General features: G+C 43.3%; 1 protein-coding gene across 2 annotated transcripts; it reads left to right on the top strand.

Annotated features, from left to right (window-relative positions):
* Positions 1-640: 640 nt before the first annotated feature.
* DZIP1L (DAZ interacting zinc finger protein 1 like) lies at positions 641-83,596 on the top strand. Of its 2 annotated transcripts, none has more exons than XM_040348723.1 (16): positions 641-740; positions 49,973-50,548; positions 52,998-53,082; positions 56,772-56,896; positions 58,090-58,242; positions 61,056-61,187; positions 63,088-63,150; positions 66,276-66,416; positions 70,042-70,093; positions 72,813-72,875; positions 73,879-74,012; positions 75,712-75,904; positions 79,177-79,357; positions 79,503-79,714; positions 82,596-82,732; positions 83,377-83,596. In XM_040348723.1, exons 2-16 carry the CDS (start codon positions 50,036-50,038, stop codon positions 83,533-83,535), a joined length of 2,343 nt encoding a protein of 780 aa, XP_040204657.1. In that variant the 5' UTR covers positions 641-740; positions 49,973-50,035; the 3' UTR covers positions 83,536-83,596. The 2 variants fall into 2 exon arrangements, with proteins under 2 accessions (XP_040204657.1, XP_040204656.1); XM_040348722.1 differs by lacking the exon at positions 641-740 and adding an exon at positions 24,853-24,901.
* Positions 83,597-121,896: the final 38,300 nt, after the last annotated feature.

Here is a 121,896-nt window from a genome sequence, read left to right as displayed (position 1 = left end):
GGCCTAAACTGAGGAAAAACAATTGTTTTTTTTTTGTTTGTTTTTTTTATTGGGATATTTATTATAGCAAAAAGTAAAAAATATTGTTGTTTTTTTTTCAAAATTGTCGCTCTTTTTTTGTTTATAGTGCAAAAAAAAAAAAAAAAAAACACAGAGGTGATCAAATACCACCAAAAGAAAGCTCTATTTGTGGGGGGGAAAAAGGATGTAAATTTTGTTTTGGAGCCACGACCGCGCAATTTTCATTCAAAGCGTGACAGTGCCAAAAGCTGAAATTTCGCCTGGGCAGGAAGGGGGTATATGTGCCCAGTAAACAAGTGGTTAAAGTAAAAACAGCCATTCTACAAGGTCTATAAACGCAGGTATGGGCTGAGGGCAGTGTCATCGCATGCAGCTACCTAGGATTCTCTGAGAAGGAAAGAGTGAATGACACCCAGAAATCGGGGACGGAACCTGAACCTAGGAAGGGGACTGTACCATAACCGTCTGATCAATCGTGATAGTAAAGCAAACCATGACACTGAAGTGTGGAAACCATACAGTCCCATGGGATGTGTATGGAGAGAGCAGCGTGTACACACATGTTGGAGGAGAGCTGCACTGTATGCTGGGAGAAGGCATACAGGAGGGCGTGGCTTGTTACTCTGGTTACGGCTTGGCTTCCATGAAGAGGATCAGTTACACATTGATGAGGAGGAGTGAGATAAGGAGACAGCTACTCCAGTGTGCATGATCAGGAGGTAAGAGGGACCTTTACTATTACTATTATTGTTATTTTTATTACTGATAATACAATATTATTGTTATTAATGATAATATTATTGTTATTGATAATACAGTATTTTTTGTTATTATTATTGATAATACAGTAAAACCTTGGTTTGAAAGTAACTTGGTTTGAGAGCGTTTTGCAAGACAAGCAAAACGTTTTAATACATTTTGCGATGTCCTGATATAATGCCGCGTACAGACGGTCGTTTTTTGTGATGAAACAAAATGACGTTTTATGTGATGAAAAAAAACGACGTTTTTGAAACTTCATTTTCAAAAACGACGTTGCCTACACACCATCGTTTTTCAAAATGCTCTAGCAAAGCGCGGTTACGTTCAGCACGTACGACGGCACTCTGTTCCATTGAAGCTCGCTTCATAACTTGCTTCTGAGCATGCGCGGGTTTAAAAACGTCGTGTTCAACGTCGTTTTGCCCACACACTATCATTTTAATTGACACAAAAAACTACGTTTTGAAAAACGACACAAAAAATTCGAGCATGTTCGAATTTTTTTTTTGTCGTTTTTCAGAAGACATAAAACGACGTTTTCCCCACACACGGTCATTTTAAATGACGTTTTAAAAAAACGACCGTCTGTACGCGGCATTAGAGTAGTGTCATGTCACAACTGAGTATAAAAGAGAAGAGAGGAGCCTCCAAGTGTAGCAATATGGTTACATTTAATGAAGGTACAGCATTTAGCAACTTATTGCTACACTTATGCCGCGTACACACGGTCGTTTTTTGTGATGAAAAAAAACGACATTTTAAAAAACGTCATTTAAAATGACCGTGTGTGGGGAAAACGTTGTTTTATGTCTTCTGAAAGACGACAAAAAAAAAATTCGAGCATGCTTCAATTTTTTATGTCGTTTTTCAAAACCTCGTTTTTTGTGTCATAAAAAATGATCGTGTGTGGGCTAAAACGACGTTTAAAACGACGGTTTTAAATCCGGGCATGCTCAGAAGCAAGTTATGACGCGAGCTTGAATGGAACAGAGTGCCACCGTACGCGTTGAACGTAACCGCGCTTTGCTAGAGCATTTTGAAAAAACGATGGTGTGTAGGCAACGTCGTTTTTTAAAATGAAGTTTGAAAAAATTCGTTTTTTTTCATGAGAAAAAACAACGTTTTTTTACAAGACAAAAAACGACCGTGTGTACGCGGCATTAGAGGTGCCTCTCTTCTCTTTATATACCCTGTAAAAAAAATGCTTTGATTTAAGAGTGCTTTGGATTACAAGCATGTTTCTGGAACGAATTATGCTCACAATCCGAGGTTTTACTGTATTATTGTTATTATTAGTATTATTATATAGCAGTCCCCAGACTGAGAAGGGGATGACACCACACATACTGTACATCTCACCTCTTCATATTGTTGGAGAAGTGAACAGAAGAGTCTGCAGATCTGATCTGTAAATGTATGGGGGAGGGGGGTGTAGTGTGTGCTGTGTATTGATGTACGCACGTATTTCTATTTGCAGGCATACGGTATCCAATAAGTCCCCTACATACTGGATACCAGTGCTTACTAGTGCACATCAGTGCACACTTTTTTCTTCATTCAACCCAGTGGGCTGAATGAAAAAAATAAAATAACTGACAGGTTGCTGTACTAACACAAGCGATGTTGGTGCAGAGATCTCCCCAGCTGTGCTATTTCATTCTGACAGGGGACTCCCCTCGCCAGAACACACTGATCGGTGCTGGCAGCCTTGGTCTGTAGGCACTGATCTTACAAATGAACTCCCGGAACGGAACTCGTTCGTAAGTAGGGGACTTACTGTACCTGATGTAATGGATCTGTACTGTACACTGCCTAGGGGAGATTGCAACACACACATATACGCTGTTTGAACCCTTATGGGTTATTTGCTCAGGAATGTATTTTTGGGTTCTCACACAAATATACTGTATTACACACATGGTGTTCTGTTTTTGTCACATATATATGTAGCGCCCCCTTACTTTCAGTATGGGCACTATGCTAAAGTTAGTGGGGAATGGGAGAGTTACTTTGCTCCCATTCAAAATTTGCTAAAATTGGGACTTCTGTCACTCCAGAAACGTCCACTGGGTCAGTCTGTGCTCCAAGGATGCAATACCATGCCTGGCCAGCAGCTGGCACCAGAGGGGTTCTGGCAGAGCAACTTTCCCCAGCAGCCAATCAGAGAAGTTTCTCCCTCGCAAGGCATGCTGGGGAGGGGTATATCTGGGACAGGTGTCATGTGCTAACCGAGTTTCGCGGGGTCCCAGTTCCAGGTGCGGCATCCACCTTCAGGGTGCGCGCATCCATGGACCCCGCCAGCGAGGCCCACCAGGCCAGAATTGCAGTCTACATAAACCCTCATCCTGAGGTAAAAAGGGACTCCATTGACTTACTGGATTCCCGGTTCTATTGAAAGGATCCCAGGCTGGGTGCCGTTCGATTGGGGAGTCGGCTTGAGAGGAACCCGGAGGCAGGTTGTCCAATAGGGCTTGAACGAACCAATCGGGGATCTAGTGATCGGAATGGTGACAGGTACGTGCTGCTGTCATCCGGTGACCTATGATAAAACCTACTGGGAGGATTCGCTCAATTTATCCATCTAGCTCACCTAAAGTAATTGGCCTGTGGCAGAGGCCCTAGAGCCAGGTCTGTGAGAGAGATCTGTTCCTCCCAGCAAATCAACTGCACCCATACGCCACATTAAGGTAACTCAATATGCCGATCCCAAAAACAAATCAGCGGCTCCTTCGGGGGTAGCGCTACATATAAAATGTAACTTACTAACATTAAAGCATGGGCTTTAAAGTGGAAGTTAGGAAAACCATTCTAAATCCTGTACCAGCGGTCACTTAATAGTGGACCGTGGTCCGGAACCGGACCAAGTGACAGTCCTGTCCAGACCGCAGCCATGCCACTGCAATGGTTGGGTGTTCTCTCCCGGGGTTCACTTTCCGGCCACCGATGTCATCCTCACAGCGGGTGGGAGGAGCTGCCTGTCACACGTGTCTTCTGGGAGACATACAGGTCCCAGAAGACAGCAGGAACCAGTCAGAGCGCACAGCACAACTTGGCATGTGCAGTAGGGAACCAGGCTGTGAAGCCACAAGGCTTTAATTCCTGATTCCCTTACTGAAGACACCCCAGGATGATTGGTGCCACTGTCCTGTCGAAGGTACTATAGGCCTGTGCAGAAGAAGCTTGCATTAAAAGGGGCACTGTGATGTGTTAAGGGGCGCTATGTGCTGGAGAGGGGGAGTATAGGGGCACTGTGTGATGTAAAGGGGAGCTGTGTGGTGTAATAGGGCACTGCGTGGTGCAAAGCAGGTGTAAAGAGGCACTGTGTAGTGTAAAGAAGCACTGTGTGGTGTAAAGGGGGGGGGGTGTAAAAGGGCACTATGTGGTGTAAAGGCACGCTGCATGGTATAATATGGCACTGCGTGGTGCAAAGGGGGTGTGAAGAGGCACTGTGTGGTGTAAAGGGGCACTGTGTGCTCGGGTGCCCACATAGCAAGCTGCTTGCTGTGGGGGCACTCAACAGGAGGGAGGGGCCAGGATCACAGAGGAGGAACCCGAGAAGAGGAGGATCTGGGCTGCTCTGTGCAAATCCATTCCACAGAGCAAGTAAGTATGACATGTTTTGACTTTAGTATCACTTTAAAGAGGAGTTCCACCCAAATTTGGAACTTCCTCTTAACCCACTCCTCTCCCCCTTACATGCCACATTTGGCATGTAATTTTTTTGGGGGGGGAGTGGGGGCTTCAGCACGAGTGGGACTTCCTGTCCCACTTCCTCCTTCCTGTAGGCGACTAAGCCTAATCGCCTTCAGGAAGTGGCTGCTGTAGGCGATCGCCTAGGACACGTCACAGGTCCTAGGCAATCTCCTGGCCAATTACACGGCGCGGCGCCGGGCCGCGCCGCTCGCGCATGCGCAGTGCCGCGCCGCTCGAGCATGCGCAGTGCAGCGCCGCTCGCGCTCGCGCATGCGCAGTGGGTGCCCGGCCGTGAAGCCGAAAGCTGTCACGGCCGGGTGCCCACACTGAAGATGAAGACGCCGGCCGGGGAGGGGGGGAGAGGAGCGGAGCCCCGGCCGGCGCGTCGCTGGAGCGCTGGAGCAGGTAAGTGCCTGTTTATTAAAAGCCAGCAGCTACACTTTTTGTTGCTGCTGACTTTTAATAAACATAAAAATGGCTGGAACTCCCCTTTAAGACTAAAGTCTGCTTCAGTTCACTTCATTTTTGTGAAAAAGGTAAACTTACACTAAATTGAAAGTATCTATAGAGATTCATACAGATATGAGATAAAAGGGGGGATGGGGTGTAGTAGCTAAATGGATCTCTCACCTTTGTCATATTATTTTGTCACTTTTAACCATATGTCTAGCATTCCCCCGGGGAGAGCCAGGTAAGTAGGCCACACAGAAGGCACACTCATATGAATGTCTATTCACAATCCAAACCAGAAAAACGATCTGGAGAATGTTACTCCATACATGAAGATTCTAGCGCTACCCCCGGAGGAGCCGCTGGTGAGATTTGGGATCGGCGTATTTAAGTTACCTCTGTGATGTGTCTAGGGGTGATGATGGTGATGAGAGTAGTAACAGAATGTCCAGGCTGTTGGTTGACGTTTTTCAGTGCTTTATTTCTGGTCCAACACGACCAACAGTCAACTTGAGGTAGACAGCATAGGTTGGTGAAAGAAAGATAAACTCTGCAGACCCAGGTTATGGATAGAGAAAGCAGTCCTGCCTCCAATAATTGTAACTGTCACGTCGCCACTCCAGCCGGAGTGGGTGAAGTGCCCCTGGACAGACCCCTCTCACAGGCCTGGCAGCCAGAGCGTCACTTAGAACTTCTGGGAAGGAACAAGTCTCTGCCACAGACTTGGCTCTAATGAAATTTGGATCTTAGGATGAGACCTCTGCCACAGGCCTAGTACTTTAGAAGTTTGGATAGTAGAGCGAATCCTCCCAGTGCGTAATTTGGGGCCACCGACTGACAGTTTGCTGCATACAACCTGTCAGTGTCCGGTACCCAGATCCCCGATGGTTTGTTCAAGCCCTTTTGGATCACCTGCCTCCGGGTTTTCCTCAAGCCGATCCCCCACCGAACAGCACAACTCGCTTGGGATCTTCTCAATAGAGATGGGGGTACCCAGTAAGTCACTGGGGCCCCTTTGCAGAATCAGATGCTCCGGGCCATGAGAGCCCAGAGTCAGGAACTCTGCGTAGCACGTGCGCCCCGGCCTAGTAGGCCATATCGCCGGGGCCCGTGATGTGCGCACACCCTAAAGGTGGGTGCCGCACCTGGAACCAGGAACCCGCGAAGAACCCCAAACACAGGCCTCTGCCACAGAAATACCCCTCCCCAGCATGTTCCGCGAGGGAAAACTCCTCTAATTGGCTGCTGGGAAGAAGCGGCTCCGCCCGAACCCCTCCAGCGCCACCTACCATCCAGAGATGAAACAGCATCTCTGGAGAACAGAGTGACCCACAGGACAGTTCAGGGCTGGCGACAGCCAAATTTAAATAAATAAAACACAGATGAGAGCAAGTAAGTCTCTCATCCCACTAGATTTAACATAGCACCTGTACTGATAAGTACACAGGCGCTACAAGCAGTTTTGAGGTTTAAAAATATGCTCTAGCACAATAGTACTGTAAAAAAAAAAGTCCTGCCAGCCGCATCTTTGGAGCGGAGAAGGAGCGTGTGTTTACCGCTCTTCCACTGCTGCTGCCCATTGAAATCAATGGGACAGTGCGGCTATGCCGCCCGCAATGCGCTGCTTCACTAGCGCCCCACAATGCACCCCACTAGCGGCCGAAATGCGCCGCAAATCTGCCCATAGCGTCGGTGATGAAAATAGCAGCATTTTACCGCTGCTGCTATGGGCGGCTCAGTGTGAAAGCGGTCTTAGAGTTTCAATTTGTATACAATCAGGCAGGCCCTTGCACTACTGTACATGGTTTTGGTAAAACTGAAGACAAAAATCTATAGAAAATCTAATCTAATAGTGTGTATGGGGCCTTAGTGTAGGTTCACACTAACAGTGGGAATGAAATCGTGCGAGTTTAGGCCCTTTTCACACTACAAAATAAATCCATTTTAATAATCCGTATTAAAATCCGTCAGATAATGTTAAAAAACGGAAGTTATACGTCCTTTATAACATATCATTAAAGTCTATGGGATTTTTTTATGTTCCGTAAAGATCCGTAATAGTCCGTTATAACGTACAGACGTTAGTTATTACGGAATATGTGACGGGTCTTGCACTAATTTTTTTTCCGTTGCAAGTAACGGATATATTAACGTCCGTTATATTTTAACATTGAAGTCTATGGCGCACGGACGTTAGTAAATGTCTCCGTAAATGTCCGTTATTTTAACGGACGTTAATTTTATTGAGCATGCTCAGTAAAGACTTCTGGAGCTGGACTTCAAGAAAGGGTGAAATGGTTTTTATTAACGGACGTTACAAAGGAATGATATAACGGATGTATACGGATATATACGGATTAACATTATCCGTTTTCAATAAAGGAAGAATGGTAAAATATTTGTCCGTATGTATCCGTTATTAAATCCGTTAATAAACGTCCGTTAATAGGTGTAATAACTATAGTAACGGATATTATAAAACGGACATACAATCCATAGTGTGAAAGAAGCCTTAGCTGAACTCACACAATTTCATTCCGGCATGTCAGTCCCAACTTTGGAGGCGATTTCAGAGACTTCTGTGTGGGTTGCTGGACAGATGTCTATGGAAATTGTTCCCCCAAAGTCGCTAAAAGTAGTACAGAAAATACATTTGGGAATTGGTGCGGCACCACACCGATTCGGATGGTTCCATTGCCTGCAATTACGGCCGATTTGAAATGTGATTTAACATGTCAAATCGCATGCCAAATCGCTCCAATGTGAACCAGGGCTCATTGCTTTATTTTGCTGAGAAATCTATTTAAAAAGCACCCCCTAGCATTTCTAGCCGCAGTCATATTGAGTAAGAGCAGATGATTTATGTAGCATTACTGAAATTATCTGCCCTTAGCTCAGGCATGTAGGCAAGAGGGTGTACTTAGCTGAGAAAACCCCTCCTCCCTTCCAGAAGATGTATGCCATCATTTTGCCTAGGCCTGGAAACCAGGAAGTAACTGAAGAAATGTAACAAAAAAGTTTGAAACAAGTAAAATTATATACTTTCCTATCTATTTACTAATACTAATGTTAGCAGCATGGAGTGGCGGCAGGTCCACAAGAGGACCAATGTAAAGACAGGGGTAAGGGAAGCCCATAGAGGTCTATGTAGCTGATTAGTACAGGAGCAGAAGATAGAGGACCAATGTAAAGACAGGGATAAGGGCAGCCCATAGAGGTCTACGTAGTCAATTAGTACAGGAGCAAAAGAGAGAGGACCGATGTAAAGACAGGGGTAAGGGCAGCCCATAGAGGTCTATGTAGCCAATTAGTACAGGAGCAGAAGAGAGAGGACCGATGTAAAGACAGGGTAAGGGCAGCCCATAGAGGTCTATGTAGCTGATTAGTACAGGAGTAGAAGAGAGAGGACCGATGTAAAGACAGGGGTAAGGGCAGCCCGTAGAGGTCTATGTAGCCTATTAGTACATGAGCAGAAGAGAGAGGACCGATGTAAAGACAGGGGTAAGGGCAGCCCATAGAGGTCTATGTAGTCAATTAGTACAGGAGCAGAAGAGAGAGGACCAATGTAAAGACAGGTGGGTGCAGCACATAGAATTATATTCAGAGACCTCAATGCTGCAGCAGCTCTCATTCACTTCTGCTACATGTGAATGGCAGCCATTCCGACAAAGCTGTGATATTTCTAGGTAGTGCAGGGGTAGAACAGCACAATAAAGTGGCAAAGCTTTGCTTTTTCAATAGATAGTGTTAAGCTATAGCATGTGGCAGCTGGTGCAAAACATTTTTGGTGGGGCAGCAAACAAACCCCCAGGTCCGTAGTCATCCCTCCAGTGGTCACGGCGCCGCAGCCTCCCTGGCTTCTCCTCCTAGCTAACCTGGTCTTCTTTAGATCCTCCCCCTGTCCTGATTGGCCCGTGAGGAGAAGCCAGAAACCAATAGCGAATTGCACCCAAGCACAACCTTTTTCAAGCCAATTAAAGTCTCAGGCTCTAATCATATGCTTGAAAAAAAAAAAAAGCAGATCTCATAAAAATGCATTAGTCTGGCGCCTTGCATGCAAATTAAGGGGGGTGGGGGCAGCACCCCTGCGCCCCTTATGGGACGGCCGCCACTGGTAGCAGAAGGGAATAAAAGCTGATGTGCTGCTCATTCTTTTTACCTGTTGGCAGCACATGATTTTTCAGATTTTATTTGTATTTTGGGACATTTCAATGCAACACCAATCAATTTAACCCTTTCTCCAGATTGATCTGATTGAGCACCAGTCAAAGCAACACTGACCATGAAATATTTATATTACAAATAATACAGTAGATGATTGTTTTGCAATTATTTTTACGTTTTATTTAGTTGAATTCAATAAGATGTATGACCTTCATTTGTATGCAATTGTACTGCTTGGATGAATATTGTTATTTCAGTTTTATTATTTCAGTCTGGTGTTATTTAGACATTCGGTCCTTTGGTATTATTATACGTCTTGTGTTCATGCTGCCTGGGTACACCTGATGATATTCCAAAAGAATAACAAAAGTGTGTAAGTCCCACTTTAAGCATCTCATTTAAATATACAACTTAAATCTCACATTAAAGAAGATAAACACATTCATATCCCACACTGATAACCAAACACACTGATAACCAAATATTCTAAAGTTTCTAGTTGTTGGACTTTCCATTAGACTATCAGAGCATGATTTTCTATCACGGTTGAAGTTTATGTACTTATAACTGTTGTTATGGCATTTGGCTGGCAGTCAAGGCGCAGTACCGCTACTTTTCAACGTGTGGTCATTTGTGGTTGTGGGACAATGACATTTGTCCTCTTCATTTAATACAAAGAGCTCTGTGTTTCTGTCAAATTCCTGCATGTTGAACTTTGTTGGCTTAAGATAAAGAAAATTCCGCAACTATCCTCTGAATCTCCCGAAGTTCCATAAAGAAATTAGCAGTGGAAAAGTGCAGATTTCAAGCTGGGCTCCAGGTAGCTTAAAAATATAAATTAATGCAGATATGTGTTAAATAAACAGAAAATAAATGTAATTTTAAGTTTAACCACTTCGTATTTGGGCCAAATCTGACACTTCACTCCTACATGTAAAAATCAACTTTTTTTTTTTTGCTAGAAAATTATATAGAACCCCCAAACATTATATCTTTTTTGTTTTTTAGCAGAGGCACTATAGAATAAAATGTTAGGTGTTGAATTTTTTTTTATGTCACATGGTATTTGCGCAGCGTTTTTTCAACCGCAATTTTTTTTTTGTAGAAAAACACTTTCCTTAACCTCCCTGGCGGTATGATTCTGTCTGGAATTACGTACCAAAAGCGGTACATTTATTTTGCAAGGAAATTGGCGTTTTATACTGTAGGCCTGTAATTTTTAGAAATAACTCACTTAAATCTGACCAAGCAAGAGTCTTGTAGGCATCCCGGGTATGATTTTTTTTTTTAAAACAAAATTATAAATTATAATATAATAAATAATTATAAATAATTATAACAAATAATAATATAATTATAATAAAAATTATTCAATAATGTAATCAACTCAAAATCACTGAAATTTGCAGTTGCAGAATTGTCGCTGTCATTATTTTATTTTTTTTATGACGAATTTCCCCGCAAATCGCTATCGCACATTTCTGCAAGTGATTATAATTTATTATCGCTGTTTTCTAGCTGATCTAAAACCATTTTTGACATAAAGGGACACTTTTGGACAATCTACAGTTTTTAGGCAGAAATGACATTTTTTATTATATAAAAGTACATGTAGGGCACTGGGCAGACCACTAGGGACAAGGGGTGTGTGTATTTTTTACATACAGTACTGTAATCTATAAGATTACAGTATACTGTATGTAATGTGTTTGTTTACTTTTTTGAATTTGGCGCCGTTCTCCGTCCCCGTGCGTCGTAACGTCGCAGGGAACGGAGATCGGCGTCACACGGGGACTGTGAATCGAGCGAGGAGGTCCCGCTCGCTCACACAGCGGGTGGCATCGCTGGATCCAGGGACAAGGTGAGTAAACCAAGCCTGTGGATCCAGCGAAAGGTAAGCCCGTCCAGCCCGAGCGTGACTCGGGTTTGCCGATCCTAACATGTAAAACCAACCCCGAGTCACGCTCGGGTTTACCGTCAGGGGGGTTAATAATAATAATAAAAAAAAAAAAACACTTTAGTTAGCCCGATTTTATTTTGTATAACGTGAAAGATGATTAGATACCTAAAATGTCAAGCTTTAAAGATGTGTCTGCCCGTGGAATGGAGGAAAACTTACCTAATTAACCACTTAAGCCCCGGACCTTTAGGCAGCTAAATGCCCAGGCCAGGTTTTGCGATTCGGCACTGCGTCGCTTTAACAGACAATTGCGCGGTCGTGCGACGTGGCTCCCAAACAAAATTGGCGTCCTTTTTTCCCCACAAATAGAGCTTTCTTTTGGTGGTATTTGATCACCTCTGCGTTTTTTATTTTTTGCGCTATAAACAAAAATAGAGCGACAATTTTGAAAAAAATTCAATATTTTTTACTTTTTGCTATAATAAATATCCCCCCAAAAATATATAAAACAATTTTTTCCTCAGTTTGGGCCGATACGTATTCTTCTACCTATTTTTGGTAAAAAAAAATTGCAATAAGCGTTTATCGATTGGTTTGCGCAAAATTTATAGCGTTTACAAAATAGGGGATAGTTTTATTGCATTTTTATAAATTTTTTTTTACTACTATTGGCGGCGATCAGCGATTTTTTTCGTGACTGCGACATTATGGCGGACACTTCGGACAATTTTGACACATTTTTGGGACCATTGTAATTTTCACAGTAAAAAATGCATTTAAATTGCATTGTTTATTGTGAAAATGACAGTTGCAGTTTGGGAGTTAACCACAGGGGGCGCTGTAGGAGTTAGGGTTCACCTAGTGTGTGTTTACAACTGTAGGGGGGTGTGGCTGTAGGACTGACGTCATCGATCGAGTCTCCCTTATAAAAAGGATCACTCGATCGATACGCCGCCACAGTGAAGCACGGGGAAGCCGTGTTTACATACGGCTCTCCCCGTTCTTGAGCTCCGGGGAACGATCGCGACGGAGCGGCTATAAACGTCGTCCCGGATCGCTCCTCGAAGAAATCCGCCTGCCGCACGCAGCGGAGGGGGTCCCGATCGGACCCCCCACCCGCTAGAAGGCAAGGACGTATATATACGTCCTTCTGCCTGTACGTGCCATTCTGTGGACGTAAATAGTCGTGCGGCGGGCGTTAAGGGGTTAAAGAGCCGCCTCTGGGCAGGAGTGCTAATTAGATCACTTACAGGTAATCGCTGGCTGAAAAGATCCATACCGGGATGATGCCTGTAGGTGCAAGCATCATCCTGGTATAACTACTAAAACCCAAGGATGTCCATGGACATCTTACGGGCAGCAAGTAGTTAATTTGTGTAAAGCTGGTCATACTTTTAGGCGGTGATGTTTGAATTCCCCTGCCAGGACATTGTGTTCTGACAGCTCTGACAACAAAAAAAGTCTGGCGCCAATAACAAGGTATGTAGTATCTGTGAACAATGGACTACAAAGTGTAGAGTCCTGCCCAATCACACTCAGCAGCTATATGGTAAACACGTGTAGCGCTACCCCCTCAGGAGCCGCTGGTTGTTTTTGGGATCTGCAAAATAAGTTACCTCTGAACGTTGTCTAGGGTGATAGCAGTGAGTAGAGCAGTAAACGAATGTCCAATCAGCGAAATAGGTTTTCTGAATGCTTTATTTCTCGGCCAAACACGACCAACATCAACATGAGGTAGGACAGGAAAGGTTGATGAAGTAAGAGAACCTTGCAGTATCAGGCCTGGATAGAAGAAGAGCAATCCTGCTCTCAGTAGTAGTAGATACAGTTCATTGCCACTCCAGCCAGAGTGGGTGAAGTGCCCTCGGACAGACCCCTGCCACAGGCTTGGCAGCCGAAGTGTCACTTTAAGGATGCTGGGAGGAGCAGGTCTCTGCCACAGACCTGGCTCTGATGGAGCCTCTGCCACAGGCCTAGAACTTGGATGAGCTAAATGGTTGAGCGTATCCTCCCAGTAAATTTGCGCTAGGGTCATCGGTTGACAGTGAAAGTGTACCTGTCAATGTCCCGGTCACCAGATCCCCGATGGTTTGTTCAAGCCCTTTTGGACAACCCGCCTCCGGGTTCTCCTCAAGCCGACCCCCCACCGAAAGGCATACAGCCTGGGATCTCCTCCAGTAGAAGGGGGACCCAGTCAGTCACTGGCATCAGTTGCTCCAGGCCAGGAGGGCCCAGAGTCAGGAACTCCTCGTTGCGCGCGACCCCAGGCCAGGTAGGCCATAGTGGTGGGGCCCGCGATGTGCGTACACCCTAACGGTGGGTGTCGCACCCGGAAACCAGGAACCCGCGAAGAACCAAGAACAACAGCCTCCGCCACAGAAATACTCCTCCCCAGCATGCCCCGCGAGGGAAAACTCCTCTAATTGGCTGCTGAGGAAAAGCGGCTCCGCCTGGACCTCTCTGGTGCCACCTGCCGCCCAAGGATGGTACCGCATCCCTAGAACGCAGTCTAGCACACAGAACAATCCAGATTTGGCGACAGCCAAATTTGACACAAATTCAGAATGAGAACAAATTATGTCTCTCATTCTCCCACTAACTTTAGCGTAGCGCCTTTACTGAAAGTAAGGGGGCGCTACATACTCCCCCCACTTGAATTGACACTGTCCCCAGTGTCCTAAGGCATTCAAGCCTGAATGCCAGCCTGATACCTGCTAAACCGTATAGAAAAGTAGGAAAAAGAAGAGAAAACAAAATTGTAAACATTAAATTACAATATTGGCAATTTAAATAACATATGACATACACACATACACAGCCCTATCTATCTATGCTGCCCATTCTCCGCAGTGTTGATAGTAGGTGGGTCCAGAACCTGCATAAAATATATAAAAGAGCATACAAAATATACATCCTAATATTTTGAGAACATTTCTATATACAATTCTCCAAGGTCAGAAGTGAGACTGCACGCTCGGGCCCGAACGCAAAATCTCCCTCTCATCCCAGGGAGTGTAAGTGCTGAGGATAATTTACTTTTACTCTGTGGCAAGAAATATAAAACCATATATACAATTCTGTCCTGCAATGAGAACGTTGCGGAACACTGCCCCTATCGGTCAGTGCGCTGGTACTGTGGCAGTCCAAATTCAATTGCAAAGAAATAGCAGCAAAAGGGAAGTAACAAGATAAAACATTTATTTTCTTGCTGAATCTTCCCGTACTGCTGTGGAGAAGTTGGCAAGGACCCCCTCTAACTGACTGAACCCAACCCCTCCAAACATCGCTGCCATCGGGCGAAGGGCTGTATTTTAATGGACAGTTCCCCGCATCGCGGGCAGGACAGGCCCAGCATCTCTGTTCCTCCCCTGGACAGCAACACAAATTGTCCCTCTGTGGACAGGCGAATACCTGTGTCAGTCACAGGGACTCCCGGCGGTGCAAACATGCTGAGGACCCCCGATGAGGTAGTGGGAGACCTCAGTCGCAGAACGACAACACCCGGTTGTAGGAAGGCAGACATCGCCACGTGGTTCTCCTCCTCTCTTGCAGGTGGGCGGTGTTCTGCTGGTTTGACGCGAAGACTTTATTATACGTCTCTCACGCAGGGGTGGGTGGCTCCTCCCACTTGAAGAACTTGTCCAGGCACGTTTCAGGCACGTGCTGTGCTGCACGTACGCCCAAGCTTAGCTGTGTGAGGTTAATTCCCTCATAACCGGACAGTTCAAAACACGACACTTCGCTCTTTAATAAATCTTGTACTCACAATACTTGTTGCCAGAGGTAACAGCCGATATCCCGGACGAGCCCCCACGTGTAGCGCTACCCCCTCAGGTGCTGCTGGTTGTTTTTGGGATCGGCAAATTAAGTTACCTCTAATCTTTGTCTAGGGTGATAGCAGTGAGTAGAGCAGTAAACAAATTTCCAGTCAGCGAAATAGGTTTTCTGAATGCTTTATTTCTTGGCCCAACACAACCAACATCAACATGAGGTAGGACAGGAAAGGTTTATGAAGTAAGAGAACCTTGCAGTATCAGGCCTGGATAGAAGAAGAGCAATCCTGCTCAGTAGTAGTAGATACAGTTCATTGCCACTCCAGCCAGAGTGGGTGAAGTGCCCTCGGACAGACCCCTGCCACAGGCCTGGCAGCCGAAGTGTCACTTTAAGGATGCTGGGAGGAGCAGGTCTCTGCCACAGACCTGGCTCTGATGGAGCCTCTGCCACAGGCCTAGAACTTGGATGAGCTAAATGATTGAGCTTATCCTCCCAGTAAATTTGCGCTAGGGTCACCGGTTGACAGTGAAAGTGTACCTGTCAAACTTCTAAGTTTCTCTTGGCAATAAAATTGACTTTTTTAATAACAATTGCCTTGATGTTGATGTCCCCATTCCTTTCAGCGCTTCACATATGGTCTCCCTGTTTGCATACTATTCTGACAGCTCTACCCACTGCTTTCAGAATGCACTGATCAGCAGCTGTAGCCTATCGTGAAAAGTTTTCCAACATTTTTCCAAATGATTGACTTCTGTCAAGATGAAAAGGCCACACACTGTTTGAAATTCATTCGGTCCCTGCCAGCCAAATTTCGATCTGCCTATGGCCAGCTTTATAGATTTCTTTAGTTCAGCCTAAAGTCCCCTATGTGATAGCAGTTTGTTTTAGACAAGTTATCTTTTATAAAAACAGGTTCTATTTAACTACTAGCCGACCTGCTCACGCAGATATACTGCGGCATGTTGGCAGCGGTGCGCAAAACTCTGTATGGGTGCGTCGGCACCTTTAAGAGCTGTAGCAGGTGCGCACGCATGCCCGCTGCAGAACGGGGGACCCGATGCCCGTGGCCGCGATGACCGCTGGCCACCTATGATCGTGGACACGAGAGCCAGAACGGGGATTTGTGTGTGCAAACACACAAATCCCTGTTCTGACAGCGGATGAGAGACAGCGGTATGTCTCCTCCTCCAGTCAGTCCCACCCCCCCTACAGTTAGAACACCTCCCAGGGAACACAGTTAACTCCTTGATTGCCCCCTAGTGTTAACCGCTTCCCTGCCAGTGACATTTACACAGTAATCAGTGCATTTTTATAGCATTGATCGCTGTATAAATGTCAATGGCCCCAAAATAGTGTCAAAAGTGTCCGCGGCATTGTTGCAGTCTCGCTAAAATTCGCAGATCGCCGCCATTACTAGTAAAAAAAAAAAAAAAAAAATGCCATAAATCTATCCCCTATTTTGTAGATGCTATAACTTTTGTGCAAACCAATCTATATACACTTAGCCTAGGTTCACACTGGGCTACGCGAACGAAGCTGTGCGAGTTCAGCTGAACTTGCACGATTTTACGCCCGCTTGTCAGTCCCTATTTCGGATGCGATTTCAGAGACATCTGTTCAGGTTTCTGCACAGAAGTCAATTTTTAATCGCGGCCCGAAATTGCAAAAAGTAGTACAAAAACTACTTTTGATATCGATATTGCAGATGCGGCGTCGCACTGATTAGGACAGTGCCATTGTCGGCAAGTGCCGCCAATTTGACATGCATGTCAAACGCACCAAAAATATGTAGAAGAATACATATTGGCCAAAACTGATGAATATATTTGTGTTTAAAAAAAAAAAGATTTGGGATATTTATTAAAGCAAAAAGTAAAAAATATATATTTTTTTCAAAATTGTCACTTTTTTTTTGTTTATAGCGCAAAAAAAAAAAAAACGCAGAGGTGATCAAATACCACCAAAAACAAAGCTCTATTTGTGGGAAAAAGGATGTCAATTTTGTTTGGGTACAGTGTCGCAGGACTGCGCAATTATCAGTTAAAGTGGTGCAATGCCGTATCGCACAAAGGCCTGGTCATTAACCACTTCCATACCAGGCACTTACGCACCTTCCCGCCCAAGCCAATTTTCAGCTTTCAGCACTGTCGCACTTTGAATGGAAATTGCGCGGTCATGCTACACTGTACCCAAACAAAATTGGCATCCATTTTCCCCACAAATAGAGCTTTCTTTTGGTGGTATTTGATCACCTCTTTAAAAAAAAAATACGTTTTCTTTTTCTGTTAATTTTTTTGTAAATAAGTAATTTTTCTCTTTCAATTACGGGCACTGATATGGCGGCACTAATGGGCACCGATGAGATGGCACTGATGGACATCGATGAGGTAGTACTGATGGACATCGATGAGGTGGCACTTATGGGCACTAATTGGCGGCGCTGGTATGCGGCACTGATGGGCACTCATAGGCGGCACTGATAGGCGGCACTGATGGGCACTCATGGGCGGCACTGATGGGAACTGATGGGCACTCATAGGCGGCACTGGGCACTCATAGGCGGCACAGATGGGCACTCATGGGCGGCACTTATGGGTGGCACTGATGGGTACTTATGGGTGGCACAGATGGGCACTGATAGGTGGGCACTGGGCATGAATGGGCACTGTGGGGTGGCACTAATGGACATTGTTGGGTGGCACTGATGGACACTGTGGGGTGGCACTGATGTATCCATGTTGCCAGTCAGTGCCCAATTGTGGGCACTGATTGGCATATTTTTTTTACTGCCCTTTTTTTTTTTTTACTGACTTTTATTTTTTATTTTTTTATTGCCCCTCTTTTTTTTTGCCCTTCCCTGGTGGTCCAGTGTGGCGATCCGAGGGGGGGCTGCGCTGATAAACGATCAGCGCGAACCCCCCCTGTCAGGAGAGCCGCCGATCGGCTCTCCTATACTCGCGTCTGTCAGACGCGAGTGAGGAAGAGCCATCAATGGCTCTTCCTGTTTACATCGTGATCAGCCGAGATTGGACACGGCTGATCACGTGGTGAAGAGCCTCCGCCGGAGGCCCTTTACCGAGATCGGAGATGCAGGGTGTCAGACTGACACCCCGCATCACCGATCGCCGCGCTGCGCACCCCCACGGGCGTGCGTGGCATGAAATCCTGCAGGACGTCCATAGACGTCCTGTCAGGATTTCAGAACCACTTCCTGAACGTAAATCCTTCCGGGGCTGAAGTGGTTAATTAGTCAGCAGGGGTCTATTTAACCCTGTTCTGCTTTAATAAAGAACTTTTTTACAGATTTTTCCATTTCCAAATGCTGGGTATGCTCCATCTTTAAAACAAATCAGATTTTGCTAAAGCTATGTTTATATATTTGACAAGATTGTGGCGTCTCTGAAAAGCGTTCTGTGATCAGATCATTTATTAGATGTGTTTGACAGGCAATGAGGAGATGATATGTTGACTGCTCACCACCTGTTTAACCCTGTAAAAGCCATACCACTGCAACACAAACATTTGCATGGCATACAGTTGCGAAAATGTTTCACTTGGATGGGTCGCGTTCAGCAGCGATATTTCCCAATGAACAGGGGAGATTTGGCCATGCTTCTGCCTCCTGTTTACTGTCTTTGCTTCCTAAGGTGGGTGGTAAAAATGCGGCTCAACCTTGTGTTTTTACTGCCTCCCCCCAACCGCAGGTCTAAACAAGCCCTAAAAGCAAAATCTACCAAATCGGATTTCCTTCTCAGTTTGCAGCCTTTTCTAATGAAATTAAAACAAACACCATACCGGTTAATGCATTGTTCTTTTGCTGTCTACATACAATTTTTAGATGTGTCCAAAAAAGATGCTGCAAGTAGTTATATCAATAGTGAGCCTGTGTGAAGAGAGCAGGAAGGGGCCAGGTCTGGTTACTGAGCAACATTAATATATTAACCAAGGAATGCCAACCCAGTATAAATTACACAGCCTGGTGCACACAGCCATGGAAGGAGTCACATGTCACCAGCAGTTGTCATCAGAGTATATGGGCAGCTTTGATCCTTAAACAGCACATTATATATCAGGTAAGCATTTATCTACCAATATATGGAATGCAAATCACATAGGATGTGCCAATGTCATTAAAACAAGAACAAATTGGGAGTGATGCAATAAGGCATTTGCAACACGTTCCTGGTGGGAGCCTTGCGTCAAATTCATAAAAACTGTGCAACATTTTCATTGTTAGTACAGATGAATGCGACAAATTCACAAAGAAAAACCAACATATTGGTGATAAGAAATGTGGAGGAAAATCCTCTTCCATGTTGCAGTAAACTGTTAATTGTGTAACAAATGTAATTATTGTATCACTTCCTTGAGAAAATTCTGCAACAATTTTTTTCTGGAACAAGTATTTGATACATTTCCATTACTCCTTCACAGCTAAGCGTTTTCAGCTCATAAAACGCTCGTAAAGCGCCTGAAAAAATGCCTGAAAAAAGCCCAACAAGCAAAATCCCATTCATTTCAATGGCACCTGTTCACATCTGAGCGTTTTGTCACCTGAAGCAAAATGCCTGAAAAATGCCCTAAGCTCAAAAAAGACCATGAGCTTCTTTGGGGCAGATTACAGGCGTTTTTTGGCCTTTTACATTGGTGACCTGAACAAAATCACGGCAAAAACGGGGTAAAAAACGCTCAGATGTGAATGCAGCCTTTCCTAATAGTTTATCTGTTGTAAAACTTGTGGTGACAGATCCATGTAACCCTTACCTACACAAATCTGTCACCAGTTCTGCCATTTGTTAGACAGAACGGGATTGATTTACTAAAACTGGCGAGTGTAAAATCTGGTACAGCTCTGAATAGAAACCAATATTTTATTGTCAAAGCTAAATCAACAAGCTGAAGTTAGAAGCTGATTGGCTACCATGCACAGGTGCCCCAGACTTTGCCCTCTCCAGTTTTAGTAAATCAACCCCAATGCGTTGTGATCTGCGCATTGGACCAGCATGGATGGGGGTCTGTGCAGCTGGCTGCTTGTCATTGATTTCAACAGACTTCCTGCACACTACTGTATGCAACACCTGTGCATCTCAGGCGGATGAAGACAGCCCTTCGCATGGGTGTACCCATCTGTATGCCCTTATTAAGTGCCATTGGCTCCCGCTGCTGTCAATCCAATGACGTGGTGCCGGGGGGGGGGGCGTTCCAAGGAGAGCGCTTCTTCAACGTGGACACTCGATGTGGAGAGGAGCCACCAGCGTCGCCAAGGGAACCCAGAAGTTGAGGATCGGAGCCACTCTGTGAAAAACGAACTGCACAGTGAAGGTAAGTATGACATGTTTGTTATTTATAAAAAAAAAAAAGGGGTTTACAACTTCTTTAAGGTGGGCACAGACAGCAATAAAAACTAACAAGCGTTCTAATCTCTCTAAAATCAATGGCTCCTGCTTCTGCCAAAAGCCAATCATTAGTACGAGTCCCGGAGAGGCAAGGCTCTCATGAACATCGCTGGATCCAGAGGGAGCTCAGGTAAGTGTTAGCCGGGACTGAGGGCTGTTGCACACAGAAAATGTTTTACCTTGTGCCTTTACAACCCCTTTAAAGGGGTTGTAAAGGTAAAAAAAAATTCTAAATAGCTTTCTTTACCTTAGTGCAGTCCTCCTTCACTTACCCCAGCCTTCAATTTTGCTTTTAAATGTCCTTATTTCTTCTGAGAAATCCTCACTTCCTGTTCTTCTGTCTGTAACTCCACACAGTAATGTGAGGCTTTCTCACTGGTGTGGAATGTTGTGCTCGCCCCCTCCTTTGGACTACAGGAGAGTCAGGACGCCTACTAACACACAGCTCCTTTCTCTATCTGCAATGTAGTGAGCGTCCTGACTCTCCAGTAGTCCAAGGGAGGGGGCGAGCACGACACTCCACACCAGGGAGAAAGCCTTGCATTACGGTGTGGAGTTACAGACAGAAGAACAGGAAGTGAGGATTTCTCAGAAGAAATAAGGACATTTAAAAGCAAAATCGAAGTATGAGGTAAGTGAAGGAGGACTGCACTAAGGTAAAGGAAGCTATTTAGGAAAACAAAATTGTACCTTTACAACACCTTTAAAGGGGTTGTAAAGGCACAAGGCAAAAAAACATTTTGGGCTAGATTCAGAGAGAATTTACACTGGCGTATCTATAGATACGCCGCGTAAATTCAAATCTGCGCCGGCGTATCTTCTTTCTGTATTCAGAAAGCAAGATACACCGACATTAACCTAAGATGCGACTGGCGTAAATCTCTTACACTGTCGTATCTTAGGGTGCATATTTACGCTGGCCGCTAGGTGGCGCTTCCGTCGTTTTCGGCATAGAATATGCAAATGACCTAGATATGCCGATTCACAAATTTACGTACGCCGGTGCTATTTTTTTACGTTGTTTACGTTAGGCTTTTTCGGCGTAAGGTTACTCCTGCTATTAGGAGGCGCATGCAATGTTAAGTATGGCCATCGTTCCCGCGTCAAAATTTGCATTTGCGTAAGTCGTTCGCGAATAGGGCTGGACGTAATTTATGATCACGTCAAAACCAATGACGTCCTTGCGGCGTACTTTGGAGCAATGCACACTGGAAAATTCCACGGACGGCGCATGCGCCGTTCGGGAAAAACGTCAATCACGTCAGGTCACCAAGAATTAACATAAAACACGCCCCCTAATCAACATTTTAATTACGCGCGCTTCCACCGGCCCTATTTACGCTATGCCGCCGTAACTTAGAAGGCAAGTGCTTTGTGAATACAGCACTTGCCTCTCTAACTTACGGTGGCGTAGCGTAAATACGATACGCTGCGCCGCCGTAACTATGCGCGCCCCTACCTGAATCTAGCCCTTTCTGTGTGCAACAGCCCTCAGTCCCGGCTAACACTTACCTGAGCTCCCTCTGGATCCAGCGATGTTCACGAGAGCCTTGCCTCTCCGGGACTTGTACTAATTATTGGCTTTTGGCAGGAGCCATTGATTTTAGAGAGATTAGAACGCTTGACAGTTTTTATTGCTGTCTGTGCCCACATTAAAGAAGTTGTAAACCCCTTTTTTTATATAAAAAAAATGCCACTAGCGATGTCACTGGGACTAAAATAACGTATGCATGAAAAGGTTTACTTGAAAAAAGTTTAATTTAGTAGGTTGATGAGAGTGGAAAAGTTTAACCAGGGAAAGCAAAATATAGGCAGATCAAACTTTTTTGGTGCAGTATTTGTTTTGGTGCTGTTGTGCCACTTTTCTTATGATCTTTCTATACCATTGACAGTGGTCACTATGACAGGAAGTCAGAAAATCTCCTCCGGGGACACTCAGCAACAAAAGCCTGTCAGAGGTCCCAGCATTTCCATACTTTAATAAAGCAAAAAATAAATAAAAATAACGCTATAGTTTATAGAGACATGTAGATACAGTAACACTATTTGTGGCTATGCAGAGTATCATGACATAGAGTATTATATAGAGTAGGCTGAACGCTAGAGTCAGGTTTCTGTTGTACACACCTGGTTACCAAGCTATCTATCAAACAGAAACTGAAGAAGCTTACTGCATGAAGAAATGGGGGGGTATTTTTATGGCATTTTTATTAATATTTTTTTTTTACTAGTAATGGCGGCGATCAGCGTTTTTTTGTTCGGTACTGCGACATTATGGCGGACACTTTTGACACATTTTTGGGACCATTGGCATTTTTATAGCGATCAGTGCTAGAAAAATGCATTGGATTACTATAAAAAATGCCACTGGCAGTGAAGGGGTTAACACTAGGGGCGGGGAAGGGGTTAAGTATATTCCCTGGGTGTGTTCTAACTGTAGGGGGGTGGACTGACATGGGGAAATGACTGATCGCTGTTCATACATTGTATGAACAGACGGTCAGGCATTTCTCCCCTGACAGGACCACACAGCTCCCGGTCCCGGTCCTCGCTCTGTAACGAGCAATCGCAGGGTGTCCGGCGGCGATCGCCCCCGCCGAGCACGCGGGCGGGAGTCAGGGACGAGCGGGGACGCGTACGCATCCCTAGTGGCCGCTTAGAGAGCCGACGTTATTGTACAGGCTCTCGCGCAGGGGAGCCGACCTGCCGCCATAAAACGACGGAGGCTGGTCGGCAACCAGTTAATTGCTATTGTTAAATAATACATTTCATATAGAGAAGCCCTGCGTGTCAAATATGCTAACTACATGACATTCTTTATTCTTGGATCTTCAAAACCACCTGAACCTGCGTTTTGAGATTGTAGTGCATTTTGAGATTGCGGACAGAATTGCAGTGATTCTGTCGCGATCCAAAACTTCCCTTGTGTGAATGGGGCCTTATGCAGCTGAGAACAGATGGAATGTGATCACTTCTAAAAAAAAGGAAAAAAAAGATATTTGTAATCCAGATATTTTGCCTTTTATTCCTACTTTAGGCCCGATTCACACTGGTGTGACATGCGCTCCGACTTTGAGTGCACAAGTCGCATGACAAATCACGCACCATTAAGTGCAATGGAACCGTTCTAATAGGTGCAACTTGAGTCACTCTGACTTAGAAAAAGGTTCCTGCATTACTTTTGGTGCAACTTTGATTGACTTCTGAAGAAGTCGTATGCAAGTTGTGCCGAAGTTGCGCTGGGATGTCTGCTTCAAAGTCACATTAAAGTCGCAATTAAACTGAATGGGTTGTTTTACAAGCTAATCGTTTGCAATCACTTTAAAGATGTGTTCCAGCCTGGGGAAAAACAAATAAACGTCAGCAGCTACAAATACTGTAGCTGCTGACTTTTAATATAAGGGCACTTACCTGTCCAGGAGTCCAGTGATGTTGGTACCCCAAGCTGATCTGTCCATCGGCTCCAGGTCCAGGCGCCAGTATCTTCACTAAGGGAAACAGGAAGTGCAGCCTTGCAGTTTCACAGTCTGTTTCCTACTGCGCATGCGCGTGTCACGCTGCACTTTCTGAATGGTCCCGCTGTCTTCTGGGACCTGTGTGTCTCCCAGAAGATAGCTGGGGGAAGAAGGAGGGGCCGGACATTTCGTAGATCGCCGCACAAGGATTGCGGTGATCTTAACTGAAGATCAAGTGGGGGCGGGCACCTGGTTTTGATAGATCTCTGCTCCCCCCTGAAAGACGCCAAACGTGGAAGCGGAGGGGGGAAGAAGCAAACAAGCAGAGCTTCCCCTTGTGGATGGAGCTCTACTTTAAGTTTGGGTTCTCTTGAGAAGAATACTGGGGCAGGGTCTTTCAGGAAGCTACATATGGCACCAGGGGCAGACTGAAATCTCATGGGGCCCCGGGCAATAGGAGATTATGGGGCCCCTAGGAAATAGTCTATGGGGCCACACAGTACACACACACATACAGTATACATACACCGTATACACACACAATATACACACACAACATACACACACAGTATACATATACACACACTGAAAATGTACTGGAGAGGTGGGGCAGCTATAATCTTGGGATTTTTACATACTGTCTCTGGTTTTACTGAGGCTTGCAACCCTGATGGGGCCCCCTAGTGGCATGGGGCACCGGACAGTGCCCAAGAGCCCAAATGGTCAGTACGCCTCTGTATGGCACCCTGTCAGCCTCTTCCACCAGCCATGATCTGCCCTCCCTGCATAGAGAAGTACAGAGACCTAGCGATGTCACTGGGACTAAAATAACGTATGCATGAAAAGGTTTACTTGAAAAAAGTTTAATTTAGTAGGTTGATGAGAGTGGAAAAGTTTAACCAGGGAAAGCAAAATATAGGCAGATCAAACTTTTTTTGGTGCAGTATTTGTTTTGGTACTGTTGTGCCACTTTTCTTATGATCTTTCTATACTATTGACAGTGGTCACTATGACAGAAAATCTCCTCCGGGGACACTCGGCAACAAAAGCCTGTCAGAGGTCCCGACATTTCCATACTCTAATAAAGCAAAAAATAAATAAAAATAACGCTCTAGTTTATATAGACATGTAGATACAGTAACACTATTTGTGGCTATGCAGAGTATCCTGACATAGAGTATTATATAGAGTAGGCTGAACGCTAGAGTCAGGTTTCTGTTGTACACACCTGGTTACCAAGCTATCTATCAAACAGAAACTGAAGAAGCTTACTGCATGAAGACATGGTATGTACAGAGAAAGAATACTAAGCGTTCTAAAGACCCCTAAATCCCCAATACTGAGCACATAACTATAGAGAATAGAAACATGTGATGTGTGATCTAAATACAGATAAAGACTGAATGCTATACTAGACACAGGAGTATTTCACTATGACAATACACCAATTAGAAACGTTGTGATTGTTCTCTAACATGCTCTTCTTTTATCATATTGTTTTTTCAGCTCAGAAACGTTAAGTTTTTTTTATTTCGCAACATTGTTTGATTCAATAGATCACCATTGTCAAAAAAAAAAAGTATTTCTATAAAGCTGAAATTGTTTTCTATCCATTTTCCATCAAACAATTATTGGCATGTATTTTTTATTTTATCCTGCTCTGTGTTTAAACGATACAACTGTATTATTTACTCCGTTGGGTATAACGGTGTATTCTCTAGCTGTGCTTACCCTGCTGATTGTGTATATAGAGCAGTGATGGCGAACCTTGGCACCCCAGAGGTTTTGGAACTACATTTCCCACGATGCTCATGCACTCTTCAGTGTACCTGAGCATCATGGGAAATGTAGTTCCAAAACATCTGGAGTGCCAAGGTTCGCCATCACTGATATAGAATATAATTATTTGTACTTGTTGCACAGCAGCGAGGCTCCATTCACGCCCCAGCATTGCTCATGTAGTACATTGCTGTGTGTCAGATAATACGTGACTTACCATTCATCCCTGTGGATGGTTGGCTGTGTTGAAAACTGCATAAAAAATGCAGCAGGCGGGATGTTTTTTGATGCGTTGCACTAAAATTGAAAGGTGTGAATACAGCCTAAAACAGGGGTGCCCAACCTTTTGAAGAGTGAGGGCCACTTAAGCGACTTTGCAACTAGTCACGGGCCACAATGAGCAGAGTCGGCAGATGACAGGTCTATGTCCACTCTGCATATGTAAAACAGACACGGCCCACTCTACTCTATGGGCCCTCAGATCCAATCAGATGAAAGGGGACGGATCCACTTATGTTTTTTTAGCAGATCGGATTGGAGACAAGTCTGTTTACATCTGCCGCTCCATAGAGGTGAATAGTGGGTCTGATTGGGTTGGACCAATCGTGTGAATGGGGCCTAAGGCTGCTTTTAAACAGACTTAGGTAGATTCAGGTAGAGTTAGGCCGACTTATCAGTAGATAAGTCGACCTAACTCAGAATCTACGCCAACTTATCTTTAAGCGTATGCTCAAACAGAGATACGCTTAAACATATCTAAGATACGACGGCTTGCGCCGTCCTTTCTTAGATTGCAATATTTTGGATGGCCGCTAGATGGCGCTTCCATTGCGGTCGGTGTAGAATATGTAAATGAGGAGATACGCCGATTCACGAACGTACGCCCGGCCGACGCAGTACTTTTACGCCATTTGTGTAAGAGATAGGCCGCGTAAAGTTAGAGCTAGGCCCTAGTGGAATAGTAATGTTAAGTATGGCCGCCGTTCCCGCAGCGAAATTCTAAATTTTTACGTCGTTTGCGTAAGTCGTCCGCGAATCGGGATTTACGTCGTTTACGTCCACGTCGAAATCAATAGGCCCGTGCGGCGTACTTAGCCGCAATGCACACTGGGAAATGTAGGCGCCCGGCGCATGCGCAGTTTAAAAAAAAATTAAAAAACGTGAGGTCAAGCCTCATTGTCATTAAACACGCCCCCCCCCCCAACACATTTGAATTAGGCGCCCTTACGCCCGCAGATTTAGGCTACGCTGTCGTAACTTAGCAGGCAAATACATTGAGAATCATGTACTTGCCTAGCTTACTTATGGCGGCGTAGTCTAAACACGCTAAGCTACGCCGCCGTAACTATAGGCTCTGCTACCTGAATCTACCTAATAGTCTGCAGTCTATCCACACTGTGAGTTTAAGGCCTCGTACACACGATAGGTTAAACAGAGGACAACGGTCTGATGGACCGTTTTCATCTGTCAAAACCGATCGTGTGTGGGCCCCATAGGTTATTTAACCATCGGTTAAAAAAACAACAACTTAACCGATGGATTCCTAACCGATGGGAAAAAAACGATCGTTAGTAGGCACAACCATCGGTTAAAAATCCACACATGCTCAGAATCAAGTCGACACATGCTTGGAAGCATTGAACTTTTTTTCAGCACGTCGTGTTTTACGTCACCGCGTTCTGACACAATCGTTTTTTTAACCGATGTGTGTAGGCATAACTGACCATCAGTCAGCTTCATCAGTTAACCGATGAAAACGGTCCATCGGTCCGTACTCATCGGATAGACTGATCGTGTGTACGCGACATAACAGTGCACCTGTAGCTTTCCTGCGGGTTAGCTGCACTTTGCCATAGAATTCTATTATATCCTGCAGGTGTGGTGTACTTTCTGAAAGTGCACCAAACCTGCAGGTAAAACCAGAAGTCTATGGCTCAGTGCAAGATAACTTGCAGGTGCACTGTGCTACACCTGCAGATCAGTTTGAAAACAGCCCAGTAACCACTGCAGAACAGATATGCCCATATGTTCACTGTGATTTCAGTAATAAAAAGGTATCACCGGCTGTTGCTGTCCCAGGCAGAGTGCATTTGGTATCACTCCACCTATGACAGGAGCCCGTGCTATACAGGAAGCATTGGCTTATGCGGCTCTGCTACGCACCTGCTCGCTTCCTCTACCACTGGCTTCATTCACAACACTGATGTGTAAGGAGGGAAAATGGGGTAGGGGAATCTGCCCTTGGTGAGATAAGCCAATGAAACCAATGAAACAATTAAGGGTGAGTCCTAGGAAGGACGTCCTGCAGCTGAACACTAATACTTGGATATAGAAAGTAAAATAACATGTGGAAAAAAACAGTGCAGTGCTGAACAAAAATAGAACTCTATAAATGAATATACAAACTGATAAAACAATTATGTGGCTAAAACATAAATGAGTGTGCAAAAGTAAAATTATGGTAACTCAGTGAAAACGGTATAACCTTATACCGCAAGTGTCCACTAAATTAATATATGAACTCTATACCACAAGTGTCCAATAAATAATAAATAGATCAACCTGTAATGTTAATAAGTCAATATACGGTGAATTAATAACTAATACAGTGCATATGGTGCAAATCCACAAGGTGTATATAAATAGATAAAGTCCATAAAGAGAAAATAGGGGTTATTAGCCCCCTCCAGTTAGGGTGATACAAAAGGTGATAATCCAATATAAAAGGTTTTTTGTAGATCAGTGATACTCCCAGATAGGATTCACATAAGTATATGCTCTCTCCGGTGACTCCGGTTCCAGCTCACTTCCGAATAACGTGAGTCACCGGAGAGAGCATATACTTATGTGAATCCTATCTGGGAGTATCACTGATCTACACGAGGAGCTGTGGAGCTGGGGATCCCACCATCTGATCCGAGAGGGACGCCGATCCGCTTCTGCCACCTCAAGGGATAACTGTTTACCATCACACCTGTTTAGACCACTCCTGAAAAGGAAGGGTCACAGGCTTTCTGGTAAGCCTCCATTTTTTCTGGTGTGGGGTCTTCTGAGGATCACCTTTCTTCTATCTTCACCTGCGGACCTTTTATATTGGATTATCACCTTTTGTATCACCCTAACTGGATGGGGCTAATAACCCCTATGTTCTCTTTATGGACTTTATCTATTTATATACACCTTGTGGATTTGCACCATATGCACTGTATTAGTTATTAATACACCGTATATTGACTTATTAACATTACAGGTTGATCTATTTATTATTTATTGGACACTTGTGGTATAGAGTTCATATATTAATTTAGTGGACACTTGCGGTATAAGGTTATACCGTTTTCACTGAGTTACCATAATTTTACTTTTGCACATTCACAACACTGACCCTGAAGCAGGAGTGATGAAACCTCTGAAATGGTGGCACATGTGGCAGTCTATCCCCAAGAAGTGTTGGGGAAAGGGGGCGATATAGGCAGTTTTCTATGCAGAATGCTATACGGTGGTGGTAGAGCTCAATAGGTGTTGAGCAGTGCACGTGTGGGACAGCATCATCGAACTCATCTACGTATGCCTGGCCGCCATTATACTGGTTTCCAGGGAGCAGAAACATGTGCAATCAATCATAGGGTCATGGTACACCACAACGCAGAATGACTCCAGAGGATCAACGGAAGACTGCTGTAGCCTTGCACAGCTGAATAGGCCTTTTCAATAGGCAAGCACGGCAAGTATTGGGACAGGTGTTCTGACTTTGGCCAACACTCCTCTTAGCTGGGTGGCTACTCCCTTAGCAGGTGTAATAACTCTCAGCAAGTCATGGTCTTGTCCAAGCAGACTATTTGGAGGGAAGGACAATGGGGTGGGCTCCCAAATCTGTCAGCCAGGTAGAGAGGACCCTGGCACAGTTCATCCTGCAGTAGCTTCCTGAAGGGTCAAGCTAGTTCTGAATACCTGCCCTTATCTGGTATTTCCACTGTTTCATGGGCACAGTCCTCCACTCCCATCTTGTCAAGTGAAGAATTTACTGTAGTAATTTCTGGCATGCATGATCAGCTCTCAGGGGGTTCTCACTGGTTTGGAATGTCTGGGACCAAGTGTGAGTGCTTTTCTTTCCCTCTTGCCCTTCTGTGGGATTATGAGGCTTCGGAGGTAACCCCTCAAAATGAGGAAGAGGAGGTAGCTGTTGAGAATCAGGAATCCATTGTAGAATAATCCTGCCAGGAGCAAGCACAGGGTCCGGGGCTGTCTCGGACACAAAAGACCATGGTGTGCTTCCTGCCTGATGGACATGGTCAGGGCCGATACGCCCTATAGGCTCACTATGCAAGCTGCTTAGGGCCCCGCAAAGCTGCGAAGGGCCCCCCAAATTACTAGAGGCCCCGCCTGGTGAGAAGTCATTTTCGCCCCCTCACCCCGCTTCTCAACTCGCTGGCTGCATGGGAGAAGAGGTAAGAAGTCAGCACCCCCTGCTTCTCAATTTAATGTAAGATGACATTTCCGACAGCAGAACACCCCCTACCCCCGCTTCTCAACTTTCTTTAATGTGACATGTCACTGTCGTCAGCGCCCCCAGCTTCTCATTTTTAATGTGCCATGTCATTTTGCTTAGGGCCCCAGGGAGGTCAGGATCGGCACTGGACATGGTACACCCTGACTGGCAGTTACTGGTTTTGATTTAAAATACACCAAGTCCTTTCCAATGCACCCCCACTTGCAGGAAGTAATGAATGCCAATTGGGCTCTGCTGAAGAAGGTTTTCACCACCAATGTGCTCTGCTCATCAGTACCCCATTGAGCTGGAATTCTGCAACAAATCAGATTCTCAGGCTGCTGACCTATTAATTTCCTACTTGAATAAGATTTGTATGTTCCCAGTGGATGAGGTCTCAATCTTTAAAGACACCATAGATAAAAGGTTATGCTGTAGTGGGAGTTTGCTAGGCCCTAAAGGTCAATTTACAGACTTGCTGCATTTTGTAGCCGCACGCTGTACGTAATCGCATTCCACTGTACAGCAGCACATCGCATCACATTGCTGTACAGTGACATGAATGAAGTGTCACTTTTTTAAAGTTCAGTGTAAAAGAAAAGGGGAGCTGAGTCAAGCACAACATCACCCCTATCGAAATCGGAACCAACAGCTGCTGGACAGGTAAACCACTCCAGCTTATTCTCCAGCACCTGTCCATTCAGTGTGAGCGAGCCCCCTGAAGTCTGGGTGAAGTGTATGCTTCATTCCAGACAACAACACTTGGAGGATGCCATCATCAAGAGCTTAGTGTTTCTCAGTAGATGCCTTGTAAGATTCCATATGGCAGCTTTCAAGGGTAAGCACTAAGAGGAAAATCTTCTTGACGCTTGTTTGGACCATCCTTCAGTGGTTTCATCCTCAAAAGAAGAAGGCGAAGTTGACAGGTCACAAACACTCATACGCTACAAGGTCTGGGCTCTAAGCAAGAACCTATATCCCAGCTCTGTAAGAAGAACTGGACCCTCAGGTCAATGCTGTATCCTGGCCTAGGCCAACAAGGCCCAGGCCCAGGGCAGCACTTTGCAGGGGGGCAGCACGGAAAGAGTCCCTGCCGGCTTGTGCTACACTGTTAGTGTAACGCAAGCTGCTTCTAATTTTGACTGTTCTATAATCCTGGACCACAAACCTTCCTCACTGTGCTATATGTTTTCTGTTGCACCACTGGCACGATTATATCTTCTTAGTCCTCTCCATAAAATTATAAGAAATTTGTGCTTAAAGTAAAACTATAGGCAACACTTTTTTTTCATTTTGGATAGAGTAAGTGAGGGTTATAGTCCCTGTCAGTTTATTTTTTACCATCCCTGTCCCATTGCAGAGATTTCCCTTCACTTCCTTCCCCATAGCCAAACAGGAAGTGAGAGGAAATCTATGCAAATTAAAGGAATCCAATGCCCCACCAACCCTAAGAACTAGTGTCCCCACTCGAAAATTTCAGGGCGGGTCTTAAGCAGAAATGGGTGTGGCCTTTGACATGAAGGGGTGTGTAATATTAAAATTAGGAGGTGCACGAGATTAGTCAGGCCTAGGGCAGCACAAAACTTAAATACACCCCTGCCTCAGGTACTTTGATTCTCTAGGCAAATCCTCAAAGTGAAGGGACACCCCCGTTCACAGGTGGGGGGCATTTACTGGCCTTCATGGCTGCCTGTACCCCAGAAGTCACATACGACTGGGTCTAGAGAAGGGTTTTAGAGACTATAAGTTGGAGTTTCTCTGCTTTCTACCTCCACACCCTATGCACTCAAGGATGTCTTTATGGCTCTAAAAAGGCTGCTGTCCCAAGGGATCATCACTCTTGTACCAGAAGGGAAGAGGTCTCATGTTTTCTACTCCAACCTGTTCATGGTTCCTAAGCCAAACAGAGATGTCCTTTTGGACCTCAAGGGTTTCAATACATTCCTGAAAGTCCAGAAAGTCAGGCTGGAATCCACCCAATTGGTGATTGCTTTACTTTATCAGAGGGACTCCCTAGCATGAGCAAATAATAAGGATTTCTACCTACACATCCAGATTTTCCAGTCTAACCAGTGGTTTCTGCAATTTGCAGTGGAGGATCGCCACTGTCAATTTGTGCTCTTGGCTTTAGGCCTAGTCCATAGCCTCCAGGGTGTTTATCAAAGTATTGGCTCTGGTTATGGGGTTATTAAGGACCAGGGTATCCCCGTTATGGGGTACCTGGATGACCTGGAGAGGAAACAGCTCAGAAGCTGACATCAAATGTCCAGCAGACAGTACAGGCCCTGAAAAGGTTTGGTTGCGTACCTTCTGAAGTTGTACTTGGCTCCTTGGAAAATCTAGAGTACTTAAGATTAGTCCTCAATGCAACTCAGGCAAAGGTACTGGTTCAAAAGTAAGAATTCCCCTAGATTATTTGAAAGCCCCTTGATTCGGGCCTGCATGAGGGTGCTGGGGAAGATAGCAGCTGCCTTTGATGTGTTTCACACCAGAGCTCTTAATATCCTGGCAGTATGGGACAAATGTCAGGAGTTTTTGGGTCTGGCAATGCATCTGACTCCCGATACCAGATAGGCTCTGGTGGATGCCCACACAGATGCAGAATACTGGTAAATCCTTCCTTCCAATAGAATGGAATGTCTTGACAACGGATACCAGCCTGTCAGGCTGGAGAGATGCTCTGGAGAACTTTGTCTGTGGTGGGGAATGCAAGATGTGGCTCTCTTTGCATCCAGATTTAACAATAAACTGGGCAGATTTGTGTCCTGAACAAGATACAATCAGTCATTTGCAGTAAATTCCCTGGGGGATAAGTGTTCCCTGATCCAAGACTTCCCTCCACTCTAAGATCTTCTGTTGCCCAAAATAAAGATGGAAGACATTCCAGTGATTGTGATAGCACCTGCTTGACCAATAAGAACGTGGTTTGCAGACATCATAGATGTCTTGACAGATGAGCTGTGAGCTGTTTTGGATTGCCCAGATTATTGTCACAGGGTTCAATCCTTTATCCTGCTTTACAGTCACTGGTCTTGATTACATGGCTGTTGAAATCCTGAGGGAAAAGCGTGTTTCTGACCCGATGATCTTTACCATTCTTAGGGCAAGAAAGTTGACCTCCAGGAAGGTGTACCGCCTTACACAAAAGGCCTTTTTCGCCTGGTATGAGGCTCATAAGTTTCATTATTATTATTATTTATTATTATACAGGTTTTATATAGCGCCAACAGTTTGCGTAGTGCTTAACAAAATAAAGGCAGACATTACAGTTATATTACAATTTGGTACAAGAGGAATCAGAGGGCCCTGCTCGTTAGAGCTTACAATATAAAAAGTGAGGGTCAATTGATACAAAAGGTAATAGCTGTAGGGGATGAGCTGATGGAGGAAGTAAAACAGTGTTACTCAAGCCTCGTACACACGACTGAGGAACTCGACGGGCGAAACACATCGTTTTCCTCGTCAAGTTCCTTGTTAGGCTGTAGAGGAACTCGACAAGGCAAGTTTCTACATTCCCGTCGAGGAAAAAGAAGACATGCTCTCTTTTTGGCTCGATGGGATCCTTGACAGTTTCCTCGTCGAAAAATGTACACACGACCGGTTTCCTCTGCAAAAAAAAATCCCAGCAAGTTTCTTGCTGTTTTTTGCCGAGAAACTCGGTCGTGTGTACGAGGCCTCAGAAGCAGGATAGGTTTCTTTAAAGAGAAGAGTTTTCAGGGATCATCTAAATATGGATAGATTTGGGGACAGTCGGACAGATTGGGGTAGGGAGTTCCAAAGGATATGGGAGAGGCTCTGGAGAAATCCTGGCAGTATGTTGTGGGGCACATTATGGCTTTTCTCCAGTCTCGTATAGAGTTGTCTTTTGCTTTCAAAGCCTTCAAGGGACAAATCTCAGCCTTGACTATTCTGTTTCAGAGAACCAATCATTCACAACCTGTCATATCGTGTACCCTGGTATCTATTTTACAGGTAAACCAAAACTCCTAATATTGTGTAAGGTGGAGGGAATTTAGGGAGAAAAATGCAAAGTCATTACGGATTTTCTTTTATCTATGCACAATCTTGGTGGCCAAAGCTGGCGAGAGAGAAGATCCTGTGTAAAAAACACATCTAATGGTTAATAAAGTGCTTCCGTTTCGCCATGTGTTTTAGGCATGTATACAAACAGATCTATAAATTTCCTCCTTCAATACAATATACCTGTATTCGGACCTGTCAAAAAACCTGAACAATTTGCAGATTTGAATGCTGTGTACCTACAGTACATTCTCATGCATGTGTTAACCTCCCTGGCGGTATGATTCTTTCAGAAAAAACATGCTGAAAGCGGTACCATTATTTGCAAGGAAATTTGGCGTTTTATATTGTAGGTCTGTAATTTTTAGAAATAACTCACTTAAATCTGACCAAACAAGATTCTAATAGGCATCCCGGGTATGACATTTTTTTAAAAATAAAATGATAAATTATAATATAATAAATAATTATAAATAATTATAACAAATAATAATATAATTATAATAAAAATTATTCAATAATGTAATCAAATTAAAATCACTGAAATTTGCTCAGTTGCAGAATTGTTGCTGTCATTATTTTTTTTTTTTTTATGATGAATTTCCCCACAAATCGCTATCGCACAATTCTGCAAGTGATTATAATTTATTATCGCTGTTTTTTAGCTGATCTAAAACTATTTTTGACATAAAGGGACACTTTTGGTTGCTATGGACAATCTACAGTTTGCAGGGAGAAAGAAACGTTTTTATTATATAAAATGACATGCATGACACAGGACAGACCACTAGGGACAGGGGGGGTGTGTTTTTTTTACATACAGTACTGTAATCTATAAGATTACAGTATACTGTATGTAAGGTGTTTGTTTACGTTTTTGAATTTGGCGCCGTTCTCCGTCCCCGTGCGCCGTAACGTCGCAGGGAACGGAGATCGGCGTCACACGGAGGCACTATGTGAATCGAGCGAGGTCCCGCTCGCTCACACAGCGCGGTGGCATCGCTGGATCCAGGGACAAGGTAAGTAAAAAGTGCCTGTGGATCTAGCGAGGCAAGCCCGAGACTGACTCGGGGTTACCGATCGTAGCAGGAAAATCTAACCCCGAGTCAGTCTCGGGAACACCGCCAGGCAGGTTAAGAAGGTCTTAGGCCGCTTTCACACTGAGACGGCGGAGGCGGTAAAGCACCGATATTTTTAGAGGCGATTTACTGTCGTATTTGCAGAGGTTTTCAGCCGCTAGCGGGGTGCTTTTAACCCCCGCTAGTGGCCGAAAAAGGGTTAAAACAGCCAGCAAAGCGGCAGCGCTACCCATTTATTTCAATGGGCAGGGGGCGCTTTGGGAGCTGTATCTGCTCCTTCACCACTCCAAAGATGCTGCTTGCAGGAGTTTTTTTAACATCCTGCCAGCGCATCGCCTCAGTGTGAAAGCACTCAGGCTTTCACACTGAGACTGCAGGGGAGACGTTTTTCGGGTGCTTTACAGGCGCTATTTTTAACCCAAAAGCGCCTGAAAAACGCCCCAGTGTGAAAGGGGTCTTAGACTACATCACAATAGCCTCCTAACTCTGAGTCTGATGTATTTAAACACAGAAGAATTTTTCAGGGAAGTATAAACAAACTTTAGTCTTCATGTTCTCCTGTGTTTAAATGTGCTTGCAATTATGTGCATTTCCATGCGTTTAGGAATGTTTAGCGTATCTAATCTGCCCTTGGATGCACACAAATCTATTTTCTTTAACCACTTCCAGTGGGGATATCTGAATAATACCTGCAGCTATAGGCATCATTCATATATCATTATTTTCTGTGCACAACAAGAATGATCATAGCGACAGTTCCGCCGCTTTATCGATTTTACAGGCGACGCAAGGAAGTCTAAAAGTAAATATGTAAACGTGCAAAGTCTGATGCTGCTCTGCATAGTAATCAATCAGCTTGCAAAAGCTACTGAAGAAGTTGAAGTTAGAAGCTGATTGACTACCATGTACAGCTACACCAAATTCTGAGTGCTCCAATTTTAGTAAATCAATCCCATAGGCTTTTATGGAGTTACGTTTAGGAGTTCCGGCAAAAAAAAAAAACGTCAAAAGCTAGTGTACATACAAGAATGTTATAATGTATTGTTATTGTTGGGTTAATACTGACGCCTAGTGGACAATCTTGTGTTCTGCAATCTCATCCAATATTGCTTATAGTCCTTAGTTACATTCAGATGTATTTGTTCTATAATGTTAAAGATGTTTCACTGCTTATCCAAATAGCATCTTCAGTTTTAATGCGCACCTTCAAAATTACAGAACAAGTCCAGCTGAATGTGACTTAATAATATACCATGACCTGGACAGTAATGTAATGACTGTATAATAAATATAAGATGAATTACACATCTGTCTGTCCATTTCATAGCTTTGTACTATAAGCATGGTCTTTTGTGAACAGATACTACTTGAGCTCTCTAAGGTCCCATGCACACGAGAAGCAAATGCAAACACATGTAAACTCAAGTTTTCAAAGGCAAAAACCGGCGTTTAAAACGCCTGTTTTTGCCGCGAATTTCGCGGCGTTGTGCCGCGTTTAGCGGCGTTTTACCGCGTTTGCCGCGTTTTAGTGCGTTTGCGGCTATCAGCGTTCATAACAAAGACATTGTAGACCCTCCCAAAGCTTTGTAACGCAAAAACGTTTGCTTCTGAACCCAAAATTTTGCGTCTGAAAAAACGAGCCTAAACCCAACTGCTTTAAAACCCCAAAAAACGTGAATGTGTGTATGGACACATAGGATAACATTAAATGTGTTCAGGGGCAGTTGAAAAAAATGCCCAAATGCCTCTGAACTCGAGTTTACCAGCGTCTCGTGTGCATGGGGCCTAACTCATAACATGCAGGACAAATTTAAACACTTATATATACTTGGTAAAAGCATTAAAAGCCATATCCCTCATCATTTAAAAATGTGTTAAAGCGGGGGTTCACCCCAAAAAAATGTTTTAACATTACATTCAGGCGAGTTGTGATAATGATATTAGGCTGTTTTTTTTTTTTTTAAATTGTTGCCGTACATACCGTTTTATAGATATATGTTCACCGCGGCTTCCGGGTATAATCTGCGGGACTGGGTGTTCCTAATTGATTGACATGCTTCCGACCGGCGCATTCAGCGCGTCACGAGTTGCCGAAGGAAGCCGGACTACGAGTCGGCTCTATACGGCGCCTGCGCACCGACGTTCGGCTTCTTTCGGCAACTCGTGACGCGCTGTATGCGACGGTCGGAAGCATGTCAATCAATTAGGAACGCCCAGTCCCACAGATTATACCCGGAAGCCACGGTGAACATATATCTGTAAAACGGTATGTACGGCAACGATTTAAAAAAAAAAACAGCCTAATGTCATTATCACAACTCGCCTGAATGTAATGTTAAAACATATTTTTTTGGGTGAACCCCCGCTTTAAATACATACACGTTTGGACTGTGATCTCTTTTTTTTATTTGTGTTTAAATACGCATATGGGTTCTTTAAGAGCCGGTTCACACTAGGGCGACACGACTTCCAGCGCGACTTTCAGAGGCGACTCCGACACGACTTGAACATGAACCACAGGGCGATCTGGGGAGATTTACAACACGACTTGAAGTCGTCTCCAGGACAGGAGACTTTCCAGTGGCCAATAAAACAACAATCAGCTCTGGGAGAGGGAGGGGGAGGGAGAGGTTTCCCTGAGAAATGTATGTTATCTTCCTCTATTGTTGCTTCAGATAAGACAGTGATCCGACTTCTGAGGCGACTTCCATTGAAATCAATGGGTACAAATCGCCTACAAGTCGGATTGAAGTAGTACAGGAACCTTTTCTGAAGTCGGATCGCCTTGAGTCGTGTGTATTAACACTGCTCCCATTCACTTCCATTGTTTTTCTCTACAGCACGACTTGGGACGACTTGAGGCGACATGAAGTCGGATCGCAAGTCGCCCCAGTGTGAACCGGCTCTAAAGCTGAAGTTTAGCTAAAAAAAAAAACTTTTATTCTCTTCAGCTTTGTTTAAATACGTTTTTATTTTATTCTTTCACATGTCTACATCCGTCAATATTATTATGTTTCTTCATTAAATCTTTTCCCATTTCATAAATACAACCACATCAACAGAAAAAGTGTCATTATACATTACATTCCACCTTGAAAAAGAAAAAACAACAGATAACAAAAAGGAAACAAAACAATGAAGACAAACTACCCCATTACCCTGGTTGCAGTGCCCCTCCCCCTTCTCTTTACTGACTTCCAATAATCAGAATTTCCTTCTATTAGTGCCCCTCTTGTACTTATTCACCACTAAGATTTGACCCCGAGTTTAACCACTCATCCCAAATTCTATTATATTTCTGGGGTGTTCCTCTATGCTCGTACAATAGTTTCTCATATGGAAGGATTTAATTTACTCCCCCAAGCCATTGTCCCTTCGAAGGAGGCGTAGGTTGCATCCATCCAAGTACAATTTGTTTGCGGGCCATAAATAAAGTTTCTTGTAAACAAGTCTTAGGCTCCATTCACATTGTAACGCTGCGTACGCGGCGTATTTTGCCGCGATTAGTTAACTTTTTTTTTTTTTTCACAAATAATTTACATTGATGTCTATGGCCGAACGCCAATGCCGCCTGAAAAAAAGGGTCCGGGACTTGTTTTCAGGCGGCAGGCGTACGGCATTTATGAGATGTGAACCATCTCATAAGACATCAATGGAAATTCTCCCCTCCAGCGGCACGGGCGTCACGCTTCAGGCGTTTTGTCGCCTAGGTGTGAATACAGCCTCAGCATATACAATCCACCTCTGACTCTCAATTAACCCCAATAGACATACAGTACTTCTGGAGTAAATGGGACGCATACTCCCACCACTTCTGATAGTATATCCAAAACCTGTCTCCAATATCTACCGATGCCCAGACAAGACCACATCATGTGCTCAACGTCAGCCCGTGGTAGGTGACATCTTGCACACTCCGCGTTTACTACTCGCCCCATCAGACTTAGTTTATACGGTGTAAGATAAACCCGGTGTATTATGTAAAACTGTATCAATCTATTATTGCTTGCAGGTGATACTGTCAAATGTGATTTGCAGGCTTCCCCCCAAATCTCATCCGTCATAGATGGACATATCGTTTGCCACTTCCTCTTAATCTGAAGCGGAGAGTCCCGTATCTTGGCCCGCATAAAATATGTGTACAACTTGGATACTAATCCCTTTGGTCCTTGAGTTCTCAATATTCCTATAAGGGGGAATCTAGATATATCTATACTTTTACTGCCAAATTGGGCATTTAACGCATGTCTTAACGGTAAAAATCTATAAAAGAATGTATCGACTAGTTTATATTGTGTTTTCAAATAATCAAATGAGCATATATTCCTACTTTGGTATACCTGTTCCAAAGCTACTATTCCTTTTTGCTTCCATGATATACTATCCTCGAATGTATATAGCTCTTCAAACAAGGGATTATCCCACATAGATAGCTCAGCAGCGATATCCTTGAAGTCCATTAATTTTTTGACCTCCCGCCTTACTGATCGTACCAATGAGAGCATCGGGATCTTGACCCCTGGTGTATGTATACGTTTTGTCTCTAATGCTACCAAAAAGTTCTCAGCTTGTAATATATTTAACAAATACTTCTCGACTACCGAGCTTTGTTCCTGTGTAAACCGGTTAAGCAATTGTCTCATTTGTCCTGCCAAGTAATACAAATATACATCTGGCAGCGCCAACCCTGCCTCTGCCTTTGGGCGCTTTAATGTTGTCAGCTTTACTTTACATCTACCTTTTGCCCATATAAATTTTATAAATTGTGAATTCAATTTTTGAAAGAACTTTTTAGGCACTACTACCGGGGAGTGTGAGAAGATATACAAACACTTTGGTAGTAGGATCATTTTTTTTTTTTTTTTGAAAATCTTTTTTATTTTATTTTTAAAAACACATAGACAATACAACGTACAATAGCACAGCCAACATCTGGCTTACAACACGGTCAGGACCCACGCAGGGGACGCAAGGTAGCAGTACAGAACCAAGACACAATAGAAATTGGCGACTACCATATTAAACTGTCATCAATGAGGTGGTCTGGCTCAAGCTCCAGGGGTAGGAGGATGGTGAAACATGGTCACCCAAGTTGTTGTGCTAACAGGGGACGGTTCAGTAAGACTTCAAGCAACGCTATCAGAAATCAAAGAAGCCTCCTAATCCGCAGCCGCGGTGGAGGGCTCTGCCAACCATTTAGACCAGACTCTGTCATATTTTTTCGGACAGCCTCTGTGTACATAGGTATCTTTGTATAGGGGTATCACATTATTGACAAGTGTTTTCCAGAGTCCCAACGAGGGAGGGGCCCTACGCTTCCAGCACAGGACAATGGACTTCCTGGCATAGAACAGCAAGAGTCCCAACAGGGTTCTCTCAGCCACCCTGGGCACCAGGTCCTCCACCAGTCCCAGCAGGCATATTCTTGGGGACGGGACAATAGAGATACTGAACAGTTCGTTCACCTCCAAAAAGACTTGTGACCAAAAAGCTGTTATGACCGGGCAGGACCAGAAAATATGAATGTAGTCCCCTTGAGCATGGTCACAACGCCAGCACTCCGGGGAGAGGGAGGACCTCATCCGGTGCACTCGGGCTGGAGTGAGATACGCTCTGTGGACAATCTTGTATTGAATAAGGCGATCTCTCAGGGAGACCAGTATCTTAAATGGGAAGTCCCATATATCCACCCAGTCCTCAGAGTCCAGTTCCGGATCATCCCGGCCCCATTGCTGGCGGAGCCTGGACAATTCAGGAGAAGAGACTCGGAGGAGATGTGCATATAACACAGAGGTGGGTTTGTTTGCACAGTCGAAGCGCAAAATCCGCTCCAAGTCAGACTGCACCAGTTGCCTTTCGCCTGGTGGAAACTGGGCCCTGAAAGCATGGGACAACTGAAGGTATCTGAATCCATGTGAGGGCGGGACATTGTGTTTAGACTTTAAACACTCAAAGGAGAAAATTGAGAGGTCTGCGGTGATATCAGAGAGAATTTTAATGTGATACTTGGTCCACACCACCGGGTCTGGGATGTTGACAAAGTGACTAAGTGTGGGATTGTTCCAGAGGGGGGCGTTCGGGGATACTGCCGTTGAGGGATATTTTTCACAGGCCAGGCCCTCCCTCCAGGCCCTAAGGGTGGTGCACATAGAGGGGGTCAGGTTGTACGGAGCCCTCGGACCCCGCAATAGGAGGTTCGACAAGGCCTCCGCAGACCCCAACACTGCGGCTTCAGTGGCCCAGGCCGAATTGGATGTATCCGGAACAAGCCACCAGAATGCAGTGACTAATTGAGTCGCAATGAAATATTTGTGGCAGTCCGGGAACGCTAGTCCCCCCTGCGAACAAGGGCGCATGAGAGTGGTTAACTTGAAGCGGGGAGGGCGTGGGCCCCATAGAAAGGAGGAGAAGAGTTGGTTTAGGTGGAAAAAAAACGATTTGGGGATCCACTGAGGGGAGTTACGAAACAAATACGTGAACTTGGGAAGGATTTTCATTTTAATAAGATTGACACGCCCTAACAGGGATAGAGGAAGGTTCTCCCATGCTTTCAGCTTGGCCCTGACTGAGTTGACCACCGGGGTCAAGTTCATCGGAAGAAAATCAGCCACATTCCTCGAGACACGTACCCCTAAGTATGTAAAATCATCAACCCATTGTAGCTAAAGAGAAGCCGACGCCCCTCCCCTAGCATTCTCATCAATAGCAAGCAATTGTGACTTCGACCAGTTGACTTTAAGCCCTGTCACCTCAGCAAATTGTTCTAGGACCTGCAGTGCCCCCTGTAGAGAAGGGCCGGCATCATTTAGAAAAAGGAGGAGGTCATCAGCGTACAGGGCCACCCTCTCCTCCAGCCAGGCCAACCGGAGACCTCTAACATGTGGCGAGACACGTAGTGCCTCAGCCACTGGTTCCATGGCAATAGCAAATAGGGCCGGAGAGAGAGGACAGCCCTGCCGCGTACCCCTAGCAAGCTTAAAAACAGGAGATAGCCGACCCCCTAAGCGAATGGCAGCCGTCGGTGAATGATATATAGTCTGCAGCCATTGTATAAACACCAGGGGGAATCCCATCCTTCGCAGAATCTCCCATAGGAAAGGCCATTCTAATGAGTCGAATGCCTTCTCAATATCAAGGGAGGCAACTACTCTGGTACCCTGATTGTCATGTTGTGCATGAAGATTAGTGAACAATCTACGAAGGTTAATATCTGTAGACTTGTGGGTCATGAAACCGGTCTGATCCGAGTCTATGAGGGAGGGGAGTAAAGTGCTAAGCCTAGCCGTGAGGAGCTTAGTCAGAATTTTGAGGTCGTTATTGAGAAGCGCTATGGGTCTATAGGAGGCACATAACTTGGGATCCTTACCAGATTTGGGAATGAGAATAACATGCGCGTGCGCCATGGAGGGTGGGAGAGAGCCCCGCTTCAGGCAGTGAGAAAACAGGGCAGCCAGCCGGGGAGCCAACATGCCGGCATGTGCTATGTAAAAGTCTACCGGAAGACCATCAGGGCCAGGAGCCTTGCCAGTGGACAGGGAGTTAATCACAGCGAGAACCTCCTCGGCAGTTATTGGGGCAACCAAATGTGATCTCTCTGAATCGGAGAGCCAACCCAGGGCGATTGGATCTAGCAGGAGTTCCAGTTCCTTTGGGTCTAAACCCGTGGGCAATGTGGTGGCGTATAAGGATTGGTAAAAGTCCCGGAACGCTAGCAAAATGGCCTCTGGAGATGAGATGGCCTCACCCGTGGGAGAGGCGAGCTCAGGAATCATTGTACTCGGGATGTCATGCTGGGACATCATTGCCAACAGTCTGCCATTCCTGTCCCCCTGTTCAAAAAATGTTTGTTTCTTATGATACAGTTCCAATCTAGTAACCTCTGTGACATGAAGGTGAAGACTGCGTTTGGATGCCTGCAACGCATCAAAGTTTGAGGCGGAGGGATCCAATCCATACTGGGCCGAAGCCAACTCCACCCCATTCTCCAACGCCACCGTGGCAGCAGTTTGCTGCACCCTGACCCCCTTGATGGCCGAGATGTAATGGCCCCTTGTGAATGCCTTGAAAGCATCCCAGACTATCTCAGGAGAGGATGACCCTTCATTAGAGTCCCAGTAAGCACGCAAGGCTTGGGGGGCCTGTTCCGCTATATCAGGTTGGGAAATCCACTGCGCACCAAGCCGCCACATAGAGCCACTACGAGAGGAGGAGATGCGCAGGGTTATCTGCAGGGGGCTGTGGTCAGAGAGACCACTGGACAAATAAGATGCGTCTAGAACATCCATCAGCATGGAGGGGTTAGCAAAAGCATAGTCAATTCTGGAGGCGGTTTTGTATGTGGTAGAAAAACATGAAAAGCTTTTAGTGGATGGGAATTTCCACCTCCAGACTTCCGTTACCCCCGCAGCTAATGCCCAATTAGACAACTCCCCTGTGAAGGACTTAGGCGGCAAGGGTCTATCCAAATCAGGGGAGAGGATGGCATTAAAGTCGCCCAAAAACAATATTTTTGCAGGACAGTAGGGGGTGATCCTCTCCAGTATAGTATACAAAATTTCAGATTTAAAGGGTGGTGGCACATATATACCTGCAAGAACATACCTCTGCTGCCACAACGTGAGTACCAATATAACAAATTTACCCAGCGGGTCTGTGTGAACCGCTTCTATGACACATGGGAGAGACTTATGTATCAAGATGGAAACTCCCCTCGCATACGTTGAGTAGGAGGCATGAAAGGCCTTCTGTACCCAGGGCCTTTTCAAAGCCATGAGCTTACTGCCCACCAGGTGTGTCTCCTGCAGGACCAGGATCGATGGATTGAATTGTTTGATGTATTGAAAAAGAAGCGCCCTCTTAAACTTGGAGTTGAGTCCACGTACGTTCCAGGATACCACAGAAAATGAATCCTGATCACGTGACGCCATAGGGACTTCGGCCAAAATAATTAGAGGAGATTAACATTCGTCTAGCAGGTGACACCTGGTGAGCAGCAGTGAAGCATGAGTCATTGTACGTGAAACACAGAACACACATGTAAACCATCACAGAAACAAAACTACAACTTCCCAAGCACCAGGTGCTTATCCTACCAATTCCCCCTACCCCCCAGAACATCATGGAGGCCAGGAAGTGGTCTTTACCCAAAAACAGAAACACAATACTTGTATAGCTAGACCTAAAAATTAGGCCACCATACAGTCCTCTGCAGCACTAAACTAAGCTGCAGGCTCAGCCCTATGATAGGGTTTCTCCAAAAAGGTGTATGAGAAACAGGTCAGGGAACGTCTTGCGAGCTAAGCAAAGTCAATTTGCAAGGGGTAGATGCTTATCCAGCGTAAGGGTGTGCTCGCCGTAGCTCCGGCCTGTGTGAAAAGGAAGATAAAAGGACAGGGAGTTCAGGATATGAATGATCCGTGCATCAAGTAGCGTCTAAGGGAGACGATTAGCCCAGAGTAGCCAGCCAGTCATCAGCCTCCGAAGGAGTGTCAAAAAACCAAACTTTGCCGTCATGTTGGACCCGTAGTCGGCTAGGGTAAAGCATGCCGTATTTAATATTTTTTCCTCTAAGCCGTTTACGGACATCGTTGAAAGTCTTTCTCTTCCTCTGCAACTCAGCCGAGAAGTCAGGGAAAAGGAGGATGGAGGCATTGCCATGTTTAAGTGTGGGATGTTTACGAGCTTCCGCCAAAATTCTGTCTCTGTCTCGGTAATTCAGAAAGCGGACCAGGAAGGGTCTAGGGAGGTTTCCTGGGACGGCTCGGCCCGTGGGCACCCGATGGGCTCTTTCAACCACATAGGTAGGAGTGACAGCAGTAATACCCAGCAGGTCCTTAAAGAACTCCTCCGCGAATTCCGCTGGACGGTCCCCCTCATCCCCCTCAGGTAGGCCAAGGACTCTAATATTGTTCCGCCTGAGCCGGTTTTCGGCATCGTCAGACTTGGCAACGAGGGCCTGCACTGTGCGCTGCAGCTCAGCAATGGAGACGACGTGGGTAGCGGCGAGATCCTCGGTAGCTGAGATCCTGGATTCAGACTCAGTTATCCTCCCCCTGATTTTGTCCAAGTCGTTCCTTATCAGGGTGCAGTCCTCCGCAAGGTGATCTATGCGCATCAGTAATGAGGTTCTGCTCTGTTCAATGGCTGCAAGGATCGTGGTGGTACTATCTTGCGGTATAGGAGCAGATGTCGTTGCCACCGGAGCGTCTCCAGGCTCCATCTCCAAATCGGCCAGTAGGGCCTGTAGCCTCCCGATCAGAACGGTGTCTGGGCGCGACGAGGGGGAGGTCGGTGGATTCTGTTGCGGAGTGGACTTGGCCGACTTATGCTTTTTTGGTGGCATCCGCACTGGGGAAGGCACAGAGAGGGGGGAACCGCAGCACTCGAGTCCGGGGTGATGATTGCAAGGGGGCAGGCAAAAACTCCCCTGGTAGGAAGGAGAGGGGGGCAGAGATGTGAGAGCCGAGGCCCTAGCAGTACAGCAGGATGAGGCCTGGGGGAATTAAGTGGCAGCCGCCACTAGGCCCCAGCACGAGGTGAGGAAGGGATGGGCTGGACAGGTATCGGAGGCCTACCTGTACTCTGGAGCCCTGGGTGGGGATAGCACCACCGCGAGTCCCAGGTCCGGCAAGATGGCCGCCGTCAGCTAGGCCTCAGCAGGCCTCCACAGGCAACGTCAGTCCAGGGGTCCTCCGAACCGCAGCATGGACACGAGGAGGCACAGGGGAGACACCAGGATGGCCCGACAGAGCACCGGAGCCGCAGATGGTCAGGGCCCGGTGGATTGATGGGATGCTCCGGCCGCAGTTACAGGCCGGCTATGGCCGAGCGGACGTCCAGCCCCGTGAGCGGCTCCACCGCACAATACGCGGCCCGGGCAAAGCAGGAGAGGCAAGGGAACACACCTGGTGTTGCGGCGGTGCCCCCCAAGTCGGCAGCAGCGAGGATGGTCCCAGATGGTGTGAGGATCCGGCTGGCAAGATGGCGGCTGCGACCGCGAGTACAGGCTGGCGAATCGTCTCCTCCAGGGAACGGCAACCCGCTCAATTTTCAGCCAGGGCAGGGCAGGAGCTGAAGGGGAACAATCCCTAGGCCGTGGCGGTGCTCCCTGAGTCGGCAGATGCACGGATGGCACAGGATGGAGACAGGATGACCGGAGCTCTCCTGGAACACGTCTGCCGCTGCTCACATCGGGACATGCCCCCCGTAGTAGGATCATTTTAATTAAATTTATTCTTCCCACCACTGACAAAGAAAGTTTACTCCAAATCCTCAACTTGACTTTAATATACTCCATCAATGGATAAACATTGGCCTCCAATGCCGCCCGGGATTGTCTTGTTATATGGATTCCTAAATATTTAAAGGAGTCCACTATCTTAAGTGGGGTATCCGTCATCTCCTCCATTTCCCCCTCTCGATGCATTGGCATTAGAAAAGACTTCTGCCAATTAATCTTAAGTCCTGAGTACCTACCAAACGTATCTATTATACTCATAGCATTCCTCAGAGTATCCTGTGTACATAGGCGTGCGCAAGGGGTGTGCCAGGTGTGCCTGGGCACACCCTAATCCTGGGGTTGGCAACCTGTCATTGGTGGGCAGGTGATAGGTAAACCACAATCCTTCCTTGCCGACCCTCAGAACCTGGCAGGAGAGGTGGTGGGGTGGAGTTTAGTGGAACTGATCTGTATTTTCCTCCTGCAGCAGCTTAAAGTAGGCTTCTCATCCTCTCCCTTTTGTCAACATTCAGCTGCCACAGGAGGAAAATATAGGGGATCTGTACTAATATATGGCACCCCTGCTTTCCCTGTTCCATTTCCTTCTGTTGCCTGGGTCCCTCATGTGCTCCCTTGCTCCTCCTTCTCCCCATTCTCCCCATTGTTTCAGAATGGAGAGCGGGGAAGAGGCCGGTAATTATGTCAAACGCATATGTGCTGGAGGTTTGGGGTGAACACCCTAATGCAATAGGCTGCGCACACCTATGCCTGTGTATCTTGCATATACAATATGATGTCATCTGCATACAGTCCAATCTGTTCTGTACTGTCGCCCATTTCTATCCCCTTATATTCTTTAGACTCGTAAAGCTAATGACTCAATTGTAATAGCAAATAGAAGAGGAGACAGCGGACACCACTGCCTCATACCCCTAAATAAGTTAATTGATGGGGTCAATTTCCCATTAATCAATAGCTTAAATTGCGGGGCTGCATATAGTATCCTTACCTATTGCTTAAATCTGTTCCCGAATCCAAACTTCCCCAGTGTTGCCTGCAAGAATCTCCACTCTACGGAATCAAAGGTTTTGGCTGTATCAAGAGATGCCAAAGCCCCTGTCTCTGGAATATACTCCTTCATCTGTACTACCAATTGTGTTCTACGAATGTTTATCAATGTTGATTTGCCAATTATAAAATCTGTCTGGTCGGCATGCACTATAGATGTTATTACAGTATTTAATCTTTTGACCAATATCTTGGCCAACATTTTATAATCGCAGTTCAGCAAAGATATTGGCCTATATGAGGTACATTCACTTGGGTCCTTATCCGTTTTTAATAGTAAAACTACTGTTGCTTCATACAGGGAATGTGGGAGTTCTCCTCTAACAAAGGCCTCTCTATATACCTTAATTAGTATTGGAGCTATCAGGTCTACATATCGACTATACTTCTCCAGGGGTAAACCATCCAGGCCTGGGGATTTACCCGTTGCCAACAAGCCGATAGCTTCCCTTACTTCTGCCTCCGTAATCCTCGTCCATAGATTTCAAATTTTCTCTTGTTAGTTTTGGGAACTCTACTTCCTCCAGGTACCCCACTATATCCCCCTCTGCACATGTTAATGAGGTGGCATACATTTTAACATAATATTCATGGAAGCAGTTCAGTAGTTCTTCTATTGTACAAACTAATATCCCCTGTTCATTTTGTATCTTGGAAATAGCCGAATATGTCTGTTGTTTAGCTATAAATGCCAATAATCTACTAGCTTAGTTCCCCTGTTAAAGACATTTCTGCTGTAAAAAGAATTGTTTCCATTTGGCTTTTATTTCTATCTGACCTTTATATAGCCTACGCAGGTTTTCCCACCTTGCCTGATTTTCACTCGAGGGGTTGGATATAAACTCATCCTCAGCTTTTGTACACTGTTTAGCCAGTTCCTCCTCTCCTTGCATTGCATAGGTCCCATGTGCCTCAATAAAGATATCTAGTTGTTCTGGTATACGGTCATCAGGCCCAATTTGTGCTAGCCAGTATGGATGCATTTTCCAGGTTGACCGGTTACCCCTAGGACCAATATTTAATCCAAACAATAGTGGCGAATGATCCAATACCCCCCAAGGTAGGTAGCCAACTGATTGTACCAATGGTTGAACTTTATCATTCCCACAAACCATATCTATCCGTGACAGACAGCTTCCTCCTGGGGCTGATCACGAATAAGCCCTGGTCTGTGGATTCCTAATTCTCCACAGGTCACTCCAACCTACCTCAACCAAAAGCCTTTTTAGCGTATTTTCTCTACTGGCCCATTTAGGGGTCGCCCCTCCATGTCTGTCTGAGGTTGGATCCAATAACATATTGTAATCCCCCATGCACATCACATAGGAATCAGGATATTGAGCTAGAAACAGCACTGCCTCCTTCAAAACCTGTATACCCCCATGAGGTGGATTATAAATTCCCATCAACACAAATGGCAACGAATATAATACTCCATAAATAGATACATATCTACCCTCAGGATCACAATTATACTTAATACATTCCCATGGCACTGAGCGGTGTATCAACATGGACACTCCCCTTGAGTATGATGTATGATATGAGTGGTATATATGATTAACCCATGAATTCTTTAATTATTTTAAATTATCCTTTGTCATATGCGTTTCCTGCAGACATACTATTTTTGCCTTGGTCTGTCTCTTCAGCTTTAGTTGCATTACTTACCTGTCATGCAGAATGCCCCACAACATGCAGGCTGCTGGATTCTGCAGAAATCTTCACTGCAGGGCAGCCCTGTCCTCTTCCTGATGCTGAACTCCCGGTGCTGTGGGACTTAACAGGGTTGGATCTCTGGGCTCAGCTGCATGATCTCTAAATGGGGAAGAGAATCCTGTGACTGTCCCCCATCCATTGATTGTGTTATATAATCAGTGAAAATACTTTCTTCAGTGGAGGCTGCCTAAATGCTATGCATGTTGATGTGTGACATAACGTGCATATGAATTAACCTAACGCTACAAAACAATCGCACCTCTGTGCACATGCATATATGTAAATGGAACCTCAATGTCATTTAGAAAAGTTGTTTTTAATCTTTATTATCTGTAGCTTCCATTAAGTTTGGTTTTACACATATATGTTACAGTAACACATGTGTGTTAACATGTAGCATAACAATGTATGGCAATACATGGACTCCAATGCATTAAAGAAATGTGCACAACTTTATTTCAGTGGACAATAATTAATTCTAATGCACTAATGTGTGTTACGGTATGTCTTGCAAAATGTAAAAGAGTGCCCGGTGATCCTGGTATAAAGGTCCTTTTTCAGGCACTTCCTTCTAGAGGTTGATAAGAATTTTCCATTTTGGATCCTGCATCCTGCGCTCTTATCCTCTCACCTGCTTCTCATATGGGGACTACAAGAGACTATACTGACACATACTGGGTGGCAATGATCCTCTGTTGTCACTATCAGGAAGCTGGTCGAGAGCAATGGCATGCAGCTGACATTGGAGTGAGGGCATGTAGACAGGAAGTGGCTGAGAGAGATCCACAGTTCCAAAATAAAAATAAAAAGATGGCAGTTTATGATGCAAAGTGATTTGTCAACATAAACGACATCTACTTAGATCCATGCTATTGCAGATTTCTGAAAAATAATTATTGCTTCTGACAGTTGTATTAAATATTTTATTTGCCAATATTGTGTAATTTACAGTTCTTGATGTTTTTTTTTTTTTTTTATCTTTCAGCCTTTCCTCAACAATATATATTATCCTTTGACAGCTCTACCCTCCAGCCCACGTTCCCTGAACATGCCAGGATATATCACGTCCCCAGCTCAGTACCCATCTTTTCCCTTTGTGCCCCTGTCAGCTAAAGGCAGCCTTATTCAGACTTTCAGGTTCCAGTCACGTAGAGATGGCATCGACTGGAGGCGTATCAGTGCCATTGATGTGGAGAAGGTAGCTCGAGAGTTGGATATATCAACATTACAGGAGAACATCAGCTCCATCACCTTCTGCAATCTGGATAATGAAAAATGCCCATATTGTCAGAATCCAGTAGACCCGGTGTTGCTGAAAGTCCTGAAATTGGCACAGTTGACCATTGAATATCTGCTGCAGTGCCAAGAATGCTTGAGCAGCACTGTAGCACATCTGGAGGAGCGGGTACAGGAGGCAACAAACGAACATCAGATGACAAAGGATGAGTTGGCCAAGCTGAATAATGAGTTGAAGAATGTAAAGGAAGAGAATAAGAGGAGGAAAAAGTTAATTGCCACTCAGCAGATGTTACTCCAGGCTGGAGCTAACAGTTATCATAAGGTATTGTCATCCTACCAGTCGTATGACAGTTAAAAGTCGGAGATTATTACCTATTTACTCCAAACTGTCAGGCCTCGTACACACGACCAAGTTTTTATTGGCAAAAACTAGCAAGAAACTTGCTGGGAGATATTTTTTTGCCGAGGAAACCAGTCGTGTGTACATTTTCGTCGAGGAAACTGTCGAGAAACTCGACGAGCCAAAAAGAGAGCAAGTTCTCTATTTCCTTGACGGGAATGGAGAAACTTGCCTTGTCGAGTTCCTCGACAGCCTGACAAGGAACTGGACGAGGAAAACAATGTGTTTTGCCCGTCGAGTTCCTTGGTCGTGTGTACGAGGCTTTAGAGGTTCTTGACCCTGGATGACCGTGCTTTTCCTATAAGAAAAGTGTTGAGTAAATCTCAGCTAATCCCATTTGCCCATAATTTATTAAATGCTGAAATTCACTCTGTCACCTAAATATTTCACTCTTATGTTGGGGGATTAAGGGTTGGGATCCCTGCCACCTGCCAAATAATTTACCTTTTCGGGAAGTACTTTACTTCCCTTTTGGATTTTGTTTTATTATAGACTATTTGCACTTCTGTTCACGATTTATCACTTCACATGGTGCAGAAAATCCCTTTCTTACAATCCGTTGTAACCCGAAAAGCGGGATTTACACAACTGGAGGTCCAATGGCTATGGGTAATGTAAAGTCATATTAGAACCTCACAACTACCAGTAGTAAGGGAGGAATTGTCTACTGGTCTGAGGTATCTTCCTATATCTTCCTATATATATATATAGGAAATCTCTAAAAACACAAGGTGAGAAAGCTCTTCTAAGAATATTTTAAGACTACTCTGCCAGGAGAACTGATCCACTGTGTGAGCTGGTCATGGGTCCACATGTAAATCCATACCTCATCCTGGAGCTTAGGTTTCCCCATTTATAACCCTTGTAATGTTCTAATTTTTTTGGTGTTATGGACTACAGATTACAAATATATGGATCTCCTCACCTTCTGCAGTGGCTGCTCATACACTGTCAAACAGCAAACAAGCTTGTACTCAACAGAGTGCGATGGCTCCTGGTCGTGGGTTACAGTTGCAGGTTCCCAGCATGGATAAAGTCCAGTTATCATGAAATTGTGGTTTCAAGTTAGCCAGACAATTATTAGAATGCCGAAAAGAAAAAAAAAAGAAAGAACATAGTTATCCATATAGTACCTCTCCTGTATCATGCAAATTGTTGGGTAACTCCTGAGACTGTACTTTCGTATTTACTGGATTTTATTCACGCTAGGGAACTCTTCTGCATACAAGCTTGTATGCTGTTAGACATACACGTGTATGAGCAGCCACTGCAGAAGGTGAGGTGATCTATAAGGCCCCGTACACACGTCCGAGAAACTCGACGGGCAAAACACATCGTTTTGCTCGTCGAGTTCCTTGTGAAGCCGCCGAGGATCTCGGCGAGCCAAGTTTCCTCATTGACTAACGAGGAAATAGAGAACATGTTCTCTATTTGGCCGGACGAGATCCTCGTCGGTTTCCTCGGCCGAAATTGTACACACGGCCGGGTTTCTCGGCAGAATTCAGCTCTGACCGAGTTTCTGGCTGAATTCTGCCGAGAAACTCGGTCGTGTGTACGGGGCCTAAGGCCTCGTACACACGATAGGTTAACCAGAGGACAACGGTCTGATGGACCGTTTTCATCGGTCCAAACCGATCGTGTGTGGGCCCCATAGGTTATTTAACCATAGGTTAAAAAAAAGCCAACTTGCTTTAAATTTAACCATGGCTTCCTAACCGATGGGAAAAAAACGATCGTTAGTAGGCACGTCCATCGGTTAAAAATCCATGCATGCTCAGAATCAAGTCGACGCATGCTTGGAAGCATTGAACTTCGTTTTTTTCAGCACGTCGTTGTGTTTTACGTCACCGCGTTCTGACACGATAGGTTTTTTAACCGATGGTGTGTAGGCGCGACGGACCATCAGTCAGCTTCATCGGTTAACCGATGAAAACGGTCCATCAGACCGTTCTCATCGGATGGACTGATCGTGTGTACGAGGCTTAATAGAAGACAACACATAAACTAGCAAACACATTGGGGTTGATTTACAAAAGAACTCTGTTGATCCTAAACTCTGATAAAAGCCTATGGGGTTGATTTACTAAAGGCAAATCCACTGTGCACTGCAAGTGCATTTGGAAGTGCAGTCACTGTAGATCTGAAATAAGGGGAAGCTCTGCTGATTTATATCATCCAATCATGTGCAAGCAAAAATGCTTTTTTTAAATTTTCCTTGCATGTCCCCCTCAGATCTACAGCGACTGCACTTCCAAGAGCACTTGCAGTGCACCGTGAATTGGCCTTTAGTAAATAAACGCCATTGTCTGCCCTTTTATAAACATCAAAATATGCATATTTTATAAAAAGTAATGTTCTTTTCTGTTCACAGTGTCAATTATGTGATAAGTCCTTTATGAACTACTCCTACCTACAGCAACATCTCCAGCGTAGACACCCAGAAGTCACTGAGACTGGTAACTTTAGCATCCGTCACTTTTCTGCTGCTGTTTTTTTAGTTATTGCTCATAATTGAGCTTTATAGAATAAATAACATGGCTGTATTAATATCCAGTGTTTGTGTATGGCACTGATGCCATCTAGTGGCCAGTTGCAAAACTGTAGGTACCTTTTTCTCTAATACAGTGGTCTCCAAACTGCGGCCAGGGGCCAGATGTGGCCCTTTTCTTACTTTTATTATGCCCTCTGGACACTATGGGGTATATTTACTAAATTAAAATACACTTTGCACTACAAGTGCAATGCAAGTGCACTTGGAAGTGCAGTCGCTGTAGATCTAAAGGGGACATGCAAGGGAAATAAAAAAACAGTATTTTTGCTTGTAATTGATTGCATGATAAAATCAGCAGAACTTCCCCTTATTTCAGATCTTCCCCTCAGATTTAAAGTGACTGCACTTCCAAGTGCACTTGAAGTGCAAAGTGGATTTGCCTTTCGTAAATCAACCCCTATCCCTCCCTTTGATACAAGGCTCTATTCCTTCTACAGCAACAATGGGGCATAATTCCTATCACTGATACCAACAATAGGGCAATCTTCATCCCCCCGCCCCAGCAATGGGGAACTATTTTTCCTACGGACACCAATGAGGGGACGCTCTTCCTCTCGCTAAAACCGATGTGATGGGACACTATTTCTCCCTCTGACACCAGTGATGGGGCAATCTTCCTTCCACTGATACCAACAAGGGGGATACTATTCCTCCCACTGACACCATTGATGGGGCACTATTCCTCCCACTGACACCAATGATTAGGCACTATTCTTCCCACTGATACCAACAATGAGGCACTATTCCTCCCACTGACACCATTGATGGGGCACTATTCCTCCCACTGACACCAATGATTAGGCACTATTCTTCCAACTGATACCAACAATGAGGCACTATTCCTCCCACTGACACCAATGATGGGACACTATTCCTCCCACTGACACCAATGATGGGACACTATTTCTCCCAATGACACAAATGATGGGGCACTATTTCTTCCCCTATTACCAACAATGGGGGCAATATTTCTCCCACTAATACCAATGATGGCATTTGCTACTCACACTGGCCACAGTCCGGCCCCCTCAAAGTCTGAAAGACAGTAAAATAGCCCTTTGTTGATAAAGTATGGAGACCTCTGCTCTAATAGATAAAAAGCTAACGCTTAGGAAACCTAAGTGGGAGGGACACATACAGAGATTATTATTATTATTATTATACAGGATTTATATAGTGCCAACAGTTTGCACATCGCTTTACAACGTTCGGGCAAACAGTACAGACACATTACAATTCAATACAGGAGGAATCAGAGGGCCCTGCTAGTTAGAGCTTACAATCTATCATTAGGCACTGCCTTACCACTTTTCTTGATATTTAGGTGATATTTTGTTTTGTTTTGTCTGGAAGTACATTCTTACATATATTTGGCATATGTTTTGGATCTTTCAGACCTTTGCTTTTGGGAGTTATAGGATAGCCTAATTGCCAAGTTAAATTGGAAGGACTGGATATACAGATGTTGCCAAAAGTTTTGAGAATGACACAAATATTAATTTTCACAAAGTCTGCTGCCTCAGTTGTTATGATGGCAATTTGCATATACTCCAGAATGTTATGAAGTGTGATCAGATGAATTGCAATTAATTTCAAAGTTCCTCTTTGACATGAAAAATAACTTAATTCCATAAAAAAAAAAAAAAAAAATTCTGCTGCATTTGTGAAGAAGGCTTCAAGAAAGTCCAGCAAGTGTCAGTACCGTCTCCTACAGCTTATTCAGCTGCGGGATCAGGGCACCACCAGTACAGAGTTTGCATAGGAATGGCAGCAAGCAGGTGGGAGTGCATCTGCATGCACAGTGAGGCAAAGAATTTTGGCGGATGGCCTGGTGTCAAGTAGGGCAATAAAGAAGTTAGTTCTCTCCTGTAAAAACATCAGGGACAGAATGATATTCTGCAAAAGATACAGGGATTGGACTGTTGAGGATTGGGGTAAAGTCATTTTCTCTGATGAATCCCCTTTCCAATTGTTTGATGCATCCAGAAAAAATATTTCCCAGAGAAGAAAAGGTGAGCACTACCATCAGTCCTGTGTCATGTCAACAGTAAAGCATCCTGAGACCATGGATGTCCAGGGTTGCTTCTCAACCAACGGAGTGGCCTCACTCAGGCCTCGTACACACGACCGAGTTTCTCGGCAAAAAACAGCAAGAAACTTTTTTTGCAGAGGAAACCGGTCGTGTGTACACTTTTCGACGAGGAAACTGTCGAGGATCCCGTCGAGCCAAAAAGAGAGCATGTCTTCTTTTTCCTCGACGGGAATGGAAAAATTTGGCTCGCCGAGATCCTCGACAGCCTAACAAGGAACTCGACGAGCAAAACAAAGTGTTTCGCCCGTCGAGTTTTTCGGTCGTGTGTTCGAGGCTTTACAATGTTGCCTAAGAACATCGCCATGAATAGAGAATGGTACAAAAACATCCCCCGAGAGCAATTTCTCCCAACTATCCAAGATCAGTTTGGTGAGGAACAATGGGGTGTATTTACCAAAACTGGAGCACTCAGAATGTGGTGCAGCTGTGCATGGTAGCCAATCACCTTCTAACTTCAATTTGTTCAATTAAGCTTTTACAGTATAACCAGGAAGCTGATTGGTTTGTACGCAGAGCTGCACCAAATTTTGAACTCTCCAGGTTTAGTAACTAACCCCCAATGCTTTTTCCAGCATGATGAAGCACCTTGCCATAGGGAAAAGTGACAACTAAGTTGCTTGGGGAACAAAACATTGAAATGTTGGGTCCATAGCCAGGAAACTCCCCAGACATTAATACCATTGAGAACTTGTGGTCAGTTTTCCAGAGGCGGGTGAACAAAAAACCCCACAAATTCTGACAAACTCCAAGCATTGACTATGCAAGAATGGGCTACCATCAACCAGGATGTGGCCCAGAAGTTGATTGACGGCATGCCAGGGCGAATTGCAGAGATCTTGAAAAAGAAGGGTTAAAACAGCAAATATTGAATTATACTTCAGTATACCATAGTAACATCTCACAAAAAGATCTAAAAACACTGAAGTGTCAAACTTTGTGAACATTTATATTTGTGTCATTCTCAAAACTTTTGGCCACGGCTGTAATTTCAATTATGAAAGCAAAATATGCCCTCCTGTGTATTAGCTTTAATTAAAATATTGTATATACGACGTTAAAAAATAAGAGAAAAAATAGAGCACGTTCTAAATTTTTAACGGACATTTTTCTAGTTGAGAAAAATGCTCTGGAGGATGCACACGACCGTTTTTCACGACCAATTTAAAAAATTGCTTTTTTCTCGTCATGAAAAGCGGTCGTGTGTACGTGGCATTACAATTAGCTAACAATAGGGCATCCATGATAACATGGCAATACATAACAGTAAAGCTTAGCCAAGAGTACACCTAGAGAGCCTTTTATAGTGGACCTCCAACCTCCGGGTGCCCCATGAGGAACACGCTGCACTGCAATTCAACATTAGCTGGCCTACATATTTTCTACTGTTACAATTGCTTTCTGTGAAAGTAGTGTTATCTTTGTACCTTACTAATATGCTGTATTGAGGACTGTGCACATCTTATGAGACAGTTTTGAACCTTTCCTGCTTTTGTTTGTTACAGAGAGGCAGAAAAAGAAACAGGTAGAACAGATGGAAGATGGCATTGAAGAGCTTAAATACAAATTACAGAAGACTCAGTCTCAGCTGGAGACAGAAAGGGAGATGGAACATCAGCGAAGGATGCAGGTAATGCACAATTTAAAGACGATTCACATTAGCATTTGCAAACTTTTTAACCTGAAGTAAACCTTAAAAATAACTTTCTGGTTTCAAGGAACCCCTCACAACTTCTGGAGAAACTCTAGTTGGGAAAAGCTGGTCTAGGTGTTAGTTACAAAGTTACACAGTTACATAGTTAGTCAGGTTAAAAAAAGACACAAGTCCATCCAGTTCAACCATAAAAAATAAAATAATAATAATAATAATATCATACAATCCCATATACCCAATTCTATACCCACAGTTGATCCAGAGGAAGGCAAAAAGCAGAGCATGATCCAATTTGCTGATCCCCCGAGAGGCAATCGAATATTCCCCGGATCAACTTTACCTATAAATGTTAGTACCCAGTTATATTATGTACATTTAGGGAAGTATCCAGGTCTTTCTTTTTTTTTTTTTTTTTCTTATCCAGGTCTTTCTTAAAGCAATCTACTGAGCTGGCCAGAACCACCTCTGGAGGGAGTATATTCCACATGTTCACAGCTCTTACTGTGAAGAAACCTTTCCGAATAAGTTAGAAGAGGTCTTGCCATAGACACCTACCATGTTCCATTTGTATGTTTGACAGCAGTTCAAATAAAACAGGTGTCTCCAAACTTGTTACACAAAGGGCCAGATTATTGTCCTTCAGACTTCAGGGGGCTGGACTGTGGGCATTTAACAATGCCTCAGGCTTAGTGGTTAGTGGGAGAAAAACAATTACATAAAGCTTGTGGTCAGTAGGAGAAGGAATTGTTCCCCATACATTTCATTAGTTGGTTGAAATGGTGTCAGTGGGGGCAATAGCTCCCTATTGTTGACGTCAGTGGGGGAATAGTGCCCCATCATTGGAGTCAGTGGAAGGAATAGTGCCCTGTTGTTGGTGTCAGTGGAAGGCATAGTGCCCCATCATTGGTGTCAAGTGGGAGGAATAGTGCCCCGTTGTTGGTGTTAGTGAGAGGAATAGTGCCTCATCATTGGTTTCAGTGGAAAGAATGGGAAGAATCAATGGTGTCAGTGGGAAAATTTACTTCATGGCTGGTGTCAGAACTGGGTTAGTACTATGGCAAACAGTTGTGGGCTGTTTTCACCATATCTTTGTGCTGCATTTTAGCTTTCTATTTAGTATTGGCTAAAGTGTATCTAAACTCAAATATCAAATAATTTTCAACTTTCAGGAGCTGGAGGAAATTCGCCAGAGAGAGGAAAGCATCAAGAAAGAGTTTGAGAGATGGAAGGACGAAGAGCGAAGCAAGCTGCAGAATGATATGGATAAACTCCGACAACAGCTCTTCTCTCAGATCGAAGATATTACCCTTAAAAATACAGCTGTAAGTAGAAAGTGGGTTTGCTGCCACAGAGAATGGTTCCTGCTAAAAGCCTTTTGTATGTAGTACTTCAAGATCTGAAGCTGTGTGAGCAAATTCAGTTAAAACTTATGATGCTCTGTTAGATTCCTGAAACAGTTTTAGAGGGAAAACAAAAGCAGTATATAAATATTCAAGACTTAAATATTATAATCTACTGCATCTCAGTTTAAATGGGAAGAATTTTGTCACATACCTGGTCGAGGCTGAGTTGACGAGAGAGCTTCCCTTACACCTCTTGTCCCATTTTCCCTGGGGTTGATAACAGGGTATAACAGGGCACAGAGTGGCACAGGTGCCTGTAGGAGATCCAGGCCAGGAGGCCCTGTAGATGCGGAGCTGAAGGCAGTGCAGCAGGAAAGTTGTGAGGTGCAGGATTTCTAATGCGTTTTCAGGCAGGTAGAATTTGGCAACAACCGGGCAGAGGTAGAGAATAGGAAACCAGGAGTCAGAGCCAGGCCAAGGTCAGGATCGGGCGAGCAGAGAAGGAACAGCAGGCAGGAGGAAGCGTCAGGTCACAAGCCAGAGTCATCAACAGAGATTCAGGAACAGGCAGAGTCGACAGGATTGGTCAGAACGCAGACATAAACACAGAATCAGGTCACAGGCAGAAGGAGCTGACAACTGTTTAGCAATGATCCCGAGTCTTGCAGTGCTTTAAATAGACCATTGGGCACCAAAGGCTATTTAAATGTGCATGCTCACTAGCGCGCTAAGGCTTACTCATATGTGCACAGGCACGTGTAAATGCGCGTATGGTCCTGCACAGTTCTGTGGACTGTTCTGAGTGCATGCACATTTCTTTGAGCATGGAGATGAATTGGATTTCCTTGACACATTTCTACATAGCTTTACTCTCCATGATGTTGTGACAGCTATCTATAGACTTTGGATGATCAGCAATGGATGTGGCTAGTTTAAAGGGGATTACTGTTTTTTGTCAATGTTTATATTTTTCCCCTATTGGGTTCTCTGACCACTTTTCTATAGATCTTCACCGTTCAATAACAAGCAATGTTGAATTAAACTAGTGTACAGGTAAAGGCATTGGTAGTGTACAAAAGGATTCTCAGCATTTGATGGTTCCTAACCCTCGACCCCATAGCACCTCTTCCACACATCATTTAGGGGCAGTGACCATGCATCACAGATGATCCAGAATGTCATGTAAAGCTGGTGCTATGCTGCAACTAGGTCTGTGTGAGGAAGAAGACAAGCCTCACAGGTCGCCGATAGCAGAGTCTTTTACATTGTTGAAACCTTTGTTAAAACGCCACTGTCAGAGGTCCAATCATCTACACACCATTAACTATCTTCTAGTGTCAGTTGTTGTTACGAGTTTCAGCAGTTACGCCTTACTCATTGCTTTGAGTAAAGCCCCATACACACGTTTGGACCTTTGTCAGACCAAAATCACATCGGAATTCCGACGGAATTCCATCGGAGTAAAAGAGAACATGTTCTCTATCTAAACTCATTCATTGGAATTTCCGATGGAATTACTCCGATGGGGCATACACACGGTCGGAATTTCCAATGGAAAAAGTCAGTCAGACTTTTTCCATCGGAAATTATGATTGTGTGTACGGGGCATAAGGCTTAACTGCTAAAGCACATAAGGGCATTCTCTGCACTGGATTCTATAATGTGAGTTAGTACATCTTAGTGAACACAATATACAGGGATATGGGAAATTATTTTCTACACGCACACACCAACACAGATTGAGCTGGATGGACTGTTGTCTTTTTTCAACCTTACCAACCATGTAATTATGTAAAGAAGTACTTTTTCGTAGTTTTTCCGTGTTCCCGGATAATTCCTTTACTGAAGTCTTCTTCCTTTGAAATGATGTGTTTTGGAAAACACATGCAAGGGGCTGCCCATGCTCAGATCTCAGCAGCACTCTGTCCCCAATATTCCAGAACACCAAAATGCAATTTGTCCATGGGAATTTTATGAGTGGTGTTTTGGAAAACAATGGTGACACCCAGGGCTCAAGTCCTGCGGGAACGCGTGGGAACGGAGTTCCCTTTGCAGGAGTAGAGCAGCCGAGAGCAGCCAAGCCGCCAGGAGCCAATCCTTCACTAAGCGGCGATGCCCAGCTCGAGTCACTGTCAGGGGCAGGCGAACCTTAGTAATCCTTTATGTTACTGGCTGCTTCCTGTATATGGATTTATCGGGTAGTGTGCAGGTTTTCCGTCACTTCCTCGATGCTGCAATGTCTCCTGGGAGCTTTTGTCATTGTTCCCAGGAGACATTGCGGAGGTCTGCCGCAAGTTATCGCGGGATTTATTTCTAAAAATACATGTGGTTTAGTAAATATGCATATGAGCGTATCATTTTTTTTTTTGGTGGGAGAGTGGATCTTGGGTGGGAGTTCCCACACTTTTTCCCCCAGGACTTGACCCCTGATGACACCCAAAAGCACGGTTTCCAAGAGGAGTAGCTAGGAATGTGTACTTGGACAAAAGTGGGTTCCAATATCATTTGGAATGACCTATTTAGCAGGAGTTTTATTTTTTCAGACAGAGCCAATGAAAAGCTATTCGCTTGAACCCCTAGTCTTTTATATTTTGTATTTAATGTTTTCCATGCATTGCTCTCAGTCTAACAGACACAATGTTTAAATCCTTATAGCAGATCTGAGCTCTGGTAGAAAACAGTCATTCAAATCAATCATGGACCAATCAGGAATATGATGGATAGTTGTCATAAGGCATGTTATTTTAAAACTAGTCTAATGCAACATTCTTCTACATTTCATTATTGATTAGACAATTCAAGAGATGGAGTCTAAAAAATTTGCAACCACCAACCTTGGTGAGCTCATGGATGAAGACGACCGTCAGGAGCGTCTGAAACTGCAGAAGGAAGTATCGAAGATAAGGGAGGAGAGAGAGAGACTGGTAAATATCAGAGGGAAGGGTGAATCATGGTAATCCTTCAGTTTAATGCAGAAATACTCTTAGGTGGTGTCTTAGGAGGCTTGTATAATTTATTTATCACACAAATTTGCAGAAATTAAAGTAATATTAAATGCAGCTCATTACTATGAATTGTTGTGAGTTCCTTTACTGTCATGTTGCCCTAAAGCCTCACTTTGTAATTTCTATAGCTCATTATCTCCTCCTTATGCTTCCTGTCAGGGAGCGTGCTCTGCTTATATCATGCAACAGTCAGGTGGCCTACTACATTAGGACTACATGTCCCATGATTCCTTGCCCCTTTGCATATACCACCTGTTACATTTAGCTTCTACTGGTTTCTTTGGTCGTACCTGTGTGTCAGTGCACAGTGCCAGCCAAGAGCATGCACATGAAGGTGCTCCACAGATCCCCTGGAAGGCAATGGAGCCACTCTGTAGGCAGAAATCAGTGGAATAGAGTTTTTGATGACAGATTATCTAGATTAATCAACAATTTAAGTACTTGAGGTATGCAAATTAGTATAATTTTTTACAAGGCAGGTTTAATAACACTTTATTGTTTGGACTAAAATTACATAGATAGCTTCCTGCACTAGAAAATGATGATGCAATTTCAGGTTTCACCCACAGTGTTATTTGCAAGTGTAACCTTGTATCACATGGAGATTTTATAACAATTACAAAGCTCTGTGAAGGCAATCTGAACAGCTAGACTTTAATTCCCTTTTGGTGCAGCACAATGGCTTAGTTATTAGCACGTCTGATGGGACGCTGCATTGAGTGTGCACGTTCTCCCTGTATATGTGTGGGTTTCCTTCCACACTTTAAAGATATGCTGGTAGGCTAATTAGTGCTATTTGTAGGCAGGTGCAGTCTGTACTCTCCACTGCATGTGGCCCTCAACCGAAGTGGCGATGCAGAAGGGGAAGGGAGTTGTAAGGAACTTGGTTCCTCTATGACTTCCTGTGATCACAAGGAGGTAGCTGTCCAATTGGATGCTGACGCCCCATGTGACTTCTCCCTGTATATGTGTGTGTTTCCTCCCACACTTTAAAGAAATTCTGGTAGGTTAATTAGTGTAACTTGTAGGCAAGTGCCGCCTGTACTCCACACTGCAGGTGGCAATTAACTGAAGCGGCAATGCAGAAGGGGATGGAAGTTGTAAGGAACTAGATTCCTCTATGACTTTCTGCAGTCACAAGGAGGCAGCTGTCCGATTGGACACTGACACCCCATGTGACTTCAGCAGCCATCTTGGGTCAGGCAGAGGCCTTTTAAGACTCTGGCTCCCTTGTTTGACGTGCTTTTTGCAAGTGGCTAGCGTAGGGATAGGTTCCTCGTTTGGCAGGGGCAGTGCTTAGAGGTAGGGAAAGGTTCCAGAGGAGTAAGGACAGTGCAGGGACTACATCTGCTTCACTTTAGGAAGCCTCCCCTTTGAGTGTGGACTGGCCAGGCCGCATTCTGCTCCTTGTTGCAGACGCTGCTGTCAACATTCTCAAGTCTTTAGACTGCTGTGAAAGTTTATAAGTGGCTCCTGATGGGTGTACCCACCCACTGAGTCTGAATAAGTTGTGTTGAACCATTTTTACAATATAACTCTATTGCCTAACTCGTACGCTGTGTGTTCACTGCCCGCCACACCACGCTGCACCTTGCTCACAAACTGAATACCCCCAAGATGGCTGCCAAAGGAGAAAAGTGCTATAGAATTACAAATTAAATTAAATCACAGGTAAACAGCTTATGATAAAAAAAAGAAGAGACAGATGTATAGGCACCTATAACGTCTCCATTTCACAGTTGGCTATAGAGTCTTGTTTGATGCATTCATAAATGACAGAAACTGCTTCTCAAATATCATAATGTTATGTTGTTTTTAGAGCACAGAATGGAAAAGTCAGCTAAAGGAAATAAAGAAAGAACACAAAGCAGAAAAATCGGAGGTAAATAATGATAATTGTAATAATAGTAACAATTATTGCATGGCTATTTTCTTTTAGTATATACAGTAATAAAAACCTGTTAATTTATTTATTTATCATGTTTTTTACTAATGGTATCTGACCAGTGAGTTGTTAGCTTAGATGGGCTGCTTCCACAGGGTGCCCTTGTTATATCTTTGATGCATCTAGTAGATGGTGGATCTAGAAAAGATGAGATATGGGTATATCTTATGGTTTAGGATTTCTGCTTATACATTCTACAACTACACCCTAGTGAATTGTATAGGTATGAAAGTGTACAGGTATGAAATATGCATAACTACAATACTCCAAGCTGGACTAATGTACCTATGCTATAAAAATCATACCGTAAACTTCAGCTTTAAAAAATAGACATCATTTTAATGCTAGGCCTTGAGACATACAGTACATTATACTGTATATACTATGCAAAGATGGTACCTCTATGCAAAAACTGAGCCTGCTAGTGAAAATACAAAGTGACATACATATATGCATAACTATGTGCCCAATAAAATTATGAAACAATGATATAATTAATCGACATCGAATAAACCACATCAACAAGTGCAGTGGCTAAAGTGCAAAAAAAGTCCGAAACCGTCCTTAGTGACATCCAATATGTACAGTAGGATTCCTCCTGCGTGGATCGCAAATAGCTCCAATAATGGACCCCAAAGGAGAGTGAACACCACGTGTGGCAAATAAAGTGTAGATCTGCACTCACCAGACTTTGACCCCCCTTGCCCTACGACAAGAAAGATCAGAAAAAGCAGTAGACTCTCTGGATTCTGGTGTTTACAGATTCTGCTTATACAATCCAACTGAAGAAGTTTCAAGGCAGGCAAGGAGCTCAGAGGTGTTTAGTCCAGCAGGGTGTCTGGGCTGGAATAGTCCACAATGAGAGGTGCTGCTGAGCTGGGTGACAACCTTCAGGGTGCTAAGCTAAGAGGAGGATAGGGTGTCCTTCCTTACATAGTGACACCCAACTTATTCATCGGTGTCAGTGCAGCACCCAGCAGATCAACGAGGGGATCTCCAGACACAGAGCTCTGTACCTCCAGCAAACACTGATTATACTGAGCTTTACTAATGCCCCGTACACACAATCATTTTTCAGCGTGAAAAAAAAAACGTTGTTTTTCAGCATGTTGAAAAAACGATGTTTTTCCAACTTCATCATTAAAATGACATTGCCCACACACCATTGTTTTAAAAAAATTATCTAGCAAAGCGGGGTGACGTACAACACATGCGACGGCACTATAAAGGGGAAGTTCCATTCGCCTTTGGGCTGCTTTAGCTGATTCCGTGTTAGTAAAAGACGATTCGCGCTTTTTTGTCTGTTACAGCGTGATGAATGTGCTTACTCCATTATGAACAGTAGTTGTACCAGAACGAACGCTCCCGTCTCATAACTTGCTTCTGAGCATGCGCGGGTTTTTAACATCGTTTTAGCCCACACACGATCATTTTTTACAACCCGAAAAACGACATTGTTTAAAACGACGTTAAAAAATGCAGCATGTTCGAAAAAAATTTTTTTGTCGTTTTTCAGAACCTGAAAAATGATGTGAAGCCCACACACGATCATTTAAAATTACATTTTTTAAAAACAACGTTTTTTTCATGCAGAAAAATGATCGTGTGTACGCAGCATAAGACCCATTTATTTTCTTATATTTCATGTTTTTGTTTGAAATATGTCTCAACTCTCAAATTCATCTACTGAAAGGTCTCGCAACATTAGTCGACCATGACCTAGAAATGTAGACCTAGCAGTTCTTTAATGTTTAACTTGAGCTTCTATTTTGTTCTTCTATAGCAGATCTATAGTTTAGTAGTTTAAAGCCGAGCAGTCTGGCCGCCCATTGCACAGCTTGATCCTATATGGGGTGCGGTGGGCGACGGGACGGCTCACAGACAAAAAGCATTAATAACTGTATGGTTTTCATTGTCGACCTTAGCTGGTTGCTCGTTCGCATATTTTACAAAGTCTGTATCAATGTTGATGGACCCATGACTGTATCTATATATTCACATAATAAAAACAAAGTTTAAAAAAAAGAAATATGCCTCAAACGAGCAAGGAGCTCACGTTCAACTCAATTGACTCAGTATTGTTATTTGGAAAACACAAAATAAAATAATAAAAGCCTAATTTAAACTAAAGGTTACACCTCAGTAATCTGTGCAAAAGGTTTAGGCAAGTGTAAAATAATGCTGTAAATAAGGAATGCTTCAGATATAGAAATGTTAAACAGTTTATTTTTTATAAAAGAACTAAATGAAAAGTAAATGAACAGAAGAGAAACCAAATAAAATTTATATTTGGTGTAAACGCCCTTTGCCTTCAAATAGTATAAATTCTTCAAGGTACAATTGCACACAGTTTTTGAAGGAACTCGGCAGGTAGGTTGTTCCAAACATCTTGGAGAACTAACCACAGCTGCCTCAAATCCTTCTGTTTTTATATGTAATCCCAGAAAGATCAGGGCTCTGTGGGGCCAAACCATCACTGCCAGGACTCCTTGTTCTTCTTTACACTGAAGATAGTTTTAAATAGCATTGGCTGTATGTTTGAGGTTGTTGACCTGCTGCAGAATAAGTTGGGGGCCAATCACACGCCCCCCTGAAGGTATGACATGATGGAGAAGTATCTACCTTCACAGCATTGAGGACACCATTGATCCTGACCAAATCTCCAACTTCATTTATACAAATGCAGCGGAAGCCCCAAACTTGCACGGAACCTCCACCATGCTTCACTGTTGCCTGCAGACACTCATTATTGCACCGCTCTCCAGCCCCTTGGGAACAGACTGCCTCCTGCTGCAGACAAATATTTCAAATTTTGACTCATCAGTCCAGAGCACCTGCTGCCATTTTTGTACACCCCAGTACCTATGTTTTCATGCATTCTCATTTAGTCATGTTTCGACCTCCTATGCATCAAAAAACATAGGATTTGAGGTGCAGAAAAATGGCAGCACGATGGTTCACACCTGCCTAAAACTTTTACACAGTACTGCACATTAATCATTATTTATAGTCAAGATATTTCTGTACATATAGTGATGATATTGTTGTCTTGTGCTCTGCAGCTTCTAAATGAAAACAACAGACTGAGAGCATCCTTGTCTAATGATCAGCGAGCCAGAGATGAACAGTTTGAGACAACTATGCAGACACTAAACTCTACAATACAAAACCAGAAGAAGCTCATCAAGTCACAGGAGAAGAAGGTAAGTGCAGACTTCGTAGTACTACTTGTGGTACCTTGGCTAGTTTTCCCTTCTAAAATCTTTATGTATGCACTCAAAAATATGACATCATTATATTGGACAGTTTTACCTCATCATCTTACAAAAGATTCCTAAAACAAAATTCAAATGATTTTCAGGCTAAGAAAGTACCGGTACATGAAAATGTTAATCCTGGCAGAACGACAGTGTCCTTGAGTCTTCCTGTAGACTGAGCTTAAAACACAAAGAACATTATAATTCTTCCAAGCTATCTCCAATAAACTACTAATCCCCCTTCCCCTTCCTTGCAATGAAGATGAACAGAGGAACATGCATTTGTTGTGGGTAGCAAAGTTCATTGGTGGTTAGCACTTCTGCCTTCCAATACCCAGTCCTCAGTCCTGAGCTTGAATCCCAACCAGGACACTATCTGCACAGAGTTTTCATGTTCTCCCAGTGCATGTGTGTGTTTCCTCAGGATACTTTGTTCTCCTCCCACGCTCTAGAAATACTGGTAGGTTCATACTAACAACTCTAAATTGGCCCTATTATGTGTATTGGCCAGATTCAGAGAGAGTTAAGTCGGCGTATCAGTAGATACGCCAACGTAACTCTGAATCTGCGCCGTCGTAAATTTAAGCGTATTCTGGAAACCAGATACGCTTAAATTAGGCTAAGATACGAGTGGCGTAAGTCTCCTAGGCCGTCGTATCTTAGGGTGCAATATTTAGGCTGGCCGCTAGGTGGCGCTTCCGTTGAGTTCGGCGTAGAATATGTAAATGCCTAGATACGCCGGTTCACGAACGTACGTAGCCCGCCGCAGTAAAGATACGCCGTTTACGTAAGGCATTTTCCGGCGTAAAGTTATTCCAACAAATAGCTGGCCTAGTCAATGTTAAGTATGGCCGTCGTTCCCGCGTCGAAATTTGAAATTTTTACGTCGTTTGCGTAAGTCGTCCGTGAATGGAGCTGGACGTAATTTACATTCACATCGAAACCAATACGTCCTTGAGGCGTACTTTGAAGCAATGCACACTGGGATATTTACACGGATGGCGCTTGCGCCGTTCGTAAAAAACGTCAATCACGTCGGGTCACCAATCATTACCATAAAACACGCCCCCCAGCCTCATTTGAATTAGGCGCGCTTACGCCGGCCCCATTTACGCTACGCCGCCGTAAGTTAGGAGACAAATGCTTTGTCAATACAGTACTTGCCTCTCTGACTTAAAGGGGAGTTCCACCCACAATTTCACTTTTTAAATATAAATACCCCTGTAATACACAAGCTTAATGTAGTCTAGTAAAGTTAGTCTGTAAACTAAGGTCCGTTTTGTTAGGTTGTTACAGCATTTAAATAGTTTATAATCTAGAAATAGACCGTGGCCATCTTAAGTGTGGGCATCATGAAGCCAGACTGTATGACTTCCTGGATTTCAGCTTTGCATATCTCGCACATGCTCAGTGCACAAGCAATGTAATAGGTTTCAGTCAGGTTTGCAAGGACTACTGGGAAACATGATGCCTATCCCAGAAACCCTTGCAAATAGCCTAAGCAAATAAGGAGGAGGAAGTAATGAAGGACTACAAAATAAAGGTATTTACAAGCAACAAATTAAATAAAAATTGTCCATTCTGAACACTATGAGATTAGAGCATGCAGCACAGACAAACATAAAAAAATGGGTGGAACTCCTCTTTAAGGCGGCGTAGCGTAAATACGATACGCTACGCCGCCTTAAAGATGCGGCGGTCTCTCTGAATCTAGCTATTTGTATGCATGTGAGACAGGGACTTTAGATTGTAAGCTCCTTGAGGGCAGGGACTTCTGTGTGGTCGCTCCAGTATACATAAATGAGGAGAGGATGACAATGTTGTTCCTCTATATTACAAAGTGTGTCAAATATTTGTAATGTACCTAGATCATCCAAAGGAGATTGTTTTTTAAGTTATACTTTAAAGCTGGTTTCACACTATTGCAGATTGGATGTGATCCAATTTGCATGCTCTCTATAGAGTCGGTTTACACATCTCCGCAGCGGCTCCGGTGCAAATTTCATATGAGTCTGGTGTGCCTTTTGGTCCATTTCAGGTCCAAATTCAGCCAAAAATCTGTGCTGAAATCGGACCTGAAACGATGAATGGAGACGCACTAGACTCCTGCTGTGAGCCGCTGTGTTTTCCAGCGTGAACCCACCCTAAGGGTTTTGCTTAAACACAATTACAATTTCTAAATAATCCATAACCATATGGAGTACATTTTGCTGAAATTCAAGATAAACAAATACTATGCAAGAGCAATGCCTTTTATTTAAATCTTGGTTTTCCTGGTGCATTTTTTTTCCAGATCTGTAAGGTAATCCAAGATGAGACAACTTCTGTACATTGGCTCTGCGCAGGAGTTTCCTTTAACCCCCTTAGCGGTATCCCTGAGCGTGACTCGGGGTTGTTTTTCAATGCTAGGATCGGTATCCCCGAGTCACGCTCGGGGTAGATGTGCAGAGCGTGCAGCGGCGCGGCTTACCTTTCGCAGCATCCACAGACAAAGTTACTTACCTTGTCCCTGGATCCTGCGATGCATCCCCGCTGTGTGAGCGAGCGGGTCCTCGCTCGATTCACAGTGTCCCCGTGTGCCGCAGATCTCCGTTCCCTGCGACGTTACGATGCACGGGGGCGGAGAACTGCGCCAAATTCAAAAAAGTAAACAAACACATTACATACAGTATACTGTAATCTTATAGATTACAGTATACTGTATGTAAAAAATACACACCCCCCTTGTCCCTAGTGGTCTGCCCAGTGCCTTACATGTTCTTTTATATAATAAAACTGTTCTTTCTGCCTGCAAACTGTAGATTGTCCATAGCACCAAAAGTGTCCCTTTATGTCAAAAATGGTTTTAGAGCAGCTAGAAAACAGCGATAATAAATTATAATCACTTGCAGAATTGTGCGATATTGATTTGTGGGGAAATTCGTCATAAAAAAATAAAAGTAATGACAGCGACAATTCTGCAACTGAGCAAATTTCAGTGATTTTGAGTTGATTACATTATTGAATAATTTTTATTATAATTATATTATTATTTGTTATAATTATTTATTATATTATAATTTATAATTTTGTTTTAAAAAAAAATTCATACCCGGGATGCCTACTAGACTCTTGTTTGGTCAGATTTAAATGAGTTATTCCTAAGAATTGCAGGCCTACAGTATAAAACGCCAAATTTCCTTGCAAAATAATTGTACCGCTTTTGGTACGTAATTCCAGACAGAATCATACCGCCAGGGAGGTTAATAGAGGCCGAGCTTGTGCGGTGTGACTGGTCTTGTATCCCCTGTAGTTGTTTGGAGTGGGGGGATCTGCTAAGTCCCACAGGAAACACAGATATCAGTATGTATTGAAGGAGTTGAGAATCTTCACTCAATAAATTGTGTGAATATTCACTTTGGTTATCCAGTCACATGAAAAGCAACTTTCTGTTCACTGAAATTGCCTAATCATATGCAGATGGAATAAGTAAATAGGAATTCGCTTTTCACCTAAAGCGACGCAGCATGACTGGGCTAACCCTTAATTAAATAGTGTTTATTCAATGTAATAACCTTTAAAATTTCTCTAGATAAAGGAACTGGCTGCAAGAAAAGAAATCAAAGAGATTGAGATCAAGGAAGGTAAGAGCTACATTTATACAGAACTGTACCTATAATAAAAGGGGCAACTTCCTTAAGTTGCCTACTGTACTATGGGGCATCATCCTGGTCTTGGCTTCACTGCTTAGTGAGGCATAGGGGGTTAATTACGAAAGGCAAATCCACTTTGCACTACAAGTGCACTGCAAGTGAACTTCTAAGTGCAGTCACTGTAGATTTGAGGGGAAGCTCTGCTGATTTTACCATCCAATCATGTGCAAGCAAACATTTTGTTTTTTATTTTCCTTGCATGTCACCCTCAGATCTAAGGTGACTTCACTTAAAAGAGCACTTTCAGTGCACTTGTAGTGCAAAGCGGATTTGCCTTTCGTAAATAACCCCCATTGATTTGGGAAAAAAATAGAAGAAAGGGTGCTCAAGCTTTTCAAATGTCACTGGTTGCATAGTTATTCCAGGTCAGTGACTGATTAGGTAGTGAAACCATAGATGACAGCCCCAAAGACTGCACTTTTGAAAACAAGTCAGTAGTTGCAGCCTCCGTATTTCACAAGTTTCCTTTTAATAATAAACTTGATTTGCTTGCCATGAGCAGTGTAGTAATATATGTTATTGCAAGATCTGCTACAAAGGGCCTGTTAATATATAGTAACTCAAACATACATAAATAGTATTCTAATATCCTGTGGTTTTTAAATTACACACATGTAATGTCCTTGTCAATATGTGTAATCACATTTTCTATATCTAACAATTTTGTAAAGAAGTTATTGAAAAAATAAAGACCTTCAGTGAAGGACTTCTATGCAAGGTTTTTTATATATATATATATATATATATATATATATATATATATATATATATATATATATATATATATATATATATATATAAAGAATAGAGTTGCTCTCTAAAACTAAAAATAGGAAAGATAAGATTTCTTATAACATATAGAACCCATGATAAATAGGCTATACATAACAATAAATCAGTTTTACTGTATAATAAATCCATACAATATTCAGAAAACAGTATTCCTCGATGGATGACATATAGCATCATATCCACCGTAAAATTCAAAATGCAAAAAAGTCAATAAGTATAAATCCTCCTCATGATGTATCAGATCACACTGACAAACACAGTGATTGTCCACCACCACCACATAAATTTCACGCTTACCAGCTTACACAAGCTGAACCGCTTGTGTCTAATACCCAACCAGGGCCTTTTCCTCATAAGATGTCAGAGAGATAGCACTCAGACTGGGTAGACTTTCACTGTGCAGAGGAAACCAAATAAGCATAACTTTCAGCATGATTGTGAATCCGAAAAGAGAGAGACTCGCCATAGTATAAAACCAAACTAATTGTTTAATGAATAAAATGCAACGCACTTACATCAAATTGGATTATGTACAGCAGATTTAAAAAAATGTAATGGCCGGCTGAAACAAATGGCCGTCCTTCTGGGATAACAAACAACGTGGTGACGTAGGAAGGAGGAACGTGCTGACGTCACCATTTTGTTTGTTATCACGGATGGACGGGCGTTTTTTTCAGCCGGCAGTTTTTTTTATAATGAAACCCCCTGTAATAAATCTGCGCTGAGGTGCTGGGTAAGACTGCTGCCTCCCTGTTGTACCCCAGTAATGGGGTATGAAAATTAGTATTATATGTAAAGGAGTAGTGGCGCTGCCCGCTAATGTTTGGTGTATAGATGGTTAAATCCACTCCTGTATTGGCTGTGATGCAGTTTATGACTTAGGACTGTTTTTGCTTATGTTGTAAGGATTGGTTTATTCAATTTAGTACTTTGCACCTCCACTGCATCACCAGTGGGATATAGATATTTGAAGCATCTTGATTGATGTTTTTCACCGCAATTGTTCATTATAGAGTTGCACTTCACATAAAACCATAGTATTAACCCTCTCACTTCCAGAGTCACCTAGTTTTTTTGAGACGCACCATGGGAAGAGCAATCCACTAATATATTGCTGTTCAGCAACAGGGTACACCATCTGACTGTAGAGACCACCCTACACGTCCAGCCTTATCTCCATAGACCTCTCTGAACTAGCAACAGGAGTTTATACACCATATAAGCCTACCCATCCTGTGGTTACCCGACATTTCATTCATTTATTATATATCTGTGAGATTATCAATACCTAGATCTGCTTTTTGCCACACAGCCAATACAGGAGTGGATTCAACCATCTATACACCAAACGTTAGCGGGTCTATATCATCCAATTTGATGTAAGTGCATTATGTTTTATTCATTAAACGATAAGTTTGGTTTTACACTATGACGAGTCTCTCTTTTCTCGGATTCCACAATCACGGTGCCTGAGTGACGATCCTTTACCTAGTGTAAAGTTATGCTTTTCTGGTTTCCTCTGCGTAGTGAATGTTTTCTATGCAAGGTTATATGATGAACTCTATACATGTTTAGATGATACATTTCTACATAATGAATATATATTAAAAAGAAAATGAAACTATTATATGCAGTGGTCTAAAAATCTGACAGTATATTCAATAAACCTTTGAGGGAAGAATGACGTAACTATGTTGTATATGTAGGATAATGATTCTGGATTGAGCACATATAGTAGAATTATGATGAGATATTTACAGTTAGACCACTCTTGGAAATAAACCACTTTTACCGAATATCTATTTGCCAAATAAATTGACCCATTATTACAGTAATTTGTTGTTGTCTTTTAATACAGTGCCACAAGTATCTCATGTGGTTTTGCCTGTTGGAAGTGCAAAGGATGATTCTAGTGAAGATGGTAGGTGAAATGTCATTTTTTTTACAGTCAATAAAGCTTAGCACTGTGTTGCACACTATAGTGTGTGCGCAAGCATATAATAATAAACGTAAGCATAAATAGCATTTAACATAAAGTTGACCATATATGTTACAGCTTAATTGTAAAATTGTTTTAAAGGCAAACTTTTTTTTCCTAATGCATTCCCCCCATTAAGGTAAAAATGTTGTTGTTTACTGTCTTACTCCACAGAGTCTGATTAAAACCAATGTGAGCTGTTTTTTGCTGTCTGCTAGTGTAAAGATTGTCTTTCACTTCCTTTTCTGGAGACACAATGCAAAGTAAGAGAAGTGAGAAGGTAGAGAGGAAAGAGAAGAGAATTAAGAGAACATCCCACCTTAAACCGCTGTCACCAGAAAAAGTGTCCCTATTGAAAGATTTAGCATCACTTTGTGTCCTGGTGGCAACTCTCAAACTTTGGATTTCCCATCACTTTCTGTGTCAGTGGCAATGGTCACTAGGACTAATAGGGGCTGAATCTCTCTAGTGGGGACACAGAGAGCAATAAATACTTGCTTACAGAAATGGATAGAATGGAATGCTAAATCCCGAAAGTATTTAGTACTTCACCTATGAGTGTAGGGATGTGTAGAACCCTAGGTAGTCAGTTCCCACAGACTTCAAAGGCCACTCTGAAGACTGAAGAGAAAGATTCATGTACTCTTTCTAAGCTATAACGTGACATGGAACTTAATTCTTCCCTCCTCTATCCTTATATGCACTTTAAGGGCAGATTCAGAACTTTCTTCTTTAGTGCATTGTGTTAAAAAGCTTGTTACATCATTATGGAAGGCTAGCACACCATAACAGACAAAAATGAGACATACAGCATTTTACCAACGTGTTTCATTAAAATCGGTGTGCCTGGGAAGTAATTGCTTTTAGCTGTATACAGTAGCATTATCCCTGACACATGTTATAGCATTTTGTTACAATTTTCTTCTTTTCTGTCTGTTGTGTGCAGAGCTGGATGTAACTCTAGATCAAACTATGAAAAAGATTGAAGCACTAAGAAGAAACCCTGACTTTATCAGACAATTCCGTCCCATCCTGGAGGAGACCTTAATGGAGAAGCTTGAAAACATGGGTGTGAAAAAGGTAAAAAGCTTCTCTGTTGGATACATTTCTCAGAGCAATCGCGTATCTACAGCTCGAGTATTGCCGTTGAGGTTCTCCTAGTACTGGAATAATCATTGGGTTGGTTTAGGACTGCTGTTAGAAATCATGGGCACAGCCTACCTGACAGGCCTCCACCCTGCCACGAAAATATCAAATGATATTCTTGCTAAAATGCGAATGCTTAGATGCTAAGCCTCACACTCATGGCAGAAATGATACCCTCATTGAACAAGACCCATTTATGTGAACAGTGCTGCTCTGCAAGTGCTCAATGCATTTGCGTTGCGCTAGTACAGGGTTAATGCGGGTGGTAGGGAGGCAATATGCCTCCTCACCGCCTATCAAATGCTCTCTGAAATGTGATAAAAATACTGACTGTTCTTCAGACAGAAAAGCACATTTCAACAAGTCCTTAATTTCTTTTTAAATATATTTTTTCAAATTATTCAATTTCTTACTGTGACAGACCCCGTACACAAGATGAGTCTGTCCACCATAAATGCTTCGTCTTAGCTTTCCCATTCACTAGTCGTAGCTCAGTGTAGGGTAAAGCATCCAACAGTTTATTAGAACTGTAATACAAGTCTTGTATACAGTTAAAGAGGAGGTCCCTACCTCGTGCTCATATTACTCTAACAATACATCTGTAACCAGAAACATAAATTAACATGAGCTAATTAACAAATCCCTTAAAGCAGCCAATGTGACTCCCTAACTACAATACACATTATCATACATATCAACACAGAACTCCTTCATACAATTGCAGGGTTAATTAGCACAACCAACAATGGGTGAAAGACTCTTATGCCCTGTACACACGATCGGTTCATCCGATAAAAACGTTCTGATGGATTTTTTCATCAGATTTCCGATGAAGCTGTCTTTCTGAATACCGGATCAGTGACTGCATCTGACTGGATACAATCACAGTTTGGCTGACATTTTCCCACATGGTTCCTTTTGATTTTTCAGTTGAAATTCATCAGGCTTGGTAATCCCAACAGGGCCAGCAACAGCCTAATTTTCAGCCAATTCAGCAGTAATTGACCCAAAATTCTAGCCATGTATGGCCAGCTGAACCCTTTGACACTGTATAAAATGAATAAAAAGTATTTGACTGTGGTGTCAAGGCTACATTAATGCTTTTCAATTTTTTTCATTTAGTCTTTGATTTTTGTTGAAATGTGTGATGATCGCCATATCTTTGGGTACCTGCAGAGCTTATCAAACAATTATATATTTTTTCCAGGAAGAATAAAAAAAAATCTCTTTTGAATAAAATAAATGTCAAATTTTTGTTCAATCACCCGTTAATCCTACATTTTGCTGTATATGTATGAATATAAAGGCAGATGTTATCATTTTTATATGTGCCTGCTGTTAAGAAGATTATTTCCTACATAGTCAACCAGATACGTAAAGCCTGGACTACAGCAGTACACAGCTTCAGTATGATTGGGTGATATATTTATATATATATATATATATATATATATATATATATATATATATATATATATATATATATATATATATATATATACGGTACATCTTCCCTTCCAGTTTTTATAAATTGAGGTGACTGTATATTTTGTATTGCCTACTAATACAGTGCTCCCCTCCATTGTTTGCCAGTTTCACAAATTAATATGTAATTATATGATGTTAATTAAAGGGCGCAAAAGGAATTCCTGCATCTACCTACAAAGATCTGAAGGATCTTCTCATGAAGCAGCAGCAGCAGAAAATAAAGAAGTTTCCAGACTTTGAGGCTCTGAAAAACAGGTTGGGCAAGGTGCTTACCAAACGAGTGAAGCAGCAGAGAAGGAGCGAGGAGACATTACAGTCCACCTATTCACAGCTATCTTGTGAGTGAAATGCTTTCTTTAGTCACTCTATAAATACAATGACGTGAACATTATTCACTGTGAGAGGATATTACTGTACATATTTACATAAAATGTTTTTTACTCCGGGTCTATTCCATGCTGGTGGCATAACAGTTCAGATACCTCTAGGTCCCTGAATGCTGATTTCAGAACACAGCACAAAACCCAAGGCTAACCAGATCTCTCATGGATTGTGTGCAGTACATCTGGCATGAAGAACAGGAAGGGAAATACTACATGTAAACCATGAAGGTCATCTTGGCTTTAATACAGCATCTTGGGATTAAAGATAGTACAGGGTGGGCCATTAATATGGATACACCTTAAAGGGGAATTCCAGACAATATTTATTTTTTTTAAAAGTCAGCAGCTACAAAAAGTGTAGCTGCTGGCTTTTAATAAACAGACACTTGCCTGCTCCAGCGTTCCAGCGGCGCGCCGGCCGGGGCTCCGCTCCTCTCCCCCCCTCCCCGGCCGGCGTCTTCATTGTCCCTGTGGGCACCCGGCCGTGACAGCTTTAGGCTTCACGGCCGGGCACCCACTGCGCATGCGCGAGCGGCCCGGCGCTGCGCTGTTTGATTGGACAGGCGATCGCCTAGGACCTGTCACGTGTCCTAGGCGATCGCCTACAGGGAGGGGCTGCCAAAAGGCGATTAAGCTTAATCGCCTTTGCAGCCCCTCGGCAGAAGGAGGAAGTTCGACAGGAAGTCCCCTTCTCCTGAAGCCCCCACTCCCCCCCCAAAAAAAGTGGCATGTAAGGGGGTGAGGAGTGGGATAAGCGGAAGTTCCATTTTTGGGTGGAACTCCGCTTTAATAAAATGGGAATGGTTGGTGATATTAACTTCCTGTTTGTGGCACATTAGTATATGTAAGGGGGGAAACTTTTCAAGATGGGTGGTGACCATTGTGGCCATTTTGAAGTCGGCCATTTTGAATCCAACTTTTGTTTTTGGTGTATCCAAAACATCTGGGGTGCCAAGTTTGCCATCACTGCTATAGACGAAAGATGGCTACATCTCAGGCTCACATTGCTGAGAGGTTGTCCTGCAGACACAGCTGATCACAGATCGGTGTAAAAAGCCAATCACAGCATGTCTTTACCATGTGACCAGCTGTTTCCAATAACAGCTGATCATAGTGTAAACAGTATTTGAAGGGTATTGACAGTCCTCTCCTCACTCTGATAGCGTGTGAGGAGAGAAAAGCTGATAACCATCAAATCCACAAAGGGGACACCTGAACTAACAATCAGGGCACTGATCATCAGTTTCCTGATGATCAGTGCAGCCCCAACAGTGCCCACAAGTGCTGCTAATCAGTGCCCACCAGTGATGTCTGTCAGTGCCCATCAGTGCTGCCTGTCAGTGGCCATCAGAGATGCCTGTCAGTGGCCATCAGTTCCACCTATCAGTGCCCATCAGTGCCACCTTTCAGTAATGATTATCAGTGCCCCTCAGTGCCGTATATCCGTGCCCATCATTGCCGCCTATTAGTGCTCATCAGTGTTGCCTATCAGTGCCACACATCAGTCCATCCTCATCAGTGCCACCTCATCAGTGCCCATTAGTGCAGCCTATCAGTGCCAATCAGTGCAAAAAATCTTTAATAGAAACAACATTTTATTTTTATTTTTTTTATTCTTTTTTTGTCTTTTGTCATTTAGTAAAAAAATTAAAAACCCAATGGTGCTTAAATACCACCAAAAAAAAAGCTGTATTTGTCTCAAAAAATTATAAATATTTTGTTTGTGTACAGTGCAACAACATTTTTAGCATTTATTTGAGACAAATACAGCTTTTTTTTAAAAGGGTATGAAAGTGCCTAGTAGGCAAGTGGTCAACGTTGTGTTTTTGATGCAGTTTTTGAGTCACATGTCCTGTGTAAAATGCACCGCAAATACAGTAAAAATGTGGCAAAAATGAATATGCATTTTTACCGTGTTTTTGGTTGGTGTAAAAGCGTCCTAAAGCATCCCTTTAAATCCTATGTAGCTCTTCACGCCAGTCAGTTGCGCTTTAATTGCAAAAAATCCTTCTTGCTGCATTTTTGGTGCATGTTCGGTCAGGTAAAAAAACTGCACCTCCCCATTGAAATGAATAGAAAACGCATCAAAAACGCAACACGCCTGTGGGAAGGTGTGATTTTGCTGCAAAGCAGTGTGAAAGTGTCCTAAATATGACAAATATCCTGTTTAAATTTGCTAATGTGTTTACAACAGTATTTACAGAATATCAGTGTTACACCCGGATGCCCATAGAGCTCAGTGGGGTCTGCCCATGTCCACTCTGCACAAATTAAGGGCCAGATTCTCGTCCAGCGGCGTATCTTTGCGGCGGCGTAACGTATCCGATTTACGTTACGCCTCCGCAACTTAGACGGGCAAGTGCTGTATTCTCAAAGCACTTGCTCCGTAAGTTGCGGCGGCGTAGCGTAAATCGGCCGGCGTAGGCCCGCCTAATTCAAATTTGGAACAGGGGAGCGTGTTTTATGTAAATGTTCTGTGACCCGACGTGATTGACGTTTTTCACGAACGGCGCATGCGCCGTCCGTGGAAATCTCCCAGTGTGCATTGCTCTTAATACGCCACAAGGACGTATTGGTTTTGACGTAAACATAAATTACGTCCAGCCCCATTCACGGACGAGTTACGCAAATAACGTAAAATTTTCAAATTTCGTTGCGGGAACGACGGCCATACTTAACATTGGTACTCCGCACTTACGCCACCATATAGCAGGGGTAACTATACACCGGGAAAAGCCTAACGTAAACTGCGTAACTTTACTGCGTCGGCCGGGCGTATGTTCGTGAATTTGCGTATCTAGCTGATTTACATATTTCGACGCGTAAATCAGCGTGCACGCCCCTAGCGGCCAGCGTAAAAATGCACTTACGATCTGACGGCGTAAGAGACTTACGCCTGTCGGATCTAATAGATATCTATGCGTAACTGATTCTATGAATCAGGCGCATAGATACGACAACACAACGCAGAGATACGACGGCGTATCTGGAGATACGCCGTCGTATCTCCACTGAGAATCTGGGCCTTAATGTGCACAGTACAGATGTAATATCCTTCTCCCTGCTGATCGTAGTGCTCTGTGTGGAAGATCCCTCAACAATTTGATTTGTTTCTATCGGGAACAATGCTTCTTCCAATCCTTTTCATAAATAATTAGTAGGACTCTTTTTTTGGCACCTGTTTGTAATGAATTAGAATGATTTCATTTGTTCCCTTTTCATCATAGTACAAAGTCCAAGAAGCCCACGCAGCATCCCACCTTCAGATTCCTTACCTCGGCTCAGGAGTGTGCAGATTGTAGAGTCATATTCACCAACCAAAGCCCCGGTCCCTTCACCTCGCTCTAAGGGCTTAGCTAGTCACAATACAGCTGGAAATATAAATGTTACTCCACAGCCACTGCCAAGGTAAGATAACTCTACCTAGCATTCAATTTCAGTACATCCAGCTTTGTACTGAAAATAATAGCCTTGTACCAAGTGTGGATTTACAATCTTAATATATTTTGTGTGCAAATGACATCTTTGTTTATAACCTTGTGATTCTCTCCAGAACACCACCATTCACCTCTGAAGAGGAGACATCTATGGTTGACCATCGTCCTTACAGCTCTCTAGCACAGAAAGGCAAACCGGACTCCCAGGCTGTCTCTTCTGTGCAGAAGCAGATTCAAGAGGACAGTGATGATGACTGGTCCGGGTCAGAGATCTCTCTAGGGAAGCCAAGCCCAAGGGTTGTTAGCTTTTCCAAAGACAGCAACCAAGGTCAGAACCAGTCACAATGGACAGTGTTTTCAAATGATTTAGTGATGTACCATGTCACAGAATGTTGTAATGTAAATATGTTCAACTTGTTGTTCCATTACCCCATTCATACAGAGGATCTTATTTATACAACCTGAGGGAACTTAAATGGGTTGTAAAGGTTTGTTTTTTATTTTCTAAATAGGTTCCTTTAAGCTAGTGCATTGAATTTCTCACTTCCTGTTCCTCCTTATTTTTATTTTTTTTTATGTATTTTTTTTTTTAAGTTTTTTTTTGTGCGTGTACTCGAGAGAGGAGCCGGACTGCAGGAGTCGGGAGTAGGCAGGCCTCCCCCAGAGGCAATCTGCCACCTTTCTCCATGCCCCGGGTGGCAATGGTGGGTGTGTGAGGGGGTCCTCCCACATTGCCCGCCCTACCTGCTCCGCTTTGAAGCCCAACGGGGCAGAGGGACTCCCTATAAGGGAGTGAGAGGATCTAGCCCGCTTAACCAGCCCTGTTAGTCCTTTGCCTCTCTTTTTAGAGACCGCGTGGTCAAAGTGCATGCATGTTAACCCAATTTCGAGTGCGTGTGTAAGTGTGGTGGTTTTTGTGGGAGGAGGGTGGGCGTACTAAGCACAGGCTTACCTCGCATAGCACACCCACCGGGAGCCGGTTCCTCCTTAGTAAGCTGTTCTGGCTGACTAACCCCCAGCCAGAACATCTCGGATGATGGTGGAAAGCTTACTGAGGAGAAACAGGAAGTGAGAAATTCAGACAAAGAAAAAAAACATTTAGATGGGAAATTGAAGGAAAAGGTAAGTGAACCAACAATGCACTAGCTTAAAGGAACCTATTTAGAAAATAAAAAACAAACCTTTACAACCCCTTTAAGCAGCAGTGGTGCATAATACATCCAATCTAAGACCAGCTGTCTGTCTGTTAACATATTTAAGAAAATGACCAACAAAAGAAATAAACACAGTGCATATTCAAACTAGCTTGCAAAGTGTATTCTTTAAAGTAAACCTGTGCCCAGGCTGAAGACCTTCCCTATTTTCTCTGGCAGCAGGGACTTGACAATTTAAGGATATTCCGAATATTCAGGAAAAAAAAATTCTTGAGGGGACTCACCGCCTTCAAGATGTTTCAAGACAAAAACGCTACACCTTGTTTTGGGACAAGGCCTTGATAGTCCTAAAAACCTGGTGTGATGTTTTGTTGAACTACTAGTCTCAGTACAAAAAAAATCCCTAGATCATTTTAAGAATTCATGTAACTCAAGTCATGTAATTATGATTATGTAAGCTGTTGCACCCATTCCAATATTCAAGGCTGCTATAATGGCTAAATTTCTTTAAAATGGCATGTGTTATACACTTTGGATTGGAATCTTCCTTGCTATATTCTGACTCTTGCCTCATTTACATGCTTATTGGCGATACCATATAGGAATAAAGTGCTAGTCTAGCCTGAGGAAAAGATGATCCGCACTCTGGTCGTTGCTCTTAAACAATTGACGTATTTATTGACAAGCCACAGTAGACAAACGCAAATAGGAACAACCTTTCCTATCTGCGTTTGTCTACTGTGGCTTATCAATAAATACATCAATTGTTTAAAAGCAACGACCGGAGTGCGGATCATCTTTTCCTCATTATTGTAGGCAGCCAGCGACTGTGGATAGAGCACCTGGGAGCTCTGATTTCCATGTGATGTATGGGTAGTAGCACTGACTTTTTTGTTTATATTCTAGTCTAGCCTGAGCTTCAGAGCTGCTTTACTTCACTGTGGTGTTTGTTAGAGATGTGGCCTTAGTAAACAACACTGAAGAAATGGCAGCACTCCAAGATCCATCAAAATTCTTATTTAATAGACGAACATCCCAAATGTTACAATCAAGTTCAAATGGTAGACGCGTTTCATACAAAATTGTGCTTATTCATTGGTAATGAATAAGCACATCTTTGTGTGAAACGCGTCTAACTGTTTGTAACACTTGAGATGTTCGTCTATTAAATAAGAATTTTGATGGATCTTGGAGTGCTGCCATTTCTTCAGTGTTGATCGTATGCAGAGGCGAGCCAAGGCAGGCACCTGTGATATCATTTGGCTTCCTGTCTCACCTGGAGCAGCGAGTTCTTTTGTTTGGATATGTGACCTTAGTAGACTAGAACTCCCCATCATGCCACAAGGAGCTGTCAGCTTAGCCCATCCATAATCATCCACCAAAATTTTAACAATCATACATTATATCACAGGTAATCCTAAAGCTATGGAAAATGATTACAACGTGCGCTTTCCCCTTCCACTCCTTACTTTGACATCTACATAACAATGCAATGCAGTTAATTTACTAAAACTGGAGAGTACAAAATCAGGTACAGCTGTGCATGGTAGCCAATTAGCCTAAATAGCTTCCTTTACCTTAGTGCAGTCCTCCTTCACTTACCTCATCCTTCCATTTTGCTTTTTTTCTTCTGAGAAAGCCTCACTTCCTGTTCTTCTGTCTCTAACTCCACACAGTAATGCAAGGCTTTCTCCCTGGTGTGGAGAAAGCCTCTTGAGGGGGGCGAGAAGGAGTGTCCTTTTAGGGGGAAGCTTACCCGCATAGTATCTTGATATCTGATCCTCCATTTTGATCATTTCATTCATTTGATGGGCAGCCTAATTTACCAAAAGCAATGCTCAAAAGGAGGGAGAGGAGTGGCCAAGCATGACATTTACAAGAAAAATGTATATTTGCATATCACTTTAGCTGCCATAAGGGAGCTGGATCTACATAATAGAATGCTGGGACATGTGGTTTTTACTTTTAGTTGCCTCTGTATTAAACAGCTTTAGCATATGCTCAAGTTTAGATATATTTACTTTCTATTGATGTGACGTTGTCTTCTATATGCAGGTTCCTTTGTGCATTCCGTAGCACGTAACTTAGAGAAGCAGCTGTCAATGCAAAGGGAGAAACCATTTGGAGGCTTGGACACTATCCCTACTAAACCAATGAAGTCCCCAAACACAACAGCAGCAGGAAAATCGCAGGTAAATTGAATGTCAAAAAATTACATGAATATGTCTGTGCTACAAGCCATGTGCAAATCTATGTGGCCTATTAAAAAAGTTGTGATTAAAAGTAAAAACGAATAGAAGAGCCAGGTCATGTGATCTGTAAAAGTCACCGTTTCAGCTCTCCTCTGACATTAAGCTTTATCTGCGCCATTAATTAGCGTAAACCCCATGGGCATTGACTGACTATATACGCTACAGGCCAAATTTAATGAATTTGTGTACATAATAAAACAGAGTATAATGGAGAGTGGATAGCTATAGCGTTCCTATGTGTTTCTGTCTCAATTTTTAATTCTGCAGTCTGATGGGAAAAATTACAGGTTTGTTTTCCCCAAAAAAGTGTCCTGAGAGCTGGAGCACATATTTAACTTTTTAATATATTTGCATATTCTTATTTATATATTTTTAGTAAACAAGATTTTTAGCAAACAAGATAAAAAATGTATTATCTCATGCAATATTTTAGAAAAATGTCATTTAACCTTCATATCGCATGCGGAATCCTTTAGTGAATTTACCCCATTGTTTTTAAGCACTGGTTTATTTTACAATATAGAACGTGTGTTCTTCAGACTGTTAACACTGTTCAGTAAAACAAAGTCTGACTTATTTTCTAGTCTTGGGATGATGACTCTGAACTCTCCTCCTTGGAAGACATCACAGATAACCTTGACCTCAACCCGAAGAAACCTCAGCCTGCTGTACGTCACAGTGCGGACTCTACAGGCTCCCATGGGACCAGTGTCTGGAGCTCCGCCAGTGGAAGGGGCTGGTAGAAGAATTTAAGGGTTATCAGTCATACCCACAATAAACTCTTTGGTTTGGTCTGAGCTTTAATACTTGCTTATGTTTTGAGTTGCAACAACAGAGGTGCTATGTGTGGATTTGCACATTAAAAAATGAAAGTTGGAACATGGAATCTTGGCAATCTAGCTAAGTTAAATATAAAACAATACCTGCGCTGTAATGCCCAATCCACCAAATGTATATAAGCTGCTGGATAAAAACCTATCCCCCAGGCTATATAATACTAAAGAGTTAACCAGTGAATCAGCACTATACAAAAGCTAAAACTGTGTTATAATAAACCATGCAAATTTATGATTATCAGTATGTAGGATTCCAACTATCTACTACCTACCAAAAATTCACAAACGTTTAATAAACAAATGTGTTTACAAAGATTGGGAACACCCAATCGTCCTTTTGAAGGTCCAAAATGCTCTTCGGGACTTTACCCTATCGGGGAGGCCTTTTTTAGGAGGGTTAAATTCCCTCCTCTGTCAAGGACTCTCCAATCTCTAGGTTTAACAAGGTAACTGTGATTCAGGTGGAGAAGTCTCCTTACTTCAAGGATTCCACAGACAGGAAGGTAGAATAAGTCTTTGTTTACAGTCCCTGGTTCAAACCTTTACTTCGATCTGGCCACGGCCCTTGTGTGACAGACAGTCACCGAGTGGGCTAAGCTCCTAAGCTAAGGTCTGGGTAAGGAGCAGGTCTCCCCAATCTACTTGGAAGTGGGGGACTAACTAGTCTAGGTTCTCAAATATGTTTGTGATGCCTCATTGGATGCGACTCCACTGCTTTTGAAACTCTCTGTCTTCCAGGATGAGCGGCTCTTTAGTGCCACCCTGGACGACATCTTTAGGATCTTTATGGGAGGGAAAATACTTTTCCAACAAACCAGAAAAAGGATAGAACCACAATGCAAGCAGGAACTATCCTTCTCTGCATATTTGTTTGCTCACCAGGCTCTTCGGACAAAAGGTCAAAGCCCTTCAGTGTTCCTGACCTCACAAGTTCAGTAAAAATATTAAACACAGAAACATTAAGAAACAAACTGATGCAAAATGTTGTATCTCCTCCTACAGAGAGAGGTAACGTGGTTAACTTTATATGTTTCTACCCTTGTAAAAGATGTAAAGTTTGTCGATCTACTTAGATAATACCTCAAAGAACATTGTATACGTTTAAATCTAATGTTACTGGTAAGTAATATGATATAAGAAACTGTATTACATGTGGTACCACCCATGTTACCTATTTACTAGAGTGCCCTTGTGGCCTCCAGTATGTGGGCTGCTCTGCACATAAATGAAATGTGAGATAAGATTAGAAGCAAAATCCAGCAGAAGCTGCGGAGTATAAAAGAGAAGAGAGGTGACTATAAGTGTAGCAATATATTGCTAAATGTTTTACCTTCATTAAATGTAACCATAATATTACACTTAAAGGCGTCTCTCTTCTCTTTTATACTCAGTTGTGACATGATGCTACTTGTATATCAAGACATCGCTTGTATATCAAGTCAAAATTTGTTAAAAAATGTTGCTTGTCTTGCTAAGCGCTCTCAAACCAAGTTACTCTCAAAACAAGTTTTTTTTTCAATAATGGCAAAATGATCATTTAAATTGAGATCCCTCTATTGCCTGGCATACACTGTCTTTCTGAGGAAGTCCTTTTGACAAAATGTGTTGACAACAGTGGGGTACTACAGGTGATTTAGCCCAATATACAGCAGAAGAGAGGTGGTTTGACCCTTGAAACATCAGATGTTTTAAGACCATCATAGAGATAAGTGGTCATATATATTTGGTGCACGCTCTGGCATTTGTATATGGTGGTGCATGGAGGTGAAGGATTGCAGGAAGAAACATTATTTGGCATTTGGTAGACACATGTATTGAAGGATTATACTATAATTTATCTAACTCTGCTTATTGGTGTATGGGGAAGTTGATCATGTGTTTGACACTGAAAGATGTATATATTCACTATTGTAATTATCAAAATATGTATCTTTAATATATATCTTTTTAACCAGTTTTGGATGGGGTATGACATAACATAGTTTTAGATATTTTATAATGTTGGTCCACTGGTTCACTCTAGTTATGCTACACAATTGTCTTTTGTTTGGATGTTGAAAGGTATATTGTACAAAAAAATCCCCAAGTAGTGATAATCCTGCACTTATTCTTCAAAGGCAAGTCTATCCAAAATTAAATGCTGGTATGTATGTCGATCAACAGGCTTGTTAAAACTTCACTGCAAAATATCACCCATGGGAGCCTTGCCTTCCCCACGCATCTTCAGCAACTACCATTGACTTAACATGTATGTTGTATCTGTAATATATATCAGCCCAATTTATTACTATAAGAATTTCAGCAAAGGACATCTGATATACAGTACATGACCAAACAAAGTATGTGACAGCAGTAGCAGTGAGTTGTAGCCAGTTATGACAGTTTTGAGTGGACTTGCCTGTATGTACTGTATAAGGGACAGTCATAGCTATGTCTAATATTTAGCTGGTAAAATGTCGGCTATAGCAGTACAGAACTTTAAAGTGGAGTTCCACCCATTTAAAGTCAGCAGCTACAAAAAGTGTAGCTGCTGACTTTTAATAATCAGACACTCACCTGTCCCACAGTCCAGCGATGCGGGTGCAGGAAGTCTCACTCCGCTCCCCCTCCTCTCTACAGTGCCGACATTCTAACTGTGCGCGACCGGCTGTGGCTTCACAGCCGGGCGTGCACTGCACTCGTGCAAGCTGTGCTGCGCACTGTGAATGGACCGGCAATCTTCTAGGACCTGTGACATGTCCCAGAAGATTGCAGGGAAGGAGGGGGAGAGGTGATATTCCTTCCGGCGCCACGGAGCCAGGGGAGGAAGTGGGAGCTGGTGCCTGTAAAAACAGGGCACCCGCTCCTCCCGCAAAAAAATAACAAGCCAAATGTGGCATGTCAGGAGGTCACCATCACTTAAAGCAGAAGTTCCATTTTTTGGGTGGAACTCCGCTTTAATACTATACACAATAATTTCATTGTCACTTTAAATGTTGCACAACCAAATATTTACTTATTTGCTAAACAAATATAATACAGTACACAGGTTTTATGTTTACATTAAAATTATTTTTATATGTATGTGGCTTTATTTAAATGTTACTCTTTTTGTTAATTATTTTTATAAACATGATGGTATGTGATGCCATAAAATGAGAAATGTTATTGCAAAATACTTAGCTGTAATTAAATTGTATACAATGTAATAATAAAAAAACTAAAAAAAAAAAAACTGAATGAGTCTGTGCAATAAAAAATAAAAAGGTCAATGCCCAACTCTAGCTTTCAAAAAAACAATAAACAATGAGGCCCAAGGGTATAAAAGAAAATAATACCGTAAGCAGCTCTGGCTCCCCTCCTTTCTGGAGCTGTTGCCCACAAAACATTCTCTTCTGGATGTTGTTACGTTTATTTCTTAAGTTGTTCAGTTTTCTATTTTTACAACGGTCCAAAAAAACAAAAAAAGCCCTCTCTTTAACCACTTCTCATCTGGCCATTGTACATAAACAGCTGGATAGGAGCTTTGTCAATGCAGGAGGGTGTATATACACAAAAGAAAATAAAAAACGTGCTAATTCTAAACCATAAATCGATCAATAAATTAAATTAAACTTAAATTTAGATTGAATCAATAAGGGAGGCTGCAGCTTGCGTGGGATAAACACAAATGGCAAATATAAAAAGGGTTAAAGCTGCGCCACTTAGAACCAAGCCCAAAGTCCACTAAAGACCACAGAGTATTAAGCTATATAAGATATAGTCCAGGTATACAACATTCAAGATGAATCACCACACAAATAATCGATGCCTAGAATATTGCTCCAAAAATTTTACACTGCAGTGAATCCACAGATGTTCCACACTTGAGTGAAAAAGCCCACCACCGAGTAAAAAAGTCGCTTGCCAGAGGGCAAGCTCGATTCAGCAATCGGCTATAACCCAGCCACGGCCTTTAACAGCTAAAGTAGACTCACAGGGTAAAGATTCCAGGTGCTTGACTTTCTCCGTACTCATACACTCCACCGATCAGATATAAGTAGAAAGAAGGCGCACCATAGCATAATTCCATATAAAACGTTTTATTTTAAAAAGTTAGTTGTACATACAAAAATGCAGATAAATTGCGACATATAAAAAGAGATGCCGGCCGGTAACAAAAGGAGCACTTCCTCCTCAAATCAGTGTGGTGACATCCCCCCATACACGTTTCGTCATCAAACAGACGTTTTCAATGGGATGTATATACACAGCATCTCACGTCTGCCACTCCTGCACAGCTTCTACAGCATGCAGCAACATGCCCACAAGGTTAGGTTATGTTTATGAAAGAATCTCACACGTGGTACCACCATCCTTTAGAAGGAGTAGAAGAATTTATTTTGAGGTGTAATTCTCCATTTATTTAATCATTCACGGACTGAATTTTATTTATATTGCTTATCACATTCATTGTTATCTAAGGACTTCTTATCTATATTGTCACTTTATTTTTGTTTATGTGTCACTATATATTTGATATTTTATGGTGATTGGTGAATCATTTTTGTTTTTTTTATATTTAAATCACTTTATCAATATATTTTTTAGACACTGTTTTAATATATATATGTCTTAATTTCCCATTTATATAGTGGAATTTTCTTTAGCGCAGCTTTAAATCTTTGCATATGTTTGGTGTATATCTCACTGACTAGTTGCAGCTCTTTGCTTACTATTAGCGCGGTATCCTGTTTTGCCCATAATTTTAAGGATGCTGTGTATTAGAAATATCTTATCAATTGACAATTTTTTGTAAAAAAAAAAAAAAAAAAATTCTACATTTTCTAAAAACTTGTGCAAAGGTTGCATTTTCAAAATGCTCACTATGCCTTTCAGAAAGGTGTTTGCTTTCCAAAATGTGGCATATCAGGGACACAAGAAATATGATAGGAAGTCAAGTAATTATACTCTTTTAAAGTCCAAAGGTGCTTTGATTTTGGTAAATATTGTAGATATACGATAGTTTGTAGACTCTATAACTTTAACAAAGGCTAAAGAAAATACAGTAATACCTTGGATTACGAGTAACGCAGTTTACGTGTGTTTCACAATACAAGCTATTTTTTTTTTTTTTAAATCCTTACTTGGTTTGCGAGCGCTGTCTCGCAAGACGAGCAGGATTCAAGCCTCTGGGGTGTGCAATACCGCATTTGGCCAGAGATGCGGGGGTGCTGGTGACACTCGGAGCCGCTCTGAGACATTTGGAAACTCCATTCCTGAGTATCTCTGAGTGTCTCCGAGTGCATCCAAGCTGCTTCGTTCGGTCTCCGAGTGTCTCCCGCACCCCCCCCCACCTCTGGCTACATGCCGTACTGCATACCATAGCAGTGCCCACTGGAACTAATTATTGACTCCTATGGGGAAACTACTTTGATATATGGGTGCTTTGGATTATAAGCATTCTTCTGGAACAAATTATGCTTGTAATCCAAGGTACCACTGTACACTGATTTGTTTTTCTTTTCTCCAAAGAAATGTAGCAGATTACTTGTTGCCCAAATGTATGAAAAAATATTCTTTATTTGCAGATTTATAACAAAATCTATTTTTTTTTCAAAATGTTCTGTCTTTTTTCCTTTATATAATAAATATATATAATAAAAGGTAAAAAAAAACTAGTGGTGAATAAATACCACCAAAAGTAATCTATATGGGCTTTTTTACGCTTTCTTCAAAATGTGGCATTGTACACACATTTTTTTAAAGCACTCTGAATGCCAGTCAAAGCACCTGTCACTAAATAAAATGTTTACCTTACAGTCCTGTTCACATAAAGTGTTTGCTTCTCTTCAAAAATGATACCCCATGTTGCTTTCCTGCTTTCCTGCTGCCTCAAAGCGTCTGGAAAGCGGCCCGCTCCTACTATGATTACACACAGCAAGAGCCAATCGGTGCGTACCATGGACTCAATGTCCGCTGGCACCCGCCGATTATCCAGAAAAGAGACAGAACGGTGGTCTGCCTATGTAAACAATTCAGATTGCTGTTCTGACAGGAGGAAAGAGATTCAATTTGTGTCCCTGCAAAGCAAGGAATAAATTGTGTCTCTTCCCCTACTAAAAAGCACATCGGACAGTGTAGTACAACACTGATTAGGCACACAGTTAACCCTTTGATTTCCCCATATGTTAACCCCTTTCCAGCCAGTGGAAGGGGTTAACATCAGTGTAAGTTAGTGTCCAAATGTCTGCCGCAATGTCAAAGTCCTGCTACAAGTCGCTGATCGCTGCGATTACTAGTAGAAAAAAAAAGAAAAAAAAATATATATATATCAATATACACTTATTGTTTTTTTTTTACCAAAAATATGTAGCAGAATACATTTATGAAGACATTAGATTTTTTTTTCAAATTTTTATTGGATATGTTTTATAGGAGAAAGTAAAAAAAAAATATATATATTTTTTTTACTATTATTATTTATTATTTACTGTATATATATATATACCAAAAGAAAGCTATATTTGTGGGGGAAAAAAATGGCCTGGTCATGAAGGGGGGTGAATCTTCCGGAGGTTAAAGTGGTTAAAGCTTCGAAGAAGCAAATGTAAATGAGCCCCATCTGGCTCAAAAAAAAACCAATATAAAATACATTTTGGGTACAATGTTGCATGAGTCAATGTGTGACAGTGATGAAAACTGATAAATGGCCCGAACTGGGAGGGGATGTAACAGCTTGGTCCTCAAGAACTTAAAGGGGTCAGTCTACTATTTTAGTTATAAGTAAAGTGGCTTCTTATATCTAGGTGTACTAGGTTTAGGTGGTTGAATGACATCATGCATCATTTAGCCCAGGCTGTAAGGAACACACATTGTGGTGCATATTGATGCAACCAAGGCTCAGGCCTCGTTCACATGGCTGTGTACCTCGGCAAAAACCAGCAAGTAAACACCGGTCATGTGTACATTTTCGTCGAGGAAACTGTCGAGAAACTCGATGAGCCTAAAAGAGAGCATGTTCTCTATTTCCTTGACGGGAATGGAGAAAATTGACTTGTCGAGTTTCTCAACGGCTTCACAAGGAACTCGACGAGCAAAACGATGTGTTTCGCTCGTCGAGTTTCTCGGTCGTGTGTACGAGGCCTCACAGTACTCCTCAACAAATAGTTCATATGCTGTTATGTTAGCGCCACTTGCTGCAGAATTGCTGCCCCAAAGGAAGAAAACCTGAATACTACAGGAAAAGGGGTATGTAAAATAGTTAAAGAAGGGGGACTGAAGCATAAAAGGTGGAAAAAAAAGTCAGAGTTGGGCTTTAGGCTAAATGTTTTGTAATAAGCTAATGCTACATATGCATTAAAGTGAATAAACAAAATCATTCTAAATCCCTGCTATTTTTGCTTGAAATAATTGTATTTACCGTATTTATCGGTGTATAACGCATACTTTTTTCCCCTGAAAATAGGGGGAAAATCACGGGTGCGCGTTATACGCCGATCCCTGGCGTCTCTCTGAGGGAAGAGGAGGAACGAGTGCCGCTGAATTACAGAGCCGCGATCTACTGTGTACCGGGCGCTCCGTCACTCACAGCCATGCCTCCTGGCCCCACATTGGGCAACTGTCTATCATATGAGCAGGGCCAGGAGGCGTGGCTGTGAGTGACGGAGTGCCCGGTACACAGAAGATCGCGGCTCTGTAATTCAGCGGCACAGAGCGCCCGGTACACAGAAGATCGCGGCTCTGTAATTCAGCAGCACTTGTTCCTCCTCTTCCCTCGGAGACAGCAGGGATCTGACACTGGCGAGGCAATAATGGCAGTGTTTCCAAGGTCAGTGTTTCCGGAGCAGTGAGGGGGGGGTTATATATCAAAAAAAGGGGGAAGGGGAATAACATATAGGCACTCACATTAGCCCACATCCGAAATAATAGTTCAAAAAAGGGAGATTGTACTACACTAGGTAGTGACATGGCGGACTTTCAAAGGCAATCACAGGGACATTTTGGATTATAAAAAATATATTTAATTTACAAAAATACAAATATACAAATAAATTTCATAAAATGTTGAGAAAAGTACATAGATACATATTCTTAAGCAATATATTCGTCTCGCCGACGCGTTTCGCCTTACGGCTTCTTCAGGGCGAGTTTTGAGATTTTATGACAAGAAGGTATTGCTATTTGCATACGTCAGTTGGGTTGGTGGCCATCCACATCCATCAAGGATCATTGGAGTCACAGGTACAAAGGTACCAAGTGATGAGTTGGTAAGCCCAATGGGAGGAGAAAAGAAAAACTCCTAGTGATGTAAGGGGGCCACAGCGATAGTAAATTGCTGGTTCTGAAAATAAGAACAGAAGGACAAAACCGGGACCAGCAAGGCAAAGGGCAGGTGGAGAGAGCCTGGAGGAAAAACAAATTCCGACGCAAGGCAGCCACACTGCACTGTCCAACAAAGGACAGACCGGAGGGTTAGAAGCCTTGCAGCCTTAGAGGTGTAGTGTGTCCCGGGGGGGTAGCAGCCTGTCCCGGAGGGGTAGCACAGGCTGCTACCCCCCCCGGGACACACTACACCTCTAAGGCTGCAAGGCTTCTAACCCTCCGGTCTGTCCTTTGTTGGACAGTGCAGTGTGGCTGCCTTGCGTCGGAATTTGTTTGTCCTCCAGGCTCTCTCTACCTGCCCTTTGCCTTGCTGGTCCCGGTTTTGTCCTTCTGTTCTTATTTTCAGAACCAGCAATTTACTATCGCTGTGGCCCCCTTACATCACTAGGAGTTTTTCTTTTCTCCTCCCATTGGGCTTACCAACTCATCACTTGGTACCTTTGTACCTGTGACTCCAATGATCCTTGATGGATGTGGATGGCCACCAACCCAACTGACGTATGCAAATAGCAATACCTTCTTGTCATAAAATCTCAAAACTCGCCCTGAAGAAGCCGTAAGGCGAAACGCGTCGGCGAGACGAATATATTGCTTAAGAATATGTATCTATGTACTTTTCTCAACATTTTATGAAATTTATTTGTATATTTGTATTTTTGTAAATTAAATATATTTTTTATAATCCAAAATGTCCCTGTGATTGCCTTTGAAAGTCCACCATGTCACTACCTAGTGTAGTACAATCTCAGGGGTTATATATCACTTGTGGTCTAATTCAGCGGCACTCGTTCCTCCTCTTCCCTCACAGAGAGCAGGGATCTGACACTGGCGAGGCTGCAATGATGGGGGTTTCAAAGTTCAAAGTTCTTTATTTAAAAGGTTTTTTTCCTTAAACTTCCCTCCTAAAATTGGGGTGCACGTTATACGCCGCTGCACGTTATACGCCGATACATACGGTATTTATTACAGGTACTTGTATAGCGCCCCTTAATTTACTCAGCGCTTTACATATACAGGTAGTGCAGAATTATTAGGCAAGTTGTATTTTTGAGGATTCATTTTATTATTGAACAACAACCATATTCTCAATGAACCCAAAAAACTCATTAATATCAAAGCTGAATATTTTTGGAAGTAGTTTTTAGTTTGTTTTTAGTGTTAGCTATTTTAGGGGGATATCTGTGTGTGCAGGTGACTATTACTGTGCAGAATTATTAGGCAACTTAACAAAAAATATATATATACCCATTTCAATTATTTATTTTTAACAGTGAAACCAATATAACATCTCAACATTCACAAATATACATTTCTGACATTCAAAAACAAAACAAAAACAAATCAGTGACCGATATAGCCACCTTTCTTTGCAAGGACACACAAAAGCCTGCCATCCATGGATTCTGTCAGTGTTTTGATCTGTTTACCATCAACATTGCGTGCAGCAGCAACCACAGCCTCCCAGACACTGTTCAGAGAGGTGTACTGTTTTCCCTCCTTGTAAATCTCACATTTGATGATGGACCACAGGTTCTCAATGGGGTTCAGATCAGGTGAACAAGGAGGCCATGTCATTAGTTTTTCTTCTTTTATACCCTTTCTTGCCAGCCACGCTGTGGAGTACTTGGACGCGTGTGATGGAGCATTGTCCTGCATGAAAATCATGTTTTTCTTGAAGGATGCAGGCTTCTTCCTGTACCACTGCTTGAAGAAGGTGTCTTCCAGAAACTGGCAGTAGGACTGGGAGTTGAGCTTGACTCCATCCTCAACCCGAAAAGGCCCCACAAGCTCATCTTTGATGATACCAGCCCAAACCAGTACTCCACCTCCACCTTGCTGGCGTCTGAGTCGGACTGAAGCTCTCTGCCCTTTACCAATCCAGCCACTGGCCCATCCATCTGGCCCATCAAGACTCACTCTCATTTCAGCAGTCCATAAAACCTTAGAAAAATCATTCTTGAGATATTTCTTGGCCCAGTCTTGACGTTTCAGCTTGTGTGTCTTGTTCAGTGGTCGTCGTCTTTCAGCCTTTCTTACCTTGGCCATGTCTCTGAGTATTGCACACCTTGTGCTTTTGGGCACTCCAGTGATGTTGCAGCTCTGAAATATGGCCAAGTGGCATCTTGGCAGCTGCACGCTTGACTTTTCTCAGTTCATGGGCAGTTATTTTGCGCCTTGGTTTTTCCACACGCTTCTTGCGACCCTGTTGACTATTTTGAATGAAACGCTTGATTGTTCGATGATCACACTTCAGAAGCTTTGCAATTTTAAGAGTGCTGCATCCCTCTGCAAGATATCTCACTATTTTTGACTTTTCTGAGCCTGTCAAGTCCTTCTTTTGACCCATTTTGCCAAAGGAAAGGAAGTTGACTAATAATTATGCACACCTGATATAGGGTGTTGATGTCATTAGACCACACCCCTTCTCATTACAGAGATGTACATCACCTAATATGCTTAATTGGTAGTAGGCTTTCGAGCCTATACAGCTTGGAGTAAGACAACATGTATAAAGAGGATGATGTGATCAAAATACTAATTTGCCTAATAATTCTGCACTCCCTGTATATTGTACATTTACATCTGTCCGTGCCCTCAAGGAGGTTACGCTCTGAAGCCTCGTACACACGACCGGTTTTCCCGGCAGGAAAACTGCCAGGAGAGCATCCTCAACACAGTAAGAAAGCACAAACAGGGAACACACTAAAACCGGCCATACACGAATCGAATTTCGAAAGAATTTTCTTTCGAAAATCGTATCAAAGACTTTTGTACAAATTTCGCACCGTTAGTGGGCTGCAGCAACAGGCGATTTTCGTGCGGCAATCAAATTTGAGGAATCGAACATGTTGGAAATGTTTTGAAAAATAACGATTTTCTAATCAATGATGGGAGAATTGTGTGAGAAATGTAATAGAAAAAAAAATGCGCATGTGCAAGAAAAGAAAATTCCCGGATAGAAAAGAATATTCCCGGCCATGAAATTTTTTTTTTTAAGCAACATGAAGGCTTGGTCGGCCGAATTTCGAAAATCAATGGTGGCATCATCGGATCACAAAAAAAAAGAACTTTCTGATTTTGAAAAGAAAATTTGTTCGAAATTCGACCATGTATGGCATGCTTTAAGCCTTTGATCACACCTGATGTTAACCCCTTCCCTGCCAGTGTCATTTATATAGTGTCAGTGCATATTTTTAGAAATTGATCACTGTAATAATGTCAATGGTTCTCAAAAAAGTGTCAGTTAGGTGACCAATCTGTCCACCAAAAGAAAGCTCTATTTGTGGGAAAAAAAGACATACTGTACATTTTATTTATGTACAGCATCGAATGACCACGCAGTTATCAGTTAAAATAACGCAGTACCCTATCGAAAAAAAATGGCCTGGTCAGGAAGGGGGTAAAACCTTCCGGGGCTGAAGTGGGTAAAAAATACGAATGTCTGAAGCATTTGTGCATGTTGAATAAAATGTCCAGTATTTCCTTAAGAGAATGATGCATGTCAGCTCAAATCTACTGGCCAAAAAGCATTATAGTTTATTTTAACTACCCCAATGAGAAAAATATACAGCCTTTTGACCACTAGATGGAGCCTACCCTAATGAGAAAAATATACAGCCTTTTGACCACTAGATGGAGCCTACCCTAATGAGAAAAATATACAGCCTTTTGACCACTAGATGGAGCCTACCCTAATGAGAAAAATATATAGCCTTTTGACCACTAGATGGAGCTGATGATACAAGTATTAATCTCTTAGAAAAATGTTGGACATTTCGTTCAATTTGCACAAATGCTTCTGACATTCCTGCTAGGAATATTTTATAAACATATCCCCTCAGTGTCCACAACTGTTTAAAATGATAGTTCACCTTTACAAAAAAACTGCCTATGTAGGTAAAGGATGTTTGTACATTATAGCAAGCTGTGCGGCTCTGACTATCCTTGCTATTGGTGTAGCAATTTACATACTTTAAAAAGCTGGACTGGAAGACTCCCAGGATGTTGCTAAGTGAGGCCTAGTCGTCACTGCTGACAGGAGGACGCTCTTTCTCTGATTCAAACCCCCTCACATGCACTTTCTCTCCTTGATGCAGTGGCTCTGAGCTCATTGTCTGAGAGCTCATTCCTGTGATGGTGGAGTTGAGCAGTGATGATGACTAGGCCTCACTTAGCAACATCCTGCGAGTACTTAGCCACTTCCCATCTGCGCCGATTCTTGCACTTTGCTCCTACATGTAAAAATCATCAATTTTTTTTCTAGAAAATTACTCAGAACCCCCAAACATTAAATATTTTTTTTTAGTAGAGACCCCAGGGAATAAAATGGTGGACGTTTAATTTTTTTATGTCACACAGATTTTGCGCAGTGACTTTTTTAGGGGGGGAAAAAAACTGTTTCATGAATAGAAAAAAAAACAATACAGTTAGGTTACCTTCATTTTCTTGTACCCAGGAAGTCCCCGGGTTACAAACAAGATAGAGTGTGTTGGTTTGTTCTTAAAGGGTCACTAATGGAATTTTTTTTTTTTTGCTTAATAGCTTCCTTTACCTTACTGCAGTCCTGGTTTCATGTCCTCATTGTTCGTTTTTGCTCTGATGTTGCTGTAATTGTTCTCTGTTCTGGACACTTTCTGGTTGTCTGTTTCCTGAGGACCACAGTACTGGGAGAATCTAGTTTCATTTTTCAAATCATCACTGCTCAAACTAAACTAAATTCAAAAACGAAAGTAGATGCAAAAATGAAACTTCAGGTACATTATATGATTGATTTTTATCTATCTAATTTTATCAATTTTAAAAGGAATCAGTTAACTATTATGTCTCTATACCCTGTAAACAGTCATTTTTTCCTTTACAACTCCTTTAAGTTGAATTTGTTTGTAAGTCGGAACAGGTAAATTTTTTAAGTGTAGCTCCATCCAAAACAATCATTTTTAACTTTTTTTGGATAGTATAGGGAAGGGTTAACACCCATGTAACTTTTGTTTCTCTGGCTGTGCCTCTGTTCAGAAGATTTCACCTCACTTTTTGTCCCTGTGGCAATTGGGTTTATAAAATGTTGGTTTGTAGTGGAAACAAGGATTGGTGATAAAGCTTCAGTGGAGACACCTTTTTCCCATATTAACTCTTATGCCGCGTACACACGATCGGTTTGTGTCATGAAAACGGACCGTTTTCATCAGACGAACCGATCGTGTGTAGGCCCCATCAGTTTTTTATCCATCGGTGAAAAAACTAGGAACTTGTTTTAAAATTATCTGATGGTTAAAAAACCGATAGAAAAAAACGATCGTCTGTGGGTACGTCCATCGGTTAAAAATCCAAGCTAGCTCAGAATCAAGTCGACGCATGCTCGGAAGCATTGAACTTCTTTTTTCTCAGCACGTCGTTGTGTTTTTTACGTCACCGCGTTCTGACACAATCGTTTTTTTAACTGATGGTGTGTAGGCAAGACTGATGAAAGTCAGCTTCATCGGATAACTGATGGAAAAATCCATCAGACTGTTTTCATAGGATGAACCGATCGTGTGTACAGGGCATTACAGGAGAGAAATTTTTCCTTGCTAGGGGTAGATTTCTTCTCACTTCCTTTTTCCCTCCGTTTGTAAGTAGGAGTCATTTGTAAATCGGAGATTTGTAAGGCCACGTACACACGGTCGGACAAAACCGATGAGAATGGTCCGAGGTTCAGTTTCATCGGTCCAAACCGACCGTGTGTATAGCCCATCGGTCTGTTTTCCTTCAGTCCAAAATGTTAAAACATGCTTCAAAATCGAACCGATGGACCGCTGACCGATCGGTCCAAACCGATGGTTAGTACACAAAAGCATCGGTTAAAAACCCGCGCATGCTCAGAATCAAGTCGACGCATGCTTGGAAGCATTGAACTTTGTTTTGTTTTGACCCGATCGGTTTTTGGAGCGATGGTGTGTACGCCCATCAGACCATCAGGCCACTTCAGTGGTGAACCGATGCAAACGGTCCATCGGACCATTCTCATCGGATTGACCGGTCGTGTGTACAGGGCCTAACCGGGGGACCACCTCTAATGTGAAAGATGATGTTACGCTGAGTAAATAGATACCTACTGTAACGTGTCACGCCCTAAAATTGCACACAATCGTGGAATGCCGCCAAACTTTGGTACCTCAAAAATCTCCACAGGCGATGGTTTAAAATGTTTTGCAGGTTACCTGTTTAGAGTTAAAGAGAAGGTCTAGGGATAGAATTGTTTATCTCGCTCTAACGCACACGACAATATCTCACATGTGTGATTTGAACACCGTTTACATATGTGGGCGCAATTTTTTTTTTTTTACACTTTCTCTTTTAAAAACATTTTTTTTATTCCTATTACATCCCTTGTAACATAAATAGTGTGTGACAGGTCCTCTTTATGGAGCGCTGTGGGGTCTATAAGATCCCATATCTCTCCTCCATGCTGGAAAGACCAAGATAAAAAAAAATATCTAAAATCTGTCTCGGCCTTTCCAGCCGAATCCCCGAGATTGTTTACATCCGCTGTCCCGGACATGATGTCATAACATTGCGCTGGGCCTCCGGGAGTCGTAGAGGTGACTGGGGGCCATCTGATCAACAGAAATCTCTATGGCTAACTTCTGGTGGCGATTCATTCTCGGGTTTGTCGATCACACAGGCGAGACCGCAGAAGCACTGGAGGGCGGAGGGAGGGGGGTGCGTGAGGGGGGATGTCCCCTCCCTCCACCTGTAAGAAAGATCAAGTGGCTGAACTGCCGCTATGATTGTTCTGACGGTGCGCAGAATCGCGGGTGGAAAAAATTATATCTGGATGATGCCTGTAGCTGCAGACATCAGATATCACCACTGAAAGGCCATAACGTCATATGACTTACTGACGGCGCGAAGTGGTTAGCAATGTCCTTGGAGTATTCCAGTCAGGCTTCATAAGGTATGTAAATGGCCCACACCTATGGCAAGGCCTTTATTCAACTTTAGTCAGCCGGCCGGCTCCTGATCAGCACTCTCAGCCAATAGCAGAGATCGCGAGGGTGACCTTGTGTCCCGGATTGCCCGGGACAGTCCCACATTTTGCAGGTCTGACCCAGGCACCTTCATTCCAGGACAATACAGTGTCCCGGAATGAAACTGACACAGCCACCCCCTGGGCCAAACTTATGCCACCAAAAAAGGCAGCCACTTCACCACTTCACCACTTTACTCACTGACAGTACTTGTCCTGGCCGGGAATTCCTGGAGGAGCACAATCCCCGCCGCCTGTTGTGATTGGAGAAATCATAAATCCGGCCTCTTGTCTCCAATCACTGTGCTGTGATTCGTTACAGCATAAGCTGATTTTTGGGAAGGGGGTGTCCCTGAATGGTAGTTTGGAAATGTGGTCACCCTAGAGAGCTGGCGTGTGGGGGGGGGGGTCCCCCTTGCCATAACACAGCAGATCAGCAGGGGAGAGCGCTATACTAATGTCAGATGTTAGTACAGTGTCTCCGACCGGATCTGACAGTTTTTTTTGGGGCAACCCACCATGCTTAAGTCTTTATTATAAGCGTGTCAGCTCTCTGATATCTAGAACAGCTACACGACTCACGTATTGCTTTGGTCATTGAGCCCGCCTTTCCATTGTGACAAAATTCATTGTGTCACGTTGACAGTTCCAGGGGTGAGGAATTCTGTGTCTATTCTGTCCCCACTGAGTATAAACATTGCAAGTGACAAAGCCCTGGTGCTCATCAAGTGTGTGTTTGCAGAGGGGAAGTGTCATAGAACAGCAGTTTACATCTGACAGATGGATCATCTCTCTGTTTGTGAGACAGGAACAAGCCATCTGAGAGCTGCTACTAACAGCATCAACATTGTTATTCATTAACTATTCATTCTGAAGATACTCTCTACACGCCCCTGTCTTTGTTAGACAAATCATCTGCCCACAAAGGTAAACAGGACAATTTCATTAAGCAAAGAACGAGGAGATGGATTTAAGTGCAGCTCTGTAGTAATTACATGAAAAACCAACAACTCACAGACGGCGTAGGGAGTTCATTAAGGCTTTGACATTACTATTGTTAATGGATGTGATGCTGCAGAGGTGTGACCTGTGATAAGTACAATATAACCACCTCAATACTGGGCACTTTTACCCCCCTTCCTGCCCAGGACAATTTTCAGCTTTCATTGCTGTTACACTTTGAATGACAATTGCTTGGTCATGCAACACTGTACTCAAATGAAATTTGTATAATTTTTGTTTTATGGAGCTGAGCGGGGGGCATTTTCTCCTCAGTCGGCAGCCAGGCATCCACGGAAGAGGGTTCGATCACCTCCACTGCTAACGGCGGGTCTGATAAGCAGCGGAGAGGACCGGAGTGCGGTAGCAGGGAGGTGGGCACCTCTCCCGTCGCCGTTATAAGTGATCTTGTGGCGAATCCGCCGCGGAAACCACTTTTATCTTAACCTCTTAACGCCCCCCGCACGACTATTTACGTCCGCACAATGGCACGGACAGGCAGAAGGACGTATATATACGTCCTTGCCTTCTAGCGGGTTGGGGGTCCGATCGAGACCCCCCCTGCTGCGTGCGGCGGGCGGATTCCCTTGGGGAGCGATCCGGGACGACGGAACGGCTATTCGTTTATAGCCGCTCCGTCGCGATCGCTCCCGGAGCTGAAGAACGGGGAGAGCCGTATGTAAACACGGCTTCCCCGTGCTTCACTATGGCGGCGCATCGATCGTGTCATCCCCTTTATAGGGGAGACACAATCGATGACATCAGACCTACAGCCACACCCCCCTACTGTTGTAAACACACACTAGGTGGAGCCTAAAACGTTCAGCGCCCCCTGTGGTTAACTCCCAAACTGCAACTGTCATTTTCACAATAAAGAATGCAATTTAAATGCATTTTTTGCTGTGAAAATGACAATGGTCCCAAAAATGTGTCAAAATTGTCTGAAGTGTCCGCCATAATGTCGCAGTCACGAAAAAAATCGCTGATCGCCGCCATTAGTAGTAAAAAAAAAATAATTAATAAAAATGCAATAAAAATATACCCTATTTTGTAAACGCTATAAATTTTGCGCAAACCAATCGATAAACGCTTATTGCGATTTTTTTTACCAAAAATAGGTAGAAGAATACGTATCGGCCTAAACTGAGGGAAAAAAAAAATATATATGTTTTTGGGGGATATTTATTATAGCAAAAAGTAAAAAATATTGCATTTTTTTCAAAATTGTCGCTCTATTTTTGTTTATAGCGCAAAAAAAACCCCGCAGAGGTGATTAAATACCACCAAAAGAAAGCTCTATTTGTGGGGAAAAAAGGACGTCAATTTTGTTTGGGAGCCACATCGCACGAGCGCGCAATTGTCTGTTAAAGCGACGCAGTGCCGAATTGTAAAAATGCCTTTGGGCATTTAGCAGCATATAAGTGGTTAAGTGGTTAAAGAGAAAGGAATGCCGTTCAAGAAAATACCAGGGTTATGGCAGCTTTCCTCTGCCATAACCCCAGTATTTAGCGTCAAAGTACCAAAGTATGGGTACGACGATTTGCGTGAAGTGGTTAATGTGATGACCAGGTGATCAATGACTCAAGGGGTAGTGTTTTTGGCCTTGCTGCCCTTCTGGATATGACATATCCTAGTGGTCACAGACAAGATAAAAAGAACAGGGTGCTCCAGCCTTGTGCATTATCCCAAGATAATCTATTAATAAAAAACAGTTAAAAAATTACTCACAAACATATGATGAATGAAAGCCTGTAAAAAACACTTGTGTGTGACAATCCATCCTGAAACTGTTTGTCTCCAGATACCAGAGGGGGAAGACCACAGGACCACTGCTTTCTGACGTGTTCCGAAGGAGTACCTTCTTCCTCAGAGCCTCAATATATTATTTTTTCTGTGTGGAAGTCATAGAGTTAAAAGAGTCTATGGCCCAGATGCTCAAAGGCGTTACGACGGCGCAACACCATTTGCGCCGTCATATGTCCTAATCTGGCCCCGGGTATCTATGCGACTGATTCTTAGAATCAGTTACACATAGATACCCATTAGATCTGACAGGCGTAAGGCTCTTACGCTGTGAGATCTTAAATGCAATTTTTTTCCCGCCGCTAGGTGTCGCCGACGTCGTTTTCCCCGTCGCTTATGTAAATTACCAAATTACGACGATTCCCGAACGTACGCGCTCGACGCAGAGAATTTACGACGTTTCCGTAGCCTTTGCGACGCGTAAAGTTGCCCCTGGGTCTATGAGGCGCAGCCAATGTTAAGTATGGCCGTCGTTCCCACGTCAAAATTTAAAAAATCTACGTTGTTTGCGTAAGACGTCCGTGAATGCCGCTGGACGCCATTTACGTTAACGTCTAAGCAAATGACGTCAGTGCAATGTCATTTAGCGCAATGCACGTCGGGTAATTTACCCGAAGGAGCATGCGCAGTACGCTCAGCGCGGGAACACGCCTAATTTAAATGGCAATCGCTATTACGATACACCGCCGCAAGTTTACAGGTAAGTGTTCTGAGAATCAGGCACTAACGCTGTAAACCTGCGGCGGTGTAACGTAAATCACATACGTTACGCTGCCCAGGAGCAACATAATTATATGTGAATCTGGGCCTATAAGCTTTGGTATATATACGTATATTTGAAAATTGATCATTCCTCATGTACTGACAGTCTAGCAAATTTTTTGAGGCCTTAAAATGCCAAGACAGTACAAATACCCTCCAAAAGATCCCTTTTTGGAAAGTAAACCTTCCAAGGTATTTAGTAAGATGCATGGTGAGTTTTTTGAAGTTGTATTTTTTGTCACAATTCTTTGGAACATGATGAAAGTAGAGAGTCCAAGGTATTTAGTAAGAGGCATAAAGAGTTGTATTTTTTAGTCCAAATCTTTTGGAAAATTGAGAAATTAAATGTTTTTTTCAGAAGGTTGGCACTTTAACAAGTTATTTCTCAAACAGCCTAGCCACATAGAGAGGCCCACCTTCAGGCATTCTAGGGGCATAAATTACACACCTAATTTCCTGACTACCTCACATTGACTATTACAGAAGTCGTTTGCAAGTCACGCTGAAGTTGCGCAGTGCAGGGTGGCTTCTGAATCGGGCAACTTTGAAGCTGCCCCAGTGTGAACCGAGACTAATGGTTGCCTCTGAGGTGTCAGTAAATATAGCACAGTGTAGGTTCACCGACTGTATGACAGTCCGTGTTCCTAAAGACCAAGCTGGCCTGTGCTACTAGTATGTAGTGCCCCCATAGCACAATGCTATGTTCACTGGCCAGGAAGTACAGGAGGCTGAGCAAAGGGTTAACAAAAGAGTACCTGTGGTTCTAGTATTGCAGTTGTTCACAGAGGATGGGGGGGACTGGTGTCTCACAGGAACATAGCCAGTGGAAAGTGCATGATGGATCAGTACAGGCAGTAGGCAGAGACATGGTCAGCAAATAGCCTAAGGATTGGTCCAGGCAGCAGGCAGAAAACAAGGCTTAGGGCCTTGGTCATGCAAGACCTGGACACAATGTAGAGGCTTCTTCCAACCCAAAGCTCTTTGAAAGCTCCAGACTCCAGACCCTGATCCAGGAATTATAAAACCTGGAGAAAACCAAAAGCTTAGTTTTCACCACTCAGAAACACTACCCTGGAGCCTCTCACTCTGCATACTTGGGACCCCTGTGTTGTCTCCAATCCCACAACTACAGTGGCAGGGCCTTATGCTGTCACAAGAGCCCGGAGGTCCCCAGGGCCCCAGATGGCAACCCCCTCTTTTTTTTTTTTTAAGTTTTACATTTTTTTTATATATTTTTTTCTTTCTTTTTTTTTTCTTGTATTTATTAAAGTGCTCAGAGGTCCACAGGGCCCAGATGGCAACCCCCCTTTTTTTTAAATATTTTTATATAAAAAAAATTGTTTTTATTTATTTATTTTATTTTTTATTTTTATTAAAGGGCCCAGAGGTCCCCAGGGCCCCAGGTGGCTACCTCCTTTTTTTTATAATTTCTTATATATATATATATATATATATATTTGTAAGGGGCCCAGAGGTTCCCAGGGTAACCCCCCAATTCGTGGCACCCCCCTGCTTCTCAATTCGCTGCAGCCCCCCCCCCCCCACTTCTGAATTTGAGGCGGCAAGTCCATGGTCAGTTCACACGACAGACAGAGGTATGGTTGAGTAACAGAATAGGGTTAGTTCAGGTGACAGGAAGGCATGGTCAGAAAGCAGGCAAATCGTGGGTTCAGGCAGCAGGCAGAAACACAATTCGAGAAAACATCATATACAGGGAAATGGAAGATTGTTAGACACATGAGAAATAACTTCACCATACTTATATCTCAAATCATAGTGAGGTATAGTAGATACAGAAGCAATCTCATATACAGAGGCCAGGCTGGGAGGGATATTGGGATCAATGGTATAGGGAATGGAATTTTTGGGGTTTATTTTAGACTTTGCACAATAGGGATAATACCGGGGGAAGTGTCTTTCATACAGCCTGCTCACTGCATCAGAATGAAGGTTTTCAGGTGCAGGGCCTTCCTGTTAGAATTTTCTTTTGATACTTTAGGTAGGAGTCAGGTCTTTCTGTGGATTTATGACATAGGAATTGTACAGGGCTAATTGGAACAGATATCTGGGAAAAAAATTGTACCAATAGACTTCTTGGTGGCTTGGTAGGGCTGTAAATTTTTTCCACTGCTCTCCATATAGGCTGTGTATTCAGACGGCTCTATGTGGCTATATTTTCCCCTATAAACCCAGAAGTTTTACATGTACCCTGTAGCCCTCTCACAAAATTTGTATAGCGTCATTCCATATCTGGCCCATTTACTGGGGATATACTGTTTTGACGCCCAGCCTGCCAATAGAATTGATAAGGGAATCATCAGCACATATTATTTTGTCAGAAGTATACATTTCAGACATTTTTTTGCATAAACAATTTAATACGTGGCCTAATTTTCTACGGCTTGTATGCAGGATGATTTTGGGGAAGGCACAGGGAATTATCAGTAAAGTGTGGAAACGTCATGATCATTGCTAGGGATGAGCTTTATGTTCGAGGCGTACATGAGTTGGACTCGAACATTGGCTATTCGCCCGTTCACCGAACAGCGAACAAATTGGGGTGTTCGCGGCAAATTCGAAAAGCCGCGGAGCACCGGTTAAAAGTCTATGGGAGGAATGAAAAGTGTTAATTTCAAAGGTTAATATGCAAGTTATTGTCATAAAAAGTGTTTGGGGACCTGGGTCCTGCCCCAGGGGACATGTATCAATGCAAAACTGTCATTTTTTCGGGAGCAGTGATTTTAATTATGCTTAAAGTGAAACAATAAAAGTGAAATATTCCTTTAAATTTCGTAACTGGGGTGTGTGTATAGTATGCCTGTAAAGTAGAACATGTTTCCCGTGTTTAGAACTGTCCCTGCACAAAATGTCATCTCTTACAATTCATGAATAGCTGCGAGTAGTTTTAAATGACTTTTTTTCCTTTAGAAATTACATTTTGTACAGGGACAGTTCTAAATACATTTTTTTGCATTGATACATGTCCCCTGGGGCAGGACCCAGGTCCCCAAACACTTTTTATGACAATAATTTGCATATTAACCTTTAAAATTAACACTTTGGATTTTTCATGTTCGTGTCCCATAGACTTTAACGGTGTTCGTGTGTGTTCGAACAAATTTTTTGCCTGTTCGCATGTTCTGGTGCGAACCGAACCGGGGGGGGGGGGGGCATAGAGTATACTAGGCATAATGGAGGAATAGAGAGACATATTGTGAATGGGGAGGGTGAACCAGTAGGTTAATTTTTTTGGGGACTCCCAAGGAAAAAATGTAATTGTTCAACAATGCCAGGTTTCCACTGAAATGGATGGGCATATTGTCAATGTGTTGCTGGGCATACAGATTGCACTGGTTCACAATTAAATTCAATAAATGTAAACAATTTATGGGAGTACAATTTTTAATTACTATCTGGTGGCCTGGCTGCCCAGTAAATGGGTGGATTGTAGGTGCTGCTGAATCAGAGGGAAGTCATACACAACTTAAAAGCACCTCTAGGACACTAGTATGGGTCCTAACCCTTTGTGGCTGATGTGACAACCCACTACCTGTATTTGGTTTTTCATCTGGGCATACTGCATGGCTGGTGTTTGCCACTTCACCAGGATGTACAGCACTGCTGGCGGTTGCCTGTTCAGGTCTCCTCATTCTTTTTGTTGGGACCCTTTCATCCTCTGAATGAGTTACTGAACCTCTCCATTAGTTCATATTCAGAATCAGAATCTAAGAGCTCCCACTACTCTTATCTGCCATGTTCAGAATCTGGAAGGTCTTCACATTTGTGTACAGTTTTCTGGACATTCAGATGTAGATGCTACACTGGTAACATTATGACAGATACTGATGCTGCACTGGTGACGCTTTGACAGATGTACAAGAAACAATGGCAGATGTTAATGGTGCACTGGTGACACTGACCAATATGTATGGTGCACTGGGGACACTAGGACAGATGTTGATGCGCTGGGGACCTTGAAATATATTGATGGTGCTCTGGGGACACCAACAAATGTTGATGGTACACTAGTGATATTGACAGATGTTGATGGTGCACTTGGGACACTATGACAGATGTTGATGGTGCACTGGGGACAGTCACAGATGTTGAGGCTGCACTGGTGTGTGCCACATTAGTGTGACTGCAATCAGGCTGTGCAATGTGTGTGTTTTGACACGGAAATCACACAAATCCCTGTAAACTCACAGATCCCTGATTGACCGGCACAGAACAGCTTTCCTTCTCCTCACACATGCTGTTTATGTAAGGAGAAGGAAAGCCAATGCTGCAACATGTGGCTTCTGTTTTTATTTATGATCGCTGTGACTGGACACAGAAATCACATGGTACAGGGCCAATCACAATGGCCCTGCACCCCGATCAGTGATGCGCTGTGTCCAAGGGATAATCACAAATGATGCCACTACCTGCCCCCAAAGGTGCACACAAGTGGCTAGACTAAGAGGACATACTGGTGCATCCTCCCAGAACGACTTTTGTCCTGCGAGGCAGGGCCGGAAGCAGTTAAAGTGTACAGAAAGCAGAAATTTATGTTTTTTTTATAGTTTTTGATATAGTGGGTAAAGATTAAAACCCCTGTTAGGTTTTCATTACTGTTGGTGTCTCCGCTGGCTAGATTGATGACAATGGTCAGAAAAAGTCCAAAAGGGGATAGTATAGGTGAAGTGAAGGTGAACAGTCCCTGAGTGGCTAGTATACAGTGCCTTGAAAAAATAATCATACCTCCTTGAAATGTTCCACATTTTGTCATGTTACAACCAAAAATATAAATATATTTTATTGGGATTTTATGTGATAGACCAACACAAATCATCCTAAAATTGAAAGTATGACACAATTGCAAACCTACCAAGACATGACCATCCACCTAAACTGACAGGCCGAGCAAGAAGAGCATTAATCAGAGAAGCAGCCAAGAAGCCCATGGTAACTCTGGAGGAGCTGCAGAGATCCACAGCTCAGGTGGGAGAATCTGCCCACAGGACAACTATTAGTCGTGCACTCCACAAATCTGGCTTTTATGGAAGAGTGGCAAAAAGAAAGCCATTGTTGAAAGAAGCCATAAGAAGTCCCGTTTTCAGTTTGCGGGAATTCATGGGGGGGGGGGGGACTACACAGCAAACATGTGGAAGGAGGTGCTCTGGTCAGATGAGACCAAAACTGAGATTTCTGGCTTAAAAGAAAAATGCTATGTGTGAGTGAACACACCATGCCCACCATAAAATATGGTGGTGGCAGCATCATGTTGTGGGAATGCTTTTCTTCAGAGGGACAGGGAAGATTGTCAGAGTTGATGGGAAGTTGGACAGAGCCAAATGCAGGACAATCTTAGAAGAAAACCTGTTAGGCCTTGTACACACGGTCGGACCAAACCGATGAGAATGGTCCGGCGGACCGTTTTCATCGGTTCACCGCTGAAGTGTACACACCATCGTTCCAAAAACCGATCGGGTCAGAACGCGGTGACGTCAAACACACGACGTGCTGAATAAAACGAAGTTCAATGCTTCCAAGCATGCGTCGACTTGATTCTGAGAATGCGCGGGTTTTGAACCGATGCTTTCTGTACTAACCATCGGTTTGGACCGATCGGGCAGCGGGCCATCGGATCGATTTTGAAGCATGTTTTAAAATTTTGGACCGAAGGAAAACAGACTGATGGGCTATACACACGGACGGTTTGGACCGATGAAACTGAACCTCGGTCCATTCTCATCGGTTTTGTCCGACCGTGTGTACGGGGCCTTACAGTCTGCAAAAGACTGGAGCAGAGGTTCATTTTCCAGCAGGACATCAACCTTAAACATACAGCCAGAGCTACAATAGAATAGTTTAGATCAAAGCATATTCATATGTTAGAATAGCCCAGTCAAAGTCCAGGCTGAAATCCAATTGAGAATCTGTGGCAAGACTTGAAAATTGCTGTTCACAGATGCTCTCCATCCAATCTGACAGAGCTTGAGCTATTTTGCAAAGAAGAATGAGCAAAGATGTAACTGTCTAGACGTGCAAAGCTGGTAGAGACATCCCCAAAAAGACTTGCAGCTGTAACTTCAGCACAAGGTGGTTCTACAAAGTACTGACTCAGGGGGGCTGAATACAAATGCATGCCACACTTTTCACATATTTTTTTTTTAAAAATGTGGAAAACCATTTATCATTTTCCTTCCACTTCACAATTACCGTATTTATCGCGGTATACCGCGCTCCCGCGTATAGCGCTCACCCCTAAAGTTGCCCTGAATTCCTGTGGAAAAAAAGTTTTTTGTACTTACAGTTTTGGTGTCTTGCGCGGCGTCCATCGGCGGCCTCGTCGGGTCCGGCGTCCGTCTGCGGCTTCGGGTGTCCTCTTCGTCGGGTCCGGCGTCCGTCTGCGGCTTCGGGTGTCCTCTTTGTCAGGTCCGGCGTCCTTCTGCGGCGTCCTCGCGTCCTCCCCGCTCGTTTCCCACGCCGAGTTTGAATACTGCGCCGACATATACAGAACGCAGTACACTCGTGTATTGTCGGCAATGCTCGGCTACTCTCGCGCTGACGTCCTGTACGTCCAGGACGTCAGCGCGGGAGGAGCCGAGACTGCCCGACAATACAGGAGTGTACTGCGCTCGGTATTTGTCGGCGCAGTATTCAAACTCGGCGCGGGAAAGCGGGTATCGGCGTATACCGCGCACCCACGATTTTGCCCTGATTTTCAGGGCAAAAAAGTGCACGGTATACGCCGATAAATGCGGTATATGTCACACTGTGTTGGTCCATCACATAAAAGCCCAATAAAATAAATTTACGTTTTTGGTTGTAACATAACAAAATGTGGAAAATTTCAAAGGGTGTGAATACTATTTCAAGGCACTGTAAATTAAATAAAAGTCCATACGTGGTTAGTATAGATGAAGTGAAGGTAAACAGACCCTAAATGGGTAGTATAAATGAAGTGAAGGTAAACAGTTCCAAAGTGGGTAGTATGATTAAGTGAAAATAAAAAGTCCCTAAGTGGGTAGTATAGACAAAGTGGATCTAAACAGTACCTAATTGGGTAGTATGGATGAAGTGTAGGCAGGGCCGCCATCAGGGGGGTACAGGAAGTACACCTGTAAGGTGCCGGAGGTCCACAGGACCCCAGATGGCAAGCCCCCTTTTTTTTTTTTTATAAAAAAAAAAAAAAATAATTATATTTTTGTATTTCTTTTTTTTTTTCTTTTTAGTTCTTTATATATATACTGTATATATATATATATATATATATATATATATATATATATATATATATATATATATATATATATATATATAGCTGTGTAAGGGCCCCCATAATTCCTGAGTGTAGGTAAAGGGTTCCTACATGGGTAGTATAGATGAACTGGATGTAAAAAAGTGTGTAGTATAAATGATGTGAGGGTAAAAAATCCATAAGTGGGTAGCACAGATGAAGTGAGGGTAAACAGTCCCTAAATGGCTAGTATAAATAAAGTGAAGGTAAAAAGTCAATAAGTGGGTAGTATAGGCAAAGTGAAAGTGAACAATCTCTAGATGGGGAGTATGAGTGAAGTGAATATAAACAGTCTAAAAGTGGGTAAAATAGATGAAGTGCAGGTGAAATGTCCTTAAGTGGGTACAGGGCTGTCTTTAATCATGATTGGATCCTGGTCAAAACATTTCTTGACCCCCCTCCATGCAGTTCGATTGCGATTGGTTGCCAGAGGTTACAGTGTATCATTACCGCTCACTTACTGGTTGCTAGAGGTTACAGCAGACATTACGGGTCACTGATTCATTGCTAGAGGTTACAGCACATGATTTATGCTTGTTGATTGGTTGCTAGAGATTACTGTACATCAATACTGTTCACTGATTGGTTGCTAGAGGTTACTGCACATCATTACTGCTTACTGATTGGTTGCTAGAGGTTACAGCACATCATCTCCACACTGCCCGCACACCATGGACTGAGGAGGTGAGGTGACCCATTAATAGACAGAAAACTCCTAGGGATCCTAATGCCGCGTACACACCGTGGGCCAGATTCACAAAGAGATACGACGGTGTATCTACAGATACATCATCGTATCTCAGACGTAAACTGGTCCTATCTATGCGCCTGATTCATAGAATCAGATACGCATAGATAGGGCTAGATCCGACAGTGTTACAATGTGTTACACTGTCGGATCTTTTTTTCATTTTAAAAATGGCGCCGGGGGCGTTCCCGCTGATTTACGATAAATAATATGTAAATCAGCGAGATACGCAAATTCACGAACGTACGCGGACCCGTCGCAGTGTTCTTACGTCGTTTCCGTAGCGGTTTTCTGTCGTATTTCTGTCGTATACTTACCCTTTCTTTTATCAGGCGCAGCCAATGTTAAGTATAGCCGACGTTCCCGCGTCGAATTTAAATTTTTTAACGTCGTTTGCGTAAGTCGTTCTCGAATACAGACGGACGTCGTTTACGTAAGCGTCGCAACCACTGACGTCCTAGCAACGTCAGTGGGAGCAATGCACGCCGGGAAATTTCGCGGACGGCGCCTGCGCATTTAAATTGGCGCGGGAAGGCGCCTGATTTAAATATGACACTCCCCTAGCCGCGGAATTTGAATTCCGCTGGGGGATTTAGGATCCGCCGTCGCAAGTTTGGAGGTAAGTGGTTTGTGAATTAGCCACTTGCCTCCTAAACTTACGGGAGCGGATCTTAATTCACGTAGATCGAGCGGATCTATAGATCCGCTGAGCTACGTGAATCTGGCCCCAACACTTTATGTGATGAAAAAAAATGACGTTTTTAAAAACGTCACTTTAAATGACCGTGTGTGGGGGAAAACATTGTTTTATGTCTTGTAAAAAACAACAAAAAAAATTGAAGCATGCTTCAATTTTATGTGTCGTTTTTCAAAACGTCATTTTTTACTTCACAAAAATTGACCGTGTGTAGCAAAAAACGTCGTTTAAAACAACGTTTTTTCACCCGCGCATGCCCAGAAGCTACTTATGAAGCGAGCTTCAATGGAAAAACTTGGTGAACGTAACCTCGCTTTGCTAGAACATTGTGAGAAAAACTATGGTGTGTAGGCAACTTCGTCTTTGAAAATTGAAGTTTCAAAAACGTCATTTTTTACTTCACAGAAAATTTCGTTTTTTTTCATCACATAAAGTGATGGTGTGTACAGGGCATAAGGCTTCTGAGATCAGTGGCAGTGTTGGGGGGAGGGGAGGGTGTGATCAATTTCCAGCATGCCCCTTTATCTCGCCAGTGGGCAGCATTCGTATAGGTGATGGTGGATATAACCTCAGGGGGGCATAATATACATATTAATACTGCCTCTATTTACATATGAATGCTGCCGATCTGCCGCTATTTACATATGAACGATGCCACTATGATGCCACTATTTCCATATCAATGAGTCTGCAGGTGAGTCATCTGTACACAACAATAGGGCAGAGCTGGGCAGCATTAGTAACAGAAGTTCACACTGAGATATCAGGAAACAGCACTGGACTAAAACCTCAAGGGACAAGAGAGTTTAAACTGGGATAGTTGGCAAGTATGGGGCAGCTGCTTTGGGCCCCACAATAATGACAGGGCTCAGGGCCCCTTTTGCCCTACCTTAAAGATGGCCCTGAGTGGGTAGTACAAATGAAGTGGAGGTTTAAAGCCAAGCGAACAACTTTATAGTGCAAGTACCCTCCCGATTGCATACAAATGGATTGGATAGTTGGTCCTCGCATTATATTGTTTTGGTTAATCTAAGGGCCAGTTCACACCAGACGCTGTTCAATTCAGTTTTGTGTGATTTTTTTTCTGAACAAAATGCATGCACAGTGTTTTCCATGTATTCCAATGGTTCACGCCATGCAGTCAGTTTCCAGTCAGTTCCTTCACCGGAAACTTACCGGAAACTGACTGCATAGTGTGAACAGTCAGATTGTGATGTGTATGCTGAGCATAAAGCAGCTTGGGATTTCAAGTACGATGTTGTGCTTTATCCTGGCCAGCAGCCACCTACCTATAAAGCCACACAGTTATGGGTAGATTCAGGTACGGGCGTGCAATTTTAAGACGGCGTAGCCTAGCGTGTTTACACTACGCCGCCTTAAGTAAGAGAGGCAAGTACATGATTCTCAAGGCACTTACCTCCTTACTTAGGGCGGCGTAGTGTAAACGCGGCGGGTGTAAGGGCGCCTAATTCAAATGGGTTGGAGGGGGGCGTGTTTAATGTTAATGAGGCTTGATCTCACGTTCTTGACGTTTTTTGGCGACTGCGCATGCGCTGGGCGCCTACATTTCCCAGTGCGCATTGCGGCTAAGTAAGCCGTACGGGCCTATTGATTTCGACGTGGACGTAAACGACGTAAATCCCGATACGACTTTCGCAAACGACGTAAAAATTTTGAATTTCGCGGCAGGGAAAGGCGGCCATACTTGACATTACTATTCCACTAGAGCCTAGCTCTGACTTTACGCGGCCTATCTCTTACGTAAACTGCGTAAAAGTACTGCGTCGGCCTGGCGTATGTTCGTGAATCGGCTCATTTACATATTCTACGCCGACCGCAATGGAAGCGCTACCTAGCGGCCATCCAAAATATTGCAATCTAAGATAGGATGGCGCAAGCCGTCGTATCTTAGATAGGTTTAAGCGTATCTCTGTTTGAGCATACGCTTAAACTTAGGTCGGCGTAGATTCTGAGTTAGGTCGGCTTATCTACCTATTAGTCTAGAATTTTCAAATTTTATTGGTACCCTTTTACAGACCAATAGAAAGACTTAGTAGGAAGGAGAGGGCAGACCCAGACACCAATTCTCTAGATGACGTTTTTTTTGCATAATAGACCTCCCTTGCTTTTGGGGCTACTCGTGATCTCTAGAAGATGCATGAAAATTGTACGCAGGAACTTCTTTTATATTACCATTAGCAATAGGTGAATTTTTAAGCTTATGTCAAAATAAATTAATAATAATTGAAAAAAACATTTTCAGTACATCTCTCTAATAGATCCACATTTTCCCTTGTTTTATGTCTTTAAAGATCCTGCAAGTACAGAAAAATACTCCACGCTTAATTTCTTCTTGTAAGCATAAAACATACAGGCCCAGATTCACAAAGGACTTACGACGGCGTATCTCCCGATACGCCGTCGTAAGTCCGAATGTGAGGCGTCGCATCTATGCGCCTGATTCATAGAATCAGATACGCCTCACTGTTGCCAAGATACGAGCGGCGTATGTCTCCTACACCGTCGTATCTTGGGGTGCATATTTACGCTGGCCGCTAGGGGCGCTTCCGTATATTTCCGCGTCGAATATGCAAATGAGCTAGATACGCCGATTCACAAACGTACTTGCGCCCGGCGTATTAAAATATGCTGTTTACGTAAGGCGTACGACCGGCATAACTTTACCCCTCATAAAGCAGGGGTAAGTCATGTTACGGTATGGACGTCGGAAACGTCGGAACAGCGTAGGTTACGTTCACGTCGACTAAGCATTGAGCCGGTGTAATTTACGGAGAAAATTTGACGTGATACTGAGCATGTGCGCGCATGCGCCGTTCGTTAGGCGCGTCATTTACGTGGGGTCGGCCCATTTACGCTACACCGCCGCAACTTACGGAGCAAGTGCTTTGTGAATACTGCACTTGCCTGTCTAAGTTGCGGCGGCGTAGCGTAAATAGTATACGCTACGCCCGCACAAAAATACGCCCAGATACGTGAATCTGGCCCACAGTATTTTTGTGGACTGGGTGGTGCCAGCGCTGCCCAGTTTTCTTTTGCTAAAATGATGAACCACTTCCACGGTTTTGAAATCCAAAGCATAGGCACAAATTGACTTGTAGTCCTAAAATAAGAAATCAGACACCTAAATAGTCTCTTTGAGATAAAACAGGCAGAGGATAAAAGACAGCTCTGAATTTCTGACTAGATCAAAAAAAAAAATTCTATAACAAAACAGTTACTACTAAATGCTTCCAACTGAATATTTAACATATGAAAAGGGAGAAAATAAAATAAGTTTATTGTTTGGGTTCACACATTAAGTGTGCCATTACTAATTTGATATACAGTAAAGCTCAGTAGAAACCTACAGGCCACAATTGACCACAAGGTGGCAGAACGCACTCATTAGATTTATACTGAAAGCTTCTTAGCTGCATTCCTCAAGCATTTGCTGATAAATCTTTTCTTCTTTGATGTTACCTGAAACCAGGAGCACTTGATCTTCTTAGCAACTAAAAAGAGGGTCGACTAGGCCACTCATTTTATTGGGAGATATAAAACCTGGATCATCTTACTAGTGAAAACTAAAGTCTATAGAAGGCTTTGATGAGCCAGTGGTCATCAACTTTGGTTATTGCAGTAGACCAACGGATGTCCCTATCCAGCTCTCTCTGTCATCTTTAAATGCCGATGAAAAACATCAAGCGTATTCAACAGCTGTAAAATATATCACATTATAATAAGAGAAATTAAAACCCTGCTGCATTTATTAAAGGTTGCCAGAGGCTTTTGTTATTTTTTCCTGTATAATAGAAGGCTGTCTGACAAAATATCCAATCTATTCTATTATTGCTATATGGTCGGGAAGATTTTCCATTTGTCACCAATACACGTAATTTCTGGCACTCATGGCTCAAGGGCTGAGCTGTGGATATATGTATGCATTTCCTGCGAGTTCAATATGTGAAAGATTAGTAAGATGATTTATGTGAATCAGTATTTGGATCTGGATTGTGGCAAGCTATCTGGCAGTTTGTAACAAAGGAGTCTTGGTCATTTTGAGGTTCTTGTGACCATTGCCAAGTTCCCTTATGATGCGCTAAGGAGGGAGAGATGAGGACACTCTGGTGAGGCTGGGTATCCGGTCCTTATTAGCAGTGGAGAGATGGCTCTGAAGGCAGCGCTTTGTAGAGAAGAAGCAGCTCTGGAAGGTCATACAGGAAAGAGAGTGCAATGGTTAACAGATTCATTACAGGCACAATGGGATTGAAAACACTTACAAGATAGTAAGTGGTCATAGTCATATAATGATTTGTCCTCACGCGGATTGCTGTAATCCTCGTCTGGGGGAGAGTCCCTGGTGATGTGGATTGGTGAGGAGGTGACGATTCGATGAGGCGGCCTGGGTTCTGGAACCAAGCTGGAATGCACACGACCTATGTGACATCAGGTGAAGGTGGTGTGCAGTAACGCATTTCGGAGCATCCATAGCTCCTTCGTCAGACCTCAGATTCCGACAGCCACAGGCCGGCTCTCTCTCTCCCCCAGACAGACAAGGATTACAGCGATTTGTAATTATATGCCTAGGACCTCTTACTATCTTGTAAGTGTTTTTAATCCCATTGTGCCTGTAATAACTATTTTAACCACTGCACTTAGAGGTACCTTTTTCTTTCCCTTATGATGCCCTGCTTGTCCTTTCCACAACTATCTAAGAAAGCTTAAAGTGGAGCTTCACCCAAAAGGGGAAGCTCGGCTTGTCTGCCTCCTCCTCCCCTCCAGTGCCACATTTGGCATTTTGGGGGGGGGGGGGCAGGTATCCGGTTTTGATAGGTACCAGCTCCCACTTCTGGCTGAGTTTGTTGAACTCAACCAGAAGTTTTGCCTCCCTCCCCCCGCAGCTGGCCCATTCACTGAGCGCAGCACGCTTTGCGCATGCTTTACTGCCGGTTTCCCTTAGTGGAGATCTGCCATTGCCAGCATCTGATAGTTGATTGAAAAAATCGGCTTGGGTAAGGACACTGCTTGATTCCTAAAGAGATAAGTGTCTTAATATTAAAAGTCAGCGGCTACAGTATTTGTGGATTGGAATTTATTTGTAGATGGAATGATTGGGCACCAGTCCCTTTTTTTGATGCGAAAAGAAGAGATTTATTGTCTCTTAACAATAACACGTGTAGCACTACCACCGTAGGAGCTGCTGGTTTTGTTTTGGGCCTTGCACGTTACCTCGTTCCTCATCGTCTAGAGGTTGAGAGTCTGTAAAAAGTTTGATGTCCACAAGTTATAGCTTCTTTTTTTCGCTTTTATTTTCAAACAACTTGTAGACGTGGAGGGATGAAGGATCAGGGGAAGGTTCAGGCGCACAAGGCAGATCAAGTCACACGCACCACTTTCTCTTGAGTGGGTATTGCTCACCTGGATAGGCCCCTCTCACCTGGCCAGGATGATGCACGGACAAAAATAATCTCAGTCTCTGCCACAGACTGGTTGCAAGTTCAGATGAGGGATTCCGGAATCCTCTGCCACAGGATTTGGTACCCGGAGATCCAGCCTTACAGTTCTAGAGCCTTTAAGCTAACCCGGCACACTGTAAGGTATTTTAGGCTACGGTGCATCCTTCAATAAGTTACCAGGCCTCTCCCAAAGTACCAGCCTTCTGCTCGGTCCTTTCCGGGACAGGTCCTCCCCTGGCTTCCTCCATTGAGTGGCTTCCTCCCGCAGGACAGACAGCACAGGATCACCTCCAAAGCATAGGCCCCGGTCAGGATAATTGGGCCTATCAGGCAGAAATGCAGCCTCGGACCAGCATGGTCCCAAGGCTCAAAATCACACGACACATACCTCGCACCAGCTGTTATATAGCTGAGGACGGGGCCACCCGATGATGTGTATGGGTGACCCCGCCCCCTCTGACGCCACGTGGGTTTCCCCATGGCATCAGAGGGGGGGCGGGTCACCCCTGTACGTCACCGGTTGGCCCCGTGGCGTTTCCCGTGGCGTCAGAGGGGGCGGAGTCACACGTACAAGTCACCGGGTGGCCCCGCCCACAGCTATATAACAGCTGTCACGGCAGGGTAGCGTCATTTGGTGGCCACCTCCCATGGGGGCGGAACTGTTCTGTTTTTTTTCTCGTCATCGTCCCAAGATGGATTACATCGCTGGAATTTTATAAAAAAAAATTCAATAAAGGACTTGTCCCAAGCTGGCTCTTGTCTTTTTTTTTCAGATTTGTTCACTTTTTTGGTGAAATGGTAGGGGTACAATATAGAAGTAAAGAAGAGAAGCACTCACATTGCCACATCCGTAAATAATATGTGAAAATACTGAAAAGGGTCCTAAGGGGTCACCCAGGGTTGGACTTTGAAGGCACAGTAACATTCAGGGTTTTTTTTTTACCACATAACATTCAGGGGTTTTTTTTTTTCCACATACCATTCAAGGTTTCTTTTTTTTTTTTTTTTTTTTTTTACCGCATAACATTCAAGGTTTTTTTTTTTTTTTTTTACCACATAACATTCAGTTTTTTTTTTTTTTTTTTTTTTACCGCATAACATTCAAGTTTTTTTTTTTTTTTTTTTACCACATAACATTCAGGTTTTTTTTTTTTCCACATAACATTCAGGGTTTTTTGTTTTCCACATAACATTCAGGGTTTTTTGTTTTCCACATAACATTCAGGGGGGGGGGGTTTCCACATAACATTCAGGGTTTTTTTTTTTTTCCATATAACATTCAATGTTTTTTTTTTTAACCACATTCACCTGATAACATTGCACTGGCAAAATGCGATCTCACCGCTGCTGTGCCGCTCTCCTCAGTCTCCTCAGAGTGACTGACGACTCCACCCCCTCTCCCCTCCCCTCCCTCTCCCTCCGGAGCGGGGAGCTTCAGCAAGTAGCCGCTCGCGGACTACAGCTCCCATGAGCATTAGCGGCTGCCGTCTCAAAGACGTCACCTGACGTCTGACTCTGATTCAGCGCCGCGGGCGGCCAGTGTTTAGGAATCTGACGCCGATACACAGAGCTTCCCAGCGGGGCCCCGAGTCAATCCGGGGGCCCTACGCAGCTTGCGTAGTCTACGTATAGGGCGGATCGGCCCTGGACCCTCCCCAAGCAGGATATTGCACTAAACCTATAGGTAAATAAGTGAACCAGGACCTTCCCCCAGGTGGAAGAGTGGGTTTTGATAATAAAGTAATCAGTACCTCCACCCAGGACAGGGCCTCTGAACAGAGGGGATTCTATTCCTGGGAAGTTAACCAATAATCTAATCGAAGTAATTGGAAGCAGAGGGACAACAGCAACCAGCATATAACATTAACCACAAGTATACAAATGCACCAGTATGGAAATAATACAAGTTTTATATATGAAAAGATTAATAATAGTACATACTTACAACGTACAAACAGGTATAATCAACAATGCACCCAATAAGGGTCCTGCTGGAATTGTGCACATACCGTGTATCCGGAAAGTATTCACAGCGCTTCACTTTTTTCACATTTTGTTATGTTACAGCCTTATTTGAAAATGGATTAAATTCATTATTTTCCTCAAAATTCTACAAACAATACCCCATAAAGACAATGTGAAAGAAGTTTGTTTGAAATCGTTGCAAATTTATTAAAAATAAAAAACAAAAAAACTCACATGTACATAAGTATTCACAGTCTCTGCCATGATACTCAAAATTTAGCTCAGGTGCACCCTGTTTGCACTGATCATCACTGAGATGTTTCTGCAACTTGATTGGAGTCCACCTGTGTTAAATTCAGTTGATTGGACATGATTTGAAAGGACACACACCTATCTAAAAAAAGGTCCCACAGTCAACAGTGCATGTCAGAGCACAAACCAAGCAATGAACTCCAAGGAATTGTAGCCCTTCACGACAGGATTGTATTGAGGCACAGATCTGGGAAAGAGTACAGAAAAGGTTCTGCAGCATTTAAGGTCCCAATGGGCACAGCAACCTATATCATCTGTAAATGGAAGATGTTTGGAACCACCAGGACTCTTCCTAGAGCATGCCACCCAGCCAAACTGAGCGATCGGGGAAGAAGGGCCTTAGTCAGGGAGGTGACCAAGAACCCGATGGTCACTCTAGAACAGTGGTTCTCAACTCCGGTCCTCGGGACCCACTAACAGGTCACGTTTTCAAAATAACTGAAATTAACTGAAACGTTTTCAAAATAACTGAAATACAGTTACTGCATCTCCTCAAGGTAATATTTAAAATCTGGCCTGTAAGTGGGTCCCGAGGACCGAAGTTGAGAACCACTGCTCTAGAAGAACAGCCATCTCTGCAGCACTCCACCAATCTGGCCTGTATGGTAGAGTGGCCAGATGAAAGCCACTCCTCAGTAAAAGGCACATGACAGCCCACCTGGAGTTTGCCAAAAGGCACCTAAAGGGCTCTCAGACCATGAGAAACAAAATTCTCTGGTTTGATGAAACATAGATTAAACTCTGTGGCCTAAATGGCAAGCGTCATGTCTGAAGGAAACCAGTCACTGCTCATCACCTGGCCAAAATCAGTGGCAGGAACTGGGAGACTAGTCAGGATCGAGGGAAAGATGAATGCAGCAATGTACTGAGACATCCTTGAAGAAAACCTGCTCCAGAGTGCTCGGGACCTCAGACTGGGGTGAAGGTTCATATTCCAACAGGACAACGACCCTAAGCACCCAGCCAAAATAACAAATGAGTGGCTACAGGACAACTCTGTGAAGGTCCTTGAGTGGCCCAGCCAGAGCCCAGACTGAACCCGATTGAACATCTCTGGAGAGATCTGAAAATGGCTGTATACCGACGCTCCTAATTCAACCTGATAGAGCTTGAGAAGAAGAATGGGGGAAACTGTCCAAAAATAGGTGTGCCAAGCTTGTAGCATCATACTCAAAAAGACTTGAGGCTGTAATTGGTGCCAAAGGTGCTTCAACAAAGTATTAAGCAAAGGCTGTAAATTTTTTTGTACGTGTTTTGGAATAAGGCTATAACATAACAAAATGTGGAAAAAGTGAACCACTGTGAATACTTTCCAGATGCACTGTAAACCTGGGTATATGTAGTTAATAGAGATACCATCAGATAAAACATGCAACAAAGTTCAGTTGCAGGGGACCCGAGGAAGATCAGGATGGAGCACCTGTCTGTGTGTCAGAGACCCTTCATCTGCTGTCCAACCAGCCTGGAACACAGCTTCTCACCCACATTAACTGTGGGGTGGCATTAGAAGTACTCAGAGTCACCTAAGTACTATGGGCCAGATTCACAAAAGAGATACGACGGCGTATCTCCTGATACGCTGTCGTATCTCTGTTTTAGGGCCGTTCTAACTATGCGACTGATTCATAGAATCAGTTACACATAGCTAGCCCTAAGATCCGACAGGTGTAGTTGAATTACACCGTCGGATCCTAGGATGCAATACTTCGGCCGCCGCTGGGGGGAGTTTGCGTTGTAAACCAGCGTCGGGTATGCAAATTAGCAGTTACGGCGATCCACAAAGGTTTTTTCCGTCGTTACGTCGTCGCAAGTTTTAGATCCCCGTCGCAAAGATAGGGGTACTTTAATATGGTGTAAAATTACTCCACCATGTTAAAGTATGCCCGTCTTTCCAGCGTCGCTTTTGAATTTTTTTGTTTTCCCGGCGTAAGTACGTTACGCACGTCACGATTCTCAACACGTCGGCACGTCGTAATTTCGCGCAAAGCACGTCGGGAAATTTGCGAATGGAGCATGCGCAGTACGTTCGGCGCGGTAGCGCGCCTAATTTAAATGGTACCCGCCCCATTTAAATTGGGCCGCCTTGCGCCGGACGTGTTTACCGCCGCAAGTTTACAGGTAAGTGCTTTGTGGATCGGGCACTTAGACTGAAAACTTGCGGCGGTGTAACGTAAACGGGTTACGTTACGCTGTGCCGCATGTACGAGAATCTGGCCCTATGTGCTTTAGTGCCTCTCAGGTAGTTCTAATCTGACATGCAACTGGACCTCTAACTACAAAAGGGGTAAAAGCACACTGAAACCTCGAGCCAAGTTTTTGGCACCAAGTTGTGGTGCACTTCCATTTACATTAATGTGTGCGTTTGACAGGCTTTGCTAGCTGAGATAAAATTGCCGCAATCATGGCATGTGAACATCCCTGTCCAGCTGTAATGGTAGAATTTTAGGTGGGCGGTCTGGGGTAGTAAAACCATAGCTCAACTGCCTGTTTTACCACCCCCTGGCTGCCCATGTGAAAACCAGTTTGCACACTAAAACAGACTTTTCCAGCGTGCAAGCTAGCATCTGTTGTGTAGTGAAGAGCAGAGCCTTTTATTGCCACAATGCAAATATTTTTTAAAACTGTATTGAAATGTCATGACTAGGGATGAGCTTCGAGTTCGAGTTGAACATGAGTTCGACTCGAACATTGGCTGTTCGCGGCAAATTCGAAAAGCCCCGGAACACCCTGTAAAAGTCTATGGGAGAAATCTAAAGTGCTAATTTTAAAGGTTAATATGCAAGTTATTGTCCTAAAAAGTGTTTGGGGACCTGGGTCCTGCCCTAGGGGACATGTATCAATGTCTCCCCTCCCCCCAGTCCATTACGAGGCCCTTTGGGTCTGAAATGAATA

This window comes from Rana temporaria, chromosome 4 (genome assembly GCF_905171775.1).
Source record: "Rana temporaria chromosome 4, aRanTem1.1, whole genome shotgun sequence".
NCBI lineage: Eukaryota > Metazoa > Chordata > Amphibia > Anura > Ranidae > Rana > Rana temporaria.
This window is presented reverse-complemented; position numbering and strand designations above follow the sequence as displayed.

Coding starts and splice junctions, on each gene's coding strand:
- DZIP1L (XM_040348722.1), top strand. Junction 63,151..66,275: donor ACAAAGCAGAAAAATCGGAG/GTAAATAATGAT, acceptor TGTGCTCTGCAG/CTTCTAAATGAAAACAACAG. Junction 82,733..83,376: donor CAGCAGCAGGAAAATCGCAG/GTAAATTGAATG, acceptor CTTATTTTCTAG/TCTTGGGATGATGACTCTGA.